Raw genomic sequence first — 143,771 nt, 5'->3', positions numbered from 1 at the left:
AACACTGACAATAGAAATGGTAGTTTAAAGTCCAACTGGAATGATTTTTTTAAATACTTCAGCAGAAGTTTGTTTTTTTGCTCACATTTTTCAGTGTTCTGCTTTTCAAAAAATAACAAAACAGTATGGAGAAATTCATATGTTATATATTTTGAGACGCACAATAATCATCGCTACTCTCCAATACTGCCAAAGACACGTCTGTCCGTGACACGTTGGCTAAAAGTTTGTTCACTTTGGTCCCCTGCAGGGGCTCAGCCTGCAAGCTCCCATCAACACTTTTATCTTACCTTAAAAAAACTGATAAAACATTTAAAATCAAAATTATTTTTGGCTGCACAAAAGAGAAAACTAAATTTCAGTTGGACTTGTTTGTAGAATAAATATTATTAAAAATAATTATGATTTGTTTGTTTTTTTGCTCAGTGCATGAGCGACGTCTGACAGCCGCATGTGTTTTTGATGCGTTTTGGGTGTTTTTTTAACAGTGACATGAATGTCTCGAATGTGCTGAGTTTTTTAAAAAAAACAACAAAACAGAGTTTTAGCTTAAAGTTAGGAGGGAAGGGCGAACAAATGTATTGGAACAAGGCCCGATGTCTGACTTAGCGTTCACCGTCTGCCACCAGGAGGCGATGTGCGATGAGGACATGCCTGCTGTGTTCCAATATTTTACAAAGGTATCCTCACTTCCTTCCCGCCTCCGTTCCTTCCTTCCCTTTTTTCTGGTTTCGTTTCCTCTTTATGATGTGTTTTTCTCTTTGCAGGAGGCGCTTTGTGAGGAGGAGGCAGGAGGTCCGGACCCAAAGGACCCCAATCGGCCCCGGTTCACCCTGCAGGAGCTGAGGGACGTCCTCCACGAGAGGAACGAGCTCAAGGCCAAAGTCTTCCTGCTGCAGGAGGAGCTGGCCTACTACAAAAGGTGCTCCCAGGCACAAAATATGTCAGTGAGGAGATAAACTGTCGCAATCGCATATTTATTTATGATCTTTTGTTTTTGCAGCGATGAGACAGAAGATGAGATTGTCACTCCTTCTCCGTCTCCTTCACCCGAACTGAGGACTCGCTCCCGTTCTTCTGCGCAGCCGGAGTCTGGAATCAAACGCCTGTATGTCGTTCTCACATATCACACTCGCTTCTGCTCGTAGAAACACTCGCACCGACTTCATTTCTTCACTTTGAGATGAGTTAAAGTCCAAAACACTCAGATTGCTTTGCATGTGCTGAGAACAAGCTTATTAAAATGGCCCCTGCACGCTCAAACATTTACATTTTTCAAAAATGCAAATGAAATCTTTGAGAGAAGTAACGCCTTTTCACCAGCAGTAGTAATATTTAGTATCATTTCTGGCTGGGAACATTAACTATGTGATAAGATTTCAATACACTGGAAAATAAGAGATTGTTGTGGTGGTGGATTTTAACTCTGAAAACTGAGGAAATTTGGCTTAAACTTTTAGAGAAACACGGGAGGAAAGCAATGAGTGACTTTAAAAAATTACCCAAAATTAGCAAGAAATGAGGTAAAAAGTTACAAGAAAGAATAAATTAAAAAATAAATTAAATAAGAAAATAAAAAATAAATATACATTTACAGTTAGTAAGATTCCTGGACATTCTTCCCTTTCTAATAATCCTCTCTCTCTATTTATTGTTATATTTTTAATCATTTCATTCCTGTCAGCTTTTCCTAATTTCTTGCAATTTGCAGAACATCTGTTGCCAAGTTGCTCGTTGCCTTTTTAGTCATGTTTTTAAAAGAAATTAAAGCAGCTGAATCACGTGTCAAAGGTTAAAATGCTTGTGAAAGGCGTAAATGTCACACCCATAAAAGAAACCCTTCAGCATAAATTTAAAATATAATCGCAGGAATATTTGTGTTTCAGCTGTATCCACGAAAAAGAGCTCTCGCTGCACATTCTCACGCTTCCTGTGTTTGTTCGGCATGTTTACAACATGGACTGATGTAATCTGGCTAAAGTGGCTAAAACAACATTTGGTGCTTTTAGAGCCATCGAAGGAGCTTTTTATTCTGTGAGGTTTCTCCAGCGGGAGCTGGTTATGTAAGAGGAGGAAGCTTTTGATTTTTTAACCAACGTGGTGACGTTACTATAAAAAATGGACATGCGATGTGATCAACAGCAACTCTTAAGACTTAAAAATCATCTTAATTTTAGGGTTTCATCTATGATTTTTATTCTCAGTTCATCTGTCAGTTATTTTTTAGAAATAAATATTATATGTTTAGTCTTAAAAATACAAAAAAAAATTCAAATGTTTTGTCTGACCATCAATCCAAATCCAAATACTTTAAATTTCAAATAATAGAAAAAAAGACAAAAAAAAATCTGCCAATCCTCGTAGTTTGAAAGGAGGCGCTGCGTGTACCAATTCAGATTTTTAATTTTTAAAATTTTTAAATTTTTGATGCAAAATGTAAAATCAGTCATACCAGATCTTTGTAGAGAAAGAAGAAAATTATTTGAAATTAAATAATAAAATATAATAGTAGTAACACAGAAAATAATAAGTGATGATAATCAGTTAATAAATAGATAAAAAAGATATAAATAGTGAAATAGTAAAAAGAAAATAGTGAAATATCTAAATAAATATGAAAATAATAAAATGTTATCAATAAAAAAACAAAACAAATCTGAGTAAATCTTAGCTTCTGACATGGTTTTCTTAATTGTTATAAACATAAGAGACTTAAAATAGAGTTCACTTTGAGTTTAAAGTAAATTAACAGATTGGACTGAATTAAAAAAAAAAATAGCTTTATAATTATACATTTTCCATGATAAGATAAAAAAAAGTTAATAATAGTGCAGAATTTATAATCAACACATTTAAAATCCATAATATCAGTTTTACCTTCAATAATAAAATGCATGTAATGCTTTAAATAGAAAGCGACCTGAGGATCGGTATGTGTGACGCAGCAGTCACGTGACCGCTCACGTGACCGCTCACGTGATCGCTCACGGAGGGAAATCAGAAAGTCACGTCTAACAAACTGTTTTTGCACGTGTTTTCTCTTCTGTTTTGAATTCTCATTTTTATCAGCATGTGCACAAAAGATGCTCGACTTTTTCCCTCAGCTCCGTCAGACGCGCTCACCGCGCTGAGTGCATGGTTAACGGGTCATGGCTGGCACGATGTGGTCACGAGACGCACACACACACACACACACACACACACACACGCAGCAAAACAAGCACTCATTTTATTCCTGTGGACACTAAAATGAACTTGAGCATGACTTCCGTAGTTTTCATGCAAACTTGACACGAGTTTTGGGTCAAAGCGAGGTCAAAGGTTGATGTGGTCCCTGTCTCCTCCCCTCCCCCCCTCTGTCTCTTCCTGTTTGTGCTTGTGTGTCTTTACCTTTGTGTAACAGGATCTTCACAGCCATTATGCCGATGGTGGCGGCTGGTTTGATCCCAGATGACCCCACTTTACAGCCAATCAGACGTCTCATATCGCTTGTATGACTCTATATGTGTTTGGCGTCAGAGTCTCCGCAGCTAACAGCCTCCTTCCTCCTGCATGTGCCGGCTTTTTCACCCAATTTCCCACCTTTTGCAGCATTCTGATTGGCTGATTGTGGGGTTGTCTTGTTATTATTGACCGATTGCGGATCATGAAAAAAATCAGCCAGTCAGAATTTACATGCAGCCTGTCGTCTTTTTCCGCACTGACCACAGTAACAACATGTCTGCGCCTCTAAAACTCATAAAAATAATTCTGTTTTTATTCACAAACTTAAGCTCTTTTAGCTTTTTTTTATAGTAACTGATGAAACAGCTTATAACAAACAGCGAACTCATCATATTTCATCCTATAGAGCTGCATTAACACCGTCGGTTCATTCCAGGTATAATTTTATAATAACATCAATAAAAAAACATAATTTGCTCTGTGCAGCATTAAGCATTCAGTTTTAAGAAGTTTACTTAAATATTTAATACTCATGCTGCTTTATCTTCCTACTTCATAACAATCAAAAGGTGAATATTGTACTTTTATCCAACTACATTTATTTGACACCTTGAGTTTAGTTAACCCTTACCACACAAAACATGATTTAAAAAAAAATTTAAATTTTGAATTTTTAAAATATGATACTGTGTAAAAGATTTAATTATCCAGCAGTAAAGTATATAAAGTGGGTGGTTTTTCTGGGCTGATACCGAGTATTTAATGAGACGGATAACTGATATTTGGAACCGATATGCATTTACAATAAAAATAAAAATATTTCTGTCAGTATTTACAACCTCCAACACAAAACTTTGTTTAAATGATGTTAAATGTTTCATCAAAACTGAAACATTTAACATCTTATACAGCAACTTTTTTTTTATAAAGTCAAGTGAAATTTTAAATAAAAAACGAATTTCTACAAAATGTAAAACTCTGGTTTTACAGAGTAAAATAACTTTTTAATTAATTTATGAGTTTTTAGTGGAATATCACAATTAATTTACCAAAAATAACAAGTTTAAATGCTGCTAACACTGCTTACACATGACTGATGTTCACTGCACACGCTGCGTCCACCTGTGGACACCACAGTGACGCTCCTGTCCTCTGTCTCCTCTCGTCTTCTCAGGTTTAGTTTCTTCTCACGTGACAAGCAGCGGAGCTCGCAGCGGAGCGGGCATTTCGACGCCGGCCTCGGCTCGTGGACGGGGAAGGACGACGTGTACACGGAGGAAGCGCAGGAGGCGTTGCAGCACATGTAGAGTCGCAGGTCACTGGACAAAACTCTTAACACTCCCATGTCCGTCACTCCGAGGCCGGCTTGTGAAGCGCTAGATTGCACACCAAAACCACCACTAGTGACTGAAAGGATCGAGTTCTGGAGGTGAGACAAGACCAAGAGATTCGCTTTGTTGAGGCTCCAGCTTAGACAGAAGTTTATTCAAACAGCGGAGAGTCGTACTGTATCATCTCTGCGAGTTTATGGCACATACACACCTAAAAAATGTCAGAATATGTTGGAGGAGAGAGAAAAGTTGTAGGACTGGAAGTGGAAAGTTGGTCAGCGGGTGAAAATGAGGACACAAATGAAGGCTCGGGACACAAAAGTGTGCTGCACATTTATTGCCTAAAAATTAAATAACTCAAAATGTTTGCTATTTAATGAAAAACAAGGGTTTTACAGCATATCAAATTCCGCACATAAATTAAAAATAAAACACACAATCACCGCAGTCTGCTTAAAAATGAGAGCAAAACTTTTGTGTCCCGTTAATTTATCTTAAATTTATCTCTCCAAAATATCTCGCAAGCAGCTCATCGATCCATCACCAGCGCCTTTAAAAAAAGTCAAACTTTGTAGCTCCACATATTTAAAGAGTACGGGGCTTTGTGTCTAAAATGTTGCATAGAATCACAATTTAAAAGATGTGTGCAGAAAAATCTATTAAAAATGCTTTTCATTTAAAATAAACATCATGCAATATGTTGTAAATACGGAAGACGTTGCCTGCCAAGAAAAGAAAAAAATAAATGCATAAAAGGTTTAGTTAAAATAAAAATACTCTTAATAACTCGTAATTTTGACTAGAAAAATGACTTAATTGCTAAAAATTTTGACTTAGTTTCTAAAATGTTTAACTTATAATTTTTACTGAGTGTAAAGGCATTTACTTAATTACTAACAATTCTGACTCTCCTAAATTTTGACTTATAATTTTGACTTAATAACTCATAGGTTTGACTTTTTAAACATTTTTAAATAATAGCTCATAACTTTGACTTATGATTTTGACTTTGAGTGTCTAGAAAAATGACTTAATTACTCACAATTTTGACTATGTTTCTAAAATTTTTGACAACTAAATTTTTACTTAGCATAAAATTATTTAGTTAATTATTCATAATTTTGACTTAATTTAAAAATTGACTTAATTACTTTTAATTTGGCTTAATTTGGAATATTGACAAAACATATAATTTTGACTTTTTTTTAATTTGAATACTCGTAACGTTGACGTGAGAACTCGTCATTTTTACACAGTTTTAATTGTTTTTAATGTTTTTTTCTTGTCTTGGCAGAAATGGGCTTCCATAAGAAAATGTATGCTGCTCTCTGACTTACAGCCGATACGAAACGAACTAAACTTGACTAAAAGCTACAAAGTCTGTTTTTAACTCTAACAGTGCCAAAGCTGTCTTCATACATACATAGTAAATTGTAATTTTGCATATATATGAAAACTTACAGTGTTGCAATAAGAGTAATTCCAGTCTCACCAGCTGAACCAAAGCACATTATGATACATTAACAGATGCAGTATATTTAAAAAAGAAATTAAAAAGTTACTCAGCAGCTTTTAATCTATAATATTAGCAGATACCTCATTGCTTTGAAGCACTCCGTGACTTAGTATTACTCAGTTTTACTCAAACAGCACCATCAGTATTAAACGCCAGAAACAAGCTGTCAGTGAGCGACTTTACTTCTTAACTTCATTTTTTTACACGATATTTGTTGACAATAAATAAATTATCAAAACAACACCAGCCTTATCCTTTAAAAATGAGTCTCCCCAAACAAATTGGCACATATATGAGCCTCTGAGATTGAATTTATCTTTTAGAAAAAAATTTAAATATCAATAAAAGGACATGATTTTATTAAAAAATGCAAAGTTTAAAACCACAAAGTACATATTTTGTAGAATGACAGGAAAACATTCGTTAATATTTAGAAAAATGCTCAAAGTTTTGCCTCAAAGCCTGGCAACATTAAATATTATTGTTTGTTAGCACCATAAAATATCTAACTTAAAGCACACATATGTAGAAAAATGCTAATATAAATAAAATGTAAATTTTGTGACGTAAATATCTACTAGAAAGCTGCGTACGTGCCGACTTGTGCTTTTATGCATCATTTATACAAAGCCTCAAATATAAACAAGCTATGTTGTCAAATTGCACAGCAGAAATGTAAAATCGTGTAGCGAAATAATCCTTTAAATTGTGTTCAGGAGAAGCTCAGAAGAAAGAAATGACCGAAAGTTGACAAAGCGTGGTTTACATTTTTGAATTTAAAAAACAAAGCTAATCGCCGGTTGCTGCTTCTGCTTTCACGGCTGGCGTTTTCGTTTAACAGACCGATGTTTCGCCGCTGAGAGCAGAGCGACGCGCTGTGGTGTGACCGGGAGTGTTTTAACTGTAGTGCCACTTCTTTATTTATACTCACCAGGCGAGGTGGAACAAATGAATGTAAAATGACAGGAACACGATGCTGAGTGTCAAAGCAGATTCCCGTTTTTTTTTACATATTCACAGATATGAAAAAAAAGAGACAGTATTACGTTATAGATGAAATCTTGAAGTCAAAGGGATCTGCACAAGTTTGATGTGAAAATTATAGAAGCCCAAAGAGGACTTTATTAAAATGATCATGTAAATTTGAAGTGAAAATGCATTCCCACGATAGCATTATTTTTCCAAATATGTATGTTATTTGAGCAAGAATTCAATAAAAATACAATAATCAAATTTGCTATTTCACATACTCATAAAGGCGTTTATGACCATATCATTAAAGTGAAAACGCTGCTGAAATTCAGTTTTCTAAAACTTAGCCTGTGGACAAAATTAAAATTAAAATTAAATTAAATTTGAAACTTTAATAACAAAATTAATTAGAAAATGAAAAAGCAATATAAACAATGTTATCTGACGTTGTATTTATGCAAGTAATTTTAAAAGGTAAATGAAAATGCAACTTTTAACATTTTGAAAATGATAATAATAATAATAATAATAACAACAATAATAATATGTATTAAATAAATAAATAATAAATAAAAATAAATGGTCAAAAAAATAAATGTATTATTATTATTTACAAAGGGCTTTACCTGGTTAAACCAGGATTTAAGACACTGCATGACATAGGAAAATATATTTTTGTATAACTGAAATTTGAATTTTAGTTATACAGAATGTAAATGGAAGAAAGAAAGACAAAACTAACAACATAGAGAAATACCAACAATTAAACAGTTAAGTGACGTTGGCGATTAACTGCCCTCAAGACTGCACTGCGGAAAATAAAATGAAACAATTAAAAAATTATAAAAATAAAAGATTACCCAATGATAATATAAAAAACTATAAAAGTATAAACTATAAACTATAATGATCATCATAATAATAATCATAATAAACTTGTTAAAAAATAAAACTGTGCTAAAATTAATGTCTTTTTAAAAAGGATAAGTGAAAATATTTATACTATATTTATGTAATTCAAATTTGATTTTTGCATTCTTATTTCAATATTTTATCAGATGACACAAATGTGAAAATTGTAATGCTGTTGTGGAGTTTTTAATTTTCCAGGATTACATTATTATTTTAATAAAGTCCTCTTTGGGCTTCCATAGAATCAATGAAACATTAAAAGGGAAATCTGGTCAAAACAAAATGACGTGTCCAAACACTCTTCGGCTCTTCAGCTCATTATTGATTTCAGTGTTGATCACCGTCTCTCGTGTTTCCCTGATTAAAACGGATATTTAAAAGATAAAATGAATAAATCAGTGCTTCATTAAATGAGCTGGCTTTTACTCAAACACGTCTCCTCGATAATAAAACTTATGTCATGTTTGAAGTGTTTTTCTGTTATTTGTTTTTAATTTTACCTGCATTATACAAAAACTCAACTGATAAAAAATGGTGCATATTATAATTGTAAATAAATTACATCCAACACATTTGATTAATTGTTGGATGAAGACATGTTGAGACAGATTTGACTGCAGATTTGCAGCCACAGTGATAAAAAAAAAAAAAAAAAACACCTATTTTTTTATTTTGTTTAAATGTAAATTTAAATGTTTCAAGTGTGAAACCTTGTTAGGTAAGCACGACATTTTTAAGAACGACCAAAATAAGCACCAAGAGAATAAATATTAAAAAAATAAATATTATTCTGACCAGTCAATCTATGCCCAAAACCTCATAATGACAAAAGTGGGATTTAAAAAAAATATATATATTTTTTTTTTTTTGCAAATGCATAAAGACAAATATGTAAAATCAGGATTCCCATGGTCGTGACAAATCTGGAAAAGTGGAATTCCACAATCACATTTCCAGGCCTGGAAAAGTCATGGAATTTTGTATTTTTGTTACGAAAAACCTGGATAACCTTTCACCTTTCAAGTTTTTTCCCCAAATGTATTGTTTTTATCAGGTGTGTTTTATGCTGACGGTTAATAGAAACCCGCCTACTGTAGGTGTCGTTAATGACACTAACGACGTCTTTGGTCTGTCCAAAAATCCCAATAACCAGGACCCTGAAATCCACCGGCGAAATAGAATTCAGCCTTCGATAATTTATTATTTAGACGTGTGTGTTTCCTGCTGTGATGTCAAAATGTCCTTTGTGGAAAAAGTGGAGAAAACTCCAGAAAGACGTCCCTGCAGCGCTCCTTCGACCTTTACGGCAGAGCGGCGGGAACAGAAGTTACGTGATAGCACTTTTCCCCAAACTTCTCCTGGAGTCTCTCCAAACACAGCTGATTTAATCAGCTCGTTATCAGGCAGCCTCATAACGAGCTGATGGTTTATATCAGCTGTGCAGGACAACGGCTGCAAGAAACGAGACGTCTTTTTTTTAGCAGCAGAGATTGGAGGACTGGTCAAGGTTGAGGGGAAAGGCGGACGTAAATCCTGAATGAAAACCTGGTCCAGAGAGCTCAGCCTCCACGGGACAACGAAGTACACATCCGAGACAACGCAGGAGAGCTCAGACCAGAACCGTCAAGCATCTCTGCAAAGACCCGGAAATATCCGTTTATTGACGCTCCCCATTTAACCTGACAGAGATCTGCAGGATCTGCAGAGAAAAATCCCAAAATCCAGGTATGCAACGCTTGTTTTAATAATAATAATAATAATAATAATAATAAGTTTATTAATATAGCACCTTTAGAAACCCAGTTTAGAAGGTGCTTTGACAAACAAGGCGAGGCAGTAAACCCCAGATTCAATAAAACAATTAAAGTCAGTCAATAATGTTGAACAAAGGCCAGACTAAATTAAATTATTATTATTTTTTAATTATTTTGAGAAAGTTTATTCTTTTAAGATTCAAATTTTTTTTTTTTTTTTTAGAAAATTTGTTATTTTAAGTTACTAAATTATTATTTTGATTAAGTTTCTTATTATTTTAAGATGATTATTTTTGAGAGTTTATTTTAAGATACTAAATCATTATTTTTTGAAAATGTTTCTTATTATTTTAAGATACTAACTCATTATTTTGGAAAAGATAATTTTGGAAAATAATTTTCAGGACGTTTTCATTATTTTGTCATTTTTGCGTTTCTCATGATTCTGAGAGTGATTATTTTTGAGAGAAATCATTATTTTCAGAAAATTTTTCATTTTGATAATTATTTTGAGATACTAAATCATTATTTTTTAGAAACTTTAACATTATTTAAAGAATGTTTCTTATTATATTAACTGACAGGATCTTTTTTTCCCACCACACTGGCAGGAAAGGCCTTCTATAATTTGTGATCTTGGATTGAGAAAAAGCAGTTTCATGTTACTTTTTTACTTACTCAAAATAAATTTAAATGTGAGATAATAATTTCCGTTAACACAAAAAGGAATCAGACACTCACTCGTGTTACTTGCATATTACATCTTTATTCATCGATGCCTAAACCCCAGCATTAAGATTTATTCAACGCTACAACAGCAAAGATCTATTACGCCCTAAAAATGTCCAACAACAGGTCAGTTTAGCTCCTCTGATATTATTCCATTAATTCTACTTAAAAAAAGAAATAATCCAAACTGTAACATGTTTGTTGAAGAAAAGGCTCACATGAAAACATTTCACACATAATGCTACTGTCAGAGAGGCGGTGGGGAAGTGTTGTGTCAAAAACAGCTGAAATTATCGCTTATTTATGACTGGGCTCTTTGTGTTAACACTGATTATTTGTTTTTTTGTGGTATTTTAAAGAAACATTAAAATAGAGAATCAAAAGAATCCTGGAATTCAATAATATACTGAATATTTTGGAAACTTGACTCATGATTTCTGAACACTTTTAGAGAAAAATCTGTAAATGGCTACAGAGTTTTATCAAAAGACGGAGGATAACTTTTGATGTAACAGCCGGATTTTAAACAATACATAAAATTAAATTCATAAAGCTTAAAGAAATTGTTCAAAATGTTCAGAAATACACTAATTTGCTCGCTTGTTTAGTGTTTGGTAAAAAGATCGACACCACTCTCATATCTACCGGATGGGATTTAAAGTTAGCTAGTGATTAGCTTAGCTTATTTTAGCTTAGCATTATGACTAGAAACAGGTGGAAACTGCTAGCTTAGCTTAGCTTAGCATAGAGATAAACAGGGAAGAAGCTAGCTTAGCACAAACACTGAAACCAGGTGGAAACAGCTAGATTAGCTTAGTTTAAAGACTAAAACAGAAGGAAACGGCTTGATTAGCTTATCTTAGCTCAGGATACAAACAAGAAAAAGCTAGCTTAGCTTAGCATAATGACTGTAAACTGGAGGAAACAGTGAGGGTAGCTTAGCATAAAGACCAGAAATGGGGAATAAGCTATCTTAGCTTAGCTTGTGGGCTAAAACCGGTGAAAACAACTAGCAAAGCTTAGCATAATGACTGTAAACGGCTATCTTAGCTCAGCATCATGAGTGGAACAAGGGGGAAACAGCTAGCTTAGCTTAGCATAATGATTGGAAACAGGTGGAAACAGCCAACCTAGTGAAAAAAGACTGATATATAAAACATAAAACATAACATGTTAATGTGTAATTTTTTAAAAAGCTGTTTTTAGTCTTTATGCTAAACAAAGCTAAGCCAAACAGAGAGATACAAAAGTGGTCTCGATCTTCTCATCTCTAAGTAGATAAAATTCCCAAAACATCCAAATATTCCTTTATGATGGACCTCCAAAATAATCGTACCAAATTCATAAAAGAAACAATGAGAATTGAAGATAACACTAGCAACAATAGTAACAGCACCTAAAAGAAGAGAAATGTGCTGTAATAAAATTTAAAAATGTGTTTTAATGCAAGAAAAAGTGATGCATGTCGTGTGTACGCTGGTAAGACGGATATTTTAATATTGCTACTTCATTCATAAAACCTTAATTGTATTATAGCAAGTCATATTACTGTAGTTAAATAAAAAATTTAAGGATAATGTTTTTTTATAGTCAAAAAATCCCATGAAATGGATCATATGTAGATTAATCACCACTGAAAATAATCCCCAACAATTGCACTATTTCCTCCTGTTTGATTAAAAACTACAGTGAGAAGCTGTTTTTTGGCTTTTTAAATATGAAACTATATATTTGTGACCCATTTTTAAAGGTTTAAACACTGTCGGTTTTGGTATTTTCATAGAATTTGTCAACATTAACAAAAATACAGAATAAAAGCAGATGTATTATTCTGATTTTAACACTTCCAGGTGATGAAATAGAAGATTCAACTGTAACCTGCAAGTGTCCATTTTTATGTGGTACATGAATATGTATGTGATGTGATCAAAGTAGTGTCTTTATTTACGCTAAAATACTCTAAATTACACCAAAAAGTATTATATGAATTTGAATTATGAATTTCCTCTACAAAAAACTGCATATACTTATTACCGATTAGCTAAAAGAATAATAACATTTATCTCAGAGATTTTCTAGATGAGATGAAATCAAACACAAATCAATATAAATCAGATTAATTGGAGCATTTTTGAGTTATATTTGACCTTCTGGCTACAATTTGTGAAAAAAAACATTTGAAAAAAAAAAAGCTCCTAAAAAATTTCAAGTAAAAAAAGTGACCTGTTGGCGGTTCAGCTGTTAAATACTTTGACATGGAACAATAATGTCAACAGAAGTGTCAAAATACCTGCAAAGATCTACAGTTTACAGTCCGAGTATAACAGTTCACCAAACACATGGTTCACCGAAAACAGAGGCTAATGATGAGTGTGTGAGACGTGTGTGTGTGTGTGTGTGTGTGTGTGTGTGTGTGTGTGTGTGTGAGAGAGACGTGTGTGTGTGTGTGTGAGACGTGTAGTTTCCCACTGTTTGTCTTTTAAAGGAATAGTTCGACATTTCAGAAAATTTTTGCTTTTTTGCCGAGAGTTTGACAGAAAGATAGCGGCACTATAATTTTGTTTGTTCATTTTGAAGCTACTAACCAGCTCAGAGTTAAAGTCTTTTTTATTGGAAACACTTTTGTGACAATTCTGGCTACTTTTGGACTTTGTTTTGGATTATTTATAATCGGAAAATGAGTTTTCGAAAAGCTCTGAAAGTCATTAAAAATTTTGGTACACAAGATGCCGAATTAACGTGTGCGGAAACACGGTGGATGAAAATAAATATTTGACTAATCGAAATGAACTTCACATCGAACAAATCGCACATCAATTTCTTCCTCACGTGTAATTTGTAATATGTTATTGGTTGTGAGTTATCCTTAAGCATTATTCAGGTGAAGCAGTATTTTAGTACTTTTAGGCGACAAAATCATTTTGTAACATGAAGCTTCAAACGTTTTTTAAACGGTCTGAGCGATAAAATACAACCGATCTTTGTTGGCTCGTTACAACATAACCTTTGAAAAAATGGACATCAATTTTCTTGTAATGAATTCGGACACCTACACAAGTATTTCAACATTATAACGCTGAGAAAATTTGTTATTTGTCTTTCAAAAACACAGGAAAAGAGGCAGAAAACAAGTTGGTAAGAAATGTCCCCCAAATTTCAGACCTTTTCTGAGCTACGGAAAACGTCCAGAGAGCTATATATTTATAATTATCATAATCATATATTTTAAATTATTTTACAAAGTTATTAAAATTTTTTAGCAGTTTGTTCAGCTCATTTACTCATTTATTTTACTTTTCTTTTTTTTCTTTTTTTTTTAGGGGTACTGCTCTTATACTTTTTACTGATTTCTTGCTAATATCTGGGTTTTTCCTTCTTAAATTTTGTCACTGTTTTGGAAAGAAAATTTAAAAATGGGACTATCTGCAGAGCATCTGAATGCAAAACAAGCCAGACTGAGCCGGACATACAGATTTTGTGATAAAAGTCTTGTAAAAGTTTAAATTTGATCATAAAATTGAGGAGTTTTTGTGTAAAATGTGTAATTTTTCTTTTATTATTTGGCTCAAACGGAGGTTTAATTTTTCCTCTTTCCATGACGGTGGGGCTCAAAACAGACTCACTTTGTTTGTTCCACTGAAATTAAGGTTAAGTGTCTAAAGTGTTAAAAAAAAAAGTCAAATGTTAAATTAAACACACGAGAGTGATATAAACCTTCTAACTCTTTGCAAGAAAATGAAATAAAACAGTGTTTCCCAAAATGTGAAAGTATTCCTTTAAACCACCCTTGGATTTGCAACAGCAAGCCAATAAATATATTTACATAGTGCCGTAATATAAACAGTGAAGAATTTAGATTTAAGTGAAATTAAAAGATAATCATGTAAACCAGAGATTATGGAGTATTTTTTTTAATTCTTGACTCTATTTATATTAATATAAACTTTGATATACATTTAATAGCTAGAACAAAATATAACGTACGTAGGCATTTGCAGAAAACTTATACATGATAATCCAAATATATTGTGCATCCTAAATATTAAAAATACAATATAAGTTAAAAAAATGAAAAAAAGAGAAAAAATTGGCTAATATCGGTGTTGTTATGTTATCTTAAAAGTCTGTGTGCAACACTAATACTTTCATCCAGTGTTTCATCGTGTTTTCTTGTAATTAAGACCCAAAAAAAGCCGACTGAACCATGAGTTTGGAAACTATTACACTTCCGCTGAACCACAGTAGATCGAGTGAGTTCTGATGGCTGAAATCAATGAACAGAGTATAATTTGTATTTTGCATCTCATAGTTCTTGCTGATTCCAAAAAAGGGGCTCCGGGGCCTCGTAAGTATTGCTGAGTATCTAACGACTAATTAAGAAAAACGCAGTATAAAAATGCAGAGCATTAACTACCACCCGCATGCTGTAGAAGCATTGGTCTGTCGGTAATACAAAATGTACAAAATAAATGTGCTGCAAAACAACCAGAATGTTTCATATACACATAAATAAAAGTACAGGTGTCTTCTGACGAGGCAGATAGACGTTAATCGAAATGTGATAAGTACCCCGCTGACCCCCCCGAACACATAACCCCCCCCACGTCCTCAGATTCGGAACAAAAAGGGAACACATTCTGTTTCTAAGGCATTTTGTACACTAGCTAATGAGAAACACAAGTGTTACTGTACGTTTCCCTTTTTCCCGCTCTTTTTTTTACGTTTCCGAGGGTCAATATTTGAGCCACGGGTGAGCTGCGATGGAGGCTTTACTGCGGTCCCCGTAGTCATAGAGCAACTCCTCGCCCTCGTCGATGTCCCGAGAGGCGACGAGGATGAGGTGAGGGACCCCGTTGATGTCGTGGAGTTTGGTTTGGCAGTTTCCGTTTTTACTGTGATTTATCAACCTACCCATTCGACCAGTCTCTTTAGTGGCGTCCACGCTGTCCGAACAAAACCAAAAACACAGTCAGTCTGTGCACAAGGACCAGAAAGGATCAAAAAGACATTTAGGACACGTTAAATATTTAATAAGTCTCGCTGAATATGTGACTTCACCAGAGAATTTCTGATATGGTAAATTAAAACTTTACTTTGAACGTGGCAAATAAAATAAGACACCAACGTAAGTATTTAATGTCTGAAACGGAGTAGGAGGAAGTAAATACTTATCAAATCCTACGATCATATAACATTTGAAGTAGTTTTACTGTACATTACTGTGAAGGGAACTTTGTCTCAGGTGATATCAAAATACAATGAAAATGTTCTTATTTTTAATATTATTTTAATATTTATCTTATTTTAATATTCCTTATTTTTTAATGAATTAAATCAATAAATGTTTTTCTTCAAAGTTTTGGTGCCAAGAAAGAAGCACAAATACATCAAATGATCATTAGTATTTTGAGTCCCTGAGGTTAAAATTTACAGCGAAAAAATGCATCTACAAAGCGAGACTAGGATCACTTTCGGTATTTTTAGTTTGCAGCAGAGATCCGTTAATGTGTCGCCTTGTTGGTCCCAAAACGACTCGCACTACATCCAGCATGAAACCCTGCTGTGGCTGCAATTATTGTGGCCGTAATTATTCTCTTAAATAAAAACGTGAGTTTGTTTGGCTGCACTGTAAACAGGCGCACTTTTTGCTCTTCTTTTGCATTTTTCACAAAACAGCCGTTCAACGAGAGTTTGCCGTCTGCTCAGTTTCATCTGCAGCTACACGCGTCACCAACACCAGCCGAGACTGAAATTCAAGGATTGCAGTTTCACGAAATCACTTAAAAATGCCTCTAAAGCCGAGAACAGATGTGTGTTTGCAACAAAAAAAACAAAATAACTGACTTTTATGCACTTTTTTTTAGGGAGATTAAAAAGTTTCTGCTTTCCTGGAACTTTCACTTGTCAGGTCAAAGTAATTTGCAGCTTTTGTTAAATTAACTTGATATGAAATAGCTTCAAAAACCCAAAACAACATACAGACGATGCAAAAACCTGCTTATTTCATCAAAACTTTGACAGACATTTTTTTACCAGTGTTAGTTAAAATATTCGGAAAGAAAGGCCTGACCTGATTGATGTCTCTGGTGATAAATCGGTTTCTGTTTGTGGTGTTTTTAACCGTCAGACTGACTGAATTCTTTGATATGAGCTGTCAATATTTACCAGGCGTACATGATTGCAACATTTTTGCCTGCATTTAAAATTTTAGGCAAAAACTTGTCGGTTACAGTGTGTTTTCCAGTAATAATGTAAATGTTGTGGTAAAAAGCGGACATGCGCTGGTTCATACCAGTAAGTTTTGCAGAGGAACTGGAAGTAGTACATGTAGCAGCCGGTGGCGGGGTTTTGAGCGTATTCGGCCTCCCTCTTTTTGGCGTCGGTGATCTGCAGCAGGTCTCCGTGGTACTCCACAACGTACTCGCCTTTCTGGAAACACCGAGTGGCAAACACGGCTCTCCCCTTTCCTTCTATGTGCTGCACCTACAAAAACAATTTTCCGTCATGACACAAGTTTTATATAAACTAAAGCAATTCAGAACTTACTTACGTATCAATAGATAAATAAATGTATAAACAAATGTGAGAATATATCAATAAATGTAAAAAAAAAAAAAGGGGATAAATAGATACAGAAATAAAAGAAAAAATACATGCTGAAATGAAAAACAAAAAAATGAATGCATCAATTTAAAAAATCAATAAATATGGAAATAAATAAACGGGCGTAACAATAATCAATAGATATACAGGTCTTTAAAGATGCGAAATAAAAGAATATTTAATAAATAAAAACCCTAAAATTTATTTCTACATTTTTGTTCAACTAAATGTTTATAACTGTATATCTGTTTCCCTTAATTAATGTGCCAGGATGCATATATTTCTTTATTAGAGCATTTAGTTACTCGTGTTTATTTCAGCTTTTATTTATTCTTTTATTTCTGCATTTATTTCTTTTTTTTCTTGCTTTTCCTGTTATACATTTGATTTTTGTCTCCATTTAAGTCGTTTTCATTACTTAAACTTAATTGCTACCAGAGATATCTAAGAATTCCCTGTAAAAACGCTGCTGTTCCTAAACTCTGCATATGTTACACTGACTGATTGATTGATTGATTGATTACTTTTATTATCATGTGCTCACTTAGCCAAAGCACAAAAAAACATATTTAAATGTATTTTTAGTGTGTTCAGAAGCACAAACATGTTTACCTCCATTCCTTCTTCTATCCCTTTTGTGATGAGATCATCGATGAGCTTCTTTTCTTCACACTGGGAACAAAAAGAAACATGAGATGGTTTTAGTGACAGAAAGCAGATTGGATTTCTTTCTCTGCTCTCACACACACAAACACACACATACAGATACAAAATACCATATATATACAATACAAAAAATAATATACAAAATAAGTATATACCAAAATAAATAACTGCATTAATAAGTCAAATAAATACATAAATGTTAAAATAGATCTAATAAATAAATAAGTATGAAAATAAAAAAAATACTGAAATAAATAACTGCATTAATAAGTCAAATAAATACATAAATGTTAAGACAGATCTAATAAATAAATAAGTATGGAAATAAAAAAATACTGAAATAAATATGGAAAAAAATGCATAAATAAATGTTGAAATAAACAGAAATACATAAATAAATGTTGAAGTAAATATGTAAATAGAAAAATAAATGTATGTGTAATAAATGTGAAATAAATATAGAAATAAAGATAAATAAAATAAATGGGGACCGGGGGGTAGGACATAAATCATTATCTTAAATTTATTTCTACCTTTTTTGTACAGCTACATTTTTTTATTTATTCATTCATGTATTTGTATATTAATTTATTGATATTTTTATCATTTTCATCTATATATTACAGAAACCATACATTATCAGGCAATACTGGCATGGAGATAATTTCCAAACTTTTTGACCACAAAAAATATTAAAACACACTTTGATTAAATGTGAAGATTAGTAACGTGCTGCTGTTTCAGGCTCGAGTACAATACAAACTCCTTAAATTATATTTGTGCCATTACTGTCATTAATGGTTAAACTATACGTTTAATAGCTATCCCTAAAATTAGAAACAAAATGTTGCAGTGTAACAGAAGTTATTTTGTCTTACCTTTAGCTCTGTTTTACTTTTTCTTGAGCTCCGTCTTATCGGATAATAGTCGGTAACTTTTCGGTTTTGAGAGTTTTTGCCTCCTGCGCTGTAGTGGAAAATGAATCAACAACCGTATGTATTACTTTCACTTTAAAGTTGTAGTTTAAGATTTTTATTTAAAAATGCACCTATAATGAGGGCGTGCGTACATTCTTAGCGTGGACTTCTTTCCTTTGACCTTGAGTCGGACTCCTCTCCGCTGGCGGCTGTGGAGAGCGCCGCCGTTGTTGTTGTTGGCGTGGAGGGGAGCGTGCGAGAGGCTGTTGCCCAGAGGCAGGGGGAGCTCGCTCGGGGAGCGAAGGCAGGTCTGAGTGCAGTGGAGCTGCGGAGGCGACGGCTGTTCATCTGACCAGCAGGGTGAACACTGGCTGTAGCTGCTCGCCGTCTCTGGGAAACCGGCCTGAGAGTCTTTTGGTGTCGTGCTGATGGCGTTTGTTCTCCTGCCTGAAACAGTGAATGAAAAATTACATCGTTACTCCTCGCTGTTACATAATCCTCTGATATATGCAAATACCCCGTGGCGTGTTTGCTCTCCCGCGGAGTGTTTACACTCCGAGGTTTCTCTCCTCAGCTGGAGATCAGAGCTGCGGAGGCGCGCTCACCCTCTCCCTGCCTCTGAGCGTCGCTCTGCTGGAAGCATATCGGCGAGCACCGACCCTGCTGAGTCAGCTGGATTTCATCGTGAACTGGTGATATGGACCTGGTGCAGCTTAAGACAGTGACTGGATGGCTGTTGCAGACAATCTCCTGTGAACGCGAGAGAAAACGTCTTTAGTCCATACTTTGTGACATTTTGCGTTTTTTGGACGCTCTGTCACAGGTTGTGTTTTAATTTTTAAGACACTCAGATGTCATTTTTTCCTTTTCTCGCTATACTGACTCTGATACCAAGTCCTGATCCGATCCATTCGCAGCAAAATACCACATTTTGTAAACATTTGCCGCTGCAGTTTGTCCCACAGATAAATGACGCGTCATAATTACGTCAGCTATGCTAAAGTGAAGCTAAGATATCCTGTGATGTCATTCGGAGTCCAGAGCGATTTCTGCACGGATCTTACCGCCAAAACACCCATTCGACCAATCGCGAGCAGCCTCATTAACTGCGAGCGCGTGGATTAAACACAGCTGTCAATCAAGACGCCAAATTCCCTTTTTTTGAATCAAATAAGTCATTAAAACCAAACTTGTCATAGAAACGATCACCTGACCAAACATGAGGGTGATGAACTACCTTCAGTGACAGAAACAATCTTTGTGATTTTTTTTTTTGTTGTTGATTATATAATTTACCAGATATCAGTTCTTCTGCGCTGCTCTGAAACAGCAGTTTTAAGTGTCTGCACAGCAAAAATCACCAAGTAAATTATTGTTTTTAACAGTAAAAGAACCATTTTCAAGGAAAACTGCTGCTTTAATCAGCTGTGAAACTATTTTAAACATTAAATAATAAAATATACGGTATCAAAACAATGCACAGACTTGTGCACTTGCCAATACCTGATCCAGCTTTTCGGATATTGGTATCAGAGTAACTATTAAGAACACACAATGATCATGGTCAAGAGTGTATAATATGACAAAACAAATGTATAATCAAGCAACGTACAGAAATTTAAGTAATGAAGAAAGAAAAAGAAGCTAAAAACCAAGAAGCCACTCTTAATGCGATCCATTCAAGAGTTAATCCAGCTTTTACACTATTTTATAAAACGCTTCACAAATGTTTTTTGAGATCGAAAAGGCCTTCGGCACGTTTGTTAGACGTCAAGGTTACACACAAAATGTTTTGTACACAGAAACTGTTTTTAGAAAACTCCTCAAGGAGGGAATCCTGTCAGCTGTTTTTTTTAAACAGCAGCATTTATTTAGAGGAAATTTTACAACCTGAAGCAAAGCAGTGATTCGACTAACTTCGACAAAACCTACAAATAAAAGCAGATTCATGCCGTTAGCGCTGCAGTGAGACACAACCCTGCACCCAACAAACCAAACCAAACCAAGAGCCTTTACATCGCCTTAAATTCTGGAAAAGTGCTGACTGTGCATTAAAATAGACTCTGTCAGTGTTTTACTTTTGATTTTGATTTTGATTGAGTTAATCAGTCCTAATCATAAATATCACATATTCATTCATTTTCATAATTTTAACCCTTTAAATTATTTTTGTTATGATGCCACTATATTTTTATATTTGAAAAAAAAAAATTGCTAAGTAGGTGGGTTTTTTTTAAAGGTTATATTAATAATTAGCAGCAACATTGATTTGTATACATTACTGTTATTTCTGCAGTGTCAAATACTCACAATCATATCGCTCTGCACACAAAATGCACTTTTCAAAATTAGGCTATAAAAATATTTTATATTAATATGATTTTCTACTTAGAATACACAATCTTGCCAAAATGTATATCATATGCACGCACACAGCCGAAATTAACAAAAAATTAAGAATGAAAAGCACGTAAAATGTGCCAGACAGTTAATGACCTAGATACTTCTGTGTATTAAAATATGTATATTCATATATATATATATATATATATATATATGTGTGTGAGTGTGTGTGTGTGTGTGTGTGTGTGTGTGCATGCTGTGTACCACTCTAGTACAAATACTGTGCAGTGATATTCATATGCTATATTTCTATAATTATGCAGTGAAGTTACTACAAACCATGTGTATATATTATGTTATCCTATGCAACCATCCATCATGAACATATAGCATATGTATAAGTTACAGATGTATATATTTTGTTATATTTTTTATCCTTTCTTAGAAAAAATAACCCTTCCAGACAAACGTAGTGCAGTAAAAGTTACATATTTAGCTCTGAGATGCAGTGGAGTACATGTATATAGTTGTATAAATGGAAATACTCAGGTAAAGTGCCTTAAAACTGCATTTTAGCGCAGTATTTGGGTAAATGTCCATCTGTGGTGTGGGTGGGGCCCTGAGGAGGGACCATGCTGCCTCCACACCCACATCAGCTCCACATCAGTCCCTTTAAATCCACAGGCCTCTCAGCTCATTACATACATGTTAAACCGACTCCATTTAAAAACACACTAAAGCTGCTAACTTAAAGCTATAAAAACGCCTAAAATCCACAAATAAACCTTTTTTATTTGCGTCACCAAATGTTATAAACACTGTTTATGTCCTGAGCTAGCAGCCACATGTAGCTAATGTTAGCAAAGCTCTCAACAAAACAGGCTCTTTTATAGCTGCAGTGACCAGCTCAGAGTAAATAATAACACTCGCTTACATTTGTATTAAATACAAACGCATTAGACTCATCTCCTCATGAAGCAGCGTTAATACCGGGGTTAATCGGGCTTTCCTCTCGGGCACTTTGGCTCGGTGGAGATGGCTTCATAACAAGCAAACTTACCCCGTTCATGTCCGACTTGTTTTCGTGGCTCCCCGCTCGGCTCTCTGGTTTCCAGGACAAAAAGTAAATGAAATTTTCCGCCGGTTCAGAGATCGACCTCGCCCTGCTCGTGCGGCGGTGCCCCCGCTACTCTCCGGCCCCCTTCCACGGTGACTGTGAGCCCGTCTGTTGTTGTTATAACCGCCAGCAGCTCAACCGAGGCAGCCTCCACAGCTCCGCTCCGCCATTTTTCTCTCCGTGGAGATGAAGGAGACGGAGACGAAGCGATGTCGCCCCCTGCAGGCCGACAGCGGCACCGCAGCCGAGACGGCTATACAGTATATCTACATCTATATCTATATCTATATCTATATTTACATCGATATCTATATCAATATTTATATCTGTATCTATATCTATAGCTATATCAATATTTATACCTGTATCTATATATCTATATCTACATCTATATCTATATCAATGTTTATATCTGTATTTATATCCACATCTATGTGTGTGTGTGTATATATATATAGTTATATTTCTCTTTTTGTCATTTTACTATTTGCACTGTGGGCATGAAGAGAAACAATCTCAATTCCTGTATGTCTAAAAAACATTTCAGAATTGACAATATGATGACTCTGACTTAATCACAGTATCTATATCTATATCTATAGGTGTTGTACCCATTACCTCATATGAAAATCCTGCCAGATATATACACACACACACACACACACACACACACACACACACACAGTATGTGTATGTATATATATATATATATATCAAACTGAGCAAACTGAGCAAACTGGTTTGATTTCTTTAAAGTACTTAGGAAACAGGCAATGAGCAATTTGGCAAGAGATACCCATCAAATTGCAATAAATTCGAAAAAATAATTTCTCAAAAACAATGTAGGATTTTCTTCTAGTGTAATATACCCCTACCTGAGGCAACACTCTTTTTATAGTGATTTTTATTTATTTATTTTTTTTTGTATCATGTCATTTTAATTGTATTTTAGTATTTTGTAATTTTGCTGCCACCTTGGGCATGTCTTTCGTATCTACATCTCTATGGGAATTCCTCGAAGTAAAACACATGAAAAAAGTATTTTTGTCTATCATGGCTACTTTGTTATTGTTGTATTTGTTTACTTTCCCTTGTTTTTTATTTTGTTCACGTCAAGAAATATGTTAAAATATTTTGTAATATGACTAACAAAAAGTATTTATTATTATTATTGTTGTTATTATTATCATCATCATATTATTATTATTATTATTATTATTATCATCATCATCATTGTTGTTGTTGTTGTAAGGCCACTGTGAAAATGGATTGTGTTTCTTAAGTAAATTTTTTTATGTCACATTATAAATATGTCGTATTAATATTTTGTGATTTTGCTGCCACCTTGGGCATGTCCTCTTATAGTTTTTCTTTTTTTAAACTCTATGGGATTTTCTGGTAAAATTAAGGTAAAATAAATAAAAAAATGTTTTATAATATTTTTTTCTAGTTAGATATGGAATAACCACTTTGTTATGATTGAATATTGTTTACTTTTCCACGCATGTTATTTTGTTTAAATAAATAAATAAAAATTAAAAAAATAAAGAAAGGAAGAGAACGACGAAGAAGAGCCATTTTTCATCGTCACTTCCTCCCCGGACCTCGCTGGGTCACGTGACGCTGCATTAGCTCGCTGACTCTGCTATGTTTGTCGTTTGCGCTAAACCGTTTAGAAATGACAACTTTGTCGCTTTTGTCGGTTTATCACCGCGGAGGGACGTCGCGCGGCCGCTCGGAGACCCGTTTTTACCGACGCTGCTCGAGGACTTTGACTGCGAAAACGGGCCTTCGCGTCACGTGACCGGCATGCGGCTGAGCGTTTGATAAAAAAAGATGGCGTGAGCTCGGCGGAGCGAAGAGGACAACAAACCGCCGCCGACCGACCGGGAGCTCACAGCGGCCGCTCAGCTGTCAAGTAAGTCGATTTCAGCGTGGGGAGGTGATTTATTTCACATTAGCGTCCTTGTTTTGCTAAAAACACACACTTGTCATCGCGGGGTGACACTTAAATTCGGTATTTTTTAACGTTATTTCGGTTTGTGACAGCTTCGTCTGCGTTTGCTGCTCGTTGCTAACGTTAGCTTAGCGACAGCAATGACACAGAGCGCCGTCAACAACATGACAACAATGCGAGGGGGCAGCTAGCTCAACCCCGCCGCCGAGCTCCGCTGCTGCGGGTAGAAAGGTTGAGGAAGGACACCTGAGACTTTTAGGTTATGGTGGAGTTATTTTAACGTAATGTTTGTGAGCTGGCTAACGTCATTTTATCGGCAACTCCTCACCCACGTAACGTTATCAAGCTAGCTAAAACAAGCTAGCTCTGGATTACACCTTATCGTCAACCTGTTTGTTTCGGTCTTTATTTATGTCAACAAAATGTAATACAGCTTTACTAATACAACAGTAAGAAAAGAGGAATCACATTAGACCAAAAAATATTCCTCTTAAACACAGAGATATTAAGTGTTTTGGTAGCCTTTTTGTCAGTGGAATTAGAAAGTAAAGTTTCATTGCTCTATCATGTGTTAATTTTATGTACGTGCATTAAAAATACGTAGTTTTTTTTAATTTATGCAATATTCTTTAAATGTCTTTTTGTGCTGGGGTTTAGAAGAAACAACAACAAAAAAGTCCATACAAATATAACTATAAATTAATTAGTTGCATTTTTAAAATTATTATAAATGACAACTTTGTAAATGCCTTGTCATCACTAACCTATAGTGTTGTAGTATATTAATGTATTGTGTTTTTATTCTGAACAATTTGAATGTTTATATTTTGAATTGAAGCTCCTCATCAATTTGTTTTTATTTCCTTATTTAATTAAGAAGGGGGATTGTAAACAAATAAAAGAACAACAAAAGAGCCAGGGATATATCAAAGTAGATAAAAAAATATTACAAAATATAGAGATACTTAGTGTCTTAATAGCATTTTTTTTCAGTCGGGTTAGAAAGTAAGGACAGCGCCATATCACGTCTATTCTTTTGGGGGAAAAAGTTGTTTTGTTCGACTTTATTTACAATATAGATAAATTATTTCAGCATCATTAAATTATCAATACATTTCGTAAAAATATATATTTTCTTTTTGTTACAGCAGTAAATTATTAAGGCATTGCACTGGAGCAGTAAAAAAACACAGTTATACATATATTTCACAAGAATAGAAAAACAAATATATAAATGGAAAACTAACTATAGCATACAATGTAAGAATAAAATATATTTTTTATAAAATATCCTAAGCATAAAAAATATAAAGCATGCGCCGTAATACACGATGAATATACTAAAATATTGAATATATACATTGGATAAGTGTGAAAATCTATAGTCGTTTTCCAGATTTTAGTGAGGTAGAGTATGTAGTATATAGTTATGTCCTAAAAGACATAATCAGTGATACATTTTCACAGCTTTTGCCATCATTAACCAATAATAAAGTGTAGTATGTATACAGTACAATACAATCGTATATTAATGTTTTAAAATCTAAATAATTTGAATGCTTATAAATATAAGATATTTGCAGTTAACCTGTTTTAAAGCACTGTGGGCTAAAAGTTAGAATAAAGTATCTGGTAATATATGCGTAATATTGATATGTGGTTACAGCGGATTTAACATTAAAATCTAGTTGATGTTTGTGAGCAAGTCTCCGTGGTGGTTGTTAATAACACATGGCGACTGTGGGATTTCTTTCTTAAATTTGCAGTAACTTATATGAGGTTTGGCACTAAGTGCGTGGTTTCACTGTTGTCATAGAAATGAATGTGAAAGTGTCTTTGAGCGTGTTAGCTCTCGGTTAGCACAGTTTAGCCTTGTCACCGTGCTCCAACCGGGCCAGTTTAGCTGCTCTGACAATGTGCCAGTCCAGTTTAAGCCGGTGCCAAATTAGCGGTAAATGTTATGTGTCGACGCTCAAAACGTTTGGCTCTATTGTGCATTGTAGGTGCTTGTTTGCATAGTAATTATCAACCGGCGGAGCTAACAGGAGTGAGGCGGGGGGAAGAAGCTGGTTTGGGACCAGGAAGTTGAACAGGGCATTGCAAACACGTGTCTTGTTTTGGGTCACTTTGGAACAAGACGCGGATCTGACCGGGCGTGCAGACGTCGCTGCGAGAAATGTCTAATTCTCCTTAATTTGTGGTTAATCTTGATTTACAGTTAATGTAAACACTTAGAGTCGGTGTCATACGTTAGTGTGTCATTCTCGCTGTTTTTCGGCGTGGGTTTTCGGAGGATTTATGGTATGGTGAACAATTTAAATCGATCTTATAATTTGATTACATTAGATTCAAATGACCTTTGTGTTAAACTTGTAAAACATTAGATTGGTCTAAAATGTGTTACTGGTTCGTTTCACATCTGGAAACTAGACTTTGGATTTTAAGTTGTATATTGTGTGTGTGATCCCATGCTTGTGCTCTCAACATGTGGGTCCTAATATCTCCTTCTTGGTTCTCAGTTCATGCATTATCATGGTCACATAACAGTGTTTCCTTGTTGGCATGATCTGTTGAATCATTTTGGCTGCTGCTAATAGAATTTAAACAATCATTATGTTATTGATGTGCATATGGCTGTTAGCCAGGTCTGATTCATCCAATAGGTCAAAGATAGAGATTAGCCTTTTTGGCAATGATACACTTTGGACAAAAAGTAACCTAATGTAGGAACAAGGAGGCAACAAGTAATCCCAGTGTTAATCCTTGAACTCCTAAGTGTTACATTACGTTGTTTAAACTTTGGTTAAAGTAGCATGAGTTTGTAAGCAGCTCTCGCTGCATTTAAATTTGGAATTGAGTATTGTCTGTGTGAAGTCAGATTTACATTACATTTTCCAAAAGCCAGACTTTTTTTTGTCTTTTACAAGATTCAATTTGCCATCACATACAATAAACAAAAACAGGGGATAATATACAAAAGTGTCTTGATAGCATTTTTTTTTCTGTCAAATTAAAGAAAAAAATAGTGTCATGTCTATTCTTTGGAGAAGAAGAATCACATAATTTACAATATGAATAAAAATAATGTCAGCATCAATAATTTATTAAATAAATAGTATATTTCTTAAAAAAGTCTTCTGTTTTTTACAGCAGTAGGTTATTAAGTCACAAGTCAAAAAATAGATAAACCAGTAAAATGACAAAAACAAAAATCACCCGAGTAAAACCCATTAAAATAATTGTGAGAGTAGTTGAACCAGACTAAAATTGGTTTTAAATTTCTTTATAAAAAGTCTTAAATCTGACTTTACTTTAAACTATAGGAGCCGTGTGTGTGTGTGTGTGTGTGTTTTAGAAAGACGTTAACAGAAGGACAAATACGTTTGTGTTGCAGATGGATCCTGGACAGGATTTACTCCTCGCTGCCCTGAGTGAGAGTGGCATTTGCCCAAATGATATCGGACTATTTGATGTTGATTCTCAGGATGTTGCACAGCCCTCTACAACCCAGCAAGTAAGACGATCTTTGTTTTAATGGATGAGCAGTAATTTATTAGTGTTTTTGTTGCTAAACATTAATGCTGTGATTTATGGTCCTCCTCCAGTCTATCTCCATCAGTGCCCTGGATGTTGGCGCGGGGACAGAGTCAGTGGAAGTTGTTCGACCTGAGCCTCCAGCTCCAGTCCCTATCGTTACCATCAGGGTGAGACACAGAACATTAAGTTCCTCTAATTATTGAAGACACAATGTTGTGCTGCAGCTGGTGTTTCTTTTTTTTCTGTATTTATTAAGGATTTTTCTCTCCGACAGCACAAACCTCAGCCATCAACCACCACGTTTGTCTTAAATCAGCTGAATCAGTTGCCGTCGCTCGGAGCTGCTGTGACCAAACAATCAGTTACAAACCCGATCAAACACACCATCACCGTCACCAAAGTGGTCCATGTTGCAAATTCAGCCCTGCGAGGATCTTCGACCCCCTCCTCCACAAGTATTCCTCCTTCGGCGTCCACAGTAGTGCCTTCTAACAGAGATCAGGTACGTCTGTGGAAACCATGGATACCATCTCAGTCGCACCAAGGTCATTACAGCACAGAGGAAAAAAGCACCTCTTTTATGCCGCCGTGCTGATCATATGTTTTCTTCTTTTTTTTTTAGCAGATTCAGTTGAAAGACCTCCTTCGGCCCGGCAATGTGAAGAGCACCGGTTTGAAGGGCAACAGTCTGATGGAGCTCATGAAGCTGAAGCCTCCACCTAACATTGCGCCGCCAGTAGCAACAGCAACAGCCACAGGTCATTTTTTAAATCATTTTTATTTATTTATTATAATTATTGTTAAATTTATGAAATTATTTATTTATTTTTTACCCATTATGGCTGAAAATATCTTTACATTTCAATTAACACAAACACTAGTGATGTATAATTTATTTTGGTATATTAGATATTCATATGGGTTATGAGAACTAATGAGAAAATAATGAGCTACAAAGATGTAGTGTTCGGTGTTAATTGTTAAAGGGTCCAGGTCTTTAGATGGCTTCTTCAGATTTTTCTATTGCTAGAGCAAAACACTTATGGCGTGCAAAGGAAAAATCTACAGTTGTGTGTCAAATCAGATTAAAAATTCACAGGTGTCTCTGTGTCCTTTAATGATCCTGCAGGCCCTCTATCATACAAATTTAATTTGGACATTATTAGATAAAATATTAAAACTTTATAATGCAAATTTACTGCTGTAGATCCGATGATCTGCACAAAGTTTTTTTTTTATTAAATAAATACACTAGGGTTACAGTTAACCCTTTTTTCATTATCTAATAACCTGACTGTTATGTCCATTTATAATTTGGTCTAATGTCCTAAAATAGTTAAAAAAACAACTGAAAAACCCTTCAAGCTGATGTCTTGAAGTTGTTTTGTCTAATCAAGAAAAATACTTTAATAAGACTAATTTAATTAAAAATCATTCAAAATTCTCACAAAAATCATTCAAAATTCTCACATTTAAGCAGCTCAAACAAGGTATCATTGCCACTTTTGCTTGAAAAAATTACTGAAACGATTAATTGATCATCAGCGTAGTTATCGAGTCATTTTCTTCTAACTGATTATCAGACTAATCACTGTAGCTCTAAAATGCCCTCTGAAATTAGCTATAATATAAGTTGATGGAATAACCAACCTGAGATTCAACAACCCCCTCAAAAATGTGAAACTTTGAAATTAACTCTTGTCGGTATTTAAACTGTTACGCCGGCTGTCTCCGTTTGTATTTCAGGTGAAATGAACAATGGGATCAAGAAGGAAGTTCTGGGTAAAGATGCTGCCAGAAACTGGATTAATGACGACATTAAAGTGCAAACCTTCTCACACTCTCTGGTATGTTTTTACATTACTGATTTAAGGAAGCTGTTGAATGCTGCCAAATGTGTTTGAAAGTTGGTATTTATGGTTTTATTGATTTCTGTGGACAGAAAATCCCCGGGATGAAGGAGGAGGATGAGCCTGAGGAGGAGGAGGAAGAAGAGCTGGGCCATGCTGAGACTTATGCAGAGTACATGCCAATGAAATGTGAGTGTGACTGTTGTTGGTTTAAACTGTCGGTGTTATGCTGCAGAATAGTAGTCAAGATTATAGTAATTAAATGCATCATTGTGGTGTAACCGTCCCGGAGGCCGTTTAATTACATTTACTTTGCTGTGCGCTGTATCACTTTTGATCGATGATACTCTGACAGAACAAACAAAATACATCCTGCTGTTGTTAATCGCTCGTTCCACTGACTGGTGCATTTGTCGTAATGCTAATAGTAATAGCCTTTTTTATATAACACCTTTAAAAAACAGAGTTTACAAAGTGCTTTATCAATCAAAGCAAAGCAGAAATGGGACACATAGACAGCGACACAACAACAGAAAGCCAAACAGTCCTATTGAACACAAGGGAGACAAAACTGGGGTGGAGTTAGGATTAAAATTAAAACCAGAGGACAAATAATGCAAAGATGAAAGATGTAATATGTCAGTTTGAGATAACACTAAGAAATAGACCAAAATCAACAACAGAAACCATAAAACCACAAATAAAAGGAAATGAGATATAAATAAAAAGGGTAAAAGACGACATCACATAAAAGCAAGTCTATAAAAATGGATTTTAAGAAGTGATTTAAAGTCACTGATTCTGCAGCCACATCACCTGAGGCAGGTCGTTCCAAAGCTGAGGGGCCCCGACAGCAAAAACACGTCACCTCGACTTTGGATCGACCAGACGGGCCCCACCTGAGAATCTAAAACTATGAATTGACTCACAAGGCGTCAACATTTCTGTTTTGCTGCAGTGAAGATCGGTCTGCGGCACCCTGATCCCGTGGTGGAGACCAGCTCCCTGTCCAGTGTCAACCCTCCAGATGTGTGGTACAGACTGTCGATCCCAGAAGAAGTCATTGATCGCGGCTGCCTGTCGGCTCTGCAGCTGGAGGCCATAACATACGCAGCTCAGGTAAACAGAAATACAGTTTAGAAATGCATTTTAATTTGGAGGGGATTGTTGAGTGAGTGTGCATCTGTCTGTCTGCAGCTAATCTCACAAACTACAGGACCAATCAGCCTCATATTCAGTGTGCACATGTATGTCTGTATGCTCAAGGGCCTCTCATGGTTGGGATAACTCTCGGTTGTTGAAAAATATGTTTTATTGAATGTTTTAGATCGTCATGACTCTTCACTCCTCTTAATTGGCCTGTAGGGGCTTCAAATGATCAACAAAATGACGCAGAAAAAGTAGTTATCAGTCAGTTAGTTGTTTGCAGCTCAGAAACAGATGTCCATAGAAAAGTTTGGTCTCATCTTGAAGTGGGGCAGCTGCAGATTAATTCAGTAACCAATGTGATGTAATGGACCACAATACATGATTAAAAAAAAAAGAAAGTTATCTTCGCCGACGTTTTGACCCTAGAAATGAGGAGATATAATTCCTTCGGACCACAGCTGTTTAGAGTGACAGTGATCGACTCTGATGTTTGCCTTCCTGAAGGAGATCTGCATTCTTCTAGAATAAAACTGCTTTTAATTTGTTATAATATGTCCACTGCTGCTCTGTGCTTGTATTGTGTCACTTTTCAGGGCTCCTTTGTACTGATTTTATTAGTTGTGTAAAGACAAAAGAGAAAAAAAAGTAACAAAATATATTACTCAAAACTGTGCTATAGCTAGACTTAAACTAACAGTAATGAAATTACTAAAAAAAATTAAAACAGACTTAAAATAAAAATAAGTTTTCATCCAAAGAGTGAGACTAAATTGAAATGACGTGCCAAAATTAACACCTGTTGTCTCTTATTGTTTTTTTGGGTTCACTTAGTTAGAGTCAAAATTGTGCAGCTTTAATTAGGCATTTCTTATTTTTATGCACCACAGCAACATGAGACATTCCTCCCCAGCGGTGATCGGGCTGCTTATTTGATCGGAGATGGAGCCGGTGTGGGAAAAGGCCGGACCATCGCAGGGATCATCTATGAAAATTACCTTTTAGGCAGGAAGAGATCACTTTGGTAAATTCTTTACAATATATATAACAGATGAAATTATAAATGATTACCTTTAAAGTAAATGTTACGCCAACAGAATGACCTCCTCTAATATATTTCTCCTCTTTGGTTCAGGTTCAGTGTCTCAAACGACTTGAAGTACGATGCTGAGAGGGATTTAAGGGACATCGGAGCCAAAAACATCCAGGTTCACTCACTCAACAAGGTAAGACGCTTTAATGATGCCAACATGAAACTGCTGAGAAGAGTTTACTGGCTTTGTAATGTCAGATGGTGACTCATTACACTTTTTATATTTTCAGTTCAAATACGGGAAAATCTCCTCTAAACACAATGGGAGTGTGAAGAAGGGTGTGATTTTTGCCACCTACTCTTCGTTGATCGGAGAAAGTCAGTCAGGAGGAAAGTACAAGACCAGATTTCAGCAGCTCCTCCACTGGTGTGGGGAGGACTTTGACGGCGTCGTATCCTTTTCACGTGGTCCTCAGTTAGGGAATAAATGTTACTTTGTCTTTTTTAACGTGTTGAAAACTGAATTATACTCGGATAATGACAGTGTGATGACTTTCCCTGACCAAACGCCTTCAGATCGTGTATGACGAGTGTCACAAAGCCAAAAACGTTTGTCCAATCGGATCATCCAAACCTACAAAAACTGGGCTTGCAGTGTTGGAACTGCAGAACAAACTCCCCAACGCTCGGGTCGTGTATGCAAGTGCTACAGGTTAGTAGATGTAATCAAGTTAAATTTGCTTTTAACTTTAAATTTATTCAATATATAAACAGAAAACACACAAAACACACAGCACATAGATGTTCACAACCTAATCACATACTTTTCATATTTTTTGGAGCTTTCATGTCCAAATTCAACATACTAAGTAGAGAAAAAGAGCAAAGAAAGCAGAAAAACAGAAAAAGAGCACAAACAGTATGAAAGATCAGTTGTAATAATAACTATAATCCAGGATTAAATACCATAATTAAAACAAAACGTAAATAAACAAGGAAAACATAGCAAAGGCAAAATAGAGAGGGGAAAAAAGAGTCTCTAGATTTCTGGCCACGGGGACCACTGTTCATTAATTTTGCTTTTTGAATGGACTGGCACTTCAAACTTGGGCAATGATGGTGAATTTGTAACCTGGCAACCAGACAAATCTGCCAGCTCATGTTTTATTTGCTCAGAGAGACGCATCTGAACCCCCCCCCCTTCCTGTTGTGGGACTTTTCACAAAATACATGATGTCATTTTTGGCTCACAGCGGAGGACACTTAAGGACACCACAGCGAGCATAAACCTAGCTTAGTAAAGAGGAGCGCCGTGGAGGCATTTTCAGAAACGACCTGCAGCTGATGTGAAACTTTCATGTTGAAGTACTTTTTCTCAAATTCTGATGTCAAAAGCAGAAACAGACTTATTGATACCAAACCATCACAGCTCCTCTCTGCACGCTGTACTCTGTGTACATGATACTTTAGAAATCCTTCACAGGAAATCAAATTTTTTTACTGCATTTCATTTACAGCTAACCACACACAACCACACATAACATAGAAACATGTCTGTGATTATCCACAGGGAGAAATAAAAAAAAAAATTGAAATTACCATATTATGCTATATAAATACTAAAGAAAACTTTAAAATATCCAATAATAAATACTATGTAGTATATAAAAAAAATAGTGCACAAAAGTGCAGTCATTAATGACAGTGGTTATTTAAGAGCATTAAAAATATTTGTCGGTCAGCGCTACATCACGTGTCATTGCTCTGATTGTAAGGAGGGTTTTTTACCAAATTTGGTACAAAAAATCCGGTGTTGAATTTAAATGATGGAGCTTGGTCGAGATGTGATGCTCAAAAGTTATTGATTTTTGGGTTTTTAAATAAAGCGGAAGCGGGTCTTCAATCCCTTACTATGTCACCCCTGCAGCTTGTTCAAAACATAAATTACTGCTCTTACAGAAAAAGGTACCTCGATATTCGTTCAAACGTGAACGATAACCAGCACAAGTTGTCGGCCTTGTCCATTTGCGTCCAGACATTTTGATTCATGGCCATTAATATCGCCTGAGAGGTTCCAGACTAACTTGCATTTGCGATTTGGTGTGGTGATGTCAGGCTATTAAATCTGTGTAAATGCTACTAATTCTGAAAATGTGCTTTTTTTCTAATTAGGTGCCTCTGAACCGCGAAATATGGCCTATATGAATCGTCTGGGCATCTGGGGTCATAAAACACCGTTCAGAGAATTTGGCAACTTTATCCAAGCTGTTGAACGCAGGTACGTCTCTCATTTTGCAAAAAAAAAACATGTATCGGTTTGACAGGGTGTGTTGAACATAACTAAACTATGTAAATTTCAGAGGTGTTGGCGCCATGGAGATTGTAGCTATGGACATGAAACTGAGGGGGATGTACATCGCGAGGCAGTTGAGTTTTACAGGTGTGACTTTTAAGATCGAGGAGGTTCCACTGACGCAGCAATACATCCACATGTACAACAAATCTGTGAGGCTGGTAAGAGCGTACAAAAGTCACATTACTGTGTTTTAAAATACATTTCTGAACCCGTCATTTTTATTTATGTTTGCATTTAATAAGTAAAGTTTTGATTCTCTCCAGTGGGTGAAAGCACGTGAGAAGTTCCAGCAGGCGGCGAACCTGATGGATGCAGAGCAACGCATGAAGAAGTCCATGTGGGGGCAGTTCTGGTCGGCTCATCAGAGGTTCTTCAAATACCTCTGCATCGCCTCCAAAGTCCGCAGAGTGGTGCAGCTCGCCAGGGAGGAGGTCCAGAACGGAAAGGTGAGACTACTCTCGACACATGACGGTAAATAGTGCTGCACAATTGAGTTTGAGGAAATGGATACTACTTACTTCCTTTTTTTCTTTTTTTGAAATTATCTGGTTTTATTAACCAATGCTTGCATTATAGTACAACTACAGTGTCAAAGATACATTAGTTTCCATTTGTGCATTTGAAAGAAAACAAAATAGTAATACTAATTTAAAAAAAAACTTTAAGGATGAAAAGATACACAAAGGTACCTATAAAACAACAATAATAATAATTAAAAAAACATTTAAAAACAAAGACAAACAGCTAAACAAACGAAGAAACAAAAAAAGAAACACTAACTTAAGAGACATTTAAAGGTACGAACATATGTGTATAAAGACTTATTTTAATCAAAATCAATCTTCTTTTCTCGTCTCTGTAGCTCTAACAAAATCTGTTCTTGTTTTACTGAACATATTGGTCTTAACTCAGAGGCCCATATGAACATGTGCAGGGAAGTGATTATGCAAAATCTGAGCACAGGCCCTGGGAATAATCATTTTAACTTTTATTTACATAACATCTTTAAAAATAGTGTTTCTTGACAGCTTCATAGAGGGAGCTTAAAAACACTTCAGAGACTACAATACTCTGTAGATTTTGCAAAACGAGATGCATGCTTTATCAGACAAAAGCGACTCTGTGCTTTCCTAAAATGGTTTGTGTTGTGTTATTTGCTTTAACGATTTGCTCTAAAGCGACTGTAACGCTCTAACGTTAACACATTTCCTCTGCAGTGCGTAGTGATCGGTCTTCAGTCCACCGGAGAAGCCAGAACGCTCGAGGCCTTGGAGGAAGGAGGAGGAGAGCTCAACGACTTTGTGTCAACTGCAAAGTGCGCACAGATTTAAAAATTAATTTTCTCACACAGTCTTAAACATTGTAATCGTATGTTACTGTAATATAAAATGTCTTTGTTGTAGGGGTGTGCTGCAGTCCCTGATTGAGAAGCACTTTCCAGCTCCTGACAGACAGAAGCTTTACAGCCTGCTGGGTATCGACCTCTCCGCTAAGAAGACGCCTTCGCCCACTGAAACGGCGGCAAAGCCAGAACAGAAGGGCAAGAAAAGAAAAGGTAATCAAGGTTACAGACTTATGATCCTGCAACTGGCCTATGAAGTACATAAGTTTTCAGTTTTCAGTATCAGTAAATAAATGAATATGCAACTAAAATAGTGAATAAATAAATAAATTAATTATTTAAATAAAAAGATAAATATCTAAAAAAATTTGAAATAAATGCAGAAATGAGTTTTTTACGGAACTAACTAGATAAGTGCAAAAATAATTGTGTAAATAAAAATGAATAATAAATAAATACAGAATTAATGAATAAATACAGAAGTATACAGAAATAAAAGGATAAATAAATGCCTGAATAAATAATGAGTATGAAAAAAATAAATGCTGATATAAATGTATAAATAAATGCAGGTGCACAAAAATCTAGAAATACATTTTAAATATTCATGTCCTGTTCAGTTATCATTTTTCATTGATTTATGCACATATCTGTTCATTTAGACATTTCTCTTGCATTTATTTAGAAATGTATTTATTCTTGTATTAATTTATGTATTTAATCCCGTGTTGATTTCTGTATATTTATTTCTTTATATATTCATTTATTTATGTATTTATTGATTTTAGTTTTGTATTTGTTTATCCATTTATTTATCCCTGAATTGAGTATATATTTTTAATTTTATTTCTGTATCAGTTTATTCCTGTATTTGTTTATAAATTTGTTTATTTCTGAATTTATTTTTTCCTAATTTTATTAATATATTTATTGTTATTTAATTTATTTTTTGTCTTCCATACTTGTCTTTTCTGAAGACTCCATGAATTAACAATGAGCTTTTTTTAAAAAAAATGTCTTCTGTCTCAGTTTCAGTTAACCGAGTGAGTTTCTGTTCATACATTGAATTCTCTGATCATCTCTGCAGGTTCTGAGGTCAAAAAACAGCCGAAAAAGAAGCCTCGCAAGCACGGCGGTCTGTCGGGTACGAGCTCGGACGAGAGCCAGTCGGATGAGTCGGACAGAGAGTCCGCGAAAGACAGCGACGACAGTTTCAAATCCGTCAGCTCAGGGGACGAAGACGACGATTTCAACCCGTTCAGAGACGAGTCCGATGATGACGAGGAAGATGGTGAGACCCCTGAGGAAGACTGTGAAAGTTTAGTTTTTATTAAAAACACTGAGGACTCACAGGAAACATTTATCGTCTGTTTTAGATCCATGGCTCATCAGAAAGGAACCAAAGAAAGGAAAAGAGAAGAAGAAGAAAAAGAGAAGGAAGAGTATCGATCCAGACTCCATTCAAAGTGCCTTGTTAGCCTCTGGGCTGGGCTCCACCAGGCCCACCTTCACTGCCCCCGTTATCCCCCCCAGCACACCTGCCACAGGTAAGCACACTACAGAGTTCATACACATTTAATCATAGTTTTAACTTTTCCGTGACTTTGAGTCAAGTTTTCAAGATCACACCTTCTCTGAAATGACTATAGATACTTCATATTGGATATTTTTCATTACAGATTTTTAAAGAATTTTTTTTCTTTAAATTTGTCTATTTTTATTATTATTTAAATTTTTAGGGGTTGATTTTTAAAGAAAATATTTTTTTCAAACAATTTTTTTGTTTGTTTGAAATTTTTTGGGCAGTTTTTCAAAAGGCAAATTTTGGAGATTTTTTTCCTTTTAAAAATTTTAGTGATGTTTTTAAGAAAAAAAAGGCACTTCTTTAAAAAATTAGGGTGATTTTTTAGGAATAACTTTTTTATATATATAAAATGTTGGTGTTGCCTTTAAAAGTCACCAAGAATAACAATATTTATCACTGTCAGAAACTGTAAAACTGATGGTTCTTGAGCACGTTTGAGCAGTTTTCCATGACTTTTCCAGGTTTTCGTGACAGTACCACATTATACAGTAGGGTTACAGCACTCTGATTCAGTCTTTTTTTTAAGTTAATGAATGTCTTATTTTTACTTGTTCTCAAGTCAAAGCAGAGAGTCAGGAGAGCTGCCTCACGAGTCAGGACGCAGTGGAACACGCTCAGCAAATGAAGAAAGAGCTGCTGGAAAAACTGGAGGAACTGGCCGAGAATCTACCTCCCAACACTCTGGACGAGCTCATAGATGAACTGGGAGGACCCGACAACGTAGCTGAGGTATGAACATCTGCGGACCGTCTGTTTTTTTTTTAAACTGGCTCAGTATTTGGTTCGTATATTAACTCCTCCGTCACTGTTTCTTTGACTAAAGATGACCGGTCGTAAAGGTCGTGTGGTCAGTAACGACGACGGCAGCATCACGTATGAATCTCGCTCTGAGCTGGACGTTCCCGTGGAAATCCTCAATCTCACAGAGAAGCAGAGGTTCATGGATGGAGAGAAGGTAAAGTTATTAAAAAAATGTTTTTTTTTTGTGTAATGTAATTAGGACTGAAGGAACTTTCACACCTGTAGGTGAGTTCATTTGGAAAGAAAATGTGTTTTAGTTTTTGCCCACATTGATTTATTAGAGGCAAGAGGTGTAAAAACATGAGGTGTAACATGCATCTTATGTCTTATTTAAAAAGAAAATGCCTAAAAATATTGCAGCTTGCATCGCAGTTTTTTTTAGAAAAGCTGATGCAAAGTCAGACATTTCAGGCCGCAATAATCACAAAAAACAGCCCGTGAAATCCTGCAGGGACTGATAAATTTGGAACCAGCCGACAAGCTGATTTAATTTTGTTGTAAACTTTGGACAGGACTGACTGGCTAATATTAATAAACCCTTTAATACCTGGATCTACATCACTTTTCAGACGCCTGTATTAGCATTTGAACCTCAAAAACTTGGTTTGATATCATTAAAAAACACGTGAAAAAACATCAGGAGCAACTGTGCAATAAGTGTTATGCAAATTGCAAAAAAATAAATAAAGATGACAAGGAAATGATCTGAGAATTAGCCGAGGGGGGATTATTATTATCAAAAAACAGGGGCATAATGTCCAATAAATATGTATAATTCTCTTAAGTATATATTTAAAATGATGTCACAGAAAAAAGAAAAAAAACAACACATTTTTAGCAACATTTTTAGTCATTTTTAGTCATTTTCTCTCTTTTTTTTTACTTTTCTTTCTTTTTGTTTTTACTTATTTTCAGTAATTTTTCTTGCATTTTTTTGTTAATTTCTTACTGATTTGTTGGCCGTTTTTCTTAAGTTGCTCATCACCTTCTTCCCATGATGTCACAAGAAATCATGCCATTCTGCTCAGGCTTTAAAGGGTTAAATAAAAACAGCACCTAATTTCATTTATAAATGTAAAAATTAATATTGTCCTTTTTTTTGCCACCAGAACATCGCCATCATCTCTGAAGCCGCCAGCTCAGGTATTTCCCTGCAGGCCGATCGTCGAGTCAAGAACCAGCGGCGGAGAGTCCACATGACGCTGGAGCTGCCGTGGAGCGCCGACAGAGCGATACAGCAGTTCGGTCAGTAGATATTAACCTCTATGAAACCCAAAAATGTTAGTGATTAAAACCAGGAACTGAGGAAACGCTACCATAGATGTGCAGTCACCAGAGGTGGGATAAAACAGTAAACAGAAAGAAAAAAAAAAAGGGAAATAAATGAGTAAGCAGATGAATAGATGAATAAATAACATAATAGCAATAATAAAAATAAATAATTAAATAAGTTAGAAATGCAAACTGTAAATAAGAGGTAAATTAAAGTATAAAAACTGAAAGTAAAATAACAAATAAATATGTTAAAAATATAAAATATGATAAAAAAAAGTAGTAAAACAGACTAAAATATATGAATAAATAGTCAATAAATTAATAAAATTCAATTAAAAGCCAAGCAAGTCTTGAGTTTGCTTTTAATCAAAATTAATCCTCTGTGTTTGACAAATTGCCAGTTTGGGCGCTGAAAGTTAAAATCAGTTTTAAAATAAAAAATGCGGTTCAAACGTTGTTTTGTTGTTTGTTCACAGGGAGAACTCACAGGTCAAACCAGGTCACCGCTCCAGAATACGTCTTCCTCATATCAGAGCTCGCAGGAGAGCAAAGATTCGCATCCATCGTTGCCAAAAGACTAGAAAGCCTGGTAAGGATTCGTTTTATTTTAAAATCGGTACCTAAAGGGGAGTTTAACATTTATATTTTAAAAAACAAACAAACGTGTGTGTGTGTTAAATGTGTGTAACAGGGCGCTCTCACTCACGGAGACAGAAGAGCGACAGAAACTCGAGATCTCAGCAGGTTTAACTTCGACAACAAAGTAAGCACATGAAGCGTTCACCTCAGAAGTTTTTATTTTGTTTATTTTCCAGCGACTCACTCATGTTTGTTTTTGCTCCAGTACGGCAGAAACGCTCTGGAAATCGTGATGAAGTCGATCGTGAAGCTCGATTCTCCGTTAGTGTCTCCGCCCTCCGACTTTAAAGGAGATTTCTTCAAAGGTACTTTGACGTTTGTGCTGTTACAAACGAGGCAATTCATTGGTTTCCCTTTCAGTCGAGCAGTCACAGTTTATTCTGTTTTTTTACAACTGATGTCTGCAGGGATTTCTGTGTTTTATGTTTTGGATTAAATGTGCTCCTCTGTTGTAATATTTTCTTTTGCAGAAATTCAGAGCGGATTAATAGGTGTGGGCCTCATAAATTTGGAGGACAGATCAGGTGCAATGTCATTAGATAAAGGTAAGTTTAAAACTGTTAAAACGAACAACATCGCAACTAGGGATGCACGACATGCATCGGGTCAATAAATTGTCAGCCAATAATGGAAAATTGATTATTCTGATAATGAAATTATAGCTGTTAAATGGCGCCAATGATACCAAAAAAAGACACTTTCATTGACTGAATAAGGGCAGCGTCCACACACACGTATACAGGAAGTGGCGGTACAACTTTAACCCTTTTAAACTCACATCCACATCAGTTTTCTTGTGCTGCTCAGACGTCTTTCACCTTTCAAATGTGAGCAAATTGGTTTGGTTTCTTCAAAAACATGGGGGGAAAGGCAATAAGAAGCTACAAAAAATGGTAAAAGGTGGCAAAAAATAACTTCAAAGAATTAGAAAATTATCCAAAAACTAGGGAAAATATCAAGAGAATGACATTTCTCATTTTATCTTAGCTTTTCTTACCCTTGATTGTGCATAAACTACAGATTATAAAATTCTTTTTAAAATAAAACAATTACCTGAAAATTAGACGAGAGAAAGAGGATCAGAAAATCATCCCCAAAAAAATGAGGAAAATATCAATAGAATAACATTTATATATTTTTAAATTTATATTTAATTTATTTATTCATTGATAATTATTTGAATTATATATTTAAAATTAGGCTATGGAAAAATATTTTTTATTTTTGGTTATATCAGTATTATTTTAGCATTTTTTTCAGGTAATTTCTTATTTTATTTTTTACAAAAATGTGAAGTGATCCGATATCTAAACGTCAGCCTCGAGAAGCAGGTCAGCTATTGATATCAGCCCAAAAAAAATCTGTAACGTGCATCCCTAATTGCAGCTATTCTGTGACTTTCCCTGCATGCACAGTTTTCACATAAATGTAACGGATATACTGTGTCCCTGCTGCAGACTACAACAACATGGGGAAGTTCCTGAACCGTATTTTGGGCATGGAGGTCCAGCAGCAGAACGCCTTGTTCCAGTATTTCTCCGACACGCTGGCAGCGGTTATTCAGGAGGCCAAGAAGAACGGCAGATACGATATGGGCATTCTCGGTGCGACGGTCAACACTTTTCTCTTTTTATAATTCAGCCGCCGTCACAAATCCAAAAGCAGAACTGGGGCAGGAGGCGTTTTACGATGTTAAATTATTCAAAGCGCTTTCCCTGTGTGAGAAAATGAGTGGAGTCATGATCATCCGTCTGCCCTGAAGGCTGATTTCGGCGGTATGAGACTCACTCTCTCCCTGTCCTCTGGCAGATCTGGGCTCCGGTGATGAGAAGGTGAAGAAGGTGGACTGCAGGAAATTCCTAACGCCGGGTTACACCACGTCTGGACACGTGGAACTCTTCACCGTACGTTTGTATTTAAACGCCGTTTTGACCTCCTCTCCTGCCGAGGGTGTTTGCAGTAACATAATGTGGCTTCGCGTGTCTCTTTTCACAGGTGGGTGTGGAGAGGGGGATGTCGTGGGAGGAAGCGACGCATGCTTGGGCGGATCAGAACGGACCAGATGATGGTTTCTATGTTCAGGTACGAAAAAGCGTGGGACGATTCTCGCTCCGAATTCTGCTCTGCGACCTTTAGACTGGCTGAAGTTATTATTTTTTTGTTGCCAAAAGCTGATTGGACATTTTGGCTCATGAGATTTATGAATAAAATAAAGTCTTTACCTCCACCTTCTTGATGGTGGCAAAATTTGCAACGTGATGATCTTTATTAGTGGTTCAAAACTGAATCAAGATCATCCTGCTACATAAAGAAAGCTCATTAATGATTACAGAAGGATGATAAAATATTGTGTCCTGCAGATAAAATCCAATAGAACAGAAAGCCATCTGCTTGTATTGAGTTATTTGATAAGTTTGCAAATAATTAGAATACCAAATAAAAGTATTATTTTTATTTTTATTTTTATTTTTATTTTTATTTTTATTTTTATTTTTATTTTTATTTTTATTTTTATGTGATGATCAGTAAAAGCAGGTTATTCCAGTATATTTTGTACAGGGCTTACAAAGTTTCAGGAATAATCAGGTTGGTAAACAAAAATCAGAAAAAAAATAGTAGAAAAAAAATTACCTAAAAATTAGCAAAAGAAGAAACAAAAAAACAACAACCTGAAAAATGTGCTGAAACTTAAGAAAATATTTATACATTTTTCCCCCTGTAACATAATTTTAAATGTAAAACTGAAATTTAAAAAAAGCTTTCTGGAAATGTTTTGCTTTTTTTTAAAAAAAATAATTATTCTAACATTTAGGTCATTTTCTTCTTTTCTTTTATGATTTTATTTTTTTTTTTTGCAATTTGTGGAACATTTATTGGAACATTTATTGGCAAAGTTGGTCACTGCCTTTTCCACCCAAAAAAAATCAAACCAATTTGCTCAGGTTTCAAATTTTAAATATCTAAAAGAGCTTGTGACAGGCGTCTGAATGCAGCACAAGAAAACTGAGGTCGATCCAGGTTTCGATGAGTTAATGTCATTTTGGGCTTTGAGATTAAAATTTCATACTTCTCAGCCCGACAGACGACATCACACAACTGCTTTTACAGGCTGAGTGTAATCCCCATGATGAGAAGGCAGATCTGCATGTTTAAAATCTCCCCTTCCCTTTTTTAAATGCCTTTTTATTTTCAGATGAGGAACAACAAGAAAACCGCCATCCTGGTCAAAGAGGTGAACACCAAGAAGAGGCTCTTCCTGGTTTACAGGCCGAACACGGGCAGACAGCTCAAACTGGAGACGTACGCAGACATCAAGAAGAAGTTTAAAAAGGTAAAACAGCTGTTTATTTTATTACAACAGGAACATTCAGTATTTTATGTATCATGTGAGTCATGACAAACTTCCCCTTTCCCCCCCCTTTTTTTTGTCCTTTTAGGTTTTGTCAGAAGACGCCAAGCAGCACTGGACGGACCAGTACAAGCTGTCAGCAAAGATCTGCTCTCACGCATATTGGTATGTGCCCTTTAGATTCAACAGCTAAAGGTTGATAATAATAAAAATAATTAACTTTATTTGTATAGCACCTTTCATACAAGAAATGCAGCCCAACGTGCTTTACAAGAAAGAAATTAAATGCACCAAGTGCTTCACATCAAAACACATAAAAGACAAAAAGACGTAATAAAACCTGCATGTGAAAAATAAAATAAAATCAGAATAGAAAACATAGAATGCATCTTAAAATGGATGAAATCCACCTGATAATACTAGTAAAAGTAAGATAAAATAAGGATAAAAATGTAGTGCACAGAATGCATAACATAAAATGGAAAATAAAGTAAAACCCACAGATGTTTTTAATAAAATAAGCATAAAAATAGAGTATATAAAATGCATAAAATTAAGGAAAATACAGCATCTTAAAGATGTGCAGCAGTACGCAAGTGCAAAGCAGGTTAAAAGGTTTTTTAACTGTTGAAATCCCAAAACCAAAAGTATCTCCTGACAAGTATCGTGTTTGTATCAAAGCCTGATAAATCTGCTTTTTCAGTGAGCTCCATTGTTGTTATGAACTGTTTGATTAACCCCTTATGACCCGCTTTAATTTTACACACACACTCGTATCGCTCTGCACACAAAATGCACTTTTTTAAATCAGGCTATAAAAAACAAAGTAGACATTAATATTATTTTCTACTTAAATTGAGTTTATTTTTGTAACCAACATCATTCCCAATCATAAATATCAAATATTCATTAATTTTTCATAATTTTAACCCTTTAAATGCCAGTTTTTTGTCATCATGCCACTATGTTTTGAGATGAAAATGACACAAAAAATACATACAAAGTAGATTTTTATTGTGATAATCACATCCAGAGATATGTACAATAATAATAATAATAATGATAATAAACAATCTGGTCAAAATGTATGCATGAACACAGCCAAAATGATCAAAGAATGAAAAGTGCTTAAAATACGCCAAACAGTCCTTCAGGGTTAACGTTCGCTAAAAACTGATTAACTGTTCTCAGAAATCATTTTAGCCTCTTCAGGACTCGTTTTCAAGGTTTCTGTCTCCTCGGTTTTGTCCTTTTCATGGGATTTGTTCATGATTACAAAAGATTCAGCAGCTTTATCCTTAAAAAAGCCTAAATTTTAAGCCTTGCTGTTCACTTTGATCAGCTTAAATTATCGGTCGTTTCCTCCCTCAGGCGGGGTAACTGTAAGAAAGCGGCGGTGGGTCTTCAGTGCGAAGTCGGTCTTCGGTGTCGGACGTACTACGTGCTGTGCGGCTCGGTGCTCAGCGTGTGGAACGAGCTGGAGGAAGTGCTCACCCCCGTCAGTGGAACCAACGTGAAGGTGCAGATCGTCCGCCTCAGAACGGAGGATGGACAGAGGATAGTTGGTAAGTTAAAGGACTGCAGCTTTTGGAAAAATAAACTCTCTACAAGTTCAAGCTTACCTCTAAATTATTGTTGTCCCCTTTTGGACATGGAGGACTGAACCTAACAAAATAAAAATGCATGTGGAAATTTAGGCGGAAAAGGAAAAGGAGAGAGGGAAATATGTTTGACGAAGTAAATGGAGGATCAGGCAGATAGGGAAAATAATTCATAAATAAATGCATAAAAAATTACAAAAATCAAATAAATTAATTTAAAAATGAATAAATAAAAACGTAAAATAGAAAATAAAATGGGAAATTGAATAAATACGGTATGTAAAATGGAAAATAATGCATAAATAAATAAGCAAAAAAAGAAATATTAGAAAAGAGATTAAGAATCTTTTTCAAGGGAGACCTGCTGAAGTCAGTCAGCAATGAAAACAAAATTCACAAGCACTAAAATCAGCATTAAAACTATCTATCAGTCAGCAAATAAATATGAAAATGAACAAATTGATAAATAAAATGGAAAATTAAATTGGACATTAAATAAATATTGTTATTTTTGCCATTTTCATTTATTTTTTATTTTGTTCATTTCAGTCCTCCATAATCAGATGCAGAGACATATTGAATCTTTCCATAATTCTCTATTTAAGGCGGCATGTTAAGGTCTTAAAAACTGTTTCCTTAAAAAGACTTTAGAAGGTATGAAAAACTCTCTAATTTACATTAGTCTTAGATAGCTCTCGCAAGAAAGAGAACAATCATATTTCTCTAAATGTCGAACCCTTTCCTTTTTAATATGTGCTATAAATGTCAACATCTTTACACTTACAGGCTCATTGGGGTTTTTCTTCTTTTTTCAGTTATTTTTAGTTTAATTTCACAAAATTGAAAACTACATAAAATCCAGATGAATGGAAAAAAAAGTGTCAGGAGAGAACAAGAAGCCAAAGGTTTATACAAATCGACTCCCCTCAACTTGAAAACAAAAACAAAGAAAATCCCCAAAATAAACATTTTAACAGAAAAATACAACAAAAAACAGAAACAAGTAACCAGTCAGTAAATATTTATCCAATAAAAACCAAGAAGTGCTTAAACACAACACAAAGAGTAAAGGGAAAAAGGAAACATTTGTACACACACATCCAGAAATAACGAAACATCACGAATAAAATGCAATAATCATTTTTGGTCTTCCTTTCACAGGACTGATCATTCCAGCGAACTGCGTGTCTCCATTATGTAACAAGCTGTCCACGTCGGACCAGTGCCAGCAGCTCGCCGTGCAGGAGCTGCAGAAGCTGCAGCAGCTCCACCCCCAAAGTCTCAGCCACGCGCCCAACACATAGTTCAGGGCGCCTTCAGTCCCATCTCCACCCCGCGAGTTCACGTCCCCGTCTAAAGGGATCTGACTCGGTCTCTGTCTCTGCACGGCAGGCTCCAGGACCGCTGTCCCTTGCTCTGCGCCCTCTCGCCCCCCTAATTGTCTCTGAGGGTCGGAGGACTCGCGCCCGGCTGTGGTGCCTCTCAGATGTAAAGCAGTGGTTGTACAGAGATGAGTTCAGGGTTTTTCTTTCCTTTTTTTGTTTTTTTTAAATCTCCGGAGACTCTTGTTTTCACCTAGAGAGATTTTGACGGGTGATGTTTTGTCCTCTGACATTCAGAGTGAAAAGATTTGTGATATAGTGATGGAGACAGAGTTGAAACCCAGAGGACACGTTGGCTGTCGAGTTGTCCACCTTTCACGCACGCTTTAAGACGTTCGGTCCGGACCGCCTGATAGGAGGCGAAGGGTTAATCCTGGTTCAGACCAAAGGTGGGAGACACAAAGACCACTGTGTGTATGAAAAAAGGCGATTAATGGAAAACAATTCCATATTAATATCAGATTAAATTTGTCCCATGTGATACTCCTCAGACGATGTTCAGCCCTGTTAGCAAAGAAAAAAAAGCTTTAAAGTCGAAAAACAGATGCACAACATTAATCCAAATTTTCTGTGTCGTGAAACAACAAAACAAAAAGTTTTTAGTTTTTTTTTATCACGGAGCAGTTTATTCCCGTGTCCTTGTTTTGCACACAAGTCTCACATTTACTAAAGTCCCTTGTTTGATTTCAAACTTTATCATTTTATTTCTGTTTGTCCAAACTGTAAATTAAAGGATAAGTTCACTTTTTTCCCTCAAGTCTTAAAACAACAGTTTGTTCCTGCAGTCAGGCTCATTTACACAGTTTGACTGGTGAAAGATTTCGGTGTCAGCTGGTCTGCTGATGTCTATTTATAGAGCAGGAAAGTGAGAAAATGTTTTCTCGAAAGATAACATTGAAGCAGTCGCTTTGTCGAGGAACGAGTCCAGTTATCAAACCGTCGTGTTCACGGTGTCGCGCAGAAAACCCTGTTTAGCGTTTAAACAAAAGTCATAATTTATTACTTGTTTTTCCAGAATTGTGAAATAATTATGCTGCGGTCAAGTGAACTGTGGTTTGTAAAATTATCTCGTGATCTCGAGAAAACAAACACAAAATTGAGAAATTAGTCTTCCATTTTACCAAAAGCCAACAAAAATTAACTCGTATTTTGAGATCAAGGCTGTAAAATATAATTGCAGCACAGCCTGTCTTGGTTTCTGCAGAAACCTCCCACAGTGGAAACTAAAACGTTTTTTTTGTAGTTTGTGTTGCAGGTTGGTTTGAGATAAAGATCTTTTTTTAAAGGTCACGGGTTCATTTATGTGGAGTCACCGAGATAATTCATCATGAGAAAACGACTTGTTTCATCAGAAAGCAGAATAATTATACGAGCAGCGGCTTCCTCGACCTCTTCATTTGAGAAAACAAGTGTTTTCTTGTGATAAATTATCCTGAGAAATCTGCCTTTTGATTTCACTAAAAAACCTGCGTAGATAAAGTCATTATTACGAGAAAACAAGCTTTACAATTTTGAGATTATCAGCATTAAAAATGCAAGCACAACTGTTGTTGGCTGCTGTAGCTTTCAATCTGCAGCACAAATTACTTATTTTTTTTTATCTTTTAGTTTTTGCAGACCGGGGAAAATGGAAGTACTGATTATTTAATCACAGGAAAACATGCTTTGTTTTCCAAAAACCAAATAAATGCATGAAATAACTCATTATCACGAGGAAACAAGCTTTGCAATCTCAAGATTATCAGCATAAAAAATGCAAAAACAACCTTTCCTGGTTTCTGTAGCTTTCAATCTGCAGCACAAACTACAATTTTATGTCATTTTTTAATGTTATTTTCTGCAGACGGGAAAATGGAAGTACAGATTATTTAAACCTTTATCATAGGAAAACATGATTTTTTTTTTTGTTTTGTTTTAAAAGCACAGTTTCCATAGAAACCACCTTTGGTCTTTACCTGGATGTCAGCCGGACTAACTCATTCAAAGAGAACAACAATCATCTAAAGCAGCCAAGAGTTAGTGAGAAATGTGAAATCCTTGTCACTTTTTCATTTCCCATCAGTCTCTATAGCACTGTGCTCTGCTCATGGTTTTTTTTTTTGCCTTTTTTTAATGAAATTCTGCTCAGGGGTTAAACTCATACAAAGACCCTCTTTGAAAACAAAATCTTTGCAAAGTACCTGAAATGCATGACCATAACTCAAACTGCTCCTCCTGCTCAGTAATCCGTGGCTCCGTGGTTAAAAGCTGTGTTTACAGCTCGTACTCTCACAGTTTTTAAAAAAAAAAAAAAAAAAACACGTCTCTCGCCGAGTTGTGATTAAAACGGGCTTCTGTTTATTCGTGTTCCTCCTCAGTCCTTTATCGCATAATATTAGATCTGCACTGGAAGGGACAGACCAAAGACGCGAGCTGTCCTCGTAGATTACAAAGACGGGATGTGTTTTGTATCTTTCGCAGTGCGCTCGGACACATCGGTGACCTGTGGACTCGTTAATGTTACTGACTGTTTGTCCTCTTCTGTTCTGGATCGATGCGTCTGTGAGTGAGACTGGAAGGAAGTTAGTTTTTGTATCATACCAATGTGCATTTTGTACACTTTGTAAAAGGATTTCAATTCTGTTGGACAGACTCTGCTCTCTAATTGGTCTTTTAACTTGAATGTCCACCACATATAAGCCAACAACTCCTCTTTTTTTGTCTTTTTGAGATGTATTATATATATAAATATATATATATATATACACACGGGCTGCTGACTAACGTTTTTGAACGCCGTCACGGCAGATCGGCTCCTCTGAAGTTGAAACACTTGAAGGACTCTCTTTTTTGTTTGTTTTTTTCTTTCATTCTTGCACGAGTTGCACTACTGACAGAGTTGTACAAAAATTCGACATGACCTGTACATGAATGAGTGTGATGCTCAATAAAGCTTGGTATACTTCTACGTTGTACTATTTTTAATTACAGTATAGTTTTCTGCCTGTTCTACAAATTGAGACAAAAAAATCCACAACAAGCTGATTTTATCACAGCTGCTCACATGTATCATTGAGGACATTTTATTTCGGCTTACTTTGTGAAATTAATACCATTTTTTTTTTTTTTTTAAGTTTCCAGGCCATATTTGTTGCTTTATTTCCAAAACCAGAGGTCACATTTATTTTTCAATAATAAAGTCACTTTGTTGCTATTTTAAAGTAGTAATTAACCACTGTAAAATAGTCCTACATTAAAAATATTACTGTAAGTATTTACAGTGTTATTTTAAAATACCCGAGATTACCTATGTAATATTGTATATAAATGTCATTTTGTTGTTAAAGCGGGTCTGTATTGTTTAAATTTTACACACACACTCACACACACACATATATATGTATTTATTATTACATACATGTATTGGACATTAATACAATGTTCAGGGTCACACATTTATTGTGTTTTTTTAATACATTTGCCTACAAATTAATCTCCCCCCACTTGGTCAAGGTCATGAAAAGACAAACAGTACAAATAAATAAATATATTACAAAAAATAAGTCAATGCTTAAATAAAGAAATTCTACTTCAGAAAACTATCTAAGTACCTCTCTATAAATTATATATATAAAATGTTACAAATAGAGAATTTATTTATATTTATACAGTGTAACATTCCTTTAAATATACTATAGTGAAAGGTGTATGTAGATTTATATGATTTTATTTGATCTAATATGTATTTTGATGTAGTTTTTCTCCTTTACAGCATTTAATCACAGTTTTTTTCTGTTATTTTTAACTTAAATATCTGCATTTTCAGATATAAATTCTTGAAACCAAGTCTATACATTTCCAAAACATGTCCTAAAGTCAGAGCCTGGTGCCCCACTGTTATTCACCCCTCAGTGGGGGCCGTCCCCCTGCTTCACTGGGGTCACAGGTCATGACACTGGGACAGGATTGGGCCAAAACTGGTGCTTTTGTGTCCAACCATGTGGTGGAGAGATGGGACACACTGAGGGTTTACTCCTCATCTGAGTGGAAGAAGAGCGGATACAAATTTAAAGATAAAAGTGGATAAACTTTAATTTACTTTTCTTTATTTTTGGTTAATGTAAAAAGCTCAATGGAAACAAAGGATGCGCCCCCACAGACAAAGACAGGTATCTGCAAACCGGCTCCTTTTTTCCTTTTTCGAGTGTAAAAAAGTGTTTAAATTGAATAAAACTAAAGTATTTCACTCTTTTATCAAAGCGGAATTAATGTAACTTTAAATTAATACGCGCGCGGAGATAGTCGATTAAGTTTAACCGTTGTTTAAAAAAAAAAAAACGTCTTTAAAATGTAAAGTAAAAAGTCAAAACTCACTTTACATGTTCACTTTTTAAACATCCGCGTTTTTCCCTTTTTTTTAACAAAGTGTTTAAAAAGTGTCGTTTGAAGTGGCGGGTAACGCTGAGTAAACGTCTTAAACGTGTGTGAAACGAGCCGTTTTTTTTTAAATGATCGTGTAAATCACGTTTTTAACCGTTTATTTTTGTCGTCTCGATAACCCGCAATGGATAGTAAAGCAGCGTTAGAAAGCACAGTGGGTGTCAATATAAAGTGACGGCCATATTTGCCGGTGCCGCTGTTGTAAACAAAAAGTGAGAGACAGACGCTTCACTGAATTTCGGGTCATTTTTATTTCTTTAATTTACAATGTCTTTGGGAATGTCTTATAAACCCAATGTCCATCAGCACATTCCGGGAACTTCTGGGAACCAGGGTAAGGAGAAAAAACGGCGGAAAATCAAAGTATCCGACCGTTAAATCGAGTGTTAAATTCGGGGTCTCGGAGAATACCTGGAGAAAGACCGTGTCTGTAGTTTTTGTCCAGTTATATATATAGGGTCAGATCCTGGGAGCTAGGCTAATTCATATCCGCCATTATTACTAATGTAAAAGAGCGCCATCCGCGATATCAGGCGGCGCGGGGCGACCGTTGGGAGGCGAAACGGCACCGCGGCGGTTCGTTAAACGCGGTAATCCGTCGTCCGGGGTCCCGGTCCCGGCGGGTGGGCGCCGTTACGCGGTGACAAAAAATGTATCAGTTGTGTCTTCTTGAGCCAGCCTTGTTCCGTTTCCTCCATGATGCTCCTCGGTGGGTCGGAGCTGCTGATTGATCTGCCTCTGAATGCTTCCGCGACTCTTCGAGGACATCTCGCGTCCGACGGAGAACATTACAGCCGAACAAAGCGGCAGGGGAGCGGCCAGGGTGGAGGACAGCGCCCGCCTCGAGTCAGTGCTGGAGGGAAGTACTAAGGTGTTTTATTTGTGGTAAAAAGTAGTATAACTGCAGTTTAAAAATAACATGTATTATACAGTAATGTATTCAAAAATTTATATTAAAAAAAAAAAGTAAATCAAACTAAAAAATGTAATAGTAGGCTACTCATATCAGTGTTGGAGTTAAGTTAAACTTTAAACTTTATATATATTTATATATATATATATCTAGAGAAAGATATTTAACTATAGTAAAAGTAGTGTAACTGTAATTTAAAAAATAGTGTTACAAGTATTGTATTCATTCAAATTAATTATTTTTTTATTAATTAAAAATAATTAAAATTGAAAGTAAATTAGTAAATAAATAATAAATAAATAAAAGTATGTGTTATCTAAAAAAGTAGTACTTTTTAACTAAAAAGTAGCATATTTTAACTATATATTTAACTATAGTAAAAGTAGTATAACTGCAAGTTAAAAATAACATGTATTATAAAGTAATGTATTCAAAAATTTATTAAAAAAAAAAGTAAATCAAACTAAAAAATGTAAAAGTAGGCTACTCATATCAGTGTTGGAGTAAAGTTAAACTTTAAACTTTATATATATAGAGAGAGAGAGAGAGAAAGAGAAAGAGATATTTAACTATAGTAAAAGTAGTGTAACTGTAATTTAAAAAATAGTGTTACAAGTATTGTATTCATTCAAATTAATTATTTTTTATTAATTAAAAATAATTAAAAGTGAAAGTAAATTAAAAGTATGTAAGTGAGTAAGTAATAATAAGTAAATAAAATTAAGTAAGTGTTATCTAAAAAAGCAGTACTGTTTAACTAAAAAGTAGTATATTTTAACTATATATTTAACTATAGTAAAAGTAGTATAACTGCAATTTAAAAATAGTATGTTACAAGTAATGTACTATTCACATTTTTACTTCAAAAATAAAGTAAATAAATTAAAAGTATGTGTTATCTAATATATATATATATATATATATATATATATATATATATATATATATATATATATATATATATATATAACTGCATATATATAGTATGTTACAAGTAATGTATTCAAAATTTTATTTAAAAAAAGGAAATCAAACTAAAAAATGTAAAAGTAGGCTACTCATATCAGTGTTGGAGTTAAGTATGAACTTTATATATATATTTAGATATATTTTTAACTATATATTTAACTATAGTAAAAGTAGTGAAACTGCAGTTTAAAAATAGTCTGGGACAAGTAATGTATTCAAATTTTTATTTTAAAAAAAAAGTAAAAGTATGTAAGTGTTATCTAAAAAAAAATGTGAAAGTACTCATATGAATACTATACTTTACCATATATGAAAGTACTTATAACAGTGTTGAAATTAAGTAGCCTATGAACTTCATATATATACTACTATAATATATACTACTTTAATTTTTAAGTTCGTTTTTATTATTTTTCAAGTAAAAATCCTTCAAAAATACATTTTTTAAAAGTAAATATACATTTGTAGTAATACCACAAAAAATAAAATAAATCATAAACAAAGTAGATCACCTTATACTTTCCTGCTACCTACCAGCACCTGACGATCACACTGGCTGTGCAGATATACGTGTGTGTGTGTGTGTGTGTGTGTGTGTGTGTGTGTGTGTGTATATATGTTGGGTTTGGAGACGGTTGGTTGGGCGAAACAAGCCGTTTGAAGAGCTTTCCTCGGGGTTCCTTGGAATAATGAAGTTGTTTTTTTCTGATTGTTCTCTGAGATTTGGCAGCAGCAGAAACATGCCGTCTGTTTGTGCTGTAAGTGTTCGCTGATGGCAGCTTGTGATTTCTGAACAGTTGGAAGCCTCCAGTCTCCCTCAGCGGCTAATCTGGCCACGTTGCAGTCCTACAGACCCCTCCTGAGCGACTATGGACCTCCATCTCTGGGATTCTCACAGGTAACTGCAATTAACCCTTGACATGACGTCCTTTTTTTTTGTTGCACTGCTTTCAGACGCCTTTTACAAGCATTTCAAACCTCTGGAACTGTAGAAAATTGGTTTGATTTCTTTTGAAAACATGGGAAAAAAATCAAAGAGCAAATTTCCTGCAAATTGAAAAAAAAATTGTAAAAGATGGGGAGAAAATGACCTGAAAATTAGCTGGTGGTGATTATTAGATATTTAAAACAAATAAAACAAATAAAATAAAATAAAAAAAATATATATGTTACTGTAAAAAAAAATGTTAATTTCCATATTTTCTCTCTTTCTGTCTCTCTTTTTAAAATTTTCTAACGGTTTTTGCTGATTTATTTATTATTACATTTTTGGCCATTCCTTGTTAAATTCTTCATTGCCTTTTCGTCCTTTTGAAGGAAATCAAGCTAGTTTGCTCCGGTTTCTAAGGGTTAAACTTCTCATCTTACACTTTATCTCAGCTATTGAAATAAAGGTATTGTACCTGTGTAAAGGAGAAAGGACATTAAAGAGACAATGAAAAACAAAAGTAATGGTTGACGGACTCTAAGCGTTTGAGTTTTTCGTCGCCGTATTTGTGTTTTCTTGCAGTTTTTGGAGAACAATTAAAGTTTACGCCTCTTTTTTTCCCCTCAATGTTCTCAGGATAAAAAGGGCAAAAGCAGAAACGGTGTGAAATGTGTGATTTATCTCGCTCTGTTTGCTCTAACGTCAGGGCTCCACTGGCAGCCAAGTGCCTCAGAACAAATATGCAGAGCTGCTGGCCATCATCGAAGAGCTCGGGAAGGAGATCAGGCCCACATACGCAGGAAGTAAGAGCGCGATGGAGAGACTGAAAAGAGGTAAACATAAAACATGATTATATGCAACTTAATACATTTACTCAAATGCAAGTGTGTAGAATTTAGGGGGGTATTTTGGCAGAAATTGAATATGTAAGAAAAAAAATTATAATCATATAGGACATAATAATGATATGTTTTTGTTAGTGTTTAATCACCTGAAAATAAGAATCTTTGCGTTTTTGTTATCTCAGACTGAGCCGTTATATCTACATAGGGAGCGGGATTTTTGACTCTAGTGGGGTAGAAACAGATTATGCAGAACAATTCAAGTGCAAACATACAGTAAAACAAAGTGTGCTCATTTAAACCGTATTTGTCTTTCTTCAAAGGAATAATCCATGCCAGAGGGCTGGTGCGTGAATGCTTGGCTGAGACGGAGAGAAACGCGAGGTCCTAGCTACGAACACACATTCCTCCCCACAAGAACTAACAGTGCGCGTCTCATGAAAAAAAACAAAAAAAACTTGCATGGCATTTCCTTCGAGAAGAGGAAGTAAAAGAACAAAGGATGGGAAAAGCGAGCTCCTAGAGTGAACAAAAAAAAAAAAATACAAATCATGACTCCTGAGGATTGTGGAGGATCATTTAAATCATGTGTGGGTTACCGGAGGTCATATGGAGGGAGATCATGTGTTTTTAATGCCCCACTTTTGGGATCTTAATTTCGACTTCATATTTAAAACATTGATTTGTGCATGCGGATGGGCCCGGGGTTAACTGTAGACAGTGCATGGCTTGTACAGGTAGATGGAAAGGACTTGTTTTGATAGTATTTTGGTCTGTTTTTCAGACCCTTGTAACACATGAGACTGAGAGTGAGGGGCAGAGATGTGCCAAATGCATCGGTTCATTAGTGTTGAGGTTGGTTTTGGTATTAAAAAAAAGGAAAATGCTGTTACTTGCATCTTTGTATGTATTTATTACTCAGTGTAATAAATTGTATTTTCAATATAGTTGTCATTGCGTGATTCAGTGCATTTAAGACATTCATTCACTTAAAAGTAAAAACTAAAAGTCACTATAGTCTGAAAGTACCCCACAAGAAATATTATATTTCCCCATTTTTTGAAATTTGTGCCATTATTATTTGTTTTTTCCCCTTAATATTTTCACATATTTTATTAAATTATTTATTCTTTTATTTATTCCTCTTTATTTTTCCAGTATTTTAATGTTTTCACAAATGTATTTATTTTTTAGTTCTTTTTATGACAGTTTTCTTTTTCTCCTTTTATATTTTCACATTTTAAGTTATTTATTCTTCTGTTTATTCCTCTTTACATTTCCATTTTCCCCCACAGTTTGATTATTCTTTTAATTCTTTTTTTTGCGCAGCTATGTGTTAATTTGTCTGTATATTTCCTCTTTTTTTCTTATCATATTTATTATTTTATTTACTCCTCTTTATATTTCCACATTTCTTTTATATTTTCACATTTTTAAAAAATATTTTTAAATGGCATTTTGTGTCATTTCTTTATACATTTACATTCCATAAATTTACCAATTTATTTCCTGTTTATATTTCCACATTATTAATAATTCTTTTATATTTTTACACTTTTAAAAAAATATTTTCAATGGCAATGACCATTTTTTTATGTTTTCCTCTATATTTCCACATTTTAAATTATTTACCCTTTTATTTATTCCTCTTTATACTTTATTTCATTATATTTCTTTCATTTTTATGGCACTCCTGTTGATATAATGCACTCAAATATTCAAGTCAAGTACACTAATATCATATTTGCACGGTAAATGTACTTTATCTTCACCGCTGTACAGATGTTATCTTAAGGGTATAAAAGGAAAAAAAAGACCCAGGACGAGAGAGATAAACAGCAGATGATGAATAAATAAAACAAATACAATGAATAAAGTCTAAAGACACAAATAAGTAAAACAGATGAGGAAAAACTTGCATGTTACAGTGAGAAAAGCAGAACAACATCAGCTGTCTGTCCGCAGCTTTCTTCTCTGTCAGCTTTTGTCCCAACAGATGTGGACACCTTCTTTCCCGCGATCAGCCAATCAGAACACAGAGTGAGAGCGCCGACCAATCACAGCGCTCCATTTTTGATTACGGATGGACCAATGGGGGCGCGGCGCTGCGGACGTTACAGCAGCGGAGATCACTGCAGTGCAGCAGCCAACCAGCAACCAGCGAGCCGACTGTCTACTCACACAGAAATATGGACGAAACGATGCTACGACTCAACGAGTAACTATTATTTAACCTTTATTTCCCGTATTTCCTCTTTAAAACACTGTTTGTCTCTCGGTTTACGCGAGCGATAAGTCCTCGCGCGCTGTCCAGCTTCCCGGGCTTACAAACTAGCTAAACTTAGCTAACTAGCCTGCTAACCGATTGCCTGTCAGTGTTAGTTAGTTGTAAGTTAGCTGCCTGGTTAGCTAGTTAACGAGCTCCCCAGACAACTTAACCGGGCTGAAACATCGATGCTGGCTGCCTGACACCGCAGCTAAAGAGGCTAATGTTAGCTGTTTTAATTGTTGAAACCGCTGCATGGCTAATTATAGCTGTCTTGTTGATTGTGTTGATTTTGGTTAATTAGCTTTTCAGACAAACATGGCTAGTTCAGACAAGCTGACACAAACACAGGAAACACAGGTCGAAACACACAGACAGGACTATCAGATGCTAAATGCAAAACATTGACACATTTGCTTATGTATTTGTGTTTATGTTTGTTTATGTTTTGTCAACTCTTGAATGTTGACAGCTGGTGTGAGGATAGAAATATGACATGGACTGAGTGCTCATCCTCAGATATAACAGCTGCAGCTGTATTTTCTTTTTTTTTATTATTTATTATTATTTTATTAAATTATAGTTATTTCAATACTTAGACATGGAAATGTAGTTTAGTATTCAATCAGAAGTGCACACGTGAAGAATGATGTACAGAAAGTCATAAATGGCGCCTAAAAAATTAAACGTATTTATTTCTGGCTTTATGTATGTAACCCTCTGAAACTGGCTTGATTTTTTTTTTCAAAAACATGGGAAATAACAAGCTGGAACACACAGGAAACACTAACAGACAGAGAAGGATCTCAGATGCTAATGCAAAACATTGACACGTTTGCTTAAATATTTGTGTTTATGTTTGTTTATGTTTTGTCAACTATTAAATGTTGACAGCAGGTGTAAGGTTAGAAATATGTCTTAATATATGTTTTAATATATATATGTCTGAATATTCTCAGATATAACAGCTGTGTAATAAACAGCTGTTTTTTTTTCTTTTGTTGTGACCATTAGATTAGGATTAAATTAGATTTAATTTAATACTTAGACATAGAAATGCAGTCTACTATTCAACCAGAAGTGCACAAGTAAAGAATAATGTACAGAATGTTATGAACTGTGCTTAAAAAATGCTAAAAATGTTAAAAAAGATTATTATGGCTATATGTATTTAACCCTCTGAAACTGGCTTGATGTCTTTCAAAAATGTGCATTTATGTTTGTTTATGTTTTGTCAACTCTTGAATGTTGACAGCAGGTGTAAGGTTAGAAATATGACATGGACTGAGCGCTCATTCTCAGCTATAACAGCTGTGTAATAAACAGCTGCTTTTTTTCTTTTGTTGTGACCTTTAAATTAAGATGAATTGAGTTTAGGTTTAATTGTACCATAATTGCACTGAAATGCAGGTACTGAGACACAGAAATGCAGTTTAGTATTCCACCAGAAGTGCACAAGTAAAGAATAATGTACAGCAAAATTGTGCTAAAAATTCAAATCAGTTTCATTTTTCAGTTTTTTTTTTCATTTTCCTGTATCAGGAAAGTCAAGTAGCTGGTTAAATGCTAGAGTGAACAGATACATATACATATATATATATATATATATATATATATATATATATATATATATATATATATATATATATATATATATATATATTTTTTAAGCTTTTTATATGTATATTTATATATTTATAGGTAGTGTAATCCTGAGCTTTGGGGCGTAATTGAGGAAGTCTGCATCCTCAGTTTTTTTTAGGCTGTTGTCAGTTATAAGTAATGCAAATTGAGGACATATGCAGAATAAACAGCTGGACTTATGGATGGTGTAGATGTTAAAGATCTGGCATAACATGTACAGCATAAAAATGAATCCTGTACAGGTCAGTACACACAGTATGGACAGTAGTATAAATCTATGGAGAGAATATTAAATCAAAATAAGTAAGTGAGGACCATATGTCCACATGTCTAACTGCCTCTTGTTTCCCCGTCTCTTTGTCTCCAGCTGTCAGACTGACCCCCTCTGCATGGGCCCATAAACATGTCCACAGATGACAGTATCTCTGAGGATGTGTCCAGCTCGGGGGCTTTGAGCCATTGCCATGTCAGTGCTGACGGGGATGTGGGTAAGGAGAGCGAGACCTCTCTGGTGTCCTCTGAGGGGACATCGGCCTCGGGGCTGGCCGTCTCTGAGGACAGACACACGACCTCCCAGACAACAGGAGGCACTGTGGCGAGCAGGCCCGTGGACATCACACCAGCATGCAACAAGATCAGGTGCAGCAGCTTTCAACATGCTACTGTTTATGGAAAATGACACAGTTTAGAGCGCAGACATTAAATATGAAGCTGTAGACACATTTTTTTATAAAAGGGTTATTTGAATTTTCTGAGAAGAAAAAAAAATCCAAACAGTAGACTACGCTTACATAAATATTTAATTCATTTACCATAAAAAAAAAAACTCAGTTTAATTCAATTCATGGTAATTGTATTAAATATTTATGGGAGCATAGTCTAGGGTGCAGATTTTTCTTCTTTTTCTTTTATCATCTTTCATCCAGCACCTATTTTTTTGTCGTCTGGATATGTGTGTTTTTGTGAACTTTATTTGAATGTTCTCTCAATTATAAATGGTGCTTAAAAAACAAAAAATCCTGTGGAGGACCATTATTGTAGTTTTCTGAATTTCCAGGAACATGTTTTTATATGTGTAAGACCATTTTACATTAATTTCCAGATGTCAAATTTTAAAAAATCCTGAGAGATGCCAGACTTGTTTGGGTACAGGAAAAAAACAAAGGCACTTTATCACTGTGTGATAAAAGAATCTTTTTTTTCCCCCAATTTTTTTGATCATGTTTTTATATATATTTAGTTTTTTGCTATTCGAATGCTGTTTGCTTGATTTTTTTTTCAAAAACATGGAGAAACAACAATGAGCAATTTTAGAAGAAATTACTGGAAAATTAAGGAAATTAATAAAAGAACAAACAAACAAACAAACAGGGAAATACTTAATAATAATAATAAAACTTAATAATAATAATAATTCTATTAAAAAAAAGTATAAAAGTATAATTAGGATGATTATAAATCTTGTTTTGGGGACATTTTTCCATAGCATTTTTCAAAAAATAATTTTCCAAATCTAGTAATTTCTTGAAGTTTGCAGAACAGTTCTGGCTAAGTTGCTCTTTGTCATTTTTCTCATGTTTTAAAAAAACAAAACAGACCATTTGGTTTTGGTTTCAGGTTTTGAAGGATTTGTGAAAGCATTTGAACGCAGCACAAGAAAAGAATGTCTATCTGGGTTTCAGAGGGTTAATCTACATCTTGCACACACAGTATATACCAAGACTTAGCTGCAGTATGTGATTTAACATATGATTTATTGCAGGAGTCTGTGTCTGAGCACAGATGAAGCGTTCGAACAAGGGAAGAGCCTCCCATTCATCAACCCGAGCTCCCTGGAGACCCTGAGGGCTTTGGTGCAGGAGATCCAGAGCAGCGGAGAGACCGACCCTGAGATCTGGAAGGATTGCGAGGTGGGAAAACACCACAGAGCCTGAGAGGCGGTCACTATATTATAAAATGGGGAACTGAGAGTGTAGATGCACGCTGATGACGTTGAAAGTGAAGTTGGGGTTAGCTGCTGTGGTTAGCAGTTGTTCTTGCATTTGGCAGCTGGCAGCCTCATTTCTGAGCTGTCACTTTTATTTTTTGTGCGGATCACACCTGACAGTAAGACAGACACACACATTCACAAAGACCCCAACACCACACACACACACACACACACACACACACACACACACACACACACACACACACACACACACACACACACAGAGCACCACACTGCAGCTGATCTTTTTGGACACAGAGTGTGATTTGTAGGGAACAGACAACTGTGATGTGCTGCAACACAAAGACTCTTGGCTGCGTAGTTCATCAGGCTTGAGGCCCTTTAGATTACATACTACATACTGATGAATTATTATATGGCCAAATCACCAGAGAATTGTTGTTCCTTTGTTTATCACCTCTCTCTCTCTGAAGGGAGATTGCATCACAGTCGCAGTGGTGCGCAGCTGCTTCCCTTCACAAATACATACACATATATGTGTACACAAGCAGTATGCAGGCAAATTCAGTCAAAAATAAGTTTTTCTTAATGCATATCACCTTTTTTTTTTTACGTTTTTTTTTCTTGGCTTTTGGCTTTATTTGAGACAGGACAGTTTGAGCGTGAAAGGGAGAGAGAGAGGGGATGAAATGCAGCAAAGGGCCAAGGCTGTAATTGAAACCTGCGGCTGCTGCGGTGATGACACAGCCTCTGAACATGGGGCGCCCGCTCTACCAACTGAACTACTGGGCGCCCTGCAAATCCCGTTTCTACATACTTTTTTATTTACTCAGTCATTGTGTTCACAAATTTCTTCTTTTTTTCCAAATACTTTTTTTTTTCCCACTAATTGTCCGTGGGTGTCCGCTCTGCTCTCAATCTCCGCTAGTGTCTCCGAATGTCCGCCCTCTGTTTCCGCTGGTGTCTCTGCTGGTGTCCGCTCTGCTCTCATTCTTCGCCGGTGTCTCCGCTGGTGTCTGCTCCGCTTTCATTCTCTGCCAGTGTCTCTGAATGTCCGCCCTCCTTTCTGCCAGTGTCTCTGTCGGTGTCTCTGCCGGTGTCCGCTCCACTCTCATTTTCTGCCGGTGCCTCCGCTGGTTTCCGCTCTGCCAGTGCCCGCTCCGCTGTCTTTCTCCGCTGGTATCTTATCGGCCACGAGAATCTGGAAATGATGGGTTTATCAGTATTGGTTGCAGTACTTGTTATGGTGCATCACTGCTGTACATGATGCTTAGTTTGCTGTTTTTCTGCATCAGGGCCGATGGTTGCATCTGTTTCAGCTGGTTGAGAAGCAATACCAAGAGCAAATACTCGCTCAGCAAGAACAATACCAGTGCCAAATACAGGTAAGCCTCCATCTCGTTATCATGATGGTCAAATATTTGTTTTTGCAGTGAAACAATGATGTGCTTTTTTTTCTCCAGTTGATTCAGGATGAAATCAAAGCTCTGGTTCAGCTCCAGAACCGCCAGGCCAGCGTCCAGCCGCACACTGAGTTCTCTCCAACTTCGGGGATCAAAACTTCCACCAACACAAAGGACTTTATCTTCCCCCTCATCTCCAGTGACTGCACAGTCCCCAAAACTGGAGCCAGTGACAATGACAGCCTGGCAGCCCCGGCCCACACCCCTTTTAGCTCCCCTTCACCTCCGCTCCCTAGATCAGAGACCGCCAACCAGGGGGAGGAGCGGGCGACCACCGTGCTCAGCAGCGGGTACGGGACTCTGTCTGCCTGGGAAACAGGTCTGGAACCTGCTGTGTCTCCAGGGGACGATGAGGACGGTGGTCCAGTGAGGGAGAAGCTTCACTGGTCCCCGAACTTCCAGGAAGACACAGAGACATCTGTGATTGGGTGCCAGCAGGATTCCTCGCATGAGAGGACTCTGGGAGTGAATGAACCCAACACGTTAATGTACCAGCAGAGAACCTCTGGGTACGTCTGAGCTGATCGACAAATCAAATCTGTATGACAGAGTACCTGCGGGTCTGAAAAGTTTCAAAGGGTCCATTTTATTTTATTTTTTAGGGTTTATTTGCATATTTTATTTAGATTTTTCCTCAAAATATACAAACAACACAGTCACAAATACAATACAAAAACACCAATTTATATTACAAATAATTCAACAATAAATTAACAGACAATAAAATAAATTTACATAAAAATGTAACTTATAAAATCAAGTACAACATTACAATAAAAGGGGAAAATGATAAGAGACAGGATAACATTAACCATAACAACTTGGTCTAGTACAACACTAAAATTGTGAGATTATAGGGATGTCAATTCCAAAGTCTTTCTAAAAACGTTTTCCCCACGTGACCTGACACAGGTTAGTATATTATGATGAGAGGGCTGACTGAAGGCAAGGTGAAATGGTGAAAATATCACGCTGACCATGGTATTAAAAATGTCTTAAAAATTTTACACTTCTGTCAGTGAATCCTGCAGAAACCCAACATTTCATCAGATTAATATCTCTGCTCACCCCTGATTTGTTGACTCGGCAGCACCAGCCAGCTTTTGACCTCGTGGGCCCAGAGGCAGAAACTCAGGCCCAAGAAGAGCAAAGCAGGACCAGCTTCATCCCAGACCGCTGAGCACCAGGAGCAGCCACGCAGCCTCAAAGACCCCCACAAACAAAACGCCCCAGAGAGCTCAGACCTCCAGGACCAGGTACAACTCACCAAGTGTTTTGCTGGATTTATTTATTATCATTATTATTTATTTATTTACTTACTATTATTTATTTCAATTTTTCAAAAACATTTGTATCTATTATTTGTAATGTTAACCTTTTATTTATTTATTTTAAATTTACATTTTATTTATTTATAGCTATTTAGAATATAGAATTTATGTATTTATTTATTTTACTTATGATTAATAAATTATTTCCAGTCTATTTATATTTTTATATATTATTTTATTTTATATATTTTATTTTATATTTAATATAGGTCACGCTACATGGACAGCAGTTCACATTAATACCATATTACACTTCACATGTGACCAAAAATTGATATGCAATACTTGAATTGATTTTTTAAGTTTCTTACCATTGACCAAACATTGACTTTTCCCTGCCATTTTTATGCATTTATGATGTCAAGTCGGCAACTTATGTTATGAAATAACTTTATCAATGTTAATATACTCACCTGGCATGCTTTATAGGTAAAAACTGCTTTTTTTCTACAGCTAATAGATGCATAAACTAAAATGTGCAACTACTAAAACTAAAACGAGAGCTAATAGGAACAATATAATTAAATATAATATTTTTTTATCGTCAATTGTTGGCACTGTTACCATGCTTTTCGCCATTTCTGCTGCTGAAACATCACAACTTGGCAACTCAGGTATTACTGAAATTTCCCACTCATAATTGCAACTTCGGAGGGCCCTTTGATGTGCTCGTAACTCGTAAATAATGACATTTCCAAGAGCACATGAAGGCAGCATTTATCACTGCCCTGCATCTGTGATGTTTTTGTTTTGGATGTATGTGTCTGTTGTACTGATTACGTTCCCTCTGCTGAATCTAATACACTCGTCTCTGTTGCGCTCCAGCAGCGAGCGGCCGGGCCGTCGTCCAGCTCCTTCCCCCTGAGGAGGAGTGACAGCCTGATGTCTGAGGCGTCAGGTAACAATTCACTGACTCAGATGAAACACCGAACAGCAGGGGTCCCCCAGTGTGAAGAAATCACTGACATATTCACTGTGATAGAAGATAAACAACACAAAATATGACCGTTTTTATGAAAGATGAAGCCCTGTTGCAGTTACCACAAGTGACAGTAGGATGGCGCTGTTGTACATGCTTTATTTTGAGGAATAATATATATTCCCCTTTTCCTTCGATGAGTAAGAAACTGGTAATACAACAACCTGGATTTTTTAAATCTTTTTTTTCTTTCAAAATATACACACAAAATTTCCTTTTGAACAAATATGCCTGTACATTCTGAAGTGCAAAGAGCATGTATAATTACATATATTCATACTTGGTACAACATCAAACAGCCAAACACAAAATAAATAAATCAATAACAGATAAAAATAGATACATCAATATTGTTTTAAATTTAAGAAATGATGTCACAGATGTCATGACAGTTATTACAGTGATATTGAGAATCAGTCATGGGTTTATCTGGAAATTTGTTTTTAAAAGGAAAGAGAGAAAATTATGTATAAAAAGTTAGAAAAAATATCCAGAAAACATTTTTTAATTTTTTATTCATAGCCCCTTTTCCCTTCCTTCCTTCTTGTTCATTGTTGTTTTTTCTTTTCTTTTCTTGCCAATTATTTTCTTGTAACTTCTTTTCAGATTATTTCCAGTTTATTTGCTTTTTGCTAATTTTCATGTAATTTTCTTGCAATATTTTACTCCTTTTTTCCCCATTTTTTGGGTTATTTCTTGTTAAAGTTGCTCTTTGATGTCTTCACTTGCTTTTTTAATTTTCTCAGTTTTCAAAGGGTTAAGCCTTCTCACAACATCAAATGTGCTGTTTTATTTTTATGCTTTTAAAGGATAATTCTGAAAATATTTCACATATTTCTGATTGTCAACAAATCCCATGAAAGGACCAAAGCAGCGTCCTTACTTTGTCTTTATTGTTGGTTTTAGTCTTTTTATGGGATTTGTTGACAACAGACAGAACAAATATAGAAATCACCAGACTTATCTTTTAAAACGTAAAAACGGCAGCCAATCATGCTAGAAATATCCGATGCATAATAAACAAACTAAATAATAAATTAATAAAAAATTAAGACACTATTTTCTTCTCTCTGTCTCAGGCCTCACTTACTGGCGTCTGAATGAAAGTGAGCTGTATCACCCCCTCCCGGACAGCTTCGACAGTGGCGCTTACCTCCTTCTGCAAGAGGCGTCCATGAGTCTTGTGAGTAACATCTACAATTCACCGTGTGACCTGTGGCTGACTGAGAGATGTGTTTTATGAACAGTCATCAGTAATGAAAAAGATAATGTTAAAAAGGCAAGACACTAACCACTAAAATGTCTCATGTATACTAGTATAAATAAAAAATAAACATATAAATAAAAACAAATATACATTAATTATTGTATGAATACATAAATAAATAAATGTATAAGTAAATACAGGTATAGATAAATTAAAAGATAAATATGGAAACAAAAAAATTCTAACATAAATTAAGAAAGAATGAAGGTTAAAGATGTAGAAATAAATGTGGAAATCAATTAATACATGCAAAAATGAATGAATGCAAATTTATATTTAAACATTCATAATTAAATATCCTAAATTTATTATTACATTTTTGTGCAAATACATTTATTTATTTGTGTATTTTTATTCATCGGATTTTATTTATTTCTATAGTTATTTATTTATTCCTGTTTTATTTATTTAGAGCTGTTTTTATTTATGTATTTTATTTATTTTTGTAATTTTTCTAATTAAAATGTATTCCCACACTCATTTATATATAAATATATATTTATATTTATTTAAAAATTATATATTTTTATTTAAAAATAAAATATATATTTATATATTTATTTAGTTGTTGTTGTTATTGATTATTTATGTATGTTTATATGTATATATGTGTGTGTGTGTGTGTATATTATTTAGTATTTTATTCTTGCATCTGTTTATACATGTATTTGTTTCTTTGGTGATTCTTAAATAATTTTTTTGGTCCTCGATATTCAGGAGCCTCGTCTGTCCCTCAGAGAGATCTACCAGAATAAGCAAAGATCAGACTGTAAACGGTCAGACTGGGAGGGCTCTGCTACGTCCAGTCCTTCGTCCCCACAGGTACGTCTCACGGCTCATCAGTGATCGGTTTAGTCCTCGGCTGAGCCTCTGAACCGTAATTTGTTGCTTCAGGTGTTGACGTTGGACCCAGCGGCTAACCAGCGGCAGTCCGATCGCACCTCTGGCTTCACTTCGCCCTCTCACTTCAGCAGCCCTTCGTACGCCGCTCAGCCGCACCTCTACCCCAGAGTCGGGACCCCTGTGACCCCCGACAGCATGGCGGAGGGCAGCCCAAACCCCGGAGACACAGACTGCATCTCTGATACCTCCAGCGTCTCGGCCGCCGGGCCTTCCCCCTCGCAGGTGCAGAGCTCGTGGGGAAACCAGGCGGCCGTGTTTACCTCCCAGGAGAAGACGCAGCCCGGCTCCCACACATCCAGCCAGCAACGCAGAGCCAGCGCCCCGTTAGCCAGCGAGGAGGAGGCGAGTCACACGCACACCAGCACCCTGAAGCCTTGTTCAGCCTCTGGTGCTTCTCTGCGGCCGTCAGCCAGTCCACACGTGGAGAGAGCTTCATCACTAGAAGACCCTGTCGTCCTTTCTCTGTGAGTGTAACGTGCACTGGCTGCAGGGTTCATTCACACCGGGATAATCATGTTCATCGTAAAAATTAAAAATTAAGTAAAAATTTTTTCAGCCATTTTTCAAACAGGTATTTACAAAGGCTCTTTGAAACCCGTGTAAATGTATTGATTTCTTTCAAAAACATGGAAAGAAGGCAATGAGCAACAACAGAAAAAAAAATAAAATCAGCAAGAAATTAGTAAAAATTACAATACAATGACCTGAAAATTGATAAAAGTAAATGAATAAAAAGAAAATAATTTTAAAAATTTGTATAAAATTATACAAATTTGCACAATTTTCTCGCAACAGATGGCTGTCGAAAATAAAATTTCATCCTTAAAAATAAAAATGAGCGTTTAAAAATTTACTTGAAAATCCTTGGTGATTTGATGAAGGGTTTCTTCTCTTATGAAAGAAAGGATTTAAATAACTAAATATATATCTAAATAACTCCATTTTTTTATTCCTGTAGATGTCATCCACTCTTAACAGTTTCATCTTATTATTTCCCCGTATTTTTTTTTCCTCAGACTGAGGCAGAACCTGCGAGAGAAGCACTCTCGACACGTGGCCGATCTGAAAGCGTATTACGAGTCTGAGATCCAGATCCTGAGAGACAAACTGAAGCTCAGAGATCTGCCGCAGGATTTAGAGAAGAGCAACCAGGTCCTCACTGAGAGGTGTGTGTTACTTTACATTTACTCTTCATCTTATCCATGTTTGTCAGTCTCACACAGAAAGATTGTAGTTTTACTCACTAACTGTTGTTATTGTTGTTTATCCACAGATGTAAGCACTTAGAAAAAGCTCTGGCTGAAGCCACCAGTCGCATTCAAGAACTCGAGGCAACAAACGGCTTACTGGAGAAAAAACTGGTAACTGTCCTCACTTTGTTTTTGAAATATTTGCTCTTGAAAATTTGGCTTTTTAATCTGTAAATACAACTCTTTGATATCTGCAAATGCCCTGTAACTAATTCAATAGGAAAAATTAAGTCATATATATTTTTTTATACGTTTTTTTTTTTTATTTGGAAATGTTGGCAAAATACAGAGTGTGTACTTAGACTAACATTTCATTTAAAAAAAATAAAATACAAAAAATTAATTCTTATTTTATAACCTGAGCAAAAAGTCACATGTTGTATGTGAAGCTCCACTTTTGTTATATAATTAAAGATGCATGCAGCCTTTTGCTTTTTATTCGCACATTCATCAAAAGTAGTTTTCCTCATCAATAATTGATCATTACGTCATTTCTAAATTTCTACACGATTTTCTATTTTTAGGCTGAATGGCCGGAGCGGTATGCCGTAGCAGGTGCTACTGTGAAATCTTTGCAGCAGCGACTTGAAGAAAGCAAACGCTCGAGCAAAGAGAAGGACGCCTCGGCAGCACGTTTGAAGACCCACGTCCGGCAGCTGGAGGAGTCGGTGCAGAAAGCCTGCAGGGAGGCGGCGGAGAGCGAGGCGAGGAGGGAGAGGGAGTACAAGATGCTGCAGGACGTGAGTACGAGTGAGCTGTGAGAGAGCTTATGAACCCGAGACTGTTTTTTAACCTTAAAAAAAAGCTGTCCTCAGCAAACTTGAATAGTAAAAATCAGTCTGACATGTTGTTTAGAGGGGGGATGATTGGGAATGTTTTTTGTTATTTATTAATGTTCATAGAGTCTCAATTAATTTAATCAACTGAATTGTTGTTTTTTTAAATTCTATTAGAAGATTTGACAATTATATCTGTTTACGATGATAAAATGTTTGTTTCTATCTGCATATGTCAACACAGCATGAACAAATAACTCCATTATTACAATTTAATTACCTTTTATTTCTTGTTAATTCCCATAAATTCCCTCTCATTCCCATGGAAAGTTTACGCCTGGAATATTTCCAGAAATTTGTAATCTTAGTTGCAGCCTCATGTTATGTTACATTAGAAAAATCTCACGACTTTCTGAGCAGTGAGGGATGGATCTGTAGCTGCTGAAGTGAGAGAAAAAAGAGAGCAGTGATATCAACTCAGCGCTCTGCATTTGTAGATACGAGGGGATGATAACAGTTAATAGATGATTAATCGGTTGTTAAGAATTAAATCAAACTTGAAATTTAATCTATAGGCTATGAAATATGTTGCTGTGAGCTATGACTGAGGGAAAAAATGCAATTGTATAAATATTTTTTGAATATTTTTGAAGTTTTATGTTTTTAAATTTTTTTGTGTGCAAAGTTTGTTTTTTTAAGCAAAGTTTAATTATTATTATTTTTTTTAGATAACAATTTATCGATCATTACTTTTACCAATTAAGAAAAGTGCTTGCAATTTGCAACTTTAGTTTTAAATATTTTTATTCTTTGAAAGTTTTGGGTTTTTTTTTCCAATAAGCAAAGTTCATTTATTTTTATTTTTCAGATAACAATCAATCGATCGATTAATTTTTACTATTAAAGTGCTTACAATTTGCAACCCTAGTAGATACCCAGAGCTGAGGCAACATGTCAGCAGAGAGAAAAAAATGATCGGTTTGTCCTTATTCCATTTTACATAACTCTGATCAACACTAATGTGACTCATGACTGAGGTTTTGTTTCCTCAGCTGCTCGGAGAATATGACTCTCTGCTGAAGGAGCACGAGGGGCTGAAGGTAACAAATCTGATATTTTACGCTCTGATTATTTGATTATCATCGAAACATGTTGGACCATTTCTGCAGTGACAAACAAAATCAATTTTCTTTACGTCTCACCTTCATTTATCTTTGTGCGTCTACAGAACAACCTGGTGTCAGCGGAGAACAAGCTCGTCGATGCCAACGATCTGATATCAGAGCTGAAGAGGTGAGCGGATTGATTGTAGAGAGTAACACAACACTAATTAGATTTGGTAATTTTATACACTCTGTTTTCTGTCCAGGGTTTTATTTTAGGTTCTTATCAACTCTCAGAGAGAAATGGTGGTATTGATTTTTTTTTTATCTCACACTCGGCGAGAAAGTTCAAGTTCTGTACTATGATCATAAGAACAACAGTCACATGGAAGCAGTCTTTAGTAATGAACATTTTGGATCTCATTTCCCTCCCCAACAGTGCTAATTGAGAATGTAAATGCAAAAGCAAATCTGAAAAAGAAAATCAAGAAAAAGAAGAGAAAATCAGAAAATTAAAAAAAAACAGAAAAATCAAGCAAAACAAAAAGAAAATCAAGAAAAAGAAAATAAATCAGAAAAAAGAAAAGATCAAGAAAATAAAGACTGGCAAAGACAGAAAAAATATGGAAAATCAACAAAAAAAAAGAAAATCAGGAAAATGAATAGAAGGTCAAGAAAACAGAAAAGAAAATCAGAAAATGGAAAGAAAAAAAAATCCAGAAAAAGAAAGTAAAAAGAAAATCCGAAAAAGTCATAAAAATCAAGAAAAAGCAAAGAAAAAAAGGTGCTTGGGCACAAAGCAGCCGTCCTTCTTAAGCCAAACATTTGCATCTTGTCTCAGGCAGATCGAGTGGTGAGGATTTTTTAAATAATATTAAACAGTAACAAAGCAATAACTACTTGAAGGGAGCTTTTTGCAGAGATGTGACGTTTCGGCTGTATTCTGGTTATCATTGTCATCGGCGGCTCCTGCAGTTTTGTAAAAGAGTTGCAGTGGAGGCTGGTAGACAGCCGTTCAATGGAGATGGAGAGGATTAATCAATAGAGCCTAATGACGGTCTCTGTGCTGTCGAAAGTAGTTAATAGCATCGGCTGCCGCTGCGCAGCAACTTTCCATCGCAGTTTCAGCTCCGCCTGCAAATTGGCACCAGTAAAGGCAGCGCCGTGGACTCCGCTCTGATGAAGTGTGTCGAGTCGATTCAGCGGATTCACGGGCAGATAGCAAACTGCAGCTCGCAGAACATCGATGTGTGTGTCATAGGAGGGCTGTGGTGCTGAAACAAGTTAGCTGGAGGGAGAGAAAGAATAAAAATAGACAGAGAGGTCCAGAAACCTGTAAGAGCCCTTTAAAAAAAGGGAATAAGAAGCTAGCAACAGCTACAACATTCAAGCAAACAAAAAAAAGAATTTAAGAAAAATAAAGTTGGGAAAAGACTAGATATTCAAGAAAAATTAAAAGAGCCAGAGAAAAAAAATCATCAAAAGAAAATCAAGAAAAAAAAAAAATTAAAAACAACAAAAAAGGAAATCAAATAAACTAACAAAAGAATACCAGAAAACAAAAAAATATTCGAGACAAAAAAAGAAAAGAAAATCAGACAAGGCTTAAAAAATCAAGAAATAAAAAATATGAAAATAAAAATAAACAAAATAATAATTCAAGCGGACAAAATAACAACAAAGTAATAAAATAATCTTATCTTTACATCTTGTGTTATCTTTGTCTTTGCCCCTCAGAATAATCTCCAAGCTGGAGTCTCAGGTGAAGCAGCTGGAGCACGAAAACCAGGCGAGGGCACGTTTCTCTTCCCACAGTAACACACAACCCTCCGGAGCCGGGTAAGACCTGAAATTTACTGACAGTCTGATGTTTAATGAACTAACACGTGCTGGATCTTAAAGTCCAATGTAAATGCATGTTTTTTTTCTGAAATATATACACAAGAGCTGCTCTGTGCATCACACGAGAAAAATATCAGAAACCAAAATATAGAAATGTATTATATATTATATTTTATTTTTTGTAGTTTCATGATTACTCCACTTTTTTTTCATTATTACGTTGAAAAAGAATAAGTGTCATCGTACTGCTGTCACAGGTGGAGACATCTTACACTAAGCAGAAGACTTAATAAATGAATATGCCATTAAATGTACCAAAAATAAGATTAACAATAAATATAGGATTTAATAATTGATCAAATGTGATAGACCAGTTTTAATTTGCTTCTTTATTTACCTTCATATTAATTTCCCTATTTATTTACTTTCCTGTTTAATTCTACTTTTATTCATTTATGTATTTTTGTATTTATTTTTTACATTTATTTGTTTTTAAATGTATATATTTATTTTTGTATTGTTATCACGTATTATTTAATTATGTATTACTTTTTTTAAACCTATTATAAATAGAATAATAAATAGGGAAGAAGAAGAATGAATAAAGAAGCAAATTAAAACTGAAAATATTAATTCATGTCACATTTTATCAATTAATCAATGCCTACATTTACAATTGATAATTTAGTTGAATGTATGAATTTATTTATTAATTTTTACCTTAAAATGTCCCTTGAGTCTGTCTTATTGCTGCTGTGGTCTTTGCTCTTTAAGAACACGCTGTCTGCACATGACACGAAGTCTACACGTTTGTTTACTTTGTCTCTCGTTGTCTCTCGTTGTCTCTCGTTGTCTCTCGTTGTCTCCTGCTCCAGCTACTGAAATAAAAACATTAACAATAATAAAATTTACAGACTTTTCCACCATCCTGACCTGCTGCTTTCACCAAGTAAAGGCAAAGTAGAGCCAGACGTCACCCGCAGGAAGTCCCCCTGTCCTCTGTCCGACCAGCCGTCCGGCGGCAGAAAATCACCTTTCCCTCAAACCAACCAATCAAGTCTTCACAAGAAGTCCCAGTATCCATCAAGCGATCAATCGTCGGGAACTGGGAGCTCTGTGGACGCCTCTTCAGCCGGTGGGAGCTGGAGGTACGTTGTTTATTGTTGTGGATGTTTTCCTAACCCTTTGAAACGCAGATCCTCACCACTTTTTTTTGTGCAGCGTTTAAATCACAAGAAAACTAGTTTGATTTAATTTTTTCAAAAACATCGGGGAAAAACAGCCGTCAGCAACTTGGCATGAAATATTTTAAAAACTAATAGGTGATAAGAAAATGACTTGCTGAAAAAGAGCTATAGACAGGGAAAGTCATTAGAAAAGTACAAATATCTAAGGAAAAATATTTTAAAACATAAACAAAACAGAAATATAATGTCTCTGTTATAAAGGTTACAGAAAAAATACATAATAATTATTAGCATTTATATATTTATTTTATTTTCACACTTTTTTAAGGTTATTTCCTGCTTTTGTTCTATTACTTTTCTTTAGTTTCCTTTTTAAAAAAATGCTGGTAATTTTCTTGTAATTTTTTACTTTTTTTGCTAATTCAATTAATTTGCTAATCATTTATTGTTACGTTGCTCATTGCTTATGTCCATGTTTTTGAAAGAAACGCCTTTTTGCTTAGGTTTCAAGTTGTGAAACAAACTTTGCAAAGATTTTACGCAATTTTAATTAGAGGTTTTGTTCTGCAGGTGTTCGTCTCCGCCAGAGTGTGAACAGTCTCTGCCTCAGCACCGACTCCAGGAGCAGAGCCAGCGGGAGGCGGCTCGCAGAGAGGCGAACTGCGCCCTGACGCCCATGATGAGGGCGCTGATAGAGCTGGAGGAGACCAGAGCCACGGAGAGCCGGGCCCCCTGTAAGATCAGCCCCTCCACCACCCACAGTATGACTCACACTCACTCACGAAACCTGATTAATGCTCAAATCTCAAATTCATGCTCATAATGAATAATGCTCATTCTTTAATTTGAGTTACTTTATAATTTAGGATGATTTAAAGCCTCTGGGAACCCAAATCACCGAAAACTTTCTTAATCCTTTAACACCTGGATCATCATCAAGCAAGAAATATCCCACAAATAACAAAAAAAATGGAAAATTAGATATGATCAAAATAAATGGGGGGAAACGTTCTTAAAAGATGTATTAATAGTTCTTATAATGACATATTTTAAATTATGTTACAGAAAAAAAGAATTTCTTTTTTTAGCACTTTAGGTAATTTTCTTTCTTTTTTTTTTTGTTTTTACCTTTTTTGTTTTTTATTTTCAGGTAATTTTTGTGTAACTTTTTACTAATTTATTGCTTGTTTTCGGGTGATATTTTGTTGAGTTGCTTGTCGCTCTCATCCCATGTTTTTGAAAGAAACCAGGCCAATTTGCTTACGTCTTCAGGGTCTTACATGCATAATAAAAAGCATAAAAAATTATCAACCAAAAACTTGCGACGGAAAAATTCTCATTTAAACCACCAGAAGTAAGAGAGAATGCAAATAAAAATCAATCCGAAAAGCTTCTTTCTGCAGCAACAGTCTGTCTCTTTTTGCCCTCCATGTTTGAAAATATTGACCTCCTTTATTTCCATGTATTGATTTTGAAGAGCGAGCACCCGTGCCTTGCATTTCCAATTTTGATGAGGACCCACAATTTAAGTCTGCAAAAGTTTTAAGATAACATTTTTTATGGCAATTTTAAGGGTGACTTCGGTGTTTTTCAACCTGGATCAATTTTCCCATGTTTTGTATCTAAGTGAATAATGGAAATGGAAAACTTTACATTTTTACAAACAACAATAATCAAAAGTAAAATAAAGACGAATTAAAATGGGAATAATGATGTAACAATACAACATTAAACATCATAAACAAAAAAACAAAATACAAGGATAAATAATCAAAAATAAATAAATAAAATAAAACTCACTCGCGGTCCAGATACCGCAAGTTCTCGTTCTCAAGCGAGCGCACATATGTAAACGCGGCTCCCACACTACGAACTACAGGCTACAACACGGCTAAAAACATGATGCCAGTGATGTTTTTCAAAACAACTTGGCACTTTTGGGCTTCAGGACATTGGATTACTTCAAATGAGCAGTATGGAGACATTTTGTGGTTTTATTATGTATTTTCTTTAACGTTTGAATCCTGAATCCTCAATAGTTTGGGAGATAAGCGCAATGCCTTTTTCCCGTGAACTTCTGGCAGCATTTTTTGTACTATAAATATATGTAAATAGATTGTCTAATCATAATTATAGGCTGATCAAACACCCCGATTACTAACTTCTTTGTATGGGCTTTGTACACAGCGCACAAAAAGACTCGATTCTGTAAGTGGTGTCTGTGTTTTTGAACTGGACCTCATCACGTCTTTGTGCTTTCTCTCCGCAGGGGTCGGCAATCAGAGGACCACCGTCGGGTTTGTGGAGCGGAAACACAAAGAGGTGATTCAGGAGCGAGTTGGGCTTCAGGCGGACAGAGAGGTGGTTAAACCTGGAGGAGTCGGCGTGGCCCGAACTGATCGAGGAGGAGGAGGAGGAGGAGGAGGAGGAGGAGGAGGAGGAGGAGGAGGAGCAAAAAGAGCTGCAGCTCTGCTGAGAGCTCAGAGGAGTCTGTCTCCAGAGGGCCACAGATCCTCCTCACTGCCTCCTCCAGAACAACGAAACAGACCCACGACTACGCCCAGTATGTCCTCACAGGCCTCTCACACTCACCTGTCAACCAAATCTTTAAAGTACATCAAGTTCGGCTCTTTATTTTTCAATTTTGGTATTATTGGCAGCCAGATTTATAAAAACAAAAGCTCTTAAAGCTAATAAATACAGTACAAGTACAGGCCAAAAGATTAGTTAGCAGGAAAGCAAGCAACAACACACAAGGATAGATAAGTGAAAATAAATACGTATTAATGACAAAAATTAATAAATAACAAGAAGAAGAGGAAGGAAAAAAGAAGTGGAGAGAAAACATGCTTTAAGCCCACTTCCATTAGATTCCCATTTAATACAGCCATCTGTAACATGTGAAGGATATTTTAAATCAGAATCAAATTCGTACTTTTATCTGTTTAGTCCCAAATAAAGAGAGAAGAAATTGGTTAAGTAACAAAACACAGGAAAAGTTAAAAAAAAAAAAAAAATCCAACAATTGGTACATTTACTTGTGACTTGTTATTTTGTTTATACAGAAAAACATTAAAATTTCCAAATTACAAGCATTAATTACTGATGCCAAAAAAATATAAACATTACAGAACAAAACAAATGGGAGGAATGTTAATATTCACATTACATCATTTAGATTTTGTAATGGATGCTTTTCGGTTGCGCTTGAGTATGACAACCTCTTATTGCTCTAAATCATCTCTGTCAACACTTATTTTAACCCTTTGAAACCTGGATCGGTTTTCTTGCGTCGTTTTCAGATGCCTTTCATAAGCGTCATAAATATGAGGAGAAAATACAATGACCAACTTCGCAGAAATGTCCCACAAAGTGCATTATAGTATATAGTAATTTTCTATTTAGAATTATGTTCCAAAAAATATAATGATGTACGTAAAATAAATACTTTCAGCACTTTTTTAAAGGTCGTTTTCTTGTTTGTTTTTGTTTATTGTTTTTCTTATTTTCAAGTAATTTCCTTTTAACTTTTTACTGATTTTTCCCCCTAATTTTGGGGTCATGTCTTGTTAAGTTGCTCATTGTCCTCTCCCCATGTTTTTTAAAAAAAACAACAACAAATTGCTCAGGTTTCAAAGGGTTAAATGTCACTGTAATGTAAATGTAAATGTTAAACACAGAAGGTTTCAAAGATCTCACATAAAATTATGAAAATAAAGTTTAAGTCAACTAACAATTTAAACTTGTGATTGATTAGGGGACGCACTGTATATATTCATATAGAGAAACTGATACTGTAAATAATGTAGCCAAAATACCCAGCTGAATAAATTAACGTTTATTAGAAGCAGAACAATTTAATCTTTCTAAATCACCACAACTCTCTGGAGAATATAGTTTTTAATTAATGTTGTGTTGTTGTATTAAAGTTTTAATTAACTTTTTTGTTTTTGCTCTCATTTGTTCAGCAAAAAGAGGAACTTTACTCACGCCCATGTCTGCAAAGTCCAGTCCGAAACGCTGCCCCACCGAGAACTACTCCACTGCTTTCGGTCACCTGATGCCGAGAGAGGAACACCTGCACAAAAGGTGAGCAACACGCACGAGCAATAATTCCACACTTCATTTCCGAAAGTTAGATGTCTGTATATCGGGGGAGCTATAGCCAGGAACCTAGAAATACTGAAATCATGAGGCCAGAATTCAGCTTGTTGCCAGATTATGTAAAAAACATCTTTTCTGAACTCCTTAAAACAATGTGCACCGCAGCGTCATGCATTTTTAGTAAAAGTCTGCCTGTTGTAATTTACCACGAGGTGTGAGCCTGCTGCCACCCCTCACACGTTACACCGTATGTTAACTTACCTACTTAGACTTCAGTCCAATCCAGTGAGTTTTGTACATAAACATGTAGCCTATACATCCTTTCTTTTATTGTCATGTCCGCTCCGCTCTCACTCTCCGCTGGTGTCTCTGCTGGTGTCTCCGCTGGTGTCTCCGCCGGTGTCTCTGCCGGTGTCTTCGAATGTCTGCTCTGCTCTCATTCTTCACTGGTGTCTCCGAATGTCCACTCCGCTCTCATTCTCCTCCGGTGTCTCTGCCGGTGTCTCCACCGGTGTCTTCGAATGTCTGCTCTGCTCTCATTTTTCTCCGGTGTCTCTGAATGTCTGCTCCGCTCTCATTCTTCGCCCGTGTCTCCGTCGGTGTCTCCGTCGGTGTCTCCGTCGGTGTCTCCGTCGGTGTCTCCACCGGTGTCTCCGTCGGTGTCTCCGTCGGTGTCTCCGTCGGTGTATCTGCTGGTGTCTCCGCCGGTGTCTTCGAATGTCTGCTCTGCTCTCATTCTTCGCCGGTGTCTCTGAATGTCCGCTCCTCTCTCATTTTCCGCCGGTGTCTCCGCCAGTGTCTTCGAATATCCGCTCCGCTCTCATCCTCGGCCGGTGTCTCCAAATGTCTGGCCCACTTTCATTCTTCGCCGGTGTCTCCGCCGGTGTCTTCAAATGTCTGCTGTGCTCTTATTCCCCGCCGGTGTCTCCCCCAGTGTCTTTGCTGGTCTCATTCTTCGCCTCTGTCCCCACCGGTGTCTCCACCTCATTATCGTGCATCACTGCTTTTTTTTTTTAACTGTACTGCAAATTGTATTTTTATGTTTTATTTATTTATTTTTAATTTGTAATTTTTACTTTTTGTCTCACTATTACAATCTCTGCTTATTAGAGGCTTTTTTCAATCTTTCATTATTTATTTATTTTTTAAATTTATTTATATATTTTAAAAAATCACATTGTTTGTTGTCTGCAGGATCGATGGACAAGTTGACCAGAGACGTCATTCATTCCACAGCGGCAGTCCCAGGAAGAGACTCCAGTTTACGTCCACAGACAAAGACGATGGTAAAATACTCAGGTTTTAATCATTTAACACCTGGATACACATCTTCAGTTTTCACTAACATTTAAACTCATAAACATGAGAAAATTGGTTTGATTTCTTTCACAAACACAGAAAAAACAAACTGCACAAAACTCGTAAAAGTTGAAAGGAAATGGTTGGAAAATTAGCGAGGGGGAATAATAGATATTATCACAAAAAGAGGAAAAAGCAGAAAACTATGTTTATAATGCTTATAATTATATATTAAAGTAATTTTAAAGACATTTAAAAAAAAAAAGGTTTACTGCCCTTTCTTGAGGTATTTTTCTTGTTTCTATTAGTTGTTTTTATACAATTTTATTTCTTTCTCTCTTTTTTTAAATGTATTTATTTTTTACTTATTTTCTGGTATTTTTCTGTCAATTTTTTACTGTTTTCTTGCTCATTTTTGAGCCATTTTTCTGTTCAGTTGTTTGTCCCCGTCCCTTATTTTTGAAAGAAATAAAGCCAATTTACCCAGGTTTCAAAGGGATAATAGACATAAATAAACATAAATATACATTTATTAATGAGCTTGTGGAGGGCGATGTTGTACTGAGTGCATTATACTGAAAGGTATTTTTAATTTTTTTCCTCCCTTATGTACATAAATGGGGTGGAAAACAAAGGTGTACCTAACAAAGCGTCCAATAAATGTTGATGAGACTCTTTGTCCTCCTCTCCCTCAGACCTCCAGCAGCCAGAGACCTCCTGCAGCGTGAACCCACCGGAGGGAAACTCCCAGCTGGGCTGGGAGGAGCAGGCAGCGTGCGGAGGAGCTGAGCTGCAGGACTCCTGCGAGGACTCGGCTCCTCTCCTCCTGGACAGACTCCACTCGCTGGCTGAGGCCGAGAAACTGTTTGACGAGCTGACGCAGGAGAAACTGCAGGTGAGTGTGTGTGAGACGAGCTGACTCATCACGTCACGCGCGGCGCCGTTTCCACCTGTCAAACAGGACGTTTCTTACCCATTCAGCAGAGGACATTAACCCTTTGAAACCTGGGTCGACATGACTTTACTTGTGCTGCATTCAGATGCCTTTCACAAGTATTTAAACCTTTGGACGAATTGGTTTGATTTTTAAAAAGAAATTATCCACAAAATATATGGGGAAAAGGTAATTAGCAACTTTGCAAGAAATTTAGAAAATTATATTTAAAAAAAAAATAAAATTATATTTAAAAAAATGCATAAATCTATATATATAGTAATCATGATTGTATAATTAAAATTGTGTTACAGAATTATAATTATTTTTAAGCATTTTTTTTTTCAGGTCATGTCCTTGTTTGTTTTTGACGTCGCTTTTTTCTTGGTATTTTTTAGGTAGTTTTCCTTTTTTTTTAAGTTGTTGGACGCGTTTTCTTGTGCTGCATTCAGATGCCTTCCACAAGTGTTTAAACCTTTGGATTTATTTTTTTAGAAAATATTGGGAAAATGAAACCCGCAGCTTGGAAAGAAATTTAGAAAATTATATATATTAAAATATATATATATATATATATATATATATATATATATATATATTTTTGTTTTTTTTTTGAAAATTACATTAATAAAATATATTTTAAATTATATCTAGAATTTAATGAAAAGGTAGGGAAAAAAGTTCAGAAACTGTATTTATAATTATCATGATTGCGTAACTAAAATTGTGTTACAGAATTATAATTATTTGAAGCACTTTTTTTCAGGTCATCCCCTTTTTTTTGTTTTTGCTTTTTTTTTCGACACTGATTTCTTGCTAATTTTTGGGTCATTTTTTCTTAAGTTTCTTATTACCTTCTTCCCATGTTTTTGAAATAAATAAAGCCAATTTTCTTTGGTTTCAAAGGGTTAAAGGGCCTTGTATCTGTGCAACTAATCGCCACAGATGTCATTTCAAAATGGCTTAATTTTAGGAAGTTCATGTCCAGCTAGTTGTGTGCTGGTCGGTGGATCAATACAATTATTTTTGTTAATAAATAATTAACCTTTATTTGTGTGTGTGTGTGTGTGTGTGCGTGTGTGCGTGTGTGTGTGCGTGTGTGTGTGCGTGTGCGTGTGCGTGTGCGTGTGCGTGTGCGTGTGCTTCAGATTGAGGCAGCTTTGAGCCGGATGCCTGGAGCAGGAGGGAGAGTGACTCTACAGACCAGGTTAGACGAGGTGAGACAGCAGAGACGGATCGTGTTCGTGTCATTTTTTTCTTGTAATTACAGCTGCAGAGGAAGTACGTTTATTATTTGTAATTTTTAAAGCACAAACGCTAAATTTTTTACCTCTTAAATTTGAAGATGTGCTGCTTTTCGTCATCATCACATGATCACATTGAGCTCTGAGATTGATGATGATAATTTTCCCTTTTTTGGACATTTTATAGATTAAACATTAAAGAAAAAGGTCAAAAACATAAAAAAGATTAAATTATCCTGTCTTTTGTGCTTATTTAAAATAGTTTTTTGATATATTTTCTGCCTTTTTAAAGACTTATTGATTAATGGATATGTCCAAAGTGTTATTATTTCTCCTAAACATGTTAAGATGAAGTGAATTGAATGAGAAATTAATTTCCTCCTCATGAATCAGATGTGAAAATCTGTTGTGGATTTTTTTCATTTGTCAGTGAGGATCCTCAAAGTCAGTAGAATTCATCCTCTCATGTTCAGAAATATCTGAACCGAATTTTTCAGCAATCCTTTCAATAACTGTGGAGATATTTTCAGTTTGGACCACAAACTCAACTTTATTATTTATGTAACACATTTGGATAAGACCTTTCATAAAAACATGCAGCCCATAGCTTTACAATGCAAAATTAAAACAGCAAAAACAAAAAATCAGAAAAAAATTAATTAATATTATAAATATAAAATATTATAAGTTATTTGGAAAAAAAAAACATTTAGCAAGACAAAAAAAACAAGATAATAAAATGTTAAAGTTAAATAAAAGTATAAAAATATATATATATATATATATATATATATATATATAAAAAATTAAATGTAAAACAATGATAAAAACGAGGTCCCTGCGATTATAAAAATGGGGCTTAAATCAGTCTTAAAATGTCTTAAATGATTTTTCTTCTTGAATATTGATTCTCTTTTCCGTTTCTTTTCTTATATATTTTTTCTTCTCACTGTTTTTTATCGAACTTTTTTCTTTCTTCCCTGTTTTCTTTTAATAAAATAATTTTACCTGTGAAAAATATATATTGTAAACTTGTTTGCGATGCATGTATGACAACTCCCCCTTAAGGGTATTTTTATTTTGTCAAACAGCATTTTCTATACATTTGTATCAGAAACTCTGTTTTCTCTTCTGTACCATTTTCAGCTTTGCGTTCAACTTTGAAAACCCAAATAAAATAAGTTTCCAGTTAATTTTGTGCTCTTGTTTCGTCATCAGGTGGCCTTAGAGAATCGCCTGGAGAGACTGAATCGTGAGCTTGGATCCATCCGCATGACTCTGAAGAGATTCCACGTCCTCCGTTCCTCTGCCAACATATAGCAATGTCTGTCTTTTTACATCACGGCGTAGATGCTACAACTTAGTGTCTTGGTTTTATACACTGCACTGATTGTCTCTCTGTGCCATGAGTCCATCTGTACAGTAACTCATCTTTTTATACGTATTACTCTGGGATATTTTTTTATATGTCTGATGAAAGATATTGCAATTTTTTGGAGTATATTTTTAGAAATACACAGATTTGTAAAGTCATTTACTTTTTTAGTCACAGAACTATTAATATGATATGTTTTACTCGCCATATTCAGGTGTAGGTTTTTAAAATCTGTTAAGTGAATGATCAAAAAGACTTTCCAGCAGAGACATTTATCCACATGGGAAATATCACTGCCATTTTTTTTGTTTATGGACATTTTTAGACATGACTTAAAAAATATTTATTTTATTTTTGTACGTGTTTTAATTTTTTTTAAATTTGTTTTGGGCCAAATTAATCAAACTTGAAGGAAATATTTGTTTACTTGAATCAAATTGCCTTTTTTTCTTTTGTTTACTTTCCATGACTGCTTGTCACTTGTTTTGCTTTATGTTTCACATTTGCGACAGGACTGGACACCACTTGTAAAATCCAAACCAGCACACTTTTCAGTACACACACACACACACACACACACACACATTTTATCAACTCCTCAGCCGGTTGTTTCTCCTCAAGCGATGCCTGTGCACGGATTTTCTTGCACTGCTTCCTTTTGCCATGCAGTTTTCCCATCTGACATGATCTTCACTGGAAATATAATGTTCTTGTTGTTGCACAATAAATGAAGCTTTTTTTTTTGATAACTAAAGGTTTTGCTCCTCATATTATGACTCACTAGTTTATTATTCCTGCAGTAAATCAGTACAGCGATTCTGAAAACACTTAACACTTAAATAAATTATTTGTTCTGGTCAAAAATGGGAAAAAAACAACCTAGAAAACAAATATTCAGCCTAAAAATGTAAATTTTTAATTACATAAAAAATACTTTTAAAGAAATAAATATTTGCCCAGTCCCACGACTATTAACAACCCAATCTTTTTTTTTTTTTTATAAATTATAAAAATTAAACTCATTTTTCAAATGTCAAAAATCAATAAAATTGATAAATTAATAACACAAATAATAATATTACTTTAAAAAAGATGTTTTTTGTTAGATGTTTTGTTTCCCTCATAAATCATTTGTAATTACCATATTTTTCATCATATTCGCTATTAGGTACTATTAACAACCCAATCTTTTTTTTTTTAAATAAATCTTAAAAAGCAAATTATTTTTTAAATTGCAAAAACCAATAAAAATAAATACATATGATAATAATAATACTAAAAAAGAAGAAAAACATTTCCCCCCCTCAAATCTGTTGTAATTGCAATATTTTTCATTATATTCCCCCATTAACAGCCCTTTTTAAATAAATCTTAAAATTTAAACAATTTTTCTAATTGCAAAAACCAATAAAAATAAGTAATAATCATTAATAATAATCATAAATTTTAAAAGAATAAGACTTTTTTTGTCAAATGGAAAGCCAGGCGAAGTTTCCAGGGGGCGTGGTTACATTCAAGTCAACGGAAGTATTCGAGTTCGGCCGCAGCGCGCGACGCGAACTGACGCGAACACGGTGCTACCTACTTTAATTATTAATTTTTAAATGTTTAATTTCAGCGAACAACTCCCGCATAAACCCCAGTTTTATGGCTCTAATCCATAAAAGAGCAGGAGGGAGAAAACATAAAGACACGAAGTTTCTGGTGAGTTCGGTCAGAGCGGCTAAGCTACAAACAAACAACGCTGCTAGCTAGCGTCCGTTGCTAGTTAGCTTGCGGCTAAAGTACGTAGCTAAAGTTGCCAAGTCATGCTAGCTAACGGTCGAGCGGTTAGCTTAAGTTCGCGCGCATACACATTGTTAAAGTTAACGTAAATAAACCTTAAATGTGTGTAATGTGAACTTTAGGAAGAATCAATTAGGGTCGGTTTTATTATTACATACACTCATGTCGTTGTGCGCATAAAATACGCCTTTCAAAATCAAGCTTTAAAAAATATTATGAATTAATATTATTTTCTATTTCAGTGAGTTATTTTTTAACCAACATTAGTTATAATCATAAATATCAAATGTTCATTAATTTTCAGAATTTTAACCCTTTAAATGACAGGTTTTTGTCATGAAGCCACCATGTTTTTAGATGAAAAAAAAACCCAACAACACAAAAAAATATTTATTTTTATTGTACTACATGTAAAGTATTTTTTATGATGATTACAGCCTGGGATGTGTCAATGATTTACAGCTACATTGATTGTGACAGTGCACCTAGTGGAGATAGCATGTATTTTCTCCATATGCCAAATATAGTTAAAAAATAATGTCATCAGGTGAAAAATAGTAAAAAAAAAAAATGGAAAAAATGAAATGAAAAAATTCCAAGGCAAAAATCCAGAGTGACACCCAGAAATAATACAATGCTTGTTTTTATGCTTTGATGGCTGTGGGATCAAAAACTGCAGTTTGAATGGGTTTCAATGGCACATTTTTATCACACTTAACGGTATGAAAGTGTCAATTTAGTTTCCACCGTGTATTTTAGACTTATTGTAGGAGCTGAGCTGGAAATTCACAGATTAAATAAAAATACACGATCTTGCCAGAATGTATGCCATATGCATGAACACAGCCAAAAAATTAAGAATGCAAGGTGCGTAAAATGTGCCAAACTGTCCCTAAGGATTAATTTCTTGTTGCCTGCCAGTTTTTATAGAGGTTGTTATCCATTTTTGTTATTGCCATTTTAATTTTTTTCATGTTTCAAATATCTATCTATCTGTCTTTATCAACTTACAAAAATTGGTCGTCACATGTAACTTTCCAGGACATTCAAAAAAGTCTTCTGGAGCCATTCCCCAAACCCAACAGGAAGTCAGCCAGTTAAATTTGAAATTTTGGTGCATTTTTGGCCATTTCCAGGGGTCAAACCTTTTTGAAACTCCACTTTGTTTGACCTCAAATTTTGTGTGTACTGTTTTTGTCTGCCTATTTGTGAGTTAATAAAAATCCATCAATAATTATGATCCTAATATATATATATAGTATTCTGCATAAGTACTTACTTTCAGTACTTTACTATGATGCCTTTTCTGCACTTTTATTAAAGTAAAACTGTGAGTGCATGACTTTTACTCTAAACATAGGGTTTCTACACTAGTATTGCTACTTTTACTCAAGTAAAAGATCTGAGTATTTCTCCCATCATTGATTTAGTTCATTTTTCTGCAGGAATTTCAATTGTTAAGGCCTGCAGGCGGCTGTGCTCCGCTGGGGGGCGCCCGTGTCCTCTGTTGTCCGACAGCAGGATGTCCTGTCTTCTGATGTAACCGTTAACCTGGATGTATCGTCAACCACCGGCAGCACACCGAAGCCACAACACCGGACCGTGTTTTTGGATGATGGAGGTGCAGCGCTGAGATCCGTCCACAGCAGCGGGACTGAGCAGGCGGACACACCGGGGAATGAACGCTCCGTGTGGGGGACAACCGGACGAGCAGCACTGACCCTCCACTGCAGAACATAAACACCTTCATCACCGACGCTTTCATCCCGCTTGGTTCCACTGCTCCCCGGCGTCAGCGGGGAAAATACACCTTTAACTGACAGCGATGTTGCTTTCAGGCTTCATGTGGAGATCCAGCTGAAAAACCGGGACTGCAGAGCTGCAGGTGAGTCGCTGATGATGCATATGTTGTATGACTGTCACCACAGCCTCACCACTAATTAACTCTCAGATCTATCATCAATTAAGCAAATGGACACGATGCAAATGTTAATTAATTCCTACTGCTATTTTTGGCAGCGTTTGAGTGAGCTGCAGTGGTCAGGTGGCATCCATCAGTGTAGTTCTCCTTTTAGCAGAACAGCTGATCAATATTATCTATAGATCTGGTTCTGAAGGTTTGTAGATCATTTTATTGTGTGCATGTTTGTGTGCTGTGCATCACCTCCAAGCAGTAAAATTACAGGTTGCATAAACCTGACACAATACAATGTACATTTTTATCAAACACTGCATGTGATACACCCAATACACTGTACAGTGCCCAATATGCATGGGTATGAAATGGCTATATTTCAGTGTACATAACCTGTTAGTGAGTTCAGACCTGTGTGCATTATGTATGCACCCTGTCCACCCTCAACTTGCCATTGAATTTAGCGCTCACTTTACACTATGCATCAGAAATCAAGTAGATTTTCACTTACAAGGAATTTGCTTTTGATTTTTGGTGCATCCATAAAAATTACATGAAACATATTAAGACGAATAGAAATACTTCATAATACTACAACACTTAAGAACACCAATATAGAACAGAATAAATGACAATAAAAATATGGCTAAGTTACTTTTAAAAAGTAGTATATGTACCATAACATATGTACAATATAGTGGTTTCAAAATAAGTTATCCATTTTTTTTTTGCAGGAGGTGCAAAGATATTAAGCAGACTATTTGCAGAAGTTCCCAATGGTGCAAAAATATGCATATTGTGAGGACAATATTATCAGAAACATTTACAATCACTATTAAATTTTGACTCTGGATTACTGTACAGAAAGGGAAAAGACACTGAGACTCAGAGTTGTTGATTTTGTACTTAACTGGTGCAAATTTCCATGTAATCAAACCACCAGCAACACTAAGAGTTTACAGTAATGTAACAGTAATGTTTGTAAAAGTGATTAGGGCCCCAACTAACAATTAATCTGTTGTATTTTACTGTTTTTGATTAATTGTTTTGTCTGGAAAATGTTAGAATTAAGGGAAAAATTCTTGTGACAATTTCCCAAAACCCAATATGACATTTTTAAATTATCTGGTCTGTCTGACCAACAGTCCAAAGACACAAAATATATTATATTTACCATAAATAAATAAATATATTTGATTTAGGATGCTAATTAACATCAGGCAAGGGATTGCCAATGAAAACTAGCTCCCTAGCTAACTCAGGTGTTTTTACGTTTGTAAAAATATGGAGAAATGGACATAAAATGAATAAATTAATGAATTAAAAAATAAAAATTACAATAACAGATCACAAGATACAAAGAAAAGCAGAATGTATATAAATCTGAGACGCTGCAAGCAAGAGTAAATAGACATGTTAGTATTTTTTGATAAAAATAAATAAATAAAAAAGCAGATCTAATTGGAATAATATCAGTTTAATAGTAATGATGCCAGTTCTTGTTGATTTACCCAGGACGTAGGTTCAGGGGACGCACAAAAAAAAGAGGGGTTTGGGGGATCCTGCTAGAAGATTTTAAGCGTCAAACAATTAATTATCTGCATTCAGGTGAATTTTATGCACCAGTTTCAGTCGTTCAGCATCTATTTGTGGTGTAAGTGTCTTTAATTTTGTCAAAATGAATGTCCTCTGCTACTCTCGTGTTTTTATTGCAGTGGACAAATGCACATGTTGTAAATATTTAAGGGATATGTCTCCTGCGTCCCCCTGAAATCTACACCTGTGCAATTAGCTAATCAGTAAACTGACTAATAGCTTTAGCTATAGAAGTGAACCCTCCCCGTGCATCACTCTGTCTTTTTTAAATTATATTTTCCTGCACTTTTAACTTTTTATTTCTGATCACCTTGTGTGTGTTTTTTTTACCTTTCTCTCCTCCTCCTCGTCCTCCTGTGAAGAACAATACAAACACATCTCACTTGCTCTCTCACTTTATGTACAGTATAAAACCTGACATGTCCTTGCTCCACATGTCCTGTACATCCTGCTAACAATGCAGACATCTCCAGAGCTGGAGCTATTCTTAGACCCTGAAGGTGAAAACACTAAAGAGGTGCTGCTGGAGGTGTGATCCACACCGAGCCTGTAACTTATTTAGACGGATGCTGCAGAGCGGCCAAAACTTTCTAGGAAGAACACTTTAAACCTGGAAAGAGTTTCTCAGCCTGCCTGTCGCCACCGGGCTTTAAATTCCCACAGTCAGTACACTGTGCAGTACAGTAAAATATATATGAATCTTACTGTAGATCTCCAAGCTGTTGGGCCGATGAAACTGTTCAGGCCAAAATACAGGGTTCGTTTCAAAACACACACGTTTATGTGGACATTTCAAATTTAGCTTACGAATGTGTAGTGTTTCACGCCAGGTTTCAGCAGGTGTAAATGCAGAGATCGGATGTAAGTAGATGTAAGCAGGTGGTCAAAAAAATTGGATATAGGCAACAAATCAGAATAATGAATCGAGTCTTGTAGTGTAAATCCAGCCTTAGGTGCTCAGATATTTCAGTCTGGCGGACCAACAGCGTGGCTAAAAATCAGTATGTTATCTAAAGATTTCACCTTCTAATTGAACTCGTAATTGAACCCACTTCACTATCACCACAACCATCAGCTCCAGTACATAATGTACTGGTCCTGTTTCCTCCCATTTCAGGTTCAGATTTTAATGTGCGCGGCGGTTTCGGAGTGAAAGAAGATGGAGCCTCACAGGATCTGATTATCAGGCCAAAATGATTAGGTTTGCTTTTAATGAATGCTGTTAGGAAGCGGCCACCGCAGAAAGAATGACTCATGGTATTGATTGCCGCCTCCTCCTTCACTTGCTCCTTCTCCCCACCCTTCCTCCCCATCCCCGTCTTGTCCATCCATCCTTTCTTTTTTCCTTGATATTCATCTCCTCTACGCCAGATTTTTTTCTCCAAAGATACGTCAGACATGATTTTGAGGAGAGGTGGCATGCAGCCGGGTTGAGGGTTGCATACCAATAACGGCATGACTGGCTCGTCGGTACAGTCTGGAGGAGAGAGGAGGAGGAGGAGGGTGAGGGGCTGAGGAGGAGGAGGGGGGGGGGTCTTGTCACAAGATGCCACGTCATCGCAGTGTGTGTAATCTATTTTTAGCAGGGTAAACAGAGGGATTCCAGCCCACTGATCATGGCTTCGCAGTCAGGACCGTGTGGTGGGAGGCTGGAGACGCTCGCATGTGAATGAGCAACTCTTTCTATTTAGTCCCCGACTGTCTGCGTCCGCCGTCACGCCGGTCCCCTCCCACCGCCTGGGCCTGTCAGGGAGAAACGCTGCGCCACAAATAGACCAACAAGCTCCCCGTCTGATGCCTTCTCCTCCTCGTGCTGCTTCACATGCAGCCACATATGCACCGTGCTGCTCATAAGGAGCTCTGGGGCATGAGAAGCAGAGACGGAAAATAACCGTTTGTGAGGCTTCAGAGTACTCTACGCTGTAAAAATATCCCTAAATTTATTAGAATTTTTTTACAACTTTATTTCACAAAATATGTCAGAAAAACAGGAATAGAAGCATACATGAAAGCACAAAAAATCCCTGACATTTTACACAGAACATAATAAATAATGATAATATCATTATATAATATAATAATATCAATATATAAACCAATATGAATTCAACCAATCATCTCCCATTCCCCATAAAAGCCAGGTTCATCTGTACGGCAGATTCAAGCAGCGAGTGGTTTTCTGCTGAGAGTACTGCAGTAAAAGCAGTAATATCACTGCATCAAATATTGTAAATAGATTTTACTTTCATACTTTGCTGTTAATAATCCTGTACTTTTACTAAAATAAAAATTTTATTTCATAAATGTTTTATTTTGATATTACTTTTTCCACTTAAATAAAGGCTTTGACTACTTCTCCCAGTGCCGATGCATAAAGAACGAGCTGTTTACAGACTCATTGTCTCGGGGTGTACAGCGGGGCGTCAGATGGTGTCCTTGCAAGAACACTTTAAATATAGATCCATACCTACATGACGTCCCCACTTGCTCCGGGGGGGTCATGTGAGACCGAGGTTGGGGCTGTGGGATTATTCTGAGAATCTAAAGCTGTCACGTTTGGCCACGTTTGCAGCGTGTGTTTGAGCACTCACTCTAATTAACAAACCCGGGGCTTTGTTCGGGTCCAGCGAGGCGTTGTGTCCTCATCAAATATTCAGTCGCACACACATGTTCAGTGGTATGGATGAGCTACAGCCGCCTGCCTGCTTACCTGACACTTAGAGCGTCTCTCTGTTAGTTAAAAGTAATCTCTGTGCGTCTGTTTCCTCCGAGATCAGACTGATTGATTGCCGTGTTGGCAGCTCTGCGAGGCAACGGCGGAGCTTTGAGCTGAATGTTAACACCAGCAGCCTTATAGGATTCCTGCACATTTCTAGGATTTCAACACAATTTTAGGATTTAAGGGCATTTCTCAGATTCTAGGACATATCTTGGATTGTAGTTTGTTTCAGGGTTTTCAGCTTGTTCTGTAGATTTTAAGACATTTCCAGGATTTAGGACATTTTTAGGATTTAAGCATGTTTCTTGGGTTTGAGGACATTTCTGAGATTTTACCATCTTCCTAGAATTCTAGGACGTTTCTAAGATTTCAACATGTTTCTAAGATTTAAGGTCATATTTTGGATTTTAGGACGTTTCTTAGGATTTCAGCATGTTAATAGGATTTTAGGTAATTTTTAGGATTTTAGGACATTTCTGGGATTGTAGCATGTGCCGATGTGGTCAGAGGGTCATTAAAGTCATTAGGATTTCTTCCTCTACATGAATGATTTAATAGTTTTCCATCCAACAGTTGGTGAGATATTTCACCACAAGTGACAAACTTTAAAGTGCTGATGACGCTAGAGGAAAAGTCAGAGTATCATTAAAGTCATTAAGATTCATCCCTCGGGGAGCTTGAATGTCTGCACAAAATTTCATGTTAATCCATCTAACAGTTGTTGAGATATTTCAGTCTGGCTCAAACTGGTGGAACGACAACATTGCTGTTGGCGTGGCTTAAAACGGTTCAGTAACATCTGTGTAATGATTTTGTGAGTGTGTGATACATCTTCCCTCAGCAGAAACTCTTTTACAGTCAGACGTTATGAATGTGAGTAATCAAGAGATGGATCTGTAGTCTTAATAGATGCTTAATCTCTGTGACAAATGAAAGTGTGTGAAAGGACCGGGTGTCTCTGCAGTCTGGCTCCTGAGAGCGTGTCACTACTCCGACTGTATATTAGCCAGCCTGGGAGGCCTGGAGCCCGGCCAAACAGTAATGGTATTGGCCCCAGGAGTGGAACTTCCCCTTCTTTTATCTCTGTGCCTTCAAATCTTCTCGGCTAAATTAACAGCTTCCTCTGCTGTCTTACTGTTTCCTCGTCTGTATCTCATTAACAGCACTCCTCCTCCCTCCTCTGTCTACCTCCACTCACACCTGCTGACCCTCGTCTTCCTGTGTGTATGCTCAGAGGTGTTAACTTTACAAAACTCTTTTTCCTTCCTTTGGGTTTCGTGCATTCATTAAAACACCTGGACAAGTCATGGAGTTTTTAAATAGCCAAACAGCCAGTCAGATATACCCTGAAAGTTTTTGGAAAAGTCATGGAATTTTATTTCACAAACCTGTATAATAACACATGCTGTGATTAAGGACCGCCGTAAATGTGAAAGATAATTTCTGTTTTTACAGTTTCGATCTTTGATAAATGGTGTCATTTTTGGTGAAATTGTCAAAATTAAAAAAAGTAATAAAAAAATATTTATTTAAAAAAATATAAAGATAAATTAAACATGGTGTTTTCTTTAAAAGTCACCAAAATGTTTGAAATAAAAAAAAACAAATAAAGGTAAAATGCCAGTTTTTTCCTTTAAATCTGCAGAAGATTTTGAAGGGAAAAAAATAATCACCCAAAAACATTTCAAGAACGAAAAGGCTATTTCTTTTTCTTTGAAAGTCATCAAAAAGAATTTAAAGAAAAAATGGCTATATGGCTATAATATGGTTATATTAAAATATTCAGGTCTAATTCTGTCCTCAATTCATTCATTTTTAAAAACAGAAAGTTTTTTGTTTGTTTTTTTTAAAAAAAAAAGCTATGACAAAGAACAGATAGGAAGTACTGATGAGATGAGATGAGATGAGATGATCATTTATGAGTCCTCCAATGGGACTCATGAAATTTGCATCATTACAGCAGCAAAAGGATATCAAATCAAGTTATGTACAAGACAAATAAAACAAAAAGAACAATATAAACAGTATAAACGAGAGGCAAAACTCAACAGTAAGATAAAAAGAGAGAGAGAATATACAGTCTTGAAAATTTGCCCAAAAGTCATAGAAATGTATTGTTAAAAGTGTGTATGAACCCTGTTATCTTCACTTCTCTGCAGCTCTTCCCTCCGTTTGTGACAATGAGGGTGAAAGAGGGTATAAATAGAGGAGAAATTATGTGTTGATCGAGTTAATTGTGAGTTGTTGAAAGCGGTGGCAGTCAGTCGGTGCTGAGGCTGCGTCTCTGATCTCCACAGCCTGCTGTTTTCACCTCTCTTGGAATTTTCTCAGTGATTATTTGAAACAGTAGTTCGACATTTTGGAAAATGCGCTCATTTTCTCTCTTGCCAAGAGTTGGATGTGCGGATCAATAGCACTGTCATACAGTTTTTGTTAAAGACAGTTACGCTTTTTTGTGGCTGTTATCATAATTTCTCCAACTTCAAAACCAAAAAATGGACAAGCAGGTGCTGAACTGCACAACGGTGCTCCCAAATCCCAAAAGCTTCTCAGGAAATGATTTCATGTTTAAAGGCATGACCTTTAGAGTTTAGTTAAAATGAAAGTCCAACCATCAGATGAACAAACTGTGTGAGCCGATCATCCTGTGGTTAACCTTCTTATTTGTTGACATGCAAGGTTGGGTTTAAGTAACATTTGTGACCCTCGATATTCATCATCTTGTGATTTGTAGTTATTTAGGGCAACAAAAAAAAAAGAGGAATCCTGATGCAAATCATAGATTTATACGTGAAAGTATTTTAAATGCTGCCTCTGCTGCTGACTTTAAACCAGTTGAAGCTTTAAAAGAGAAATAAATTTATAAATTTATAAACCAAGCTGCCTGAAATTAGCAAACTAAATCAATATTCCACACATGTTGTAAAATAATCATAGTTAAAGAATACATAAATACACATGACTAGACAAATGGTGTAAAAGTATTATAGTTTAGGAGAAATATACCAGATCAAAATGCTAACATAATCACAGTTAAAGAAAAAAATATGAATAAACATACGTAAATATACAATTAATGAAGTATAATCATAGTTATTGATAAAAATAAAGACATTCTTGTTTATGTAAGCTTTATTTTACCAGGTTGGTCCCATTGAGAGGGAGTCCTGGCCAAGACGGTCAGCATACAGAGACACAAAGTGAGACAAAATACAATTCAAAAGAACTAAAATTTGCATTAAATGTATAGGTGATGGAAAATAATTATGGTAAGAGAAAGAAAAAAATAAACATACATTCGTTATGCAATTTAAGATAACCACAGTTTAAAAAACTAAATACACAATCGATTAAAAAAAATCATGGTTAAAGAAAAACAAATAAAGAGAAATATACAAATAATTTAAAATAATCATGGATAAAGAAAAAAATAAAGAGAAATATACAAATAAAGTAAAATAACTATGTTTAAAGAAAAAATACATCTACAAATACATCTACCATAGTAAATGAAAAATAAATAAATAGATAATGATAAGTTGTTTGGTGTCTACAAGAGTTCATTCTGTTATCTCTAAAATGCATAAAAAAATGCACAAGAGGGAAGCAAAAATATCAGGAGATTTTACTCAACCATAAAGTAATTAGAGCCTAAAGCAGGCTGTCATATCAATGTGAGCTTTCCCTCCCTAATAGTACACCTTATCTTCTCCAGCTTAATTAAACATACCCAGATGTTTGTTTTTAAATGAACGACATTACAGATGCACAAAGTATGAACAGTTCGGACTCCCCTCCCTCCTCAGACGCTGATGCATCGCTGTCATTTACCAGAACGCAGGAAAGAGAAGCAATTTGAGCAGCATCACCAGTAACCCCCACACACAGCCCCACCACCACCATCACGCTGCTCTCTGCACCCACCCACCCTCCCGTCCACCACCACCGCCACCCTGAGCTAAAAATAGCTCCTCCTCTCTCTCATCACCCAGCCATCACGTCAGGGCCGCGTTCACTCTCATTTGCTGCCCACGCCTCTTTTTATGTTGTGATGATTAGTCAGCTGACCACATTAGATGTGGGTGAACATGTTTGGCACAAAGAAAAGAGACCTCCAGCTAATTTCATACACATAAACCAGCTTTTAATAAGGTGCTTTTTATATTTTACTCTACTTTTTTTCCTGAATGCACTCTATTTTATTCTGTTGTGTGTCAGCCCTGTTGCTTTTCTCAGCCTGGGTTGAGGAAGGAAACTGTTTCGAAACATGACGTGTGGTATTTATGGAATATGAGTGTGAAATCTTTTCACACACACTCTTACAGAAAGCAGCGTGTCGATTCTTAAGCTGTGTGTTGGTATTACTGTGCTTTGTTGAATTAATACAAGCAGGACTCTCATCTCTGCTGTTTCTCGTTCACAGGAGGAAGAAGAAGCTGGAGATGGACTGCAGGTCAGTGACATCATCTCATATCTGTACTTTCGATACTCTAAATGTTTTGTGTCAGCTGTGAAGAAAGTATTCAGGTCCTTAACTTCGTCCGTATGGACTGTTTGGCACATTTTCCGCTCTTTTAATTATGCATTTTTTGATAATTTTGGCTGTGTTCATGCATATGGCATACATTCTGGTAAGATTATGTATTTCTATTTCATATTGGAATATCCAGCTCAGCTCCTACAATAAGTCTAAAATACACTGTCTAAACAAAATGGTTACATTCAGACTGTTAAGTCCAAAAAATGCACCATTGAAACCCATTCATACTGCAGGTTTTGATCCCACAGCCATCAAAGCATTGGTGGGTGTCATTCTGGATTTTTGCCTTGGAAGTTTTTTTGTTTGTTTTTTTGTTTTTAGTATTTTCCACCATATTTGGCATTTATAGAAAATACATGCTAATTGTTTTTTTTTTCCTTAATTTAAAACACAGTGGTGTCACGACAAAAAGCTGGCATTTGAAGCAATAAAATTCTGAAAATTAAGTTTGATATTTATGATTAGGACTGATATTGGTTAAAAAATTAATTCAGGTACTGGTATAGTACTCAATTAAATCATATTTATTAATACAGCAAAAAACAAAGCTACAAAGTGCTTTACATGGTTTAACCAGGACTATAATTATTTCTGGACTGCAATGAGGTTAATAAAATCAGAAAGTTAAAATAATACAAAAATAAAATACCCAACTCTAATATAGGATAAAATAATAACAGCAATAATAGACATATTGTAAAAAAAAAGTGTCTTAGAAGTCATTAAAAAAGAAGATAGGTTATAAGAAGTGATTTAGAAGATGCTGCTGATTCTGTAAATGCACTTAAACTCACCACCACTGCATAGTTTCTTTAAACTATGCAACTTTACTGCCTGGTGTGATAATTAGATTTAAAGTGAAGAAAGTGAAATATAGAAATCAACTGGGAATTCAACCAAACTCACGCTGCAACAGCCAGCGCGGCGTCCAGATAAAATACCGCCAGTAGCAATCACAGCAGCCGACGCACAGTAACCCACAGCCCAGGGCCTCCGTTTGATCCGAGCAGGATGAGTAACAGCAGCAGCGTCTGGTGAGGAAAGATGTGTTTGACAAGATCACAAATTAACAGCCGTTAATAGTAGCAGATGTTCACGTTGTGGAGCGGGGCTGTGGTGTTCAGAGGTTGATTCTGTTAGCGCATGTTCTGCTGATGCTCAGATAAAGTGTGTGTGTGTGTGTGTGTGTGTGTGTGTGTGTGTGTGTGTGGGTGGTTGTGTGTGTGTGTGTGTGTGTGGGTGTGTGTGTGTGTGTGTGTGTGTTGGGCGGAGTACCCATCAACAAGTCTTTTCTTTCCGAGGATATGTACATCCCTGCAGCTCGCAGATAAAACCAGAGAGCGATCGAGCTGCTGCACAAATCACAAACCTCATTCTCATTCTCATCCTCACTTCCTGTTGGTTGACAGTAAATTTAATCTCGGTGTGAGTCTTTTGTCGTAGAAAATGTCTTCGGGTTCATGCTCCGAGCTAAAAAGGCCTCACAAACTCTCCACTCTCGTGCTGGATATTGAATTGTCCTCAAAGACGAAGCAGCAGCAACACAATCCCCTATAGAACAAGTGTGGCTGCAGGTGGGATATTTTTAACCTCAAACCCGCCGAGACGCGTCGGCTGGATGTAATTAAAGAGACATTTATACGGCGCAGACATGTGAGTCACAGAGTTGATCCTGCGCTCGCAGCGCTCACTCGGTGCACATCAGGTCTCATTCCAAGAAATCGCTCCAGTTTCTGTATCAACATTACATTCTAGTCCCAGAGCTAACCATCTGATTATTCACTCACAGCTGTTCAGAGGATTTGTCCAGAAGCCTTAAAGGAATAGTTTGACATTTTGGGAAAAATATTTATTCACTTTTTTTGATTAAATTAGCTGTGTTTGAAACGTCACTCACTCACTCACTCTCACACTCACTAACTCACTCACTCACTCACTCACTCACTCACTCTCACACTCACTCACTCACTCACTCTCACTCTCACACTCACTCACTCACTCACTCACTCACTCACTCACCACACTCACCACTCACCACCACCTCACCACTCACTCACTCACTCACTCACTCACTCACTCACTCACTCACTCACTCTCACACTCACTCACTCACTCACTCACTCTCACACTCACTCACTCATTCACTCACTCACTCACTCACTCACTCACTCTCACACTCACTCTCTCACTCACTCATTCACTCACTCTCTCACAGTCACTCACTCACTAACTTACTCACTCACTCTCTCTCACATTCACTCACTAACTCACTCAATCACTCACTCACTCACTCTCTCTCTCTCACAGTCACTCACTCACTAACTTACTCACTCGCTCACTCACTCTCTCTCACATTCACTCACTCACTCACTCACTCACTCACTCACTCTCACACTCACCCACTCACTCATGAAACCGTGTCAGGCAACTATGAGGGCAAAAAAACAGATTGAAAAAAAATTGTTAGATTGATTTTAGTTGTAATTGCCCAGTCCTGATTTTTTAAATAACTTTATAGTTTCAATTGCTAATTTCCTGTGAAGTTCACTTTATGAATGATGGTCCCATTTAGAGTAAAATAGACCATAAACCAGCATATGCTTGGTTAACTTGTGATTGACAAGTTGCTACCTGAGAGGTTTTCAGTCAGATCCGCCTCTCGCTCTTCCACAGCTCCAACCTGTCGTCCAAATATGGTCACTTCTAGCTCCCAAAACAAGGTGGAAATGGCCAAAATGCTCAAAAACTCAAAATTTCAGCCCATATGTAAATTAAAATAAGTCTAGGTTTTATGTTAATGTGACTGCATATCGGGATCAGACGGTGTTAACACATAATGTTCAGCATGCATTTTGAAGTCGTTTAGAAAAGCTGCTGCAGTGTCCACATGGAAATAATGTAGACTGCAGCCGCTGAGGTCCTCGAGTGGCGTCGCAGCTACAGTCTGGAATAAAAGCACGCAGTTTTGCTCATTCACTGGTTTCTTAGTCAAAGGAAAAGACCCGTGTTGGCACCGCTCAGCTGGCTCATTCAAATTCTGCGGGCGACGCAGGTGAGAAAAACACACAGCAGGAAAGGCGGGATGGTCACGACATCCTGCAAATAGATGCATAATCATCAGAGCAGGTGATCCGCCGCCGGGCGCACAGAGAGGAGTGATTCATGCACATGTTCTTCACCACGCCTCACTTTCAAACATCTTATCTGTAGTATCACATTTAAAAATAATCACGGCTGAGTTATGGATTTATGTGGCTGTGTTTTTTATAGTTTGTTTGTTTGTTCAGTGAACTATAACTTTTCTTCAGAGGTAGCTTCTTCTAAAAAAATGAGACTGCAAAAATAAGTTGATTAACATTTAGTTTAAATCATTTTTTTAAGCAAAAATGCCAAAGTTTGCAATTTTAAAAACACAAGATTAATCAGAGAAACATCCAGAAATGCCAAATATTTGTTCATTGTCTTCCTTGAGTTACAAATTGTTATGTTTTCAACATTTCACATAGATAATGGAACTTTTTCACTAGAAAAAAAGTCATGTTTTATGGTAAAATAAATATTTGGACAAAATAAAATGTACCTATTTTGGTTATTAGAAAATTGATCTTGAACCTAATTCCGAGTGGCATTAGGTCTTAAAAAGTCCTAAATCTTTCATGCCTTCAGCGGCAGGAACCGTGTTACCCATTAAGAGAAGATTTAGAAAAAAACACAAAGACCTAATGTTTCTCTTATTCTTTTCTCTTTTATTGAAAACAAATCTGTTTTAAAAGCTCACTTGACGTTGCCAAATAATCGAACAAGCGCAGGACAGATTTTGGCTTCAGAATGATGTACACTGAAAAGGCAATCAGTCTGGTGGGCTGCACCGCCGACTCGCTGCATCACAACAAACCCCACCAATCCGGCTCCAGCCTCATGCGTCTCCATGGTAACAGAGCTTCCTCGGTCCTGAGGAGGTGGAGACAGCGAGGGTGGGAGGTGGGACGGGAGGGAGCAGAGGGAAAACAGAGCAGAGGTGGATGGGGGGAAGAGGAAGAGAGAGAATCAATAGCTTCTCTTATTTCACAGCGAGGATTTAAAAAGAGAAGCCTCTTCCCGATTTGGGCTGGGGGGGGGGCTCACCGGCGGTGGATTTGTTGACGGCAGACGGCAGAGAGAGGAGCGGAGTGTGGGGATGGTGTGGTGGAAGGATGCCTGGGCTGCTGGTCTCTGTGGGACCAGGATCTGCAATGGCTCCTAAAGCCTGGATCAGCTGGGTGGCTGTGCTTAGGTGTTTCCTTCTGCGAGGTAAACAGCTTTTTTTTTTTCACCTGTAAATTTAAAATACTGCCTTCAGCTGCGTCTGTTATGGAAACACAGGTGAATTATGGCAACATGGATGCCTGTTGGCTCACACGAGTCCAGACTGATGTAGACGGGAAACAGAGGATGCTGAGGATCTGCAGGTGGCTGCAGTTTGAGGTGGGGACTATAGGCAGCTTCGAAATCTCCCTGCAAGCAAAAATATGAGACAAGCGATGGATTCGTGTTTAATGTTTGGGATTATTCGCTGTTGCGGCGAAGCTTCCTGTGTTGTGTGCAACATGTTTGATGTTCATGTTTGGTGGTTGTAATGTGCTGCACGTTCACCGAGTTTTTCATCTCTTGGCAGTACATTCTGAGCAAATCGATCAGCGTAGGAGGCACAAAAAACGTGAAATAAAATCTGGATATGATCATGTTTTGCAATTGTATTACTGGAGACAGGGTTCCCACGGTCATTGAAAACCTGGAAAAGTCATGGAATTTCACAATCATATTTTCCAGGCCTGGAAAAGTAATGGAACTAGTAAAATAATTGAAAAGTTTGGAAAGATCACGGAAATTAGTTCTCTGTAATGAATAAATAACATTAATGTAAAATAATGGTAAATTTATTTTCTGCAGACGATGTAATATGGCTTTGCTATGTGTTGATTTGTGACAGTGTTTTGGTTGTTTTTGATTGTTTGTTCATCATGAAAGTTTCTTCAAATTTTTAAAGAAAAGCTGTCTTCTCCTTTTTTAGAAAATTTTAGCTTTTTTTTCCTTGGAATTTTTTTGGGCAATTTGAAAGAAAATGTAAAAAAAAAAAAAAAAGATATTCTTTTTTTCTTAAATATTTACTATATATGTGATAATATTGATATTATGTGTATGGATTTTTTATTAATACCTGAAAAAAATTATGCCTTTTTTTTTTTTTTTTTTTAACTGGCACTGCTTTTAATAGCCAGAAATTGTGAAAACAGATTGGACCCTCAAATTTCGGATAGCCCTTGTACACGTCAATGGCCAAGCTGAGATTATGTTGAATAGAGTTATATATTTGAAAAGGGCTGGGCAAGTGGGGCAAAAATAAAATAATAATAAAGTAATGGATCTTTGAAAAGTAATGGAAAAGTTTTGAAATTGTATGTATGGGAAAATGTATGGGAACCTTGTGTAGATATTTGTAGGGGTTGAGTGCAGTTTAGGGGTTAGGGTTAGGGTAGGCTAACAGCTGATGAAGATCACTGTGGCATGTTAGCCATCTTGTTTGAATGAGATTTGAAATACGCAACACGAGCGTGCAGTACGGGACTTTTGGGATTTCGTGAAACCTGGGGGAATCGCACTCGGTGTGTTTGTAATTCTTGGCTCGCCTTGTGCACGGCAGACATCACCTAATTCATTCGACAAGCCAGCATGTTTCTTCAGATGTAAAGAATGCTTTGGTTTGTTTTTAATTTGTGTGTGTGTGTGTGTGTGTGTGTGTGTGTGTGTGTGTGTGTGTGTGTGTGTGTGTGTGTGTGCGTGCGTGCGTGCGTGCGTGCGTGCGTGCGTGCGTGCGTGCGTGCGTGCGTGCGTGCGTGCGTGTGTGTGTCTGTGTATGTTATGCAGAGACGAATCCCGTCAGGGGATCATGTTAACGCAGCACGACTCATGTAGCTCTTGTAACTGCTGAAGAATCGCATCAGATGCATCTTGGTGCATCCTGGTGCTTCACACTGTAATATGTTACAAAGACATGATGCATCGATTATAGTGTGATAGATACGTATGGTTCATATGTACTATAATTATACATATAGTTTTCCCCATGTGTCCTCGTGGTCATGATAATTCATTGGATATGCATTCTTCCACTGTGTTCTGAGGAATTTAAAGTAGCTTTGATTCTCAATCAAATTTAACATGACCCACGCACATTAAACAAGGACTTACAAGCATGACATCATGGTACGCTCATGTACGCCAGGGTAGAAAACAAACCCAAATGAGATTTTATGAAGTGTTTTTGTGCATTAAATTGCGTTTAAACTGCGTGTTTGATATTCCGCCAAAAAGAGACATCTGACATATATCTTATAACCGCTTGATATATTAATAGTAAACAGCAGGAATCCCATACATGCTATTATAGCTAATAATCTAAATAAAATAGGGTAATTTAGATTTGAATTAATAACATACTAAGTTTATTATTTTTGTCCTAGCATTATTTATCTTCATGCTAAGATACTGTTTACGTGATATTTCATTTTTTTCTGCTAACATTGCTTTTCTTTATGCTAAGGGCACTGTTTTCATAATACTTTTTTCATGATACATTAACATTTTTCATGGTAAGGTTATTGTTTTTGTGCTATATCACTTTTTTCTGTGATAATACAAAATCTACATAGCCTGTAGTGTATTGAAAATAATTCTTTTTTTTGTGTGTGTGTATTTAAATCTAAAAAAAGTAGTTGCATCATGACAAAAACCTTTAAAGTATTTAAAGTGTTATAATTCTGAAACTTTATGAATATTTGATATTCATTATTAGGGCTGGTACTGGTTAAAAATTTGCTCAATGAAAGTAGAAAAAAATATTAATTTGCAATATTAAAGCGGGCCCTAAAGGGTTATCTTAAAAAGTGACAATATGTCAATGTTGTGTTTACATCTTGTTTCTGCTGCCCCCAAGTGGCCAAAAACTCAGTTACTGCAGGTTTAAGGGACTGTGTTGACCTGTATTTAGTCCTGTACACCATTGTTTTATTGAGAAGGTAGTGATAGTTTTGGATGTCTGCAGAATGAAGATCTTTTTAGAGAGGTGGTAGCAGCAGAAGAGCTCGCAAAGGGCAGACAGTCTGTCTCTACGGTAAGACTCAGGGATTGAGTTTAATGTGAATGGGTGGATGGTAGGCTGGGGTGCGTTTTTCAGAAAGCCGGCCTCCGGGAACGGGCTGCTGGCAGGCAGTGCTGTGTTTAATGGGCCAGAGCTGTTTTCCTCTGAGTCGGTTGCCCCGGTGGCAAATTCGGCGCAATTTAGCTGTAGGCTTCCTCAGTCTGCCATCACACAGGACTGTGATCGAGGGCAGCTGGCAGCCAGTCACCCTCGTAGTGGTGCAGATGAGACGTTTACTTTCTCTGCGGAGGCGAAACTGACTGTGATTTTCAACTGTGGGCTCAATTAGGAGGCCTTCGGATTTAACAGAGAGACTACAGGATTGTTTGAAATCTCCCGGCGGCTGAATGAAGACAATCTCCTGTTGGATTGTGTTGAAAATGTTTCAACACCATTGCGGCAATTTGAGCCGACCAGCAGTGCTCGCCGTTTTCTGTAGAGGCCAATCTTCCTGTATGACTGGCTCCATGTTTTATTCCTGATGCCATAACACGAGGTGCAGTTAAAGGGATTAGAGTGGACAGATAGAAGTACGCAGAGAAGGCAGAAAGCTAATTCCCTACGTGCTGTGGTTTGGTTGCTTTGTGGGAAATTGGCCAAGGAAACTTTGTTTGGGTTTGAACTCAGTGGTGGTCGTTCCCAAAGTAATTAGCGGGAATGGAGCCATATTCAGAGAGAGACACTGAAGGAGATGAGAAGCATTACATCACATGTTGATAAAGTACTTCCTGTTATTCTGAAAAACGTAATTGAATGTATGTGGTCGTCTGCCAAGTCAGAGCCCAGGATTTTAATGTTCTGCTTTCAGGCTTAAGTGCTCAGTTTATTACGATACAGACTTAAGCGAAGCTTATTGTGGCTTATGTTGCTAATGGGCATCTAATATTAATACACACTGAAATACACAAACACTCATGTTACAAAGTGGAAATATTATGAACATGCTCAGTTATTTTACAAACTACTGCGCTAAAATAAATGTTCATTATGTTTCTCTCTGTGACTGCATATTAAAGCATTGTTAATCAGATCAGATTTGTATTTTCTTGTTTATTTGTCAAGGACAAACGCGTAAACCATTGTTTCACATGTAAAATACAAATAATGTGCAATGCGTACGGGTTTGTAGCCAAGGCTAATTCACAACCTCTGTTCCTGGTTAGGCTTTTCCATTTAAAAACATGATGCTAGTGACATTTTTCAAAACAACTTTGCACGTCAGGGCTTCAGGATACGTGGATTACTTTGGATGAGCAGTATAGAGACATTTTGTGTTTTATTAGATATTTCTTTAATGTTTGTACCCTGGTCACCATATGCTTCAATTGTTTGGGAGATGAGTGCAACGCCTTTTTCTTGTGAAACCCCAGCAGTGTTTTGTGGACTATAAAACTTCACAGGACTTTCCATCAGCATGAGGTTGTATGGATAATGACTGAATTTTAATTTCTTGGATGATCTATCACTATAAGTTGCTGTGTGCTGTAGATTTACTATTTCTAAGCGGAGGAGAGAAGATAATGTTGTCTCAGAGCCTTACAGTGCAGGTCTCTCTTCCTCTCGGTGCTGCTGCATCGTGTCAGCTGCAGCTTGTATCACAGAGTGTCATAAAAGTCAAGAGTGCTCGCTCTGCAGCAAAATTTACGAATCACAACATGCACACTGCACAGCAAACTAACTAGCAAAAAAAACCCAAACAAAAGAAGAAGTGCTCGACTGAGGGGTCGCCAACTGATGATTTGAATCTCTGACTTTCAAGGCTGCAGCTCCACATTTCTATGGAGCGCACTACCACTCTAAAAACAAATGATTTGGCTCAACAAAATAATAAATGCCATGGTTTACGTCAATCTTTTTGAGTTATGATCACTTCTAATGAAATCACATGCAATGAGAGCACCACATTGAGTTAGGGGAATTCGCTTTTCTTCTAAAATTAAAGGCATTTTTAAGTAGTGCTTAATAATTGATAGCATGAACACAGTTTTTTAAGTAAGAAAATGTTGTAGTCATGTGGCCTGCAGGTCCCTAACACGCAGTCTTGACTGAGTTTTTCAAGGCATGTTAAATAATTAGGGAAGGGGACTTGAACTGAAGGTAGAGAAAAATGTTATTATCTAGCCAGTTTTATTAGGTTACTACAAATTGAATTTTGTTTTAAATCAATTGACAAAGAAATTTGAGTTTTAATTGCAACAATGTTAAGCTGATGTAATTACCAACGTTTTGTCATTACAACTCAACTCAACTTAGTCTTTTTTTAATAACTTTAAAGGTCTGTCTGAATCAATCAGTTCAAAGTTTTATCCAGCAACCATGCATTTGCTTGAATTACTTTTGAGAGTGCATTCATTAGGCTTTACTCCCTGTCACAAAAGTTAAAAAAAAAGTGTCCATTCTTACATCTATTTTCATCAAGTCAAAATGTCAAAATGTCAAAATGTCGTCACTTGCACCTGAAAAGTGGGGAGTTAGAATAATTACAGAGAATTGTTGCTGCAGATGATGTCTTGTCATGTCAAGTCTCATTGGTGGAAACTGGCAGGTTTTTTAAAATGTTGCAGACTGGCACACTAAAAGCAGTTTCAATTCGTCCAATGTGGCGATTTCATGTGTCTTTTTTTGTCTGACCAACAGCGCAAAACCTAAAGATATCAAATATATGAAACAGATGTTTTTTGTAGTAACATTTTCTAGTAATGAGCTCTACATCCTCATAACAAACATCATAACGTCTTGCTGTTGAGCAGTCGTCCTCTCGTTTATTCTCTCAGTTGATCTTTTTAGTGGATGCCGGCTGCTGTATTTGATGTGCTGACTCACAGCTCACTGAGCTGATGGAGGCAAATAAAAGACAAAAGGCTGCGTCTCCATGCATGTCAATCTGTCTGTCTGTTAATGTGTCAGTTTCCATCTGTCTCTGTCTCACATTCTGCTTTATGGGGATTACTGTGTCTATATATAGCAGTTCTTCTGTCGGTCAAGGACTTATTCTTTGCAGGATTCAGAGAGAAACACCACTCCATTTCCCCGCTGTAATTGTATCTGAGCACAAACTGCCTCAGCTCAGTAAATGAGGTCGTACGTTACAGCCTCTGGAGAGCAGCTCAGATCTGAATCTTCAGTCGCGGTTGAGACAGAGCGCTGCAGTTTTAATACCTGTAGCTGCTGTTTATTGCGGGCATCGAGGGATTTAAAGAGCTGCTCTGTGATTTGGAGTTTATTCTTGTTGATTTTTGATTTTAATGTGGTTTGAAGGCCAGATTTACTTTAAAATGATACTTTTGAGATATTTCACTTATGTAAACCCTACAGTCGATCCCCTTCAACAATATTGAACAGCTCAAATTCCACAATTAAAGCTTTTGTGTATAGTATAATTGAATTTATATATTGGTAACAGGATTGTCTTTTTCCCTTAGTTCAGTTTTGGATAATCATCAATTGACTATATATTCAGCAAAAACTGGCATTTTTTTGTCTTCTGTCCTTCATTTTTCAAAATTGTGACTGCATGAATTATAGCGGTCGACTGATTTATAATTGGCTGTGCAGCTTTCATTAGTATTGGTCCATTAATTGTCTATCGGCTCTGCCCTCCGCCAAACTTTCGTTATTGTATTGGCCTTTAAAAATCCAATACCGGTCGACCTCTAATGGTTTGTACATGTAGACTGTATAAAGAGTATAAACAGTCAGCATGACGGTACCCATTAGTTTGTTGAGGACTGTTACATGACAGAAACACATAACAGTTGACATTAATCTGTGCACAGCATGACTTGTACCTATGCACATTCAAGCTCCACAGGAGCAGATTAATAAGTGTCCAGTGTAACTTCAAAGGTTCAACATTGTGACTGTATGGACCATGGATGTCGACTTATTTATCAATGTCCGTGCAGCCTCTCAGTCAATGGGAAAAAGTATTGAAGCCATGTTTGCATTTTTCACCCTCTTGTTATTTTGGAGCCCGAATCGTGGATTTATACAGAGAACTGGATACAGTGTTGGAAGCGGGGCTGGGTTTATTCTTATGAAAGCTGCCTTGAATAAGATTACCCATATGATCGACACTACTTCCAAACTGTGTGGCCCTTAGAGCAGGCGCACTAAAACCTCCAACCGACTGAGCGGGCTACTTCCGGTTTAGCACTTTTCTAACTTGACTGAGGATAAAATGATACAATCTTGTGGCTCGTCCAGACTTTCCAAATGTTATCAGACCAAATGGCTTAAATCCTGATGGAGAAACAAGTCATTTTGCAGAGGTTTTGACATTCAAAAAAATGATTTTAACTGATTTATAGATGATTTTTTTTGCCGGGTCAGTCAAAGGGAAAAATATTTTTGCGCTGCAGGGCGTCAGGTGACGGGATGTGATTCCACTGTTAGCTAGATTAGCTGAAATTTAAAATGTTAATAAAATATTGAAAAGCTCATCACGCCACGTGTTGTTAGCAGAAAGAGCCTTCAGGCTACTTTCAGTGTCATACTGTACTTCCTGACCTCTACGGTTCATCTGCTGCTGCAGTTTGACCAAACATGCGTAACCTGATCATGCACAGATGGATAGACTATGTGACACAACCTTTACACACACACACACACACACACACACACACACACACACACACACACACACACACACAGCGGACACTTTTCATTTGACATTTCAGCTCCTCTTCTTCTGTCTCACATGTTAACAGCATCAGATTTACAGTCTAATCTGTCTGAGATTAAGTGGCCATTGTCATGTCACCCTCCTGAAGTCACTGCTGTCTGCTTGTTAGTGTGTGACGGATCACAGACTGTCACTGCTGTTCGGATGGACGGGTGTTGATTTTGGAAAAAAGGGTGGGTGAGCCAAGCCCCTTAATACTGTTTTCCCAATGGATGCAGAGATTAGAGGATCAGTGGTGAAAGACGTATTCAGATCCTTTATTTGAGTAAGTAGTTAAAGCCATGCATTCAAAATAATACTTAAAAGTACAGAAGTATTAACAGCTAAGTGTTCTTTAAGTCTTAAAAACTAATTTTCTTGAAACAAAACAAACAAAGCTATTTTGTTTTTTAACTTATGTCAAGTCCTGTTTAAAAAAAGCTCTATAAATAGGTGTTTTAACTTGAAAAAAGAAAGCAAATTGAATTTTACAGCATTTTAAATAAATTAATATTAAATTTATATTATTAAAAAATCAATACTGTAATGATACAGTATTGCCACACAAAAGTATTGCAGTATTATGCTGTATCAATTTTGCCCCCACTACTAGTTGCAGTTGGTGAAATAATTATTAAATTATTGATGAGGGGAACATTGATTTCATTCTGTAAAATGCGAACGTAGCAGAGAGCTGAGCAGAGCTGCTGTCTGACTCCCCGTTAAGAGAGATGCTGTGCACATTTTCGTACGAGGATTGGCGTAACGTCATTGATTATTTCAGAAGCTTGAGGTTTAGTTCTGTGTTTTCTTTCAAGTTTATAACTATATTTTTCAGTTTTGCTGCTTAAAATTATTTTGCAGAACATGCATGCGTAATGGGAGGAAGGTTGAATTCATGTGTCAGTAGCTTGTTACATAAACAGGATTGTTTATATTTGAAACTGAGAATAAACGTTGTTTAAAATGTGGCGGAGTAGAAGTGTAAAATAACGTGGAGGAGTAAAAAAGTGTAAAATAAAGTGGTGAGTGAGTAGAAGTGTAAAATAACACTATAAAGTACCTGAATTTAAGGGCTACGTGTCCGCGTCTTGGCTGACTCTTCAGTGTGTAGACAGAGTTGGGATTTAGGTTGCTGGGGGATTTCAGGGATGTTGCTAGGTCAGTGGATTACCTTGTAATAGATCTGTAGGAGGGCAGCAGGACACACACACACAGGAAGTGTTGGCTTGTGTACGGGGGCTTTAATCCTTCAGACAAACATGCTAACTCCTCCTCTGGTTTGTAAGTAACGCTGGAAGCTAAAAATCTACATATTCTTAACGCCTTTTTCCGGTCCCACTGAGAGTCTGTTTTCTTGTCTCCTCTCTCAGGCGTGAATAACGATGACTCCCGTCCTCGCTGTTTGAACATGCTGCTCGGGTAGCGAAGCCGACCGAGAGGAGCGTCTACCCTCTTTACACTCCTTCCCCTCTGGACACACATACACACACACGCGCGTGGCTCAACTCAAGCACAACCATGCTGATCAAGGAGTATCGCATCCCCATGCCAATGAGCGTGGAGGAGTACCGCATTGCTCAGCTCTACATGATCCAGGTGAGTAGTTTTTTACTCAACAACAAAATCACACACTGTAACGGAGAGAGAAAAAGCAGTTTATTTTACCGTAAAGAGTTTACTTGAGGGTTTTGCAAAGAAGTTGTTAATCTGGAGTATTTTCTTTAGAGCTCGGGGGGGGCAGGCACAAGGTGGAGGTCAGGAGTTTAAAGTGTCAACGTGTCATACTGTACCAGAACAAGAGCGGCGAAGAACGTGGTCAAAGGGTCACGGGGCAGCGTTGCTCTGCAGACCAGATGGTGCTCCATATGCCCGTGGATTGTGTTTCATTTAATAATTTTGTGCAAAAATACACACACACACACACACACACACACACATACACACATTCAAAAATAAAAAAACATAAAACAGACATAAAAAAGAATACTTTTTTTTTGGCCATGAATCAAGAAAGCATTAAAGTTTAGTGTGTTTTTTATAATTGAAAGAGCATATAAATAATTGAGTTAAATTATGCATATTATATTACAAGAAAGTGACGATTTAATCATTATGATAATTCCGGTTGTTGCTTATAGAAATTATTTATTTTTGATATTGGAAGCTGCCTCTTGTTGTTAGTTTTGCTCTGTCATTATTTCAGCGAGGTCAGCTGGGGCTGCTTTGTCTTTAAGGCAGCTGCAACCTGGCATCTGTAGTTGAGCTGATCTTCCACCAACGCTCAGTCTTTGCATTTAGAGCAGGTTAGATGAAAAAGAAGGCGATAATATACTCTAGTAGAGATTAAGATCTTAAAAAGTACATTTTTACTCAGTACTAGTAATGCAGCTCCATCCACCCCTGGTAATGTCCAGTAGTTGTCCAGATCACCTGTGTTTTTCTGCTTGTTTGAGGGAGCTACACAACATCACAAAGTTAAAATATTTTAACTTTTAACTGTAATGTCATCTACCAGTACTGTTCTCTGCCGGACCCATCTAATTTTATCATCCAGCTCTAGTCCACTCAAATGATATCCGGTCCTCCATCTACTTGCGCAGGCTGACCCACAGCCCACACCCTGGGTCGGGCGGGTCATAAAGGGAAAAAGTTATAATTAAATTACAGAAATATTGTGCTAAAAATCCAGCTTCCACTGTCTCTTGTCTCTCTCTGTCTCTGTCTCTGTCTCTCACACAGCAAGCAGCTTTATCAGCAGCCCTGCTGTGTTTATGCTTTCCATTATTGAGCTTTTTACCATGACTATCTACTGAAGTCCGACATATTTAGTTCTCTCCGGTCACAATGTCCGGTAAAAATATTTCTCTCTGCAAATTTGTAGGCCTGTCGAAATTGAATCCATTTAATATGTGCTTCTGTATCATCATGTCAACAAACCACTGTACCTGTCAGCTGTGCGATCATGTAAGGAAACAAACAGCGGGCTCCTGGGTGAAAGTCCAGGGTTTGTTGGACCCAACCACTGCACCTCCTGCTCAGTGATTTTACAGCTCCTTATATTGCTTTGCTGCCAAAATGTGCCATCCAGCAGTGTTATAAACTGACCTTGTCCGGCAGGGAAGCACACCACCACAAAAGGTGTAAACTGGCACAGCGAAAGGTGTCTGACACCAAAATCACTGACCAAGTTTTACAAGTTGAGAATTAAAACAGGCTGATTCAGCATATGACACCGTGCATACTAGAAATGTTTTTCACCAGAGGAGAAAAAAATTAATAAATCTCAACAGACTTAGAACAGACAGACTGCAGCAGATGCTGTTGGTACAGATTCACCAACATAATTACAGTGAAGACAATTAGGGTTTGACACAATTATAGAAAGATTGTAAACGTATACAAAGAATATGGATCTAAACTTACACTCATGGTCAAATTTATGCAAATGTAGAAAAATGGTGAGGAAAAGTAAAAAAAATACCCTCAACAAACCTGAATATCAGCTTTTCATGTATACACACACACACACACACACACACACACACGCACACACACACACAGAGTGCTGGACCCCTCCTCTTCTTGCTGAGCGTCACAGCTGAGTGCCGGTTGCCATGGTAACTGGTGACATCAGCTGCAGCATGGCAGCCGCTGCCATCATTTGTTTGTGATATGGGCGGAAAAGAGCAGAGAGAGAGAGACAGTTGAGGGAGGACAGACGTGATGGTGCAGTCGACTTTAACATGACATGTCTCACTCTGAATTACTGGAAACAGATTCGGAGAGGCGGACACAAAAACAGCAATATGATGTCATAGATTTTAAACTTTAAATGAACTCATAGTTTGGAAACACTAACATGGACGCCACTAACAGTGAGCCACACTGACTACGTCTACACAAACACACACACACACTCATTTTTTGCAATAATTACAGATATGACTATATTCTCTTTGGCCTTGTTCTGAGGGAAGCATTTTTTTATTAAGACATGTTATGCCGGTATTATTTGGGTTTTAGGAGCTTTCTTTGGACATTTACACTGATCAACCTCCCAAAACAAGGAGCTCGAACCCAAAAGAGGGGCTCCTTCCGTCGTTTGGACGTGGTTTGGGTATGAAAAGGCAGACACAGAGCTAGGGGTGTGTGAATTTACGAATATACTCAGTGCATCGCAACTTGTTCCACGTGTGATATATAAAAGGACTTTATCCTGAATAACAAATATAAATTGTCTAGTTTTTTTTAGCCACTATCATGAGACTTGCTTCTGCATTTTGTTTTTCTCTCTTGGCTCTCTGCTTCTCACAGACACACACACAAAAAGCAGGCCTTTTGCAGAGCTCCAATCGCAACTATATAGTCACATTGTGCAAACACGGAGCACCAGTGCGACTTGTAAATCTTTGCAATAAATGAACTGGAGAGCTGTTAGTTTGTTTCCAGCTCTCAGTGGATGAATCCTTAGTTTACATTTTAACTTTATACTATCGCTTTAAGCTTTGAGTCCAAAACAAAAACATCAACACTTCTAGCCTGAGATGAGCCGGGTCCTTCAAAATAAAAGCACAATGGGTTCTGCTTTGATTTATTTATCACAGTACTTTATTTAACTTTATACTTTAATTATTTACATTATAACAGTATTTTATTCAACATAATTATAACAGTAGTTTATGTAACTTTATTTTATGGCAGTAGCTACTTTATTTGTAACTGTAGTTCATTTAATAATTTCGTATTTTATTAGTTAAGAGTGGTTTAGAGGACATTTAAAAATACTATATATATATATTGTGAATCACGATATATCTTAAAAAATATCATGACTTATTTTACACCAGCCCTGCCACGGATGTGTTCCCAAACCTGCAAAAACGTCCAAATTTAAAGAGGGGACACTTCTGATAAAAGTTTGCTCGTTTTCAGCAACAGCCACACATAGATTCTAATTCTTTGGGAAAAACTGGCGTTTTCATTGCATTTGCAGTTTTATTTAAACATTGAAGTGACAGTTTGATGCATGGCCGTTGTCTGTTGCCAGTTCCAAACTTAAAGCGAGCTCAGAATTTGAAAAATGGCAGCACAGCTGATGTGGGGCGTATGAAACGTCTGAGCGGCCCGTGATAACGTTTTGATGCATGAGGTTCTGCTGTGGCTCCATTAGGACCGTACGGACGCCTGAGGAGGGCAGCTGTGCACCCCCGGTTTATGCTAACCTTGCTGTGTCACATAAATTATTCAGGGACAGCTCAGCCCGGCAGAAGCGAGACCAACAGCAAAGCCAGACCCATTATAATTCCACCGAGTGTCTGCACAAAGCCAGTCGCACTCCTTAGATTGTACACGGGCTCCGTTTCCCTTCACTTCTTCTCCTCGATTTTCTTTTCCTGTCAGATACTCAAACTTTCTTCTCCCTTTTTGCAAATTGGCCGAGGCTCTTTTTCTCTGCGCTTTTGTTCTCTCAGGCTTCTCTCTCTTGAACAGTTTGTGTCCTTGTTTCAAGTGGTTAAGTGCCTCTCTCTGCTTTTCTGACTCATTTTTCCTCATGTAGATGTTTGGTAGTCACATCACATCACTGTTTTTTAGTACATTCAAGGACTACAAGACCTATTTTCCTAAAAATGTTGCAGTGGTTGCTGAAAAAGATCCCTGGGAAGACATAATTTTGTATGGTCATAATTGCAGGATTAATAAGAAAGAACAAGATGATTTAAACCCAAATAAGTAATGATTAATTATTGATTTAATATTTATAACTTATTTTTTGTGTATGTCAAATTAAATGTGGACTGCATGTTCAGCTGACTTGCTGTGCACCGACTTAAAGATTTTTTAGGTTACGCTAACAATTAGACTGACTCTTTGATAATTAGTACCAAAATAAAGAGTCTTTTCCAGGAAACTTCTGAGGAAGTTTTACAGAGATTATTTGGAAAACACAGAACTGTGAAATAATGAATAAAACAATTGAAGCAAATGCTGTACAGGATTCAAACACTGAAAAAAATACAAAAGAAAACCACAAAAGTCTCTATACTGCTCATGCAGAGTAATCCAAGTGTCCTGAAGCCTTGACGTTCCAAGTTGTTTTGAAAAACGTCACTGGCGTCAGGTTTTTAGCCTTGTTGTAGCCTGTAGCCTCTAGTGTGGGCACCACGTTCACATGAGACCAACAAGAGCTCTCTGTATCTGCATGCTGGTGTTTACATGCAACCTGGCAGCCTCCCCCACACACAGTAGTTTTAAATCCGACAGAGAGACTTGTTGCTTTCTGTTAACCCCACAAAACTCCCTCTCTGTGTGATGGCTTTGAAAAAAACATATTCGGCAAATCTGCACTGGAAACACTTTTTTTTGGCTTTTCTAGGTCACGTGATGCTATGGCTATGCACTTGTCTGAGGGAACTGGCTCCCTCATGATGCCGCAGGAGCTACAAGAGCTGTTATTGCATAACTCTTCAAAAGTTGAGCGAATCATCTGTAAGTTTTGAATCCACAATTCCTCTGTGAAATTGTGGACTACCAGCTCCCAGAAATCCCTCATATGTGGCCGCTCCCACGTATGAGGGGCTTGCCTTTATATTAATGCTCCCATAACACACCTACGTCGCCTTTGATTGGAAATAATGTCGGCTAGTGCAAAGCTGCAATAGAAATAAAGCTGCTGATGTTTTGAACAACCGTCGCCATGCTTCTTGGAGTGTTATCGCCAGAGGAGAAGTCGCATAGCATCACTCAGTACAAATGCAGACATCTCAAAACTGAGATTTATGACATTTAGAGAACATGGCTTAAGTTTTGCACAGATCTGTAATTGAAACCCGCCTTGTGTCTGTGCATGTGTGGTTGTTGAATTTTGATGACGGTCAAACACCAGAAAATGCACACATCAGCAGCAGACGCAGCATCTTTAGGTTTGGAAAAGCTCCCGCTGCTGTTGCACATGGCGCTTGTTTTTAAGTAAAGCAGCAGACAGGGGGGAGAAGGTCGTATTAATATGAGGTGCATGTATTAAAACTGCTGACTGCATCTTTAAGTTCAAGTCTAAAGTCTTGGGCGTCTGTGACTGTTGTTTGTGTCAGTTGTTTTCATTAAGATTCATGAAGCTCCTGAAAGTCGCTGGAGAAACGCTGTACAGATGGCTGTGTAGCTCTAAGACGTGTGTCATTAATGCAGATCCTCTCTCCTGTGCTGCAGCAGACACGAGGAGGGTAATTTAGGGCCCTTAGCTCCTCACCTAAATTACATTACCTGCTAGATTACAGCAATTTTCCAGCTGTTTGCCTCCTCTGACCTTCATTACTGATATCACCTCCCTAAAGTCTCGAGGAGAGAGAGCTCCGTGTTCAATCAGAGCTCTCATTGTTGACCCCGAGCGCCCCGCTCTTGCTGTTAATAATGATCGCGATGATTTGTATTCACGCAGTGCTGTTCCTCGACCCGCAGCACATTACAATGGACGGGATAAAAAAGCTTTTCAATCACCACTTTGACACCAGGATACACTTTGTACAGTACGATCATCTGACTGACTCAGCAGAAAGATAAAAACTCAGCAGTCTGTGTAAACAAAGATTTAATAAAGTGATTAAAACTACAGTGCAATTCATATTTTGTCAAAAGTATTTATTGTGGTTGAGATGTTGGGCTGAAACAAACACGTTTTAACTGATTATTTCCGCTCAAAGTAACCGCTCCTTTATCAGTGTGTATTTGTATGAAGGCAGCTTAACCCTTCAGGGCCCGCTGTAATATTACACACACTCGTATTGCTCTGCGCACAAAATGCACTTTTTTAAAAAAAATCAAGCTTTAAAAAAATATTATGCATTAATATTATTTTCTACTTTCATTGAGTTTAATTTTTAACCAACATCAGTCTTAATCATTTATATCAAATATTAATTAAATTTCAGAATTTTAACCCTTTAAATGCCAGATTTTTGTCATAATGCTACCATGTATTTAGATTGAAAAAACAACAAAAAATGATTTTAATGATTCTTTTCCTTAGTATACTACATGCAAAGTAGAATTTTCTTTTTCTTTTTCTTTCTTTGGGTTTATTTATTTATTTTTTTATTGTCATAGTCTGGGATATGACAAAGATTTGCAGCATTGGTTTGCAACATGAGTAAAAAGTGAGTAAAATGCACCAAACAGTCCCTAAGTGTTAATATATTTTACCAGCCATATAAACAGTGGGTGATCCGGTCTACATGAAGAGCCTGTAAGAAGATGAAGTGTGTTTTTAAACACAAACTGATGCTTTAATCCACAACGTGCTGTTAATGCACAGCTCAGTCTTAAAAGATCTGTAGGGTCAGACCATCTGCTGCCTTTTATCAGAGGTCACATGATGAGGAGAAAGAGAAACTACTGATTTCAAATCCTCTACGCAGCGAGACCCCTGAACTCCTCTGAAAAAAATAAGCTCTTAACAGAGTTAAGATAATTTAACGCAGAAGGAGGGGAGGAGAATAAGAGGCAAAATGAGCTGTGGAGGAATCTGGACGATGTGAGTCTCTTCTTTATTTTTCCACGTGGCAACTGTTTTCTTTCCAGCTCATCACTCTGCCTCTGCTGCGTCATCCGTCCAGCTCTCTGAGGGATTTCACAAGGTTGGACACCACCGCGAGTCAGAGACAGGAGCGCTGTGTAAGGGTCTCAGGGGTTTAATTTAAAGTTACAGGAAAGGCGGGAGGATGTGTGATGTCAGGCGACCGCGGCTGGATGACTCGATGCTCGCAGTGGCTGATTTTGCACTGAATCATCTCTCAAACCCACTTTTGACAAAATAACTGGGAATGAGGGGGTTTCAGTTTGATTTACTCAATAAACTCTCTAATCAGAGTGAGGGGTTGTAAAAATGTTGCTCATATTCAGTAAAACACCTGCTGCTAAAACACCTGTCATTGTCCAGATTTTATATACACAAGTTACAGTACAAACGGTGCCCAATTAACCATTGAGGCTCTTATTAATTTTTGAAATATGTGTCCTCTTTTTAAACATAAAAATGGGGAATGGGAATTATTTGCTTTTTAAACAAAAACTAAAAACGGTTCTTAAACTGAATAAACAAAGTTTTTGTTCCTTCTCGTTCCTTAATTATCAGAGTTTCAGGTCTCTGTCGAGGGAAATAAATGTGATCTTTTTTTCCAGTGCAAAGCATTTCTTTAAAAACAAAAAAAAATCTTTATTTGGAAATGTTGCCATACAAGAAATACAATGGGCGTGTAGTCAGACTGACATTTCCTTTTTTGAACAACTTCACCAACCACCTAGAACATGGAGGACACTTGCTGAGAAAAGCAGAAAGAGAATATTTACATGTAAACAAAAAGAAAATTCATGTACATGTATGTATGTGTGAGGTCGCACTGAGGGTTTCTATTGTTTTCTTTAATAAAACACAATAATCAATACAACATAGACGTAAGTACATGCAGGGAATAGTTTCTTTGCAGTCTGGGTTGAAGAGCCGCTGATTTCATTGTCTCGTCTTTACCTGACCACCAAACCTCCACCTGTGAAGTAATATAACCAAATGCAAAATATCATATTGCTTTGGTTTTCGATGACTTTAAGTAACTCCTCCTCCTCACTGTGTCCTGTCACCTCTCTGCCGTCTTGCAGAAAAAGAGCAGAGAGGAGAGCTGTGGCGAGGGCAGCGGGGTGGAGATCCTGGAGAACAAGCCTTACGAGGACGGCCCCGGCGGCTCGGGTCAGTACACGCACAAAGTCTACCACATCGGCAAACACATCCCGTCCTGGTTCTGTGCCATCCTGCCTCAAGCTGCTCTCCGAGTGGAGGAGGAGTCCTGGAACGCCTACCCCTACACCCGAACCCGGTGAGACTCAGTGACTCATCACACTCGTATTAAAAATGATGAACGCTCATTTGGATGAGAAGATATTAACAGAAGAGCTCAGACACTAAAATCATCCTCGACCTAAAACATTTGTTAAGCGTACATCACATAAAGTGATTTCAGGCAGGTGGCATTATTTAAAGTACAAAGACTGAACTCTTGGTAATAAAAAGCTGTTAATGGTTTTCATTTTACAGCTTCTAGATTCATAAGATTCATGAATTAATAAAATAACACTCAGTAGATATTGCTGATGGGGCCATTTCTTTTTTTATTTGGAACAATTTCAGCTGAATAATCAACTTTTTTATATCCTCCGGATGAATTAACTTGTGGATTAATAGACCACATTGTCTCAGCTTACTGAAATTCTTCAACTATTTAATATTTTCTTACCATAAACTGCCAAAGTAATGAAAGAAGGTGCTCTGGGGGACATAAATCCTACTTCTTTTTTTTTCCGTTAAGATTTTTATTGAATTTTTCATACAATAACATTAGCAGTAGAACCCACATCTACCTTTTCTTCCATTTCCCCCTTATCATCGCCCAACTCCCCTACACAATCCTCGAGTGTACATTCAAAATAATCAGTGATGCATGATAATTATTTTTTCAACCAATACAGATAAACAGAACATTTCCAGCTTCTCGTGACCGATAACATGCCGATAATTTCTTATTGCTTATTTTTCATTACCTGAGGGCATGAAAGGCTGAGATGTGGTGAGTATAGATTAATTTAATTTGTGCATTTTCCTCAAAAAAATGACATTTCAGACAAAAAGCTGGGATTTTTTTTTTTTTTCCCCTCTTCTTATGTCAACTTGAATTGTTCAAAAATAATACCGAAAAATAATAATTATTGGTCCGATAATTATCGTGCATCCCTAAAAATAATATTTATAATACTAATAAAATAACAGATTTAATGTTAAAGTTACAAGACATATACTGTATACAAGCTCTAAAGCTCTAATAAAAATTAATCTAAAAAATTATAATGAAAAAAAATGTCTATATGAAAATCAAGTGCTTTTTAAGTTGTGAACTATACGAATAGTGCAAAGAAATGAATACTGAATGGATATATACTTGTACTGGATACTTTTTGTACATTATGCATGTATACATGCTAAGTATACACTGTGTAGGATTTGTGTTTAGAGTGACAGATGATATGTTCATTAAAATATAATCTGTAATAATCCATAAAGCAGTGGATGTTTGGTTATTTACAGTTTATGACAGTAACAACTGTTTCTCTTGTGTTTCTCTTGTGTTTCTCTTGTGTTTCTCTTGTGTTTCTCAGGTACACGTGTCCCTTTGTAGAGAAATTCTCGATAGACATCGAAACATATTATAAACCAGACACTGGAAATCAAGCGGACGTCTTCAACATGTCCTCTGCTGAAAAGAGACAGAGGACAGTAGGTAAGCCAGTCGTGACGGACACAAAAGAACACACCCTCTGCTACCATCATAAAAAGTCCTCTTTTTTAACCCTTTGAAGCCAGATTTCTCACATAAACATGAAAAAGGCAACAAACAAGAAAATACTTAAAATTTACAAGAAAATTTTCCCACAGCACAAAAAAGACATCAGAACAGGAAACAATCTGAAAATAATATAAAATAAAATTAATAATAATAATAATAATAATAATAATAATAATAATAATAATATATTTTCTGTTACCTAATTTTAAATGTATAATTATAATGATACATTTTCCATTTTTTTAAAACTTTTTTAATTACTTTTTTAATTTAATTTAATTTAATTTTTGCAGAACATTCCATGCCAATTTGCTGACTGTTTTTTTTTCTAAATAATATACCTCATAGGTTTAAATGCTTGTGAAAGGCGTCTGAATGCAGCACAAGAAAACTAATATTGATCCAGTGTTAAAGGGTTAATGGATAGCCAGATGAGAAGTCAAATTTGCATCATTTTCAGTAAAACACAGACAGTGTGACGAGCCGGGACACAGACTGAGAGTGTAAGAGCTCGTGTTGAGCCTCTGAATACTAAAATTCACTGGGGTGCAGGTAAAATGTGCAGACACTTTCCCTGCAGGGAGTTGTTACATAAAACTCTCTCGCACACACAAACACACTCACATACACAAACTCGCGCACACACCTTTTGAGACAGGTGTTCAGTCAGTACGTGGCGACATCTGTCCTGCTCACACCTGCTGTTCACATCTGCTTCAGCTTTGTGTGATTAATAATATTTCTTCCCCCCTGCAGACCCCATAGACATCGTGAAGGACTACATCCCTCCCCACGAGTACCTGGTGGAAGAAGACCCCAAACTGTATCAGTCGGCAAAAACCAAACGGGGTCCGCTGTCGGACGACTGGATCGAGGAGATCAACCAGAACCCCGGAGAATGTCCCGTCATGTGTGCATACAAGCTCTGCAAAGTGGAGTTCAGATACTGGGGCATGCAGTCCAAGATCGAGCGCTTCATTCACGACGTGGGTAGGTATGGCAGATGGTGTGTGTGTGTGTGTGTGTGTGTGTGTGTGTGTGTCTGTCTGTGTGTGTGTGTGTGTGTGTGTGTGTGTGTGTGTGTGTGTGTGTGTGTTTGTGTGTGTGTGTGTGTGTGTGTCCTTGAGAGTCTTTGCAGCCAATTCACCTCTCCCGCAGTTTCTTCATTTTTCTCTTTCTTTTTATCTTTGAATCAACATCTGAGATATTTTATTTTGTCACTGACTTCACTTTGAAAATCTCCTTTTTCCGGAATAAGCGCGTTTGTCAGTTGCACCACAACAACGATAGATTCAAGATTCAGTCATCGTTTTTTTAAACGTATCTTCATACATTATTAGGCTCACTTTTATAAATATGGTATTGACACACAATTGAAAAAAAGACAAGATATGTTGATAATTAGCCATGTGACTTCCATGTGAATACTCAGGTAATTTCACTGAGCAAAATCTGAAGAAGCTACACATCAAAGGTGTTGCTCGCTCCGAATAAACTCACAGTAAAGCGGCAATCACACTGAGACGCATCGCACAGACGCCGCCGCTCCAAAATACCTCAGAAACGCATATGGATAAACCGCTGGGAGCGCCTGTGGAGCAGGTCTGCGAGCACGTGGCCTGAAAATGACATTAATTAGCGGTTCGACTCTGCGGCCTGAGTGTAAAAGTTGAAAATATTTGAACTTTTCTGGCGCCTAAAAAACGCCAGGGAAAACACACCACGCAGCAGCGAGAGAAATGCTTGTCAGAAACGTTTTACAAAGGAAATGTTAAAAAATGCAAATCAAACTGAGCCGACCTGCTGGTGGAAATGTTCCCATTTTTACGTTTTAATCAGCCACCACATTTAAAAACAAGCAAAACTGATAACGAAAATCAGAAAAATGCTTAATTGAATCAGCTAATAATAAGTCAGTTTACAGTATTGACGCATGTAAATATATGTATAATTTACTTAGATAATTGTGATACTTAAAAGTACATTTATTGCCAGAAAGTTACTTTTGATACTTAAGTACAGTTAACACAAAATGGGAACCGTAAATCCACGTTTCGAGGTCTGATTTCTACTTGTTTCTATGAATAGCAGCGATCCGTTTGCTTCTCTTTTTCTCTCTTTGCGGCAGTCTGTAAGAAAAACGCTCCGACTGCTCGAATCTTTCTGTGCGGTCAGTCGCTCAGCAGCTCTTCCCCATTTCAGATGTGTTTTTTGTGTTTTCACGGCATTCGAGCTAACGCTGCCGCTCGTTTTTCTGACCCTCGGTGGATATTGTTAACATTTATTTTCACTCAGATTTTTGATATGATACGTGCATTTTTACTATTTCAAGCCACCTTTCCAAAGGCTTTAAGATTTTGGGAAGTCAGAACTGCGTGATACTTTTTTCTCTTAAGTTAGGATAGGAACTTTAATTTAGGAACTGTTTATCTGTGATGTCTTTTTTCCTAAATCAGGTCCCAACACTAATTACCAAACAGTTGAGATCTGGATCTGGAAGTGAAGAGGTTTCTGTAATAAGATCTCTTTAACGATTAACCCCTGATTAATGAAAACTGTCTGATAAAGAGCAGAAAAAAAGAGAGGAGGGGAAGATACTGAGAGAGAAGCAGGTGAGCGTGAGGAATAGTCGGAGGAAAGGTAAATCAAATAAACCAAACGCTTAAGAAACCCTTTAGAGAGCGCTGGAGAAGAAGTCTGGCTCCCTGAGATAACACAACAGACTGGATTAATTTCCTGCCGCTGTTTCTGTTCCTCTGCTGTGATTTAAGACTGTTTATACAGCGACGCTGCGCTCGCTCGCTCACCGCGTTTACCTCCAGACTAATGAAGCAGCAGCTGCTCTATCTTCATGGCATTCTCACTCGCTGCTCTAATCAACACGTCCAGCCTCAAAATGTGTTTTTTTTGGTCCCTGTTTAATCCACCGACGCTTCAAAGCACACGCTTTATAGAAGTTTTCCTTTGTTTTTATCTGATACCACCTGAAGCTGTTCACTGGGCTTTTACTCTGAAATATTCACTGCATTAACCCTTTAAAACCTGGATTAACGTCAGGTTTTCTTGCACTGGGTTGAGATGACTTTCACAAGTATTTATGTCTTCGAGCACAGAGCTAATCGGTCTGACGTCTTTTCAAAACATGGGGGAAAAATGAGCAACTTGACTAGAAATTTTCTGCAAATTGCAAGAAATTAGTAGATTTAGAAAATGATTTTTAAAAAGCGTATCTAGGGAAAAAAGAAAAAAAATCCTAATTAAAAATGATTTTAATTTTTAACCACCCTGTCTCGTTTTTTATTTTCCTTTTCTTTTTTCTTTGTCTGTTTTTTGTTGTTTTTTTTTCTAATTTTCAGGTAATTGTACTTTTTAATAATTTCTGGCTAACTGTTGGGTTATTTCTTCTGTGTTTTTTAAAAAAAATCGAGTGCAGACAAGTGCTGCAAAGATGAAAAGATATATTTAGATAATTTAAAATAAAGTTTTTGTGTCGGATTTAGAAAATTATATTTTTTTGAACAATTATTCAGGTCATGGAATTTTCTTTTGTTTTTTAATTTACCCTCTTTTTTTTTGCTCATTTTCAGTTAAATTTTTTGTACGTTTTTGTGTTGCAAATTTCAGGGGTAATTTCTAGTGTTGCTCATTACCTTCTTAACATGCTTTTGAAAGAAATCCTGGCAGTTTTTTTCAGGTTTCAAAGGGTCAACACACCAGTTATAACATTATCTTTTTATTATAAATGGTGTTGGACGGGTCATTCGGTCGTATAACACAAAACCTCTTAAATTGTATTAATGTGTCGCTGGTTATTTCCACTGGATATTAATTCAGTAGTTATCTCTGTTTGTTGATTTTGTCTTTATCACCAGGTGGGATGTTTTAATCATGATCTGCTCAGAGGGTTCAGGTTTTATAACAGCTGCTGCTTGTTTAGTTCATGAAACGAAAGACATCGATTCAAACGAAATCTCTTTTGATGGATCACCTGTCACTCGTGTTAGGGGGTCAGGGGATTTCTCCAGTGTGTTGTTTTTATTCAGGGTGTATTTCTCGATATAAATAATGCTCGTGTAATGTCATTGAGATCAAGATTTGTTTTGCACAGGAGACCTGAGTGCAGCAGAAGGATTATGTATCAGGAGAAAACCAAAATTATTTGTCAGATCTGTTTTTCAGAGCCAATTTCTACCATGTGTCCCCTTCAGAGTGATACTCAGGAGCATTCGAGGTAAAAAATAGTATTACGAGCTATAAAAATTCCCTGTCGCATTAAAAGTTCAATCGTAACTCATTCTCTGTAACCGTTTATCCCATTCAGGATCAGGAATTATTAAATCAGGATTTATTAAATGGGTGTTAGTATGATAGTATTTTAAAAAATACCAGTTTTAGCCGGACTAACACAATAATTGAATGTTTTCCAACATTATGTAAACATGTATGTGTTGTAAAGTGTAAAAAATGAAAAGTTTTAAGCTTTGTCTTGAAAGTATTCAGAGTGGAGGCTTTTCTAACATCATCCTGGAGTTTATTCCAGGTTTGTGTTGGCTAAAAATGAAGATTGCAACACTAGATTTATTATAAAAACAACATTTTATTTCAACAAAATAGGAAACTTCATTATTTTAATAGCAAAATTTACATTTGCATTACAGTTTTTGAATGCTTTATTATTCGGTCAGAGACGTAAATGGACTTTATCTCAATTTCCTAACTCAAAATTCTTTACTGTGATGCGTTATTTGTTAAATAGGATTCTTTTTTTTCGGCAGAACAGCTTTCACGTCACCGTGCTCCTCCTCGTGTCTGAAACCAAACCCACACCTCAGCCGAGGACCTTTAACTGACATTCTCAACTGTGAATCTCTGACAGTGCGTTCTGTATTTTCCGGCCGCACTAATCCATTTAGTTGTTTTGTGTCAGCGAAATACGATTTGTTCTTCACTAAAATGCCCATGAATCTTTGTTTCTGTCCCTGCAGGTCTGCGTAAAGTGATGGTTCGGGCTCACCGGCAGGCGTGGTGCTGGCAGGACGAGTGGTACGGCCTGACCATCGAGGACATCAGGCAGCTGGAGCTGGAGACTCAGCTGGCTCTGGCTAAGAAGATGGCCCAGTACAGCCTGAACGAAGAGGGGGGGGCAGAGACCAACGGCTCCTCCGTCAGCCAGGACCAGGAGCAGGAAGCGGAGGCCGTGGGAGCAGCTGCAGAGGCCGACGGAGGAGGAGGGAAGCTGGGAGATTCACTGGAGACACGAGGGGAGCTCACCAAGCAGTGGTCAACATCCTCGAGATCCTCCAACAGGTCGTCCAAGAGAGGCGGTGAGGACGACACGCTGCGATTTACCTCGTTTTATTGTCCTTCATCCAGAACAAACATGTTTACTTTTCTTCAAAAACACGAGGAAAGGCAATTAACAAATCATAAAAAAAGTTAAAAAGTGACAAGAAAACAGCCTGAAAATGTATGTTTTAAAAAGGAAAGAGAAATTAGAAAATAACCAAAAGTAAATATTAGAATTATATACTCTAATTATGTTACAGGAGATATATCTGTTTTAATTTTAGTATTTTTTCCAGTATTAGTTCACTAATTCTCAGGTAATCTTTTTTATAATTTGTTACTAATTTTGATTATTTCTTGTAAAGTTTCCCATCGCCTTCCTCTCATGTTTTTGAAAGAAATTAAGTCAACTTACTTGGGTTTCAAAGGGTTAAGTGTATGCCATTTTTAGAGTATTTTCAGACTTCACCTTGCTGCCAGAAACTTGTCTACGCCCTACGAAGAGGCAAGATGCAATTTATGTTGCAAAATAATGTCTTGCATCAGGAAACTTGTTTTCCCAGTAATATAAAATGGATAGTAAAGATGGAATTACAACTTATTTAACATCCCATCATGAGCGCTAATCATTTTATAATACATAATTAAAACTAATGATGCCAAGATTTTTTAAAGAAAACATTTACAATAAATTAACAGTCACTCGTTAAGCAATAAAAGCGAAACCATTTCTGTAAAAACATATTGACCAACATTTGCACCAAATAATAGAAAAGTATCAATAGTGGTATCAATAAAGAACCTGATCATCAAGGAATTTTGATATTAGTGTCATTATCAATAAAAATTAAGGATCCCTAACGCTGACTATGGAGAAGTACCTCATACAAGCCCACCTCAGAAGTGACGAACTGTCCCTTTAACATCACGTCCTCTTTGTCTGTTGCGTGTCCACAGGGAGCCCGTCTCATCAGAGCATTTCAGAGTGGAGGATGCAGAGCATCGCGCGAGACTCAGAGGACAGTACGGACGACGAGTTCTTCGATGCTCACGGTAAAATCATCGCTTCCTGCACGATACGTTTCATACTTACAACACGGGCTGCAAAGGGTCGGAAATTTCTAAATTTTCTAATGGAAGTTAAGCACTGGAATTTTTTCACAATCTCAATATAAAATAAAATTATACATGGTTATTTGGGGAAAATGTTCACATTTATAAAGCAATATTAGGTTTGTTGAATGTGTTTGTGAAAAGTATGTCCAGGGTAAATTTCTGTCAATTTTCTAAGTGGAGTTATGATCAAGAATTTGGGGAAAATGAAAAATGAAATCCGATACAGAGAAAGTCTGTGTAGATGTTAAGGAGACCTGAGAAGAACGTTATTATTTTGAGAAAAATACTATATTTTTGAGGCGCTTCAGAGTGATTTTTTTATTCTCGTTGCTCAATGAAGTTCAATGCAAAGTAAAATAATTAATTAAACCATTAAAAATCAAAGTAGAGTTGGCTTGATTTCTTTCAAAAACATAGAAGGAAGGCGATGAACAGCAAAGGAAGAAATGACCCCAAAATTAGCAAGAAAAAAGTACAACGAAATTTCATGAAAATTAGTTTTAAAAAAATCCTTAATAAACAAAATAAATAAAGAAAATTGCCTTCAAATTCTAATAATTCTATAACATTATTTTAAATATGTAATTATGATGATTATAAATATATTTTTCCCAAGCTTTTCAATTTGCAGTTTGTGGAACATTTTTTTCCATGTTGCTTATTGTCTTTTTTCCATGTTTTTCAAAGAAATCACACCAATTTGCTCAGGATTCAAAGGTTTAAATGCTTGTGTGAGACATTTTAAAAGCAGCAAAAGTGATGTTGTTCCAGGTTTTAAAGGGTTAAGCAATACATACATTCAGTGCCATACTTAAGTAAAAGTAATACATACTTGCAGTACATTGTAGTTAAAGTATCAAAAGTAAATGAGCTCGTTTTGCAGTAAAATGCCCCCTGTGACTGCCACAATGTTAATTAGCATTTAAGTCATCAAATGATTGTATTTTCTTTCTTAATTTCCATGAGAAGGTTTTACAAATTTGTCTGCTTATGATCTAATAAAGGTTTGTTTGTCATCATGGTGAATACTGACAAACAACCCCGACATACCTGTTTTATTCCAGATAATCCCATGGAAAGTTTTCCACCTTGAACATCTGTGGGATTGTTTATTCCTCCTTACAGCACGTTATAAACACAGCTATAAATTATATTTCAGTGGTGCCTCCTGCCTCGTTCTGGTTTTACAGCGTACAAACATGATCCTGATTTTGACTGATTTACTTGTATCATTTCCCCAGAGTGGCTTCTTGTTTAGTGCCATTAGTTCAGGTGAATTTCTTTTAAATTAATGCCTCAAGATTTTCTAATAAAAATATCAGACCATCAGATTTATAGAGGATATATTATGGGCTATTTTATATTGACTAAATGAGCAGTAAATTGGTTTTGTCCTTCAAAAAAGCTGCTAGAAACATGTTTATTTAATTTTATCTATAAAGCAAATTTAAAAATAACTCATGCAAAGACATTAAAACAACCTTCAAGGGGGTTTAAATTGAGTCTTGTCAGATTGTTCGGACCTGATTTAAGTGCATCAGATTATTTATATCGAAGGTTTTCTGTGTTTCTTGCAGAGGACTTTTCTGACAACGAGGAGATGTTTGCCAAGGAGATCACCAAGTGGAGCTCCAACGATCTGATGGACAAGATAGAGACGATAGAGGTGGATGAAGCACAAGGTCGGTGACTCTCACTCAGTTACATTTATAGATATTTTAACTTTAAATTATAAAAGGGATAACTGGGGAATTTTTCAATGTGGACTCTATCTCGTGTTTTTGTTTCTGTTTAATACTAATAATAGTAATAATAGCTACGACTCATATTGCATTTTTTTAAGTACTCTAAGACGCTTTACATGAGATGCAAAAAGAAAATAAATACAAATACAAAATAAAGAATAAGAAATTGACGGTGATCGATTTGAAAATTTGTTTGAAAATGAGTGTTTTTTTAGTATTATTGTTATTTTTCACTGGACCAATTAAAAAAAAATATTGTCTCCATGTGTCATTTAAACCGTATTTACGCGGGACTAGTATTTTTTGGGGCCCTGCGGTAATTTGTAATATTTGCGGAGGACTTCTATGATTTTAAATCCCATGCAAATGAGCTATGTCTGTAATTTGTAAAGTAAAAATTCCAGGGTTAATTCCCTACAATATTTTGGCAAACTCAGAGGTCATGGGATGAAATTAGTCCCGTGTGAATTACGTAATTAAATAGTACAAAATATTAATTTTGACTACAACACCAGGTAATACTAGTCCCTTGTAAAAGGGCTTTAGACACAAAAAATGCTGAAGTTTCCCTTTAAGGTCACATTATATCCTGTGCTTAAAAAGGAGAACGCAGGTCTGATTTTTATGAGTCGTCTTTTATCAATAAGTGTCTGACTGAATTTTTTATTTTCACAGAAACTTTGTACCAGGAGTCGGGCGGCGAGTACGCTGTGATGAGTAACGAGGAGCGGCACGAGGAGGTACAGTTTCTCCTCTTTTCTCTCGTTTCATTCATGCCTCTCCCTCTCTCTCTCACACTGACACTCTTCATTAAATAGCTTTTAGATAACACTCCCCCTCCTAAATTAGCTTTCAGTCACCCTGACAGTGTAGTGAAATTAGGATCCACTCTGCTGCAGCCATCAGCCGAGTTTAATTTCATCAGAGGTAAAAGATTAAGCACCCACAGCGGCGACTCTGCACCTGTCGCTGCACTTACACCTTTAAAATACGGCCCTGAGGCGCCCACGGGTTTTTTGTTTGTATAAATGCTGTGTGTTCTTTGTGTCCAGCGCCGTGTCTCAAAAAGGAAGAGACATCCGTGCATCCGAAAACTAAATGTAAGTGTCAGTCCCGTAGAGGCTGTGTTGTAGACAGGGTTGGAAATTAGCACCGGTTTCTGCTAAATCACCAGCCACAAAAACAATGGTTATCTTCTGAGAGGCTGGCAGATTTTGAGGTCCACAGCCACAGTGGACACAAAGGTTAATGTCCAACCCTGGTTTTAGAAGTCTTTGTGGATTTAGACATTTAGGGATACACCGTAGAGCACGTTATAGGAAAAATCAAAACATTAGAATAGATTCAATTTAGTGAAGAATAAAGTGTTGATCTCTCTTTTTCTTGGCTAGTAGTAGTTTGCAGTAACATGTACAAATAATAATAATTAAGTTTATTTATATAGCACTTATCAAAAACACTGTTACAAAGTGCTTTTCTTAAAAACACAAAAATTACACTCAGAAAAAACACAAGCACATTAGAGCACATTATAGGTAAAACATTAGAATAAATTAAATTTAGTGTAGTATGTAGTATTGATCTCACTTTTTCTTTGATCCGAGTAGCTGGCAGTGAAATATAATTTATTTGAAAAAAAAAAAAAATAGATCATAATAATAATAATAATAATGAAGTTTACTTATATAGCACTTATCAAAACCATTGTTGCTATGTGCTTTACACTTAAAAACACAAAAATCACAAACAGGAAAAAATTTAAAGCACAACATAAAATAAAAACATATGAAAACAACACAAAACTTTTCAAAAGAAAAAAAATACGTACATGTAATGCATATATTTTTTTCTCAGCAATAGTATTTTTCCTCTTCTTTTTTCTCTTCTCTCCTCTTCCTGTTTCCCTGTAACCTGCTCGCTCCTTCATCCCTATTAACCCTGTTTCCTTCCTGTCCACCTCCTGTCCTCTCTCATGCAGGACTGTTCGTCTCAGCAGTGTCTCCAGCCGTCCAAAACTCACGTCCTCGTCCTGGTCCTACATGGAGGAAACATTCTGGACACTGGCTCTGGTACAACAACAACAAAATCCTGCAGCAAAATAGTGATCTTAAAGATGATTCGTCAGTGTTGTGTTTACAGCGTGTTTCCGCTGCACTCAAGTGGCCAAAAAAAATGCAGATATTGCAGATTTAAAATCACAAATGTTTTGATTCAGAGGCGACAGATCTTTTCAGCAGGAAACACATAATTACAGCTCTGAAGTGGAGCAGTAGTTCCCAAGAGTCTGTCCTCCAGATGTCACAAGATAAATCTGAGGATGTGTATGAAGGAAAACAGGATAAGAGAGAAGAAACACAATTTCTGCTGTTTAAATAAATTCATGTTTACCTTTTCTTGACTTTGATTAAGAGTCATAAAATTTTGACTTGCAGCTTGTTAAGAAATCCAAATTGTTTTATAGGATTCAGAAAAGGTTTGGATTCGACCTAAAAATGTTATATTTTGTTTGTGTGCAGGTGAACAGAACAGTAAGCAGGGAGATGTGAACACGCTGAGCGGAGCCTTCGAGACGGTGATGAGGGTCCATTACCCCGCAGCGCTCGGCCGCATCGCCATCCGGATGGTCCCCTGTCCCGCTGTGTGTGTCGACGCGTTCTCACTCGTCTCCAAGTGAGCCAAAACTCTTTAGTATTCAACCGAGTATTTAAACAACCTGCTGTAAAACGGTGAATGTTAAACACACACACGTCCTCTCCGCTCTGCAGTCTCAGCCCCTACAGCTACGATGAGAGCTGCCTGTCCAGCAGCCAGGACCACATCCCTCTGGCTGCTCTGCCTCTTCTGGCGACATCTGCACCACAGTACCAGGACGCCGTGGCAACCGTCATCTTACGAGCCAATCAGGTGTACAGCGACTTCATCAAGTCTCTAGAGGGAGCGTCTTTTAACGGGCAGGTCAGTGTGTAACCTGGAGGTTGGTGTTTTCTCCTCAGTGGTTTGATGACTCATGTGCGGATGATTCATGTGTGTTCGTGTGTCTGCGCTCTGATGCAGGTGTGTGTTATTGGAGACTGTGTTGGAGGCATCCTGGGGTTTGATGCTCTGTGCAGCAGCTCGGTGACGGTGTCGGAGAGCCAAAACAGCAGCAGACGAGGCAGCGCCATCAGTGTACAGGTAACGGTCTCTCTGACGTCAAACGAGACTGAGAGGCTGCAGCAGTGACACTCAACTTATGGCCCGCTGGCCAAATCTGGGCCCTGATAGAGCCATTCCCAACAGATGTCCTAGCTGAGCCCCTAATGTCCTAAAATCCTAGAAATGTAAATAAATCCTAGAAAAACCCTGAAATCCTAAAAACGTCCTGAAATCCTAGAAACACCCTAAAATCCTAGAAACGTCAGTAAATCCCAAAAATGCCGTAAAATCCCAGAAATCTAAATAAATCCTAGGAAAACCCTAAAATCCTATAAATGTCCATTAATCTCAGAAACAACCTTAAATCCTAGAAATGTCCTAAAATCCCAGAAATTCCCTGATACCCTGGAAACATCTTAAAATCCTGCAAGTGTCCAAAAATCCAAGAAATGTCCTAAAATCCTAGAAACACTTTTAAGTCCCTAAACATCCTAGAAATTTGCTAAAATCCTAGAAATGTGCTAAAATCCTGGAACTATGCTAATATCCAAGAAACATCCTGAAGTCTTAGAAATGTCCTATAATCCTAGAAATGTCCTGTAATCCTAGAAATGTCCTAAAATCCTAGAAACATGTATGGGGTCCTGCGACTGGCCCCCGGTCTCCTGGCATTTTGGAAAAATGGCCTCAGGCGAAGCCGGTTGAGCGTCTCTGGGCTGCAGCGGCGCTCTAACAGCTCTGTGAAGCCGCGCATGAAAAATGTAAACTGTAGAAACCTTTTAAACACTCGTTTGTCTTTTTGTTTCCTCCGTCTCTCAGGACACAGACCTTCTCTCTCCAGGTATCGTCATAAACAGCGTCTCTCCGTCCTCGCCGTCCCTCGAAGGAAGCCGCCACCTCAGCCGCAGCAACATCGACATCCCTCGCTGCTCGGGGCCCGACGACCCCAAGAGACAACTTCCACGCAAACGCAGCGACTCGTCCACGTACGAGCTGGACACCATCAAACACCACCAGGCCTTTTTGTCCAGGTGAGACACGGAAATGGACACAAACGTCACAGACTCTGCCTCAGATCTCAGCATTTCTTAGTTTTTGTAAACAAAAAATTAGGACATTTTATTCTAGTTTACGTTATGAATTTTTAATTTTACTGGTTACTCGATTAAATATTTCATTACTTATATATTTTATTATTCATTATTATTTCATTTCATTTGTCTTTTCGTAATTCTTTTATATTATTAATTAATTTATTAATTAGCAAAAAATTATTTATTAGCAAATTTGATTGAGTTCTTTTAAAAACGTGAAAAAGACTTTGAGCAACTTAACAAGAAATGACCCAAAAACTAAAAATCATCTAAAATTAAGGGGGAAAAACAATATAATTTACCTGAGATAACCTGAAAAAAGTGCTTAAAAATAATAATAATTCTGTAAAATAATTTAAAATATAATTGACATAATTCTGATCATTACAAAAATTATTTCTTGGACATTTTTACCTAGCTTTTTCAAAAAATTATTTTTCCAAATGTACTAATTTCTTTCAATTTGCAGCAGTTCTTAGTGTTACTTGTTGCCTTTTTCCCATGTTTTCAAAAGAAAGCAAAGCAAGTTGCTCAGATTACAAGAGCAAGAAAACTGATATCGATCCGGGTTTCAAGGGGTTAATCGTTCATGAAAAATGTGACAAATTTCATTGTCATTTTCGTTGTCAAAGGTTACTTTTTATTTCATTTTAGCCTCATTTTAGTCATGAAAAGTACAATTTTCGTGAATATTTTTTGTCTTATTTTTCATTAATATCGTTGTCTGAATGTTCCCAGTCTCCACTCCAGCGTGCTCCACGGGGAGCCCGGCTCACGGCGCTCCAGCAGCAGCACGATGCTGGAAGGAGGCTCTTTGGGAAAGTTTGACTTCGAAGTGACGGACTTCTTCATGTTCGGCTCTCCTCTGGGGCTGGTGCTCGCTCTGAGGAAGACCGTGGTGCCCTCGTTAGACGGTGAGGGAAATGTCTTTCATCAAGCGCATGCTTGTTTAAAAACAAAACAGTCTCTTGTAATAATTTTCATTTTTCCAGATGAAAGCAGGACGTGGTTATTTGTTGCCTCTGATGTTTTTCCTCTGTGAGATTCTCGTCTCCAGCAGCTGGGAGGCAGGTGTCGGGGTCAGAGGTCACATTTCTGATCTCAAAGGCCAAAAAACTTTTTGGCGGCGAATCTGAGTGTGTGTGTCCGCTGGGGGGTTTAAAGGTTACTGATTCACAGCTGTTGGGTTAACATCCGGACTCATAAACTTAATGTGATCACAGTCATGTTTCTCTTTTCATTTCTCAGCATGTTTTGGTTTATTGAGGCTTATTTTGGTCCATAAATCATCACGCAGCTTTTACAAACAATAGAAAGCTTATAACTCCCAACGAAACAAGCAAAACACGACAGCACAAAAGATTTTTAAACGTGTGGCTGTGGCAGCTTCTTTTTAAGTTGTGATAGTAAAGTGGTTTATAGCTGGAGGTTTTTATTTTTTTAGGGCCATGCTGCGTTTTTCACCGCCTGGAAAATACCCAGATGAGTAAAGTTGCATCTGCAGTTGCTTTGCGACCATAACCAGCACTGTATTTTTTATTTATTTTTTATTATTTTTTTTTTTAGGGATTTTCTCTTTATTTGATGGGACGGATATAGTCGAGTGAAGGGAAAACATGCACTTTTTAAAAGTATCTTAGTTATAATTTATATTCTACATTATGTTCTTGAGTGTTGCAGTACATTGCCTTATTTATATTTCTCTTAATATGTTTACTGCATGTATTTATGGATGCAGCAAAAATCCAAAGCAAATTCCTTGTGTGTGAAAACCTACCTGGCAATAAATCCTTTTCTTTTTTCATACTTTATTTATTGAGGCAAGAGTCAAAAAATGATCCACACACTGTGTTAAAAGCTCCCCGTATATCTGAATCGACTCTTAAACATCTCGATCTAACACTGTTACATCGAAACATTGCGCAGTTAAAATGTACTGCTAAAGTAGGTATCCAAACCGGTGAAACAGACTTGAAACTTTCAATCAGAAATTAAAAAACAATCAAACCGCGGTTTATGTGTCTCTTGATGACTTCTTCCGTGTATTATCTCAAAGTCTTTTTTATTAAATCTCTTTTTAACTCTTATATTTTTGCAGTGTCGGCTCTGCGTCCGGCCTGTCAGCAGGTTTACAACCTGTTTCATCCGGCCGACCCATCGGCCTCCCGCCTGGAGCCGCTCCTGGACAAACGCTTCCACCTGCTGCCTCCCTTCAGTGTCCCTCGTTACCAGCGCTTTCCTCTGGGGGACGGACACTCGGCTCTACTGGGTGAGTCCACAGAAAGACCCTGTTTGTGCGTGGTGTTAACGTGTGTCCTGGGAGACCGAATCACAAACACGTGTGAACAGCTGCTATGATCTGATCACTCAGATGACTTACAGCGGGGGACAGATGTGGGACAGATCTGACCACATGTCTTCTGTAGTGTGAACACTTCTGGCTCCTGATGCATCACAGACAAGGATTACGTCATTAATGCAGGACATGGTGGTTTCAAACAGCGCAGCGACCCTCCATAATTTGTCCATTTTACAACAAGTTGGACAAAGCGTTGTGTGACGGTCCATCGTTTCGCCCTGTGGACGGAGACGTGTTGAGCGATATCTCCAATTGTAACAACACAGCAGCTAACATGACTAGCGAGCAGTTAGGGGGAGTGTGGACGTAATAACTGTCTTCAGGGCCCTTTGTCCTTTTAGGATAAGTGACGCAGGTAATATGTAATTCTGAACACAGGTGATCAGCGAGAGACGCATGTTAGACACAGGTGCGTATAAACGCAGGTTTATACCAGGTGTAGATGCTAGTTTGTTACCAGTTTGATGCTACTTTTTGCACCTTGTTTTTATTATACAGCACTTTGCTCTTTAATAATATTTCTATATTTTTCTTGCTTCTGTAACAATGGGAATTTTAATAAAGGATTATCTTATCTCACACTGGTTCAAACAGACATCACCAGACATGTAGATGAGTTTTTGTTTCTCTTCTTCTTCCCTTCCTGTGACTCCTCTAGTTGAGACGGTGCAGAGTAACCCTCAGCTTCTGCTGGAGCCTGCAGGTGCGGCTTCCCACCGCGGCCAGGACAGCAACGTCAATGAGACGTCTATTCCCGTACCCGTGCTGAACTGGCAGACCCACACAGAGAGTGAGTATCGGTTCATCTCTTCATCTCTTTATCCCTCTAGTGTTCTTTGAACGCAATCTCTTACCTCTTTTAAAGAGAAATTCTGGTTTATAACATCCTGAGTCTTACTGAAATTGCTTTTAACCATAATTTCTGTTCTGATATCATTACTAAGAGAAAAGAGTAGGTAGCCTTAGTCTTTCCGAAAGTAACAAACTTCACCGGTGTACGACTTCACCTCTGAAGCTCGCTAATCAGTGCCTGGCAAGACTCTAGGGTGCTCCTGCACACGACTGGCAGGACTCACCAGAGGGCCCAAAATGTGATGCCCTCACCATAGACGGATCTGGCTGGACAGTAGTGTCATAACGTTATGTTGACAGCAGCATGGATAGTTGGATTGACAACATTTGGCGGTGGCCCCGGTCACTGATGAAGGTACTGCATATGGACGGCAACCTTAACATTATTCGAATTTTCATACGACATATAATCAAGTGATGAAGAGCCGTAATGTAACGTTAGTAAAGTTACTGTCATACATACCTTTTTACATGGAGACATCTGTGAACATCGCAACGAGGGCAAAAAAACAAAAACGTTGAGATAATTAGTCATTAGCCAAACTCGTTAGGAAGATAAAACAAAAGCAGATGGACACATTATTACCAAAACTTTAAGTTGTTGTTCAGCCGATTCCGAACAGACACATTTTTTCCGGCGTAATTAGATATTTTTGACGACACTCCAGGTGCTCTCACGTTCAGTTTTACCTCCAAATAAACTGTTGTCTTGTTTGTAACCCGTCTGACTGCAGGTGTTGAAGCGTCTGTAATGTTTGCAGATCTCAGCAGATATTTTGCTGAATTTCGACTCTGTCACCCGCTCTCGTTAAAAGTTTTACTTATTAGGCTGCTCGTCAGCGACAGAGGAAACAAACAGACTCAGGTGTGTTTTTATGACAGAGGGAGTAATTAATAAGCAGAAATCACAGCTGCAGTTTTCGGATTCAGCACCTGGATGAGGAAGATGTGTGTTTAACGGTGTTAAAACCAACAGAAATAAGATCCAAATCATAGTTTTTTAACTGGAATATTTGTTGTTCATCTCCGCAGTGAAAAATGTGAGTCAAACTCTATTTGGTTGATTTCAAAACTGTTCAAATCATTTTCAGAGCTGAAAATAAACTTCTGCCTAACGATATCCAGATAAAAGAAAGTTTACATGATTTTAAAGGAATTTGTGTGTTCAAAAAAAAAAAGTTAGTTAGGACTAAAACAAAATATCATTCATTGATTCATTCATTTATGCAACATAAAGATCTAACTATGAGTATTATCTCTGCAGCGGATTCTCTTCACTCACATATGTTTGTGGACGGGCAGTACCCGTCGTCCTCGTCACCTGGGGTCCCCCACCTCCGCTGCACCCGCCGGGCCAGCGAGGTCAGCATCGCCAGCCAGGTGTCGGGCTTAGCTGACTCCTACACCGCCTCCAACATCGCCACCAGTGAGTCCTCCTCTCACCTCCAGCGTGTGACCCACGTTTTGGTGACAGTTTACATGTTGACGTTCTCATTTCCTCCCTCCAAACGCCCCCTCAGCGCACAATCGTGACGTCAGCCTCCGTAAACGGCCGAGTCTGCTGTCCCAGCTGGCTCTGCCCTACAGTAGGTTCGCCTCTCGGAGCCCGTCGCTGCGCTCCCGAAAGACGGTCCGTCCGGTGTTTCCCAAAAACAACGGCGTGAAGTCTGAGCAAAGCTCGGACGTTAGCTCCGACCTCACTGATGTCACGTCTGACGTCACAGACATCAGCTCGGAGCCCCCGTCACCCGGGGTGCTGAAGAACATAGAGCAAGGTACCCTGGGAGCTGTAGTGAGAGGAGCGGACGGCTGTATGCTCTGTCCTCGATCCCTGTGCTCTTTTCTTCCTCCTCTGGCGTCTTCCTCTCTCAGATAGTCCTCCTCAGTAGTCCTGTTTCCAAGAAAATGACTCCACTTAAGCTCAGTTTCATGAGAACCATTAGTTTTCTTCTGCAAGAACACAAAAAATAAACCGTGACGAGGTTCTCACAGAGTCTGAGCTGATGTACTCTGTCGAGTGTGCGTTTCATCTTTACGACTCTTTACTGTCTGTTTTTTGTCATAGTTCAGACTTCAGTGCCTCCTAGTGCAACCCTTTAGACCATCTTTTAACCTACTTCAGTCCATGATAACCCAAAACCAGTGATACTCAACTTACGGCCTGCAAACCAAATCTGGACCCCAGTAAGGTGCTCAGGGCCCCCCAACCTTTTTCAAATTCACAATAAAGATAAAGTGATTCACACTGGGAATGATTTTTGTACTTTTAATGCACATAAGGTGCCAGAGTGCATAAAACAGCGTCGAAATAGAGCTTGTTAATCAAAAAAAGTGCCAGAAGAGGATCTCCAACTCCCCCGACAAAGGTCCTAGATAAGACACCAATGTCCTGAAATCCTAGAAATGTCCTAAAATCTGAGAACTGTCCTAAGATCCAAGAAATATCCTAAAAGCCGACAAACGTCCTAAAATCTGAGAACTGTCCTAAAATCTGAGAACTGTCCTAAAATCTGAGAACTGTCCTAAGATCCGAGAAACCTGTATGTTGCTGCTGTGACCGGCCCCTGGCCTCCGCTCATTTTGCAAAAGTGGCCCCTAAGGAAAGCCAGTTGAGTATCGCTGCTCTAATCTGTGCATTTCTAGATGAGCAGAGTGTGGACACACACACACACACACACACACACACACAGATGAAGACGCTGGATTCCTGAGCTGACTGTGTCTCTGTTTCGTCCCGGCTGCAGTCGCCTCTCGGTGGTGGGGCAGTAAGAGGATGGACTACGCTCTGTACTGCCCTGACGCTCTGACGGCGTTCCCCACGGTGGCGCTGCCTCATCTCTTCCACGCCTCCTACTGGGAGTCCACAGACGTCGTCTCCTTCTTACTCAGACAGGTTCATACTATTACTGTTTCTATTGATAATAATAATTTTATTTCATTTTATCTTTGAATTGAAAGTGTATTTAATGATGAGGATCCACCGCTTTGGTCTGAGAGCACATCGGTTTAGTTTAGTATGAGACAGCAACAGATTAAACAAGTTCTGTTTTTAAAAATGCATTATCCTCCTCAGGTGATGAGACACGAGAACTTGAGTATTTTGGAGCTGGACGGTAAAGAAGTGTCTGAATTCACTCCGTCCAAACCGCGAGAGAAGTGGCTCCGCAAGAGGACTCATGTTAAAATCAGGGTGAGATTTTATTTTTAACTGCATTTACTACAGAACGTGTTTTGGATCGAATGGACATGCAGAAATTTTCAACACTGAAATACTGATTTACTCAGTCTGGTTTAATTTTAGATTCTGCAGAGTATATCTTTAAGTAAATGATCTGAGTATTTCTTCTACAGTTGCATACAGTCCCAAAAAAAATTCAGAATTTAAATATTGAACCTTATAAACTTTTTTTTTAAATTTAAATTTTTATTGGAATCAAAATTGTCGCACATCATACAGCACAACATAACTTTTTTCCGTTGTTAACCCCCCAAAATGGGAAAGAGAAAAAAATAAAGTCAAAAATAAATTAGACGTATATGTTGCAAAATCATTCTTACAGGCAACAGCGACAACAATAGTATGTTTTTCTGAAAAGAAGAAATAATCAAACAAAAAAAGAACAAAAAGACATTAAAAATTAAAGAAATTAATAAAATCTACAACAATAGTAATTTAAAAGAAAGTCACAAGAATAAAAAGCATCACGAATAAGCTATGAACAGTTGAGCAGCTTAATGTAAATTTAGGGGAAGTGATGTTATAAATATGTCTTCTTCGATCAAGTGAAGTTCGGTCTAAATGTGGATATATGTTCAGTCCAAGATGCCTAACAGATATCAAACTTATCCTGCTCAGGTTTTACAATAAACATGAGTTTCTCCATCACATAGATATCATAAAAAGCATTATGTTAAACATATTTTTATTTCCAGATCTCTTAACAGTATTTGGTCTCAAAGTCACGTATGATGATATTTAATATTTTTTTAACAATTTCGAGCTCCTGTTGCTGGATTTTGGCAGCTGTGCAGTGAAAAGACTTATTTTAGAGAGATTTTAAAGGAACTTTAAAAGTGGATGGAAGTTACACTATTTAAGTAATTGTTTAACAAAAACTGAATTAAGACAGGACAGTATTTTGATTTTCATCCTCCTCTGTGTCAGAACGTGACTGCCAACCACCGAGTGAACGACGCCGTGTTCACGGAGGACGGAGCCCAGATGGTGACGGGACGTTTCATGTACGGCCCTCTGGACATGGTCACCCTCACCGGAGAGAAGGTAACCACGACGACCGCTCAGCTGCAACCAAACCAATGATAAAAAGTTATGTCACCGTTTGTCGTCGAGGTCACAAAGTGCTGAAAAGATGTTTGCGTCCTGCAGATTGACATCCACATCATGACGCAGCCTCCCTCCGGAGAGTGGGTGTACTTTCACACCGAGCTCACCAACAGCAGCGGACGTGTCTCTTACGTCATCCCAGAGAGCAAAAAGCTCGGTATCGGGGTCTATCCTGTCAAAATGGTGGTCAGGTGTGTTGAGATAATGTTATAATTCAAATTTTGATTTGTTTATTCAATCAAAAATGAACAAACCGACAGTATTGTTGCTGGTGTTGGACATATCCACTGATATATTTGCCACTCCTGTTCGGTCCCCCATAAGGCATAGTTTTGTGATTTAGGTATTGTCGTGTGCACCCACCTCCCTATGTGAGCCACAACTTTTTCCCCGAATGGGTTAACAAGTTTACATTCCCAGATTGCATGTAGAAAAGTTCCTGTTTCTGTCTGACATTTCCAACATAAATTACCAGCCACCGCACCCTTAGAGGGAGTAAAATAAAACCTATGGATGTTGTGTTTCTCAGTATTTGACAGTATTTTTAACCATCCGTCATTGCTTAATTCACACCCTAAATCCTTCTGCCAAATGATCCTCAGATTTTTACAAATATTTTTTTGTAACCCTTTAAAGATTTTGTAGAACATAGCTGCCCTGTGTACCACACCAGGTAATAAAAATAATAAATACTGGGTCTTATCCTGCATTAATTGGCCCTCAGTGACACAGGTTTTGATTTGTAAGTACTTCCAGAAAATGCCTTTACTGTTCTGAAAAGGACATAAACACTCCGTCTAAGTACAGGTCACGTATCTTATGAATCCCTTTCATTAAACACTGATTCCTGTAACTCATCTTTCTCTCTTTTAGGGGCGACCACACAGTCGCAGACAGTTATCTGTCCATCGTCCCACGAGGAACAGAGTTTGTTGTGTTCAGTATTGACGGGTCGTTTGCTGCCAGTGTGTCTATAATGGGCAGCGATCCAAAGGTTCGAGCTGGCGCTGTGGACGTGGTGAGGTAAAGATTATTTATATATAGAAACACACAAGTAGGTGCTTTTATCATGCAGTCAACTGTAAAATACTAAAGGCAGAGCCCCTCAAACTTTGCTATGTGGTTGTTGTTTGTACTTTTTTCACCATAATATGCATTACATGCCTCCACATATTTTAAACAGAGAGCAAGAGAGACAAGCAGACATACATGGACACATAAGCAGACAGAGAAAGAGCCCTTCATGTGATTAGAGCGGAGCAGAGGAGCAAATCTCTGCAGAAAAATGAGCTTACAGCATGAAAGACAAGTGACAATATAGATGTTTCCGTGTCCATGGTGTTTGAGACAAGATTGTGAACAAAGTGACGCATTTAGCAGCTAAAGAGACAGATATTTCCCTCAGGAGTTGGTGGAGACCAAAAACAGAGCTAAAAGAGAGATAATTTGGGCTTAAATTCATGAGGTGGACAAAACTCAGCTCTGCTCTGCCTGAAGTGACGCTTTGCTCCATTTGTTTTCTGCAGATATTGGCAGGATTTGGGGTACTTGATAGTGTACGTAACGGGTCGTCCTGACATGCAGAAGCAGCGCGTGGTCGCCTGGCTCTCCCAGCATAACTTCCCTCATGGCGTCGTCTCGTTCTGCGACGGGCTGGTTCACGACCCGCTGCGACACAAGGCCAACTTCCTCAAAGGCCTCATCAACGAGGTAAGGAAGGCGGCTGTTAGTCTGAGGCAGCGTTTTCATAAAATCCTTCAAGTCTCTGAAAGTGGACCTCCTTCTCTCTGATCAGGCGCACATGAGGATCTTTGCAGCCTACGGCTCCACAAAGGACATCTCTGTGTACTCGTCCATCGGCCTGCCTCCGTCACATATCTACATCGTGGGAAGACCCACGAAGAAGATGCAGCACCAGTGTCAGGTACGGAATAACACCTGATAGCAACGGCATAAATCTGCTGCACGGTGCTTTTGTTTGTGTACATTTGTTCATCATAGCAACATTTTAACCATCAAACGCCAACTTTTAAATCTATAATAATACCAATTTGCACTTCAAATGTTAGAGTATGGTAGAAGAAGTATTGTGATCTTTTACTTTAACCCTTGAACAGTCACATTAAGAAATGCTTTTGCAAAAAAAGAATACATTATAGACTGTAGAATATCTTAACAAAATACATCAATTCAAAATTGATCAATTTATAAAGAATTTCCCAGTAAAAACATCTGAGAAGTTTGGGGGTGAAATATTTCTTTGGTGGAGCTATTTTATAAGCTATACATGTTTTTTAATGTAAAAATAATCTGAAAAATAACTAAAGCTGTCAGATAAATAAAGTGGAGTATGAAGTATTAGATGTGATGAAGTCAAAAAAACAAAAAAATTGAAATACTCAAAGAATGTACAAATACCTCACATTTGTTCGAGGGTAAAGTAACACTTTGTTCAGGCTCCACTGCTGTTTTCAGTTGGCTTTTTAAAGGTTTTATTGATTATTTCTGTGTGTGCGTGTGAGTTCACTCCCTGCAGGCTCTCCATTCAGGCTAGTCAACTAAATCTGATTAACTTTGTTCCAGTTCATCCCGGACGGCTACGCCTCCCACCTCTCGCAGCTCGAGTACAACCAGAGGTCCCGTCCCGCCAAGTCGGCCAGCACCCGCATGGTCCTCCGCAAGGGCAGCTTCGGTCTGGGTGCAGCCGGAGGAGACTTCCTTCGCAAGCGCAATCACATCTTCCGCACCATCTCCTCGAAGCAGCCCGGAGGAGCGGGCTCGGCCTCTCCCAACCAGCCGGGCCGGACCGAGCGAACCCAGAGCCAGTGCGAGATGGAGCGGGATCGAGGGGTCCTGCCAGCAGCCCAGAGGAGCATGAGTATAGCCGCGGGGTGCTGGGGGCGCAGCGGGAGCACCAAGGAGGGCAGCGGAGGGTTACTGGGCCCGAAATAAGGCTCAGACAGGAGCTGTGGTGTTGAAGGACGCCGGCCCGAGCCACCATGATCTCTGGATGGAGGGTTTGTATTTTAGAAATAAGAAAGGGATGAGGTGATCACTACAGCATGACGGAGGGAAAGAGGGATCTGTCCAGAAGGAGTGGACCGATCAGGCCAAGCGGGATCCAGCGAACAAAAGACGATTCTGTAGCATGACTCTTTTACAGTAATACTTTTATAGGAGACATCACTAACTATTCAAAAAAAAGTCAAGGAAGGATTAAATGAAATATTGTAAGCCTTAAACTGATCTCGTATAACGGGACCCCAACTCCTCTTTTCCAAACACACACACACAAACACACACACGCACACACACACAGTGTCCAAGCATTCACACTCTCATGAGCTCAGGACAAACTGCAGAGCCAGATTCATCTTCGGACACGGGTTCGAACCCACGGCGTTCACCTCTGTTTCTGTCCCACCGTCAGCTGAGCGACAACAAACCCGCAGAAATGACTGGCAATAAGTGAAGGAGTCAGTTCATCCAAATCACAAATGACACGAACATATTTGCTCACTCATCTGTGTGGTATAATAATAATAATTCTAACTTTATTTATAAGAGTTTACAAAGACAGGGTCCTTAAAAAGTCTTAAAAGGCATTGAATTAATAAAAAGGCCTATTATTTCGTTTGAATCTGATCTGGCTTTTTAATATGAGTATTTGTTCCTTTTTGTCTATATCCAAAAATGGCTAAATATCCTGAAAATTACATTTATTTATTTTATTTTTATTTTTATTCTCATTCTCACAATTATATATTCAAAATTATGCTACAGATGTATTATTAATGTTTTTTTCAGGTACGTTTCTTGTTTTTTTTTTAACTTTAATTTTCTTTTTTTTTTTTTTTTTTATTTTAATGTTTTTTTTTTTTTTTACAAAATTACAAAATGTAATTTCTTTTTTAGTTGCTCACTGTCATTTTTCCATTTTCTTTTTTTTTAGGAAATCAAAACAATTAGGTTTCAAAGGGTTAAACGTTACTGTCAACACATACGAACTCATTTAAAAAAGATACATTTGACATGACTATCAACACAATAGCAAACATAATACAGAAAACAATGAAATAGATAAAATGGTCTGCAGATATCACCAACATAAGTCAGAAATGTGTATTTTTTGTAGTTTGGGTGAACTGATCCTTTAAACATCTGAGAGCTGGTTTTAAAATCATCACTTCTTGTCTTAGTCACGCAACAAGTTCGTTCCTACAACATGTATTTAAACACAAAACGTCGTTTCCATCCCCCAGTGTGTGTGTGTGTGAGACTGTAGTATTATTAACCCTTTCAGTGTGGCCTCTGGGCCGTCCAAGGCCTTAATACCCAACAACACACTCGCTCCACAGATGGAAGAGAAAGCAGACGAACAGGGCATGCAGCATAAAGCAACAACTGAAACTCTGTACAGTCCACAGCAACAATCCCTTTATATATTCATCTGCTTGCAATACCTCTGATCCGCCTGTTGGTGGTGTCCTGCTCCCCACACGTGCCGCTGCTGCCGGGAGACACTCGTGCGGTGTTCCCCGGCGTTTTGCTCTTTTCGCTCGTAGGACGCCAAACAGGATGGACCCGGTGTTTCTGCAGAGGAGCTGAACTCCAGAGGCAGAATTTCCACATATAGCTTTCACTCACTCACGGAGACGAGTTAATCTTTCAGCATTTTTACCAAACGGACCGAAGAACGGGCCGGAAGTGATTCAGCGTGAATGTCGACCGGGTCGATATGCTTTCAGAGGTGGAAGTGAAGAAAATCATTCGAGCAAACATCATGTTGTTGATTCTGTCTACTGAACTGTATATTTTCATACAAAGAGAGGGGGTGCAGAAGAAGAAGGAGCCACCTCACATCTCCAATCAAAAAACGATGTGCACAAAATAGTCCCCAGTGCTGATGCCACCCTCGCTCAGTAAAGGACGAGTTTGCAGTTTTTCAGCGTCTTAAACAGTAGTCGGGTTCCCGTACTGACAGTAATTGCTCCTCCTGTTCATACTGTCTGTTAAAAGTTACCTTTCTCTGATGTGCTTCCATAAAACAGAGTTCTTGATCTGTGCAAAAATGTGTTAAAAACTGAAAACAAGAAGATAATTAAGGTTCAGTAGTCTCTATGCCGTGCCTGAGTACAATTGTTCCTCCTCCCCGCCAGCAGATTTCCTACTTCGCCTTGATTCCTCCAGCAGCGTGTCGATGGCGTTACGTCTGCTACCCCGTTTCGCTCCGTCATCAATATGGTTCAGTAGCCCACTGTTTCAGAGCGTGCTGGTGCTGTCGACTCGTTGAGATTGTGCTTATTTCGTCTTTTTCCCTTCATTTTGTGGTCATTTTTCCTTCGTTTTTTTGATTCTACAATGGCTGAGTAGGCTACGGATATAAATGCTTTCCTTTTCTGTCAGTTTTAATTCTGTTTATTGATATTTTTGCCATCTTTGCTGTCCTGCGGCTTACAGTCCAACCAGGAACCAAGTAGATCAAAGTATTTTGACCTTGTTTCAGTCAAAAAACATGATTATCTTGATAATTATACTGATCAGTATTAAAAAAATCCAGTTATAAATGGAATAGATTGAAGGTTTGTGGCTGTTTTAGTTAAAAACATATCCATCGTTATAATTATACGGATAAATAATCGGTTTTTCAATTATGAATGAATAGATTTGTAAGAGATTTTAACTGTGTTTTTGTTAAAAATACTGTGCTGCTCATAATTATTATCTACTATCTAAGATTTAAGTAACATAGTAGTATCAATTATGATGGTTATGATTCATATTTTTTGGCTGCTATCTCTCGTGGTGTACCCCACGGCTCCATTCAAGGCCCTTTTTTTATTTTAATTCTTGTGCTTCCACTCGGCTTTGTGTTTCTAATTTCTTCATCTCTTATCACTTGCTATGCTGATGACACCCAGCTATTTTTTCCTCTTAAGACCAAGAAAAAAAACATAATCTTAAATCACTTTTAAGTCAAATTTCACTCAAATCAAATGAGCAGAGTTGAGAGTTGGTGTGGCCAATTCTAGTGGACCATGGTCTTCAAATTTCAGCACATTTGGTCGAAATTTGGGTGTAATTTTTGTTGCTGCATTAAAAACTAAAAAAACAAATAAGTTCTGTCAGTAGCAGGAGCTTTTTCTATATTTCAAGTTTGAACAAAAATAAAATCTGACACACTTTGAAAGATATTTACTACATTTTTCTTCCTGGTAGAGCCTCACATTAGCTTCAGATAAGCATTATTTTTGCACAGAATGAGAAATGTGAATTTAACATGCATTGTTGCAGTGTAAGCACGTTAGGAAGGGATCTTTTAATGGCCACTAAAAATGAGAGGCCGAATTACATCCAGCAAAACTTGTTCAGAGTCCAAATGTGCACCTGATTTTTATTTTCAGACTGAAAAACTGTGAACCTCTCCTTTAAACCCATGAAGGCTTTCGGATGTGTGGAGCAGTTGTACCTCCTGTTAGTGTGTTTTACTATGCTGTTGTTTTAAGCTCAGCTTCCACACAACACCAGAGTGTGTGTTCCCCACTCTGTGTGTGATCAGCAATGTCTTCAAGCCACCACAAAAAGCCAAAATCATCCTCTGAATACTGTAGTTAATCAACTGTGTGACCTCATTGTTGTGTTTTTGCACTAGTTTTCGGTGGAAATTGACTCTAGTTACCATCTCATGTCGCTACATTTGGGCACCTCTGTAGTGCATGACACTTTTTCTTCATTTCAGGGTACGTGCCGCATGTCTGTACATTTTGTCAGGATATAAAAATAATGGAAGTAAACGTGCCAAACAGTAGAAAGTTTAAAGGGGATGTTTTTAGACCAGGGGTTTTCAAAGTCTCTGTGGGTCCCCGAACACCTCCGCCCTCCTATTCTCCTGTCGTTGTCCTGTCTTGTTTGTA

General features: G+C 37.1%; 6 protein-coding genes across 24 annotated transcripts in view; 5 read left to right on the top strand and 1 right to left on the bottom strand.

Annotated features, from left to right (window-relative positions):
* rilpl1 (Rab interacting lysosomal protein-like 1) overlaps window positions 1–8,644 on the top strand; it is a 17,169-nt gene extending 8,525 nt beyond the window's left edge. For 3 of the 9 annotated variants that reach the window (XM_088071032.1, XM_088071037.1, XM_088071033.1), the window contains 4 exons: window positions 630–680; window positions 768–922; window positions 1,004–1,108; window positions 4,619–8,644. In XM_088071032.1, the coding sequence (XP_087927158.1) occupies window positions 630–680; window positions 768–922; window positions 1,004–1,108; window positions 4,619–4,751 (444 nt within the window). In that variant the 3' untranslated portion in view covers window positions 4,752–8,644. Of the gene's footprint in view, window positions 1–629; window positions 681–767; window positions 923–1,003; window positions 1,109–3,403; window positions 3,498–4,618 lie in introns of those variants that run through there. The other 6 variants (XM_088071036.1, XM_088071038.1, XM_088071040.1 and 3 more) reach the window with 3 other exon arrangements.
* A 2,031-nt stretch (window positions 8,645–10,675) lies between these two features.
* On the bottom strand, window positions 10,676–22,513 carry kmt5aa (lysine methyltransferase 5Aa). Its single transcript, XM_042509466.2, has 7 exons — window positions 22,248–22,513; window positions 19,450–19,594; window positions 18,997–19,291; window positions 18,806–18,893; window positions 17,874–17,933; window positions 16,951–17,141; window positions 10,676–15,601 (listed from the first exon to the last, which is right to left on the bottom strand). Exons 1-7 carry the CDS (start codon window positions 22,254–22,256, stop codon window positions 15,391–15,393), a joined length of 999 nt encoding a protein of 332 aa, XP_042365400.1. The 5' UTR covers window positions 22,257–22,513; the 3' UTR covers window positions 10,676–15,390.
* A 1,396-nt stretch (window positions 22,514–23,909) lies between these two features.
* sbno1 (strawberry notch homolog 1 (Drosophila)) lies at window positions 23,910–49,104 on the top strand. Of its 4 annotated transcripts, none has more exons than XM_088070757.1 (33): window positions 23,910–24,222; window positions 27,656–27,775; window positions 27,867–27,965; window positions 28,073–28,300; window positions 28,421–28,556; window positions 29,545–29,645; window positions 29,741–29,837; window positions 30,607–30,767; window positions 31,685–31,818; window positions 31,930–32,020; window positions 32,118–32,279; window positions 32,404–32,539; window positions 34,000–34,105; window positions 34,188–34,341; window positions 34,447–34,629; window positions 35,401–35,498; window positions 35,587–35,738; window positions 36,613–36,816; window positions 36,902–37,072; window positions 37,670–37,839; window positions 37,934–38,065; window positions 39,021–39,156; window positions 39,663–39,775; window positions 39,878–39,949; window positions 40,031–40,130; window positions 40,296–40,370; window positions 41,283–41,429; window positions 41,635–41,729; window positions 41,821–41,907; window positions 43,019–43,156; window positions 43,263–43,339; window positions 44,546–44,739; window positions 45,937–49,104. In XM_088070757.1, exons 2-33 carry the CDS (start codon window positions 27,656–27,658, stop codon window positions 46,077–46,079), a joined length of 4,212 nt encoding a protein of 1,403 aa, XP_087926883.1. In that variant the 5' UTR covers window positions 23,910–24,222; the 3' UTR covers window positions 46,080–49,104. The 4 variants fall into 4 exon arrangements, with proteins under 4 accessions (XP_087926883.1, XP_087926884.1, XP_087926881.1 ...); XM_088070758.1 differs by lacking the exon at window positions 23,910–24,222 and adding an exon at window positions 26,377–26,562 and having other exon boundaries at window positions 28,424–28,556; XM_088070755.1 differs by lacking the exon at window positions 23,910–24,222 and adding an exon at window positions 26,378–26,562.
* Window positions 49,105–50,117: 1,013 nt separating this feature from the next.
* cdk2ap1 (cyclin dependent kinase 2 associated protein 1) lies at window positions 50,118–55,171 on the top strand. Of its 2 annotated transcripts, none has more exons than XM_042509492.2 (4): window positions 50,118–50,305; window positions 53,256–53,356; window positions 54,093–54,219; window positions 54,552–55,171. In XM_042509492.2, exons 1-4 carry the CDS (start codon window positions 50,269–50,271, stop codon window positions 54,617–54,619), a joined length of 333 nt encoding a protein of 110 aa, XP_042365426.1. In that variant the 5' UTR covers window positions 50,118–50,268; the 3' UTR covers window positions 54,620–55,171. The 2 variants fall into 2 exon arrangements, with proteins under 2 accessions (XP_042365426.1, XP_042365425.1); XM_042509491.2 differs by lacking the exon at window positions 50,118–50,305 and adding an exon at window positions 50,750–50,910.
* Window positions 55,172–56,309: 1,138 nt separating this feature from the next.
* mphosph9 (M-phase phosphoprotein 9) lies at window positions 56,310–81,740 on the top strand. 4 transcript variants are annotated; one of them, XM_088071145.1, is made up of 24 exons: window positions 56,310–56,446; window positions 58,506–58,777; window positions 59,901–60,048; window positions 61,385–61,474; window positions 61,553–62,061; window positions 62,643–62,808; window positions 63,712–63,781; window positions 64,942–65,045; window positions 65,847–65,951; window positions 66,024–66,496; window positions 67,049–67,198; window positions 67,306–67,393; window positions 67,807–68,022; window positions 69,111–69,158; window positions 69,287–69,351; window positions 70,899–71,000; window positions 71,918–72,151; window positions 72,761–72,924; window positions 74,460–74,753; window positions 76,159–76,279; window positions 77,489–77,580; window positions 78,289–78,488; window positions 79,676–79,744; window positions 80,990–81,740. In XM_088071145.1, the coding sequence occupies exons 2-24, from the start codon at window positions 58,542–58,544 to the stop codon at window positions 81,089–81,091; spliced, it is 3,846 nt and encodes a 1,281-aa protein (XP_087927271.1). In that variant the 5' UTR covers window positions 56,310–56,446; window positions 58,506–58,541; the 3' UTR covers window positions 81,092–81,740. The 4 variants fall into 4 exon arrangements, with proteins under 4 accessions (XP_087927271.1, XP_087927269.1, XP_087927270.1 ...); XM_088071143.1 differs by having other exon boundaries at window positions 72,761–72,951; XM_088071144.1 differs by having other exon boundaries at window positions 63,709–63,781.
* A 929-nt stretch (window positions 81,741–82,669) lies between these two features.
* pitpnm2 (phosphatidylinositol transfer protein, membrane-associated 2) lies at window positions 82,670–140,677 on the top strand. Of its 4 annotated transcripts, XM_088071192.1 has the most exons (30): window positions 82,670–82,850; window positions 84,377–84,816; window positions 93,585–93,614; window positions 106,915–107,140; window positions 115,190–115,404; window positions 116,738–116,859; window positions 117,682–117,915; window positions 121,911–122,249; window positions 123,169–123,264; window positions 124,905–125,009; window positions 125,748–125,812; window positions 126,125–126,172; window positions 127,051–127,141; window positions 127,589–127,742; window positions 127,838–128,027; window positions 128,127–128,246; window positions 129,027–129,238; window positions 130,040–130,215; window positions 131,400–131,570; window positions 132,319–132,450; window positions 133,777–133,938; window positions 134,033–134,287; window positions 135,257–135,405; window positions 135,586–135,702; window positions 136,678–136,794; window positions 136,900–137,048; window positions 137,731–137,880; window positions 138,384–138,567; window positions 138,653–138,781; window positions 139,441–140,677. In XM_088071192.1, the coding sequence occupies exons 4-30, from the start codon at window positions 107,063–107,065 to the stop codon at window positions 139,807–139,809; spliced, it is 4,329 nt and encodes a 1,442-aa protein (XP_087927318.1). In that variant the 5' UTR covers window positions 82,670–82,850; window positions 84,377–84,816; window positions 93,585–93,614; window positions 106,915–107,062; the 3' UTR covers window positions 139,810–140,677. The 4 variants fall into 4 exon arrangements, with proteins under 4 accessions (XP_087927318.1, XP_087927320.1, XP_087927321.1 ...); XM_088071194.1 differs by lacking the exons at window positions 82,670–82,850; window positions 84,377–84,816; window positions 93,585–93,614 and adding an exon at window positions 97,858–97,991; XM_088071195.1 differs by lacking the exons at window positions 82,670–82,850; window positions 84,377–84,816; window positions 93,585–93,614 and adding an exon at window positions 105,570–105,827.
* The last annotated feature ends 3,094 nt before the right edge of the window (window positions 140,678–143,771 follow it).

This window comes from Plectropomus leopardus, chromosome 20 (genome assembly GCF_026936395.1).
Source record: "Plectropomus leopardus strain MGB_pleo_1.0 chromosome 20, ASM2693639v1, whole genome shotgun sequence".
Lineage (NCBI taxonomy): Eukaryota > Metazoa > Chordata > Actinopteri > Perciformes > Serranidae > Plectropomus > Plectropomus leopardus.
Note: the sequence above shows the minus strand (reverse complement) of the source record. Positions and strands in the feature narration are given on the sequence as shown.

Excerpts from the sequence above, each read along its gene's own strand:
- cdk2ap1 (XM_042509491.2), top strand. The coding sequence starts at position 50,844 with ATGTCTTTGGGAATGTCTTATAAACCCAATGTCCATCAGCACATTCCG. Across the intron at positions 50,911-53,255 it reads GGGAACTTCTGGGAACCAGG|TTGGAAGCCTCCAGTCTCCC; the intron begins GTAAGGAGAAAA and ends ATTTCTGAACAG. Across the intron at positions 54,220-54,551 it reads GATGGAGAGACTGAAAAGAG|GAATAATCCATGCCAGAGGG; the intron begins GTAAACATAAAA and ends CTTTCTTCAAAG.
- kmt5aa (XM_042509466.2), bottom strand. Across the intron at positions 18,894-18,996 it reads AAGAAGTCCACGCTAAGAAT|CGCAGGAGGCAAAAACTCTC; the intron begins GTACGCACGCCC and ends TTTCCACTACAG. Across the intron at positions 15,602-16,950 it reads TTCCTCTGCAAAACTTACTG|CGTGGACGCCACTAAAGAGA; the intron begins GTATGAACCAGC and ends TTGTTCGGACAG.
- sbno1 (XM_088070755.1), top strand. Across the intron at positions 30,768-31,684 it reads CCATAACATACGCAGCTCAG|CAACATGAGACATTCCTCCC; the intron begins GTAAACAGAAAT and ends TATGCACCACAG. Across the intron at positions 37,073-37,669 it reads CCCCAGCACACCTGCCACAG|TCAAAGCAGAGAGTCAGGAG; the intron begins GTAAGCACACTA and ends CTTGTTCTCAAG.
- mphosph9 (XM_088071142.1), top strand. The coding sequence starts at position 58,542 with ATGTCCACAGATGACAGTATCTCTGAGGATGTGTCCAGCTCGGGGGCT. Across the intron at positions 67,394-67,806 it reads GCTTACTGGAGAAAAAACTG|GCTGAATGGCCGGAGCGGTA; the intron begins GTAACTGTCCTC and ends TTCTATTTTTAG. Across the intron at positions 69,159-69,286 it reads AGGAGCACGAGGGGCTGAAG|AACAACCTGGTGTCAGCGGA; the intron begins GTAACAAATCTG and ends GTGCGTCTACAG.
- pitpnm2 (XM_088071192.1), top strand. The coding sequence starts at position 107,063 with ATGCTGATCAAGGAGTATCGCATCCCCATGCCAATGAGCGTGGAGGAG. Across the intron at positions 132,451-133,776 it reads CTGGCAGACCCACACAGAGA|CGGATTCTCTTCACTCACAT; the intron begins GTGAGTATCGGT and ends TTATCTCTGCAG. Across the intron at positions 135,406-135,585 it reads TCTCCTTCTTACTCAGACAG|GTGATGAGACACGAGAACTT; the intron begins GTTCATACTATT and ends TATCCTCCTCAG.